This window comes from Trachurus japonicus, chromosome 4 (genome assembly GCF_045865225.1).
Source record: "Trachurus japonicus isolate A0001 chromosome 4, Traja_1.0".
NCBI classification, from domain to species: Eukaryota; Metazoa; Chordata; class Actinopteri; order Carangiformes; family Carangidae; genus Trachurus; species Trachurus japonicus.
In genome coordinates, this window is record NC_140910.1 from 8,998,012 (window position 1) to 9,142,190 (window position 144,179).

At 41.0% G+C, this 144,179-nt stretch overlaps 1 protein-coding gene across 1 annotated transcript; it reads right to left on the reverse strand.

Moving 5' to 3' along the window:
- Positions 1-2,622: 2,622 nt before the first annotated feature.
- On the reverse strand, positions 2,623-111,248 carry LOC146988453 (spermatogenesis-associated protein 16-like). Its single transcript, XM_085775275.1, has 12 exons — positions 110,703-111,248; positions 109,257-109,402; positions 97,107-97,196; positions 82,247-82,331; positions 74,259-74,403; positions 70,497-70,656; positions 66,153-66,291; positions 57,284-57,454; positions 49,265-49,348; positions 25,458-25,550; positions 2,933-3,076; positions 2,623-2,820 (listed from the first exon to the last, which is right to left on the reverse strand). The coding sequence occupies exons 1-12, from the start codon at positions 111,246-111,248 to the stop codon at positions 2,623-2,625; spliced, it is 2,001 nt and encodes a 666-aa protein (XP_085631401.1).
- Positions 111,249-144,179: the final 32,931 nt, after the last annotated feature.

The following is a 144,179-nucleotide window of genomic DNA, read 5'->3' on the forward strand; positions in this document are numbered from 1 at the left end:
GTTTGGGAAAAATATCATGTTTGGCCTGAGGGTGGTGCTGGTGCCAGACCAAATGTAATTTTATTATTCCCCCCCAGAACAACAAGATGCTGTGCCAGGTAAACCAGCAGTCCGTCTTGTGTGTTACTCCTGTCTGACACTGCCCACAAGGCAATTGCAGTCCAAGCTGCTGATTCGTAGGTGGCGGAACATGCAGCGGTGCGATGCCCCGCTCTAGGATCTTTCAACGCCTTCTTCTGTCTCATTGAACACATTTCCAATAATCAGAAACATTTGTGTTTCGGTGGCTTGGGTAGACGTAGGTAGGTGGCACTGCCTTTGTCCCCCTGAGGTCAGACGGCTGGAAAGTTACTGCTAGTCAAAATGGAGCTTTCCCTCTCTACTGTTGCTGTTGCCCAAAGAGCTTGCTGAATTGTTGGGGGACTACTCTGTGATTTAGCACAATACAAAGAAAACTGAACTCAACTACTCTTTACTTTAAGTTCTCCTGTTCTCCTCTCCATGTATTTTACTCATAAGTTGCTTTGGATAAAAGCTGCCCAATAAGTAAGTTAATAAGAACTCAACACCATGTTCTGAGATCACGTCATTCTTCTCAAAGAGGTTACTTGGCTACATCAAAAAAAAAAAAAAAGATGGAGCAATAGCCCCTCTGTGGCTGACACACTTTACAGCATCTCTGGCAGAACCTGCTGACTTCCTCTTGGCTCTATGCAAACAGAAATGACATGAAAACCATTTACTAATATAAGCGATTTTTCCACATTTCTTTGGGGTTAATAGATCCAATTTGATAATAAAAAAAAGTAATATCAGGGAGTTTGTGATATTCAGAAAAGCCTATTAATCATTTTAAATCCATTTCTTTTGTGAGGATTATGTATGGGAGAAAATCTTTTGGGGCCAATGGATAGGCTATCACTTGACCTGCATTACTGACTATGACCCAGCTCAGGTCTGTCAATGGGAAGCTTGGACTCTGTAGCAATTATTTTATACTGGCTAGTGTTTGAATGCCCCATGACATACAAATGCATACAAAACAGCAAGGCTGCTGCTAATCACACTCCAAAATATATATTTTTAATATTATATAAAATAAGGGCAGCAAGGCTCCTATAAATGTGCTATGAGCCTTAAATGCTGAGGCTTGAGGGACTTTTTAATGTGTCTGTCCAAATTTCTCTGGAGTTGAAAACCACGGTCTCATAAGACCATTTCAGGACATCCAGTCAGCTCATTACTTTTAGCAACAGTTTGTCAGCCGCAGCAAGAATGGACTTTGAGTAAGGTTTAATATTATATTAATCTTAAATTATTTTATTTGTTTTATTTATCATTATTATCTTACGTATTTCTATCCTTTTAAGCTGTTCACTCTATTTACTCTATTATTCTTTTCAGGGTTTTTTTTTATCCTATCTTATGCTTTTAGTTTTGAGCTATTTTTCCTATGTTTCTATTTTTCTATGTGTGTAAAGCACTTGGTGTTGCATGTCCATGCATGAAAAGTGCTCTATAAATAAAGTTTGTTTTGATTTGATTTAACTCAGCTCTGGTTTGAATGCTGATAATGAAATGCTAACCCGATGACATCAGCATTTAGCTCAAATTACAATTTCCTGAGTTTTGACTAGTTTAGACTAAGGTGATAAAATATCAAATTGCAAAATTATATATTAGAAAAAGAGCTGGGAGGGTCTGGACACAAGATAAACTTGCTTTCCTTGTCATCTTGCTTTTGACTTGCACTTAAATTGTTGCTCTAGGGCAGCTTGTGTTAACAATGCTGATAGTACTTGAGACAATTGAAAACATCATTATCATTTTTTCTGTCTGGGTTTCAGTGGCCTGCAGCTGGAAAGAGAAAGGCTGATAGTTCAGATGGATTTTTTCAACACTCAAGATGTCTGCTTAGATGTAGGCAGTCGGGGCTTTCAAAGCTTAAGATTCTGTGGAACAGGACTGTACAAGAGGGTCAAAGGAAGCAACTCTCTTTTGTGCCCAGAAATGATTATAAAGTATAATTTTACTTCTCTGTTATTCTGTCTGACATTTGACAGGTGTGCATTCACCTGTCTATGTGAAAATTCAACATCTGGTTTAGACCTTCTTGTGAAAACTATTTGAGTGACACCAGGAAAAGATCTGCATCACCTTCAGGGCTGCCAATGCAATGGACATAAAAAAAGAGTTACCCCACAGAGCTGTGGACTGTCACGACAAGAGTACAGATATGCAGTTTAATAGTTTGAAAAATTTCTGTTCACTAATTCATCTGCTCCTGCTGTTTGTTTTTTCTCAAGACTTGTGATATCTGCAGATACTTTGAACAGAGTGAACAGAGAAATATTAGCATAATTTGGTATGTTGTTACCAGAAACATCGGGTTGAACAACCATACAAGTCAGTCACATTGGGTTTGCTTATGAAAAGTGGGTGGTCCCTTTAACATAGCACTAAAATCTCACCATTATCTGACCTTGGAATATACTTTTATAATATGAGAGAATCATGATGATGCACAGACAGATACTGTAGGACTAGTGACCACATGTTAAACTGTGACCTTTATTTATTTTTATATCAAAGAAAGAGAGCCAGAAGTACCGTAGGAAAGCCTCATCTGGACCCAGAGCATCCAAACCGCCTGGTCAACCTGTATCTTTTCTTCTTTGCCTTCTTGTACATTATCTCCTGGATGCAGCACTCCAAAGAATCCACCCTGGAGACCATGTCACTCTGCTTCTTCAGCCACTCCTCCTTCAGGACATCCTGAAGCTGGGCAGATCCCTGGAGAGAGGCTTCCTCCTCCTGCCACTGCAAAGATGATTTCAAATGAAGCTCAGCCTTCATTTCCAGGGCCACTGTCTCATCTGTGACCTCAGGGCCTCTTCAGCAGCCAGATTCTCTCTGAGCTGTAGGATCTCACTGAAAAGGAACTTCTTATTCTCATGCATTTGGCAGCCTCCTCCTGGTCTTGCTGGTCCATCTGCTGCCCCTGCTCCTTGTGAGTTCTGTACTGATATTTTAATGGAGCTTTCTTTTCCTTGGCAGGTGTCCTCAGACTCAGGGCCTGTTGCAGAAGTGTGGAGTGAGTGTGGAGCTTCTGATGGCTTTCCCCATTAGAGTCACCTGCTCCTACTCTGCAGCTGTGGGTTCAGCCTGGAGAAGTCCACTTTATCTGAGTGTTCCTCAGCTTCTGTTTCAGAAGATCATTCTCTTCCAAGTTTGCACTGCACCTGTGCTGCAGCATAGGGTGTACATACAGTAAAGTATTATCAGTAGTGGTTGCTTACCCACAGCTAAACCCAGGAAAACATTGTGCTTGTGATCAGATGTCCAATCAGTCAGTGAGTTTACTCCATCACATTAACATGCTGTAGACAGCTGTGTGTGGCCAGTTTACCCATTCTCCATCCAGTTAGATCATGCCTTCAAAACAAATGTAACATGCCAAAGGGGCGACCTGATCAGATGCCCACGTCACCTCAACTCAAGCAGCAACTCTGCTTGCTTATATATTCATCTCACAAAGAAATGATGCTTGAACCAGATTTCCATCTGCAGTTCCTGTGCAGGTGATGAATTCATAGAATGCAGAGCAAAATTCAATGTCACCACTACATACCAGCCAGCATCTATTCACAATGATGCAGTTTGAATGCACTTGTTGAAAATCGTTTATTTATATTTTGAGCATTATGCCTTATCGCTGGACATTTGTGCAAGTATTGCATTTTTCTTTTTTTGTCAAAATCCCCAGTTTGCCAGTAACAGTCAGATGTGGCTCTGAGACAATTGTCATCAGTGCAACAACTTAGACCCAATCTCCACCATAGGAACCACCACAACTGATCCAGCCCTGCCTCATATGAAAGAACCTTCCACCTGTCCATTGTGTTCTATATGTGATAAATAGATACTGAATACATGTGCTCAAAAATATTCTCACAGTACAATATTGGCCATTGTGCAAACCAATGCCTGACATTTGCAGTACTATAATCTGTTTGTGTTCCTGCATATACTGTAGATCTATATGTCTGTGTTTTTGAGTGTATGTGTTTTCAGGCAGATTCAAAGCTGTATCTAGGGCCAGCAGTACTACGTGATGATTTACTGTAGCTGCCAGCATGTAGATCACAGCGAAAGATAAACTCTGCCTCTACCCTCCTGTCTTTTAAACCTGTCCGCAGAGAGCGACAGAAATGTGGAATTTGATCTGATAGTTTGGTGATGTGTCAAGGTTTAGAGAGGCATGTTGAATAAAGTCATGGACAACAACATTCAGTCACTGACTGAGAGAGGCCAGGTTTTTGGAATACACAATCAGGATCACTTACTTCAGGCAGTTGGGCTAACAAAACTCAGTATAAGGAAGGATCAGACTACACAAATTCATGCTGATGTTCACACCATTTTGTCGTGGCCGACAAATTTCCAGGGTTGGGCTGGATTATGAATGTCTGGAACGATGAACGGTTGTGTAGTGTAACATAACTGACAAACAACATCTAGGACGCTCTATGACATCCTGACCGGAAGTCTAGAATGTTAGAATGTTTTGAATTTGTTTGCCTGGTCTGACATCTTCTACGACGTGAACCGATGGCAGAGCGCATTGTTTACACAGTGAAAGTATGTAGGCTCGCTTCATGTGCGCCATGTAAGTTAAAGGGATAGTAGCATTTTTTTAAAGTGGGGTTGTATGATCTACAAATAGCCCCTTAGTACTTTAATTGCAGTAGAAGACTCTCTGCGCTCCTAGTCTGTAGATCATACAACCCCACTTTAAAAAAATGCTACTATCCCTTTAATGGTTTTGAGGTTTACACATTGGTTAACGTACCTCATGTTCTCTCTCAAGGACAGACAGTCATCATGTCTTCTTTATTAGACCCAGGAACGGCTCCATGATCGTTTTTTTCTACCTTTTCTTTTTCCTGTCTGAGCTAAGGACCGCTAGCATCACACACAGCACTACAGTAGCCATGATTGACAATTTGTCGTGACACCTCCTCGATGGCCTATGAACTCGTGCAGGGTCGTGGATGATCGTTGGTAGGGGTGATACTTGTAGTGCTGCCAGTCTCCCGACCAAGACACAGCAAGAATTTATGCCACTGTGATCGTTTGATCCCACATGGTCACCGTCGTGAAATACCAAAACATCTGTAGTCTGAACCTGCCTTAAGCCTTAGGTGTTATATCATTTCCACTTAGCAATCATATTACTCATACATATTTGAACTGAGGGCACAAGGTGAGTGTAAATGTTAGCAGTTCAAGGGAATGATTTGTAATGTGAGGTGGGTCTTTATTGAGCACTTGTTGAGGTGTAAATTCCGGACACTGCTCAAATAAATCAAGCATTGTTTACATGCACTATAAAACTGTTTACTGTATATACATGCAGGAGGTTAGTGTGTAGACTCTACTCTGGCCCTGACCTTTTTTTTTTAAAGCATGCCTGTTTATTTCAACTCTAGTGGTGACAGAAGATGCTTTCTAGGGGGCCCTGCTGTGTTTCAGAGCACTGGTACATGGAGGAGAGCTTTCCCTCACTGTTCAAAGAAAACATGTAGATGTTCAGGGTGTAGATCGACTTTTGGACTTCTTCAGGATACTTTCTTTTACGCATTCTACTGCAGCACACAACAAACTTTACGCGGGAGCAGAGCAGAGCCGTGTTTATGGTCTATGGAGCTGTGATTGAAACTGATAACACACACAATGACTCGGGACTTGCCTGTCTCGAAAAGAACCAGGTACCAGGTACTAGTGGTACATGCCATACCGTGCTAGTGGAAAAACACCATAAAGTGACCTGGATACCACAACCAAACAGTATTTGCCTCATCTTTTATGGTTAATGTCTACTATAACTCCAGATCATCTCCAGAACTCCCTAATCACTGATGGTTGTGTTAGGTTGCAGTGGCCAGCGTTGTGCATTGTTGCACCTGTAACCACATTAATCAAGTCCACAGGATACAAGTCCTGGTGTGACCTTGGAGTAAACATGGCAAACAAAGTAAAACCACTGGAGATCAGCAAAAATAAAATTCTGAGCTGCTGTTAAGTTTCTGTTTCATGGAGGTGGATCTGAAAGTTAATGCAACAGAAACTGTATGTTACTGACGTCCATGCTTAAAAAGAAAAACACTGCACTCTGCACGAAATAGGCTACCTGATGCTGAGAGAAATCAGTAGTGCAGAGCACGACACCCTTAGGGGCTAATGCTCTGTCATATCATTAACCTGTTGGCTGCCACCTATTTTTCAATGGCACCATTCATTTTACACCACTGTGAAACAATCACATATAAGTAGCAGGTTTTTTGTGTTCCATCCAATAATAATTTAATCAACCATAGGAAAATATGGTCATTAAACCGCTTTGTTTAATGTTTATTTAATGTTTAATATGATAGCCTTGATTATAAACATAGTGCTCACTTTGAAATTAAAGGAAAGTAAGAACAATCCACAGGATATTGGGACCGATCCAAACATTGATTGATAAGCATTGAGAATGGATCCAGATGTTTTCTCCTGGAATAGCAGCCATCAAAACTTCCAGCTGTGCTACGTTTTTCTGCGTGGTGATATGAGCCAGTGACCTGCTGAGCCACAAAATATGAACCCAGCAGTCAGTTACAGTTAATTAGATGACAGTCAGCAGCTGTGGAAGATGCAAGCAGAGGGGCTGACATGTGTCTGTGTCAGTGCTGTTGTTTCGTGGAAACTTCTGTATTTTGTCTAAAGCGAAGGTGAACTTCCTGCCAGAGATCTACAATGAAAACATCTCTACGGGGATATTACAGAAAACTTTATAGGATGCTTTATGAAATATTAAATACAACCAATATGTTATTTTATTTTAATGCAGAGTTACTCAGCCAAAAACATATCTAAACTGCCTCAGCAATTTTAATGCAGACTTAAAGGAACTTGAGGCAGGATCAAGGAATAAAACTCATTAGCGATACAACGGCCGTAGCGGCCTTCAGGGTTACTGCAGCCATCAGCCAAGCTGGTGCGGGAGCGCGCATCAACTCTCCACAGCAGTGCAGCGGGTGTTGTGACGGTGACACTGTGGCTGTATTGGAATTGGCAAACTATACCAATGTTTCCCATTAATTAGCCGCCACAGTTTCGTGAGATACGCGAGTGGGCTCATTCTTTTTGGTTTTGAACGCTTCATCACCCATTAGCATTAAAAAACTTAAAACGCATGTGTATTTCTTCACAAATCCTGCCTTAAAGGACAATTCCGGGCGAATTCAACTCTGGGGTGTATTTTCATATCATTTTAGGTCTAAAAGAAGGAATCTGAAGATTTTCAGTTTAATCGCTCCTGTTTTGCGGTAGTTGCGTCTGTCCCTGCGTCGCCACGGCAGCAATGAATGGGAGTGGATGTAAGTTCCGCTGTTTAGGCTGTTTACATCCCTCAAAGCCGCAATTTTTTTCCACAGACAGCATCAGATGGCTACTCAAACATGCACCGAGAAGTTTATTTACTTAAAGCAAGCCGACATGTTTGTAAAAGTCGATCTAATTCAAAGTCTCCCGGAGTCTCGCGCGAGCCCGAAGTTGCAGTGCTGGTGTATTCAGGCGCAGTAGGAGCTACCGCTTGTGTCATAAACACAGGAATATCAACTCTTTACTTGCTTCAAGTGTACATTTTTTTCCACAGACAGCGTCAGGTGGCCACTCAAACATGCGCCGAGAAGTTTTTTTTACTTGAAGCAAGTAAAGAGTTGATATTCCTGTGTTTATGACACAAACGGTAGCTTTTCCCACTGCTCCTGAACACACCGCACACGGCAACTGAGTCTCGCGCGAGACTCCGGGAGACTTTGAATTAGATCTAGTTTTACAAACATGCCGGCTTGCTTCAAGTAAATAAACTTCTCGGTGCATGTTTGAGTCTCCATCTGACGCTGTCTGTGGAAAAAAATTGCGGCTTTGAGGGCTGGAAACAGCCTAAACAGCGGAACTTACATCCACTCCCATTCATTGCTGCCGTGGGGACGCGGGGACAGACGCAACTACCGCAAAACAGGAGCGATTAAACTGAAAATCTTCAGATTCATTCTTTTAGACCTAAAATGATATGAAAATACACCCCAGAGTTGAATTCGCCCGGAATTGTCCTTTAAGTTCCTTTAAAATATGCAACCAAGAATGCAAAAGAAAAAAAAGACAAAAGATAACAGATAAAACTGATTCAAAAATAAATAGTAGGTCATAAACGATGTCTACCCCCAGTATAGCAAAATAAATTGGCTCACAACTTGGACTACTGAACTCTAACTGTAATTTTATAGCGATTAATATTACTACTATTGAGCTGCTGGACACTTTAATAAAGAACCTATTGATCTATCTAGAATGATAGAGGCTCTGACATTGAGGAGTCAACAGTGATACGTCTGCACAAGCAGTAATTAGTGATCTAGACAATATTAATATCACAGAGGGATACTAGCAATGTTCCATATTATATTGTGAACATAATTAAAAACCTAGTGTGCATAGTGTTGGTGTTGATGACATGACACAGAACCAACATCAAGAGCAGCTGAACAGGCTATGAGCTAAAATAATTGAATATCATCATCAAACCTTTGGATATCATTGAGGTTTCTCTCATTTGCAATGATGTCGAATCGATTTAAAATGAATGAAAACAGTAGGACAATACTCAGTGCTCAGTAAACAGAAAATCAGTTGCACACTGAAATAAGGTGGTTAGAGAACAAAGTCTCAAACCACCCCGACAGCTTCGCGTTGGGGTTCCATAACCTGAAGGGGTTTATTTCTCCATAACAACCGACTAACTATACATTATCCCGCTTATTACTCGGTTTCCAAGTGAAATAATTCATTTGAAACATAATCTTGATCAAAATATGACTTTCATCAATTTAAAAAGTCTGGTCACGTCCGCTTTTTTGCTGAGCCTCCTCCCGATCGTGCATTTGAAGCCTTTGATAATCAATCAGTGGATCGATGGATTATTATGTTATGACTGGACAACAATAATGTTTAAACCTGTTGTTGCTCCACCACAACGTGATGTACAGTATGAAAAGAAAAAGAAAAGAAACACAGCTGGCTGGTGGACAGAGGTAAAAGAGGGACGCAGCTGTGCTCACCGGTCTGATGGTGGTTCCAGATGCTCGGCCTCGGTGCCAGCGTCTTTCTCGACGTTCAAACAGCCCGCGCTCCGCTCTCCTGAGTGGACCAGCCCAAGCGTGCTGAGTCAGTATAGTTCATGGGTGAGAGAGCGAGGAGAGGGTTCGTGGAAGTGGGTGATGACAAGGTGTCTCTAGCGCCTTCTCAACTCAAGCTACCGACCGTCTTCGAAAGGGGAAAACACTTTGGAGAAGCTATGGGTCCATCGGCTACTAGCGGTGAGTGGCACTCGGACGTCAGTCTGGTGTGTGGTGGTTCAGTCTCTCTTGCGGCGTCTTCCAGGTGGCCTAGATGAACAATTAGTGCTCGCGCCAACCGACTGCGCCGGAGGTGACGTCACAGTAACCATGGTGACAGCTGCACATCACATGTCAACACAACCAGCTCCAAACAAACAAAGAAATAGAAAGGAAAAGACCTAACCTGTCCGTAACAATTACCATACACATGCAACAATGTGAGATTAACTTTACTGTTTACGGGTGCGTTTGTGTCGCGGGGTCGCGGTGCCACCGAGACGAGAGGAGAGCTGTGACACCGGGTCAGAGGCTCTGATGCAGGTTTGGTTTCCTGCCACGATGTGGAAGGAGCCTCCACTCTCACTGTAACAAGTTATAAGTGTTTAATGACGGTAAAAATGAAACATAAGGTAAATATCCTGCATAGTTTCTCTTTTATGTCTCCTCTGATCAGAGTGGCATCCCTAACAACAGTCTGATATAGGCTACTTGACGACGTCATTATACAGAAATAACGGACCGTAGAATGCAGCGATGGACCAATCAGAGAGCATTATTCAAAAGAGTCGTGTAATAATATAATATAATATAACATTAATTTTCATACATTATATCACACCTAGGCACTAGACACTGTTATTACTGCTATTAGAATGAAGGTAGACCAGGGGTCTTCATACACGTCCTGTCCGCCGCTGCTTTCAGTCTGCAGGCTTCAGATAAAAAGGAGAAACTCAGGGTTAGTTGAAGAAAACCTGCTCCCGACCAGGTTAGTTTCACAGACTCAGCTGCAAAACAAATTGCCCCAAGGGGATAATAAAGATATCTTTGACTCTTTGACTTTGACTCCGAGCTTCAGTTACCTCTCTTTCTGAAACGGGCTAGAGTTACTCCTCCTCCAAAAACCCATAGTTTCCCTCATTTCAGGGTTAACAGACTCAGAGTTTTCACTAAACCTACCTTCTGAAACGGGCTCCAGCTCAGACTGATGAACCAAGCCTGCTGCCACTCTCCAAAATACATACTCTTCTCACTGCATCATACACTATACAATGTTGCCCTTGAAATGTCAAGCTATGTTTAAGCTGTCAGTTCACTTCTGCTTTGCTTTCTTCTGCCTGCTGCTGCACTGCTTACCTGAAAAGCTATGTTGTAAATGCATGCATGTGCCACTGTGTTAATGTGAGTGCCCCTTGGGGGGTAAGTCATTATTGTCACTCCCACTCCCTCCTCTGCTGAGCGTGGTGTATATTCATGTGATGTGGGAATGCCAAGTATACAGCAAACCCAGTATTCACAGTCATCGACTCTATAATCCATTCCATCCTGTCTGAACCCGATCTTTTGTTTATGGCATATTGAATGTCAGTTGGTGTGAGGTAAGTGTAATGTACAAAGTTTGCGTTCAAGTCCACTTATGCTTTTTGTAAGTATTTCATAACACTTCTTTTATCCCCTCAGCAAAACTCTGCTCTTTCTCTCACATTTACTGTCACCCACCCTTTGAAATGGGAGTATACAATTTCTGCTCACAGAACAGAATGACATTGTTTTTCAAAAAGTCAAGAGATGCTTCTTTCTCTACATGACTCTGGGCCGCATTGTTCTATCCTCGCCTCCAAATGTCTCCTATTCATATCTCCAACAAAGCCAATGTTTTCATTTTGGACAGCCCTGATTCAGGGTGTAGATGAGGCCAATTTTCTTGTCATCATTGGTCTTTCAGAGTTAACTGGCGTTGATTAGTAATTAGCACAGACAGTCACAGTCTGATGTGACAGTTGGAATAAAAACATGTAAAGAAATTGGACATGTTCATCTGGAGAAAGGCAGGATATTAGATCTATATTTGGTTGCTCTTTGGGTGGGTTGTTAGATTAACTACTGTAGAGTTAAAGCAGAAGTAAGCGATCCGGTCGTTTTGGCTAATGCTGCGTTCCAGGCAGGCTTTTGAAAGCGTAAATTACAGCTTCAAGTCACGACTTACGACTTTGTAGCGTTCCAGGCAACCCACTCGTGTTTTTCCGACCTGTTTTACCTGTGAAAGTCACTATAACGGCCACTCGTAACTTCCGACCCGTGAACTCGTACCAGATCGAACTGGTACGACTTCACAGGTCGGAAAAACACGAGTTGCCTTGAACGCACCATAACGTCTTGTCAGCCGATGGAGTTAGCAGCCCCCGCCCTCGTCCCTACGTCACCACATTCACGCGCATCCCTTGGCTGCACACACAGCCCTGCATGCCGTTCTCTCTCCTCATTGGATAAAACTTGGATAAAATGTTTTCTCCTTGGCTCAGAGCAGAGCAGAGTGACTGACAGACCCGTGTTTCGGTCCAAACACTCTATGTAAGTGATTGCTGTCGGAAGATATAACTATTTAAGACTTATATTAACACAAACATATCGCTTACTTTTGCTTTAAGTGTGGGTGTTGTGAATCTCCACTGGGTGAAGCGATTCACATACTGTAATAATGTATAAATTCAGTTTGTTTTTAAAGCCAGAAATGCTAGCACGTGACTTATTTTCTACTGAGTTGTTAGGTCTGATCAACAATCACTTTGGTACAAACACATGTCTTGGATAAACATAAAAACCAAGTCCTAGATATCCAGTTGTTTGTCTCCATGCTCTGATACAGTCAGTTACTATTCCTGATTGGAATGGTGTGAAGAGGCCCTATATTGAAAATCATTTATCCCCACTGGAAATTAATGTTTCATGTTGGTAAACAGAAACACAGCTGTATCCAGGACAATGTAAAGGTACTGTGGGATTATATGACAACCAGTCAAAATAACTCTTGAAGATTAGGCTATGTTTTTCTTTCTTTGAGTTTGTTTTCAAATAGCCCTGATACTGTGATCTCGGTTAGCGCTGTCTGTATCTTTCACAGAGATGAAGTCAGTCAATACAAATCAACAGAAAAGTCATCTTTATAGTTACCCATCCTGATTATCCTCATTGGGTGGCAGGGAGCTGGTGGAGCCAGTCCATTCTAATGTTGGGTGAGGGCAGGGTACAACCTGGAGAGGTCCTCAGTGTATCAAAGGACTGATATTCAAAGACGAACTCCATTCAAACTCCACACAGCCAGCTGTCAGGTTTGTACCAACAACTGCTGCACCAGTCATCTTTATGTCTACAGTATGCCATATTTTTAACAATCATTGTTTGACTGAATTATTCAGCAAAACTGCCAGACAGCTAGCTTCTCAACTGTGAGGATTTGCCGTTTTCATTTGTTTCACATCAGAGTAAACTCAATAATTTGGGGGTTTGGAGTCTTTGATAACAAAACAAGCATTCTGAAGCATGCTTAGATACTAAAGACTAAATGACTGATACAATAACAGATTAATTAACAATTTAACTGATAATGAAAATAGAAATAGAAATGAGTTACATTCTAAGACCCCCCCCCACACACACACAATTATTTTAATGCATTATTGTTTTAATTATTGCTTTCATACACCCAGCTGCTGCTTCACTTGTTGTGTTGCTCAGAATTTTTTCACTTCTTAGACCTGTTGACTTCCTGCTAATAATTTCTTCTTATTGTAACGCTCAGGTTTGTGGGGGCACAAACATACTTCAGTACTTGCCAGCCATGAAATGTTTGTTGCTGTCACCTTGTTTTTCTTCTTTTTATTTTTAATGGTGCCAGGCAACTATGAAGTGACTCACTACCATTACCCATGCACTGAGTGTGTCATCAGTGTCTTTTATGATAGTATCTTTGTTCAAACCCTGTTGCTCAGGAACGGACACACACACACACACACACACACACACACACACACACACACACACACACACACACACACACACACACACACACACACACACACACACACACACACACACACACACACACACACACACACACACACACCAGAGCTGGATTTAGCAGCTGAAACCAAAGAAATTGTGGGTATGGTACTGTTATTTTTCATTTTATTTGAGATAATATGTACTTTTTGTTAAAGTAAAACTAAAAATTAATCTGAATCATCAAAATCATCAAACGACCCTACGTTTGATATGACAAACAATCTATTTTGCTATATTTTTAAGTGCTGGACCACAGCAGTCTGATCATAAAACTTTTTTGTACTAAGGGCAGTAATAGCCTCATTCTTAGTAACTGTTTCCGAATTATGTGGTTCATCTACTTCATATTGTGTGCTGTTTTTTGTTAGACAATACACTTTGCTGCATTCATATTTTTTTCTTAACCCCTGCTTGTGATCTTGAGATGAATAGTAGTAGTATATCTAATAGAACCGTCACAAAGCTCTTATATTGCCTCACCCCATGAAGGGAACAGAGGCTTTGCAACAGCCATTTAATTTTCTCATTAATTATACATGAACCTGCAGAATTATAATAATTGTTTACCAATTGGAAACCACCCTGGGTATAATTAATCTTTTTTAAGTTGCCAATACAGTAACAATGCCAACACAGTCTCCTCGCTGTGTCTCGCCACTCAATAAAATGCCACAAATTTACTGAACAGTGAAATGAATGCATGCCCATATTGCTGATCGCCACATTGTGTATGGCTGCCATCCCACAGGACAGAGAGGGGGGGGGGTTGAATAGACGCAGGGTGAAGGTGAGGAATGGTTGAAGACTGCCAGAGAGTATAGTGTGCCAGACTGAGGGAGACAAAAAGGGACTACAAATAACCCAGTTGTGTTGTTTTTGTCGTCATTCTGTATCGCTGTTGTGTTTGTCTCTTTTTTCATTTTGTGTTTTCTAATCATTTTGGATCTCTTTGCAGTTGTTTTTATTATGTTTTGTGTCTCTTTCAATTTGAATCAATTTGAAGTCATTTTGCATCCATCCTTTTGCATTTTGTATTGTAACTCTGTGTTTTTGCATGTGCTTGAAAACCTCTGTCTTTGTGTTGATTTGTGTTTCTTTTGTGATAATTATGTGTCTGTGTCATTTCGTGATTAACTTACCAACAAGAAATGTTAACAGTCATCTCCAACAGAGGCTATGGCTCAGTGGTCACACGTACAAACATTGTGAAACAAGAGAGAAAAGGAACGAAATCAAGACAGGGCACAGCTGATGACTCTCCTAAGACAGGGATTGGGTGTGCTGAGGGCTGCCTGATCAGATGTGAGAAACTGAATTCAGAAAACTAAGGTTGAAAGGCAAGCCATGTTTCTGATATTGATGTTTCTGTAAATAGCACAGCCTTGAAGTTGCAGTGTAATTAGAAGAAATGTAAAATGTACAGTATATAAATTGTAGAGATGGTGCAATTTTATCAAGGTTAATATTAAGAGCTAAATTTGGAGATGATGAATGAGGTGCTCACATCCTTTATTTTTCTTTAGCAAAGTTATCAGCAGCTGGACTTACTTTTTAGCAGACTTATCCAATGTCTTTATATCACCACTGCATATGAGGTTGAGTCGGTCTGATCTACAAAATTGCAGTTTTATTCATTGAGATAAATATGTTTTATCCACAAGAAATTCATGACTCAAATGTTTTATGTGCAGGAAATAAATGCACATTAAATTAAAATAGTTCATACAGTGAATTCTTCAGAAAACACAGCTAAGTGTTAGCAGAAAGTAGAATAGCATGATAATAGTCAACTGGGTAACCCTTTAATTTACAGGCCGCTAATTACATGATAATGTCAAGAAATAGCCAAGAAATAAAGGTAAATTTTATAGTAATGTATATATAGCCCAGAAATAATTGATTATAATTGACAACTGCGAGGACGTGGCCTTTCCCAAAACATTCAAAGCATGAAAAGAATGTGTAATATTTTGCCTTTGTCAAAAACATAACATTACTACAGTATGAAATTTATCACTATTTCTGGGCTATTTCTTGACATTACAATGCAATTAATTGTTATTTCTTTGCTATTTCTTCAAGTTATCACATAATTAGCGGCCTGTACTGTAAATTAAAGGGTTACCGTCAACTGCACTACAAATGCAAAGTACAAACTATTACAGTAAAAGCAGTGGTTCGATGTAACAAATGTGTGACAACTCAGTCTTATTTTCAAACTCCCTGGACTCATGTTTTCTTCTTTATAACCTCAGAACACAGAGACAAAAAGCCTCTGCCTGAATGCAATAAAGTGCAGACTCTTTCAACATGTCATTGCTGTCTTTTCATATAGTGTCATTGAGTTGGTCGACATTAGTGCACTGGATCAACAGAAATCTTAGTAGGCATCAGACAAGGACACATACAGTATATAGCCATACAAGAAACTGCAATATATGTTGTAATTGAAGTAGAAAGTAGAGTAATTTGCAATTTGAGCACTAAGGACAAGCAAGTAAATCCCAAGTATTCCTCTGCCTGGGCTGGCATCCAGCCACCTCACTCACTGAATACACTTTGACAGGACGATTCTGTTGAGTCAAAGTTAAATCAAAAAAGGAAAAAAAAAACTGTAAACCCTCTTCATGGCATAGAGTTAGAGTTAGTTACATTTTACTGGTCACTTTGGGACATATGTATATATAATCTTGTGACAGTTTGGAATAGTTTTTCTTGTGTACAAATTACCAAGAGGTATTCAGTAATATTGTGTAACTGTGTAAGACAAAATGTTTTGGGAATAAAAACTATCTGGGCTAGTTTTACTGATATGGTATTACTGGTATTAACTTGAGATTTCTAATAACATGCACCAGGTCCATGTGTCAATCCAACGTGTCTACAGTATTGATCATCAGCATGAGGCACACGGACAGATAGTGAGTGAGAGACAGCAGCATGTGTCGATGCCTCCACTGTGATGTTGTGTGATTGGTTATCCCCACGGGAACCCTGTTTGCTGAGTAGCCAATGACTGTCTGCGGCGTCGATCATTTTTCCTGCTGTAGTGAGTGGTGACTTGTGTACACATGTAGATGCTTCCTCCCACTGTTTACTCACACACTCTCACCCTGGAGATGCATCGATCCCTCCAATAGACTAACACATACACAGGCATGAACACATGACAGGGTGGGTGTTGGATGCTCAATAGTCCTTTTCAGCTGAGTCATGGAAAAGAGCAAGAGTTGGGGGTGTTTGATGTGTGTCTCCTGTCCCTTGAGGGTTTCTGTCCATGGGAAACCTTCACTCCTGCAGTCTAGCAGAGCAATCAAAAACCTTAAGTAGCCTGTCAGTCCTCTATCTGGCAGGTTCACAGGTTCACTTTGTTCAGTATTGATGAACAATATTCAGATGCTGAGATCCTAAGGGCTGCACGCTGCACATTCAATGATCGCCAGATTTATTCATTGTGTTGTATTGTGTACCAGCTCCTCTGCTTTGCAAAGTGTCAACATGCAGCAGAAAGCTGAGGAAGTAAAGTGATACTGAAAAAGTATTTTGAATCCAGTCCAGTGGTTGGAGAACTATGCTTTAAAATGTAGTTTATGTCTGGGTTTTATTTTTGTCACTCAGAAACCTGTTGCATCAGCTAAGTGTAAGTCCAAACAGCCTAGTTAAGCTATAACTAAGCAGGTGTAAGGTATGCCTTAAATGTCTGGGTTTTTGGAATGGTTTAGATGGGAACCTCTGATGGTAAAATGATGAGTACATCTTTGTGTGCACGCTGTTGGTGAAAGACTACAGCCTTCTGATAGTTGTGATGACACTGACAAGTAAGCTTGGTTTCCTCCCAGTTAGTGTCAATCAGTTTTGCAAATTTCAATTCCTCCTAAATGTTCTTGATTACACACCTCCAAATTAATTTTGCACCTTTTGTTATACGTTTCCCAAATCAACTATTTTTTATGCATCTACTGAATTTGACAGAATCCTTATTCTTGGGGATTTTAATTTTCACATTTGTTATCATTCCCATTCTCCACAACCCTTATAGGCTCTCTCAATTTTATGTAAATGTTAAAAGGGCTTGGGTCTTAACTTGGTTGATTTACTCGAGGCTAACTTTCTGTGTTGAGGCTGCATGTTCTCACTGTTCCTGTGTGGTTTCCTCCCACAGTCAGGTCAAGTCAAAGTAATCTCAAGGCACTTTACAAAAAGTGAAGGTGTGAGTGAGTGAATGTGAGCGTGTTAAACTGTTTGTCTCTATGTTACCACAGTGGTAGATTGTGTCCAGAGTGTGTTAAAATGGTGGATATGGCTCAGAAACAAAACAAAAAATACAAAAAATACTGAAAGTAATGTAGTCATGACTTGTATCGCTCAAGTAGTAAAACAAGAGAACTGTTGCTCTTATTAATTAAAGCAGAAGTAAGTGATATATTTGTGTTAATATAAGTCTTAAATAGTTATATCTTCCGACAGCAATCACTTACATAGAGTGTTTGGTCTGAAACACGGGTCTGTCAGTCCCTCTGCTCTGCTCTGAGCTGAGGAGAAAACTTTTCTCGTATCCTACAGTTTTTATCCAATGAGGGGAGAGAACGGCATGCAGGGCTGTGTGTGCAGCCAAGGGACGCCGTGAATGTGGCGACGTAGGGACGAGGACTGTTATGGTGCGTTCAAGGCAACTCGTATTTTTCCGACCTGTGAAGTCGTACCAGTTCGATCAGGTATGAGTTCACGGGTCAGAAGTTACGAGTGGCCGTTATAGTGACTTTCACAGGTAAAACAGGTCGGAAAAACACAAGTGGGTTGCCTGAAACGCTACAAAGTCGTAAGTTGTGACTTGAAGCTGTAATTTACGGTTTCAAAAGCCTGCCTGGAATGCAGCATTAGCCAAAACGACCGGATCGCTTACTTCTGCTTTAACCTTTGGGGTGTTTTCACACAGTAATGTGGATGTGAAAATGATACATTGTTTCATTTTTCAGCTCATATGGTTGTTTGTTCTCTCTCTGGTCTGAACGGCACACCACTGGCAGGTTGAGTGTGATGTTTCCATTACGACTGAAAAATACACGTGGTACATCATGTTTAATAACTCAATCAAACTTGTGGCGTATACACGAGGCAGTTGGAGCGGATTGAGGTTCAGCTGCGCTCCCAAAACAAATGGACCGCGACGTACCACAGTAAGACCGTGGTTGCACCGAGACCACCCCTTCATGCCTGGAATCCACTGTTGTTTTTTGAGTCCGCCGCAATGCTTAACCCTATTCATGGAGCACATCAAACCAGAAGTTGACCACGACTCAACTTTTTGCAAATTAATCCCTCAGACGCGAGGATACTATCCAATGGACAATGGACAAGAATTGACACAGCCCGGGGCAAAGTTGTACCGGGTTCTCACAGTACTGAAAAAAGCTTTTGCTTGTTGACATCGACTTGGTACCTAAGTTTATATATGTGTATATACATATATATATATATATATATATAATTTTATTTTATTTTATTTTATATATATTTATATTTCTTGACTACTTTGCTCTTTAACTTGTATACTTTGAGTTGGAGATGTTGTTGCAACAAAAATAAATTTCTCCTTGGGGATCAATAAAGTATTCTGATTCTGATTCTGAAGTTCTCATTTGTGAATGACCATAAAGCTGTTGTTCCTCATGTTACACTACTGTTCACTACTCCAAGTCCCTTCCCAATAACACACTCTTACACCCTGACACTGGTTCTACTGCTAAATTCTCGGATGCTTCATTTATCTTCACTTTATTCCATTGTATCTTCTCAGTCCAGATGCTGTGTTAACTTAACTCTGTCAATACCTTTTCCATTCCCTCAACTAAAGTGCACCATTTAAAGCTAGAAAACAAAAATAAAATGAACTCTACTAGCTGAATGATCACACTCAAGACTTTGAAAGATGCATTTTAAGTTTTATTGTTCACCTTTAAGGCCTTAAATGGCCTTACTCCTGAGTACCTCTTCAATTTATCGACCATGTGCCCTTTCAATCATGGAGCTTTAAGTACCAACCAACAGAGTAAAGAAGGTCTTCACTGAGTGTGAGCAATAAGATGTGCTTTCAGCAACTTTATTGATCATGAGAAGGAAAGATATACAGTTTTTTTCTGTGATATGTTGTTGTGCAAGAATAAGCAAATGTAGTTACAATTGAAAAAAAAAGTTCACTGTACTCGTGTTAAATGTTTAAATCACCAGGATATAATAATAATAATTATTATTATTATTAATTATCAATAATAATATAGAATAATTAATATGGGAATAAAACCCTTTATCTCGAATAAATTCATATCCTACTGGAAAAATATTACATGATCATATTAAAAAGATGTTTGAATACTGAAGATGTGTGTGTGTGTGTATGAAGTGTCTGTAAGTGTGAATGCAAAGTCACATGTAAGGTTTGTTTCTGTATGTGTGCAGTGTGATAGCCTGCTCATCTGTCACCTGGGTTTGGCTCCAACAGTAGTTGTATTTAAAAGGACAATGGTAACACTTCTCCTTGACAGTCCACTTGTTTAAATAATTTCAGATGTTTTGAAGTTGCATCTAAATGTAGATTTTGAAAATACAGAGTATACTCAAAGTGCTTCAGATTTAAATTAGCTTTTCAAAGTGGTGATGCACTTGTGAATGTGACTTTAATAAATGAACCACTTATAATGGTAGAGGCGGAACTCTAAGGGCTGTCTGATATTGGCTAATAATAGCATGGGTAGTGAAAATTACAGTCATCTTCCTTTTAAAATAATTCCTCATGTATTCAATTATAGCCATGTTCAATTATCCCTCATTTTGCTGGTGGTCCCCTCGAAGCCCCATCAGGAGCTTTCACTTCCCCAGGAGACTCCATGGTGAGACACTCAATGCACCAACCAAACAGTCGACTGAGCTGTTTGATTAGCTGCAAAGCATCCAAGAGCCAAACACCTAATATGTACAAATATGATGATCACACTGGAAAAATAAAGCATATCTGTGTGTTTCTGTTCCACAACATCTGTATAGGCAAGAATAAACAACATAGATAAAACTCAAACTAGCATAAAAATACACATATAAATTGACCCAAACACTAAGACTTCTCTTCAGGGTGTGGGAGTATGGAGAAAGATGTGAAAGCCATATTGTGAAAGCAGAGGCAGAGAGAGCTGGGTAAAAAAAAAAGAAAAGAAAAGAAGGAAAGGGAAAAGAAATGTGCTTAAATCAAGGAGGGAAATGTGAGTCTTTGACATGGTCATTTGTATGTGTCACATAAGAATAAACCCCTGAGGACAGAGAAGAGAGAGGGTGGCAAGTGAGAAGTACAAATTGAAGGGGAATGGTTTTGGAAGAAGGACTCCATGAGTGCATTCCTTTAGTGGAGTGGCTGGAAGAAATGTGGAGGAGCAACAGGACGTTGAGGACAAAGTTTTTTTTTGTGATTGTAAGAATGAAATGTTTCAGCAGCCTGTCCCGTCCACCAAGAGCAGCCTCTTCCCACTGATGGATTACAGCATTTTATGAGAATGTCACAATGCTCTCAACAAAGCAATATAAAGACTGTGCTATTAGTGAAATATTCACCTCACCTACAATATGTAAATTTCAGTTTAAACCTCCAGACAGTCAATGAAAGCAGGATCAGACTACACGATTTCAGGCCGATTTTCACACAATTTTGTCGTGGCCAACACATTTTCAGTGCCGGGCCCAATTATGACCGTTGGGAACGGCGAACGGACATGTAGTGTAACATGACTGACGAACAGCGACTTTGCATCTAGGACGATTCACGATGCTCCACGACGCCCATGACGGAAAGTCTAGCATGTTAGAATTTTTTGCAATTCTTCACCTAGTCTGACATCTCCTAAAGGTGCGTTCACACCGGACCTTTTATTTTTGTCGCTGTCGCTCGTATCGCTCCGAAAAAAAAACGCTCCGTCGCTCAGCTGCATTCGCTCGTCAATTTGGCACAGAGCCACAGACTCACATTTTCGCTTTGATGACGTCATGCCCACTGCCATGTGCCTCTGTTTACACCGGCACCACCGGGATTACAGCAGCCTCAACTCGAGCGACAGAGCGAAAAAACGCTCCGTCGCTGTCGCTCCGAGCCCCAGCGTTTTTTCGCTTGGGCGATTAAACGCTCAATCGCTCGTTTGCGTTGACTTAACATGTAAACTCGTCGCTCGTTCTAAAAACTTGTAGTGTTGCCAGTCTCCTGACCAAGACAGGGCAAGAATTTATTCACTGTGATCGTTTAATCGTGATCGTGAAAGACAATAAAATCAATGAATCTGAACCTGGCCTTAAAAACATACTGATGTGAGAGTTAGTTTCGTGAGATGAGTTTTTAATTCTGTTTTTTCTGTTATCTTTCTAACATTTAGGTTATGAGTTTATATCTATCTTAGTGTTTTCATTCAAATTCCCTGCTTCCATGCCTCATCTCATGGATGGACCATCACTCAATGGTGGACTGGACTGGTGATGGTGGGTCTTGGTTTGCTCAGGTGGAGAGCTGGTACATGTGGTGCTATGCGAAGCTTGCCGAGACTGTAGAGCAGAACAAGGTCTGTCATCTCCAGCTGTAATTACTGGTTATAAAACAGTTAAAGCAGAAGTAAGTGGTCCGGTCGTTTTGGCTAATGCTGCGTTCCAGGTAGGCTTTTGAAACCGTAAATTACAGCTTCAAGTCACAACTTATGACTTTGTAGCGTTTCAGGCAACCCACTCGTGTTTTTCCGACCTGTTTTACCTGTGAAAGTCACTATAACGGCCACTCGTAACTTCCGACCTGTGAAGTCGTACCAGATTGAACTGGTACGACTTCACAGGTCGGAAAAACACGAGTTACGAGTTTCCTTGAACGCACCATAACAGTCCTCGTCCCTACGTCGCCACATTCACGGCGTCCCTTGGCTGCACACACAGCCCTGCATGCCGTTCTCTCTCCTCATTGGATAAAAACTGTAGGATACGATAAATGTTTTCTCCTGGGCTCAGAGCAGAGCAGAGTGACTGAGAGACCCGTGTTTCAGTCCAAACACTCTATGTAAGTGATTGCTGTCGGAAGATATAACTATTTAAGACTTATATTAACACAAATATATCACTTACTTCTGCTTTAACAATAGGCTGGATAACGATTTGAACTTCCAAATGTAGTTTTACTAAAACACAAGGTTCCAAAGGCCACTGTGCTTTTAGGGACATTCAGTGAAGCAGTATTTGTTATAGTCTTTTTTTTTCTCTACCCTTTTTTGTTCTGTCATTATGGGGTATTCAGTGGAAATTGATAAGGGGAGGGAAATGATTTCAGCAAAATAATAATAAAAAAAATGAGCAAATGGGTCTAAATGCTCCTTGTGCACTGGAGTTTTTTGTGTTCATCTTTTTTGTCATTGTTGTGTGAGCTACTGGACTAACTTGAATTTCCCTGCTAGGGATGAATAAAGTATTCTCTATTCTATAGACCATTTCTATGTTTATAAACATTGATGACGTATGTTGTGGGCGGGGCTTCACTGGTGGCAGAACGTGACAGCTGATCTGGTGTCAACAGTGGAAAGCCGGCATCAAGAGCGATCAAATCAGAGGAAGATGGATCATACAGAGGCCTTCTCTGATTATTTTAATGTTTTGTCAACAGAAAACAGGTTGTCATACCTGAGTAGGCTAAGTTAACGATTAGCAACGGAGTGTGTTGTGTGTTACGGACCGACGTAGGCTACTGCCTAGGGACACAAAACGCTGCGTGGGCGATCATCAACAAGTCCATCAACTACGGTATGACAGCAAACTGTAGCTACTTGTATGGCTGTATATTACAGTTTATTTAACGGATCCATGTCTGTTATTTCTGTATTAGTCAGACCGTTGTTAGGCTATATATCACAGACCGTTGCTAGGGACACCGCTCATGACCCGATGTGTGTAAAAATGAATGAATGAATGTCAAAATAAATGAATAAGAGGGTGAACGTGTACACGTGTTAACGTTTACACTTAATGAAACAGTAAATGTTTAATAAAAATCCCTAAACGATGCACGCAATATCTACATATATTTTATACACTGACTGATAAGAGTATTTTTTCCGTAGAAAAAAGTTGTAAAGGACGGGTCGTCTTATATTCGGGGTCTAGATATTGTAGCCTACATGTGCAAATCAGCGGGTGACACCAAACAACGTCTGGCCAAGCAAGTCAGAGCTTTTCTTTCTCTCACACTCACACACCAGTGACCTGGAGATGCAGCCGCATCTGAGGGGACGCGCGTGTGTTGCCGCTTCTCCACTACACAGTTACAGCTCGGCTCTACTCTACCTACTTTAGGTCCTAGTTTAAATCACAGCTGAGTTCTTTATAGTTCCTCCTCAGCAGTCGTTGTATCACCCCAATTTCCACTGGGTCCGTCAGCGTGGCGGTCACCGCTGATCACTCCTCTAATCAGCATTTCATCGGTCTCGCCGCGGCACGACTCTCTTTTTTCTCTCCTTTCGTCAGCTCCAAACTCACTGTTCTGCACCGCGATTACCAAAATTAAATAAAATTCACCCTCTAATGTGGCTCATCATCACAGCTTAGGGTCGTGCTGCAGCCAAGCAGCTGCGCTGCTTTTTAAAGTTGAGCTGTATGTCAGGACCTATGGTCAGGACGTGTATTTGTTGCTTACTTCCGGTATTTTTCTGCCACCAGTACGTCACTGTGACGTCGACGCCGAAGTGGTCTATTCTTCTCTCTAGTTCACTATAACAGTAAAGTATGTCCAATTACATTGCATTAGCTCAATTGCTGTAAGATGACTTCCCTTTTAAATTTTGTTTTCACATACAATACATTGGCCTAGATGGCCAGGGGAGATGGTAAATGCACTGCATTTCAATAGAACTTTTCTGTCTGTCTCTTGATCACAAGGACATTTCAACATGCAGACGAGAAGAGCTGAGGATCAAAACACTGACCTTCCAAAAACTCGGTGACCTACTCTGCCTCCTAAACCACAGCCACCCCCAAGGTAGATAAAAAGACCTTTTTCATGTACATGACATCTGCCAACAGCATTTAATGTCATAAACTGGGATATGACCTGATATGACCTGATCTGATGTTCTTGACATTTTTTTTTTTTCCAGTGGAATATTTAGTTAGTTTAACCTTATGACAGAAAGCACAAATCACACACGGAAGAATATCTGCATTCATTGTAAAATGTAATATTTACTTTATACTGTCCTGCTCATCCTGACAGTATCAAATGTAATTACATAGGTAAGAGAGATGTCCCTTGAAGACAACAGCTCGTTGGTTAGTTCCTGTCCTGTCTTGGAACCAGAAGGAGGCATTTGAGAAGAGATTTGGTCAGGCACGTTGTGTTCAGTAGTAACTGCTGAAAAAAACTGTCTAGAGATGTTGCATCCCCTTTTTACTTTGGCCTGGAAGCAGAAACACATAAAGTAAGCAGCTTGATAGACCTGGTAATGATCACCACAGTGGCCAAGATTGAAAAAATACTGAAATGAGTTTTACTAGTCACCAAAGAATCGTCCGTGAACAGATTACAATTTTGAACACAGTTTGCCACCCAGGTCAGACTGAACAATAATAACGAGTCTCCTTGGTATTTTTTAAATTCATGCATATTCATTGACGCGGTGAGCATACAGGTTGACATTGGCTGTGGTCAGTCTCTCTGACCACAATCTTCAGACTAAAATGTGCTCATCATAAATATGCAACAGGCAGATGACTATAAATATTCAGTGCTGTCTATAAATATCACAAACTTAAGATTCTCGAAGTGATCAACCTCCAAACTACAAATTAACTGCAAAGGTTTCCAAAGCCTTCGATTTCCATTGAGTTTCTTCCTGATTAACTCAGTATGATGCAGCTGCCAACAGCAAACATTAACTTTTATTGACAGTTCATGTGAACATTTGGTGATTTTTAAACATTTATCCAGCAGCTGAAATAGCAGCAGCTCTACTTCTCTGTAAACCTGAATCTTACTGTATGTTCTAACTGTATGCAACAATGACTGCAGTTATACCGTTGAATTAACTAATGTTTAATAATGCCAACAAAGGCATACGTTTCAAGTCAACTTTATAATGCTGACAAATGAGTGACCGGCCCTTTGATTACCTCTTCCTCATTCGTTTGTCTGCACTGTTGCCTCTCAGCTTCCATTAGGTATTTTTTTTCCACTGAGTAAAGTTGCTCCTCCAGCCAACTCACCTGAACATAAACACAGAACAGGCATACTGTATGTGAGTGTGCGTTTCATCATTTTCCTTTCATCTACAGTCAGGTTTAGAGAAAAAAGCTAGGGTTTAATAGGAAATGAGACAGATTTGTAGAAGAAATAGTTGTATAGAAATAGTACCATGGAAAGAAAGAAAACTCAACAAAGCTAAAGAGTGGATCCCAGTCTAAAGAGCATTTCTTCCTGTTAAAATTGTTGTGGTAGTAGATTTATTCTTTGAAAAGTGTAACTTAAGCCTGGTACACACGTAAAGATTTTCTAAATCTCAACAGATTTTTTTATCTTAAGATAAAAAATTATTGTGTGTGTGTGGTGTGCTCCGATATTCCAAATACAGCACACCACACACATAAAGATTTGTCTTATGACATGCCAGAAATCTTGCACGATCAAACGTGATCTGACGTACTTTGTTGAGGGCAGCCATGGAGACGGTAGCCACACTGGTTTGTTATGCTACGTGTGCTGCAGTCAGCTCGCTTCTTTATTGGTAACATTCAATTTCACCTCACATTCCGCGGAGCCGGTGACTCAGGATTGTCGGCTTCCCCCACACACAAGTCGACTTTTGATCCAAACGGTGACGACTGTCGGGGCCGACAATCCTAAATATTGAACATGTTTAATATTTAGGATTGTCGGGAGAATTTAACTCTTAACACACTTGGTCGGAAGGGGGAAAATCGGGGGAAAATCAGCCATTATCTTTAGGCTATGTGTGTGGTAGGCTTTACTTTATTTTTTTGTACAATTAATACATTTCGTAAGTACAGTAACAGCTGGGCACAGTAGTTTTTATATATCATCCAAATACAAAGAACCTTTTATTGAAACCTATTTTCAGCTGCAGATTAATCCACATTCAGCGCTCTAGGGAGAATTTGGTTGACCATATTTGGTTGAGACTGAATTTTCTAATCAAATACTTAATAAGTTGCAATGAAATGCTCTATAGACAATGAAGTTCTTATTCCCAGATCAAATACTGACATTTTTAAAGTCTGCTGGCATCTCATTATTGGTGCTGTTTGATGTGTGAATACTTAGACACATTTTTTTGCTGACTCTCTGATGTATTAATATGGAAGTCCATAAATAACCTTAGAGCTTGCCCATGCCATACAGGGCAAACATGTCCACAGTGTCTTGTTTCTATTGTTGTTGTGTTAATAAAAAAGGCAAATGTAGACACTAGTGGATATCATTAGCATTTTTTGGGATGTCATAGAGTAGAAGCATTACAACCCTGAATTTTGTTCTGGGCTGCATTTCATGAGGCGACCAGGTTCAACAACTGCCGACTGCCAGCTGGCTGAGTAGGATTGTCGGATATTCTACTCCTGAAGGACGAGCTCCAACTTTATTGGGCCAGTGGTGTCGATTCAGAACCCCAAACTGTAGGTATATCACTGAAGTGTTTTTTCTTTGTGGCTTATCCTGAACAACCTGCACCTTAACACACACACGCATCTACAATGTGTGTAGAGAAAATGTGATGTTGTAAATAAAGACCATTTGAAAAGAGGCTTCAGCTTGTGAAATTAAAATGACTCATAGTTTTTTTCCTCTTACATCACAATAGGACCCTTGCACCAGCATTATAGCATCATAACGTATGATGCTTGACAGACCCTCCTCTAACAGCACAGTTCATGGTTACGTATTGTAGAACATGTCAGAAGTAGAGATTTTCATTTTATGGTCTTTTTTGGGATATTACTTCCACAAAAAAATAGATGCTTCTCCCTCATTCAAAACAAAATGTAAATGCCACAATCAAACAGTTAATGTACATCTAACTCTAAATCTGCCATGTTTTACAGACAATATTTTTTTTTGACCTGATGAATCTTGGCATCTCTGGACCCATCAGATTCTCCCTCCTTTTTGCGAGACCTTCAAAGAAGGAAGCTATTGCTGGGTGGGTGTTGTGCCCCAAGCATATGACAGCCTGATGACAACACAACAGCTAGCAAGTCTTGAGATATCACAGCACATGTCAGGGTGACCACTCTGTCTTTGTGCCCTGAGGGCTCCAGCACCAGCTGACACAACATCAGTATACATGACACTGTTCACCCTGAAGGAGGACATGATCCACACTGTGTAGATAAAGGCACTGGCGCTTTGTGCATTATATATACCCATGGTAGGGAGGGTTACTTTAAAAATGTGATTCAGTACAATTACAAGTTACTTGTTACAAAACATGCGAATTAAAGCCCCAGTATGTACCTTGTTTGGCTTTTTATTAGCAAAAATCAAATATTGCTTTCATAAATACGTATTTCACTGAAGTCAAATCACACCCGCATACAAATGAAAGCTTTCTCGTACCTATGAGTTGTTACAAGTCGTTACAAATATACAAGGAGGGGCGCACCGAACCGAGGCGGCCATGTTGCATCGCCATTTTTTACGTTGAGTGGCAGCGTGACCGTAGGTAACCATAGAAACTCAGCGGAGCTGTCGGCTCGGCCTGTTAAAACTGTCACCACTGTGTAGTGTGAGGAAGGACGGAGGCACTGGTGTTGCATTCAGGTGCAGTCAGGCAGACGGCCATCGGCAAACCAACCGGATGTCGTTTTACTCCACCAGAGAAAGACGGTAAAACGTGGGTCAGGTAAACAATACCACATCACCATGACAACATATTGTCACGCCTGTATTGTTTTACCTCGTGCTGGCGGACCACTTGTTTACATAGACGCTTTTTTATCCTGTTACATGCAGCGTCTGTTGTCTGTCTGACTTCTGCCCGATTTCACGTGAATGCAACATCAAGAATACGTTCCCATATGCAACCACACCACTAGATGGGGGTAATTCCTACATACTGGGGCTTTAAGACTATAGAGTATAGAAGATGTTTCATCTGCTAGTACATATCAATCCACTTATATTATATCACTCACTCACTCACTCAGCATCCAAATTTCAGAACATAACACAATGGACAGACTCCTGATTGTAAAATCATTAGGGCCCCCCACCGTGAGGGGAAAAAAAAAAAAATAATAAAATTTATTTTTTTTTGCCCGCGGCTCAGACAGCACCCGCTAATGGTGACAGCGGTGATACGAGAGAGACTGCCGTACCGTGTAAAAAAACAAAAACAAAAAAAAAAGTGTCACGTCACGACTTCCTGTATCTGACCCTTCAAAATAAAAGCCCCATAACCTTTCATATACAGTTCAGTCATTGATGTTGGCTTAATTTTGACAAGACAAGGCTCCAAATGTTTTTTTTTTTTTTCTGCGACTAATCGACCAATGAAATTTTGGTCGGCTAATGATTTTTTTGGTCGACCAGTGCTTGGTCGACTATTTGGGGGCAAAAATCATCACTTTGTCACATTGGTCACATCTGCCGGCACAAGCCACAAGTTAACAGTCAGTCACAGGGTCCTAAAGCTAAAAGGACCTCATGGTGAAAAAATGATCGATCGAAAGGCACAAATATTTTACAAAACAAAACAAAAGTTCCACAAGAACACAAACGGAAAGTAAAAAGTAATGTAAATCAACTTTAGAAAGGCAGAGTTATCTGTTGGTTAAAAAGCATGACCCGTACAGGCTGTGGCCGTTGTGCAGGAGAACACCAAGGCAACTCCCAAAGCAGTTACTGCGTGTCTGCTCCCCCGTTCTCTCTCTCCTCATTTTTGTGCCCACACTTAGACCAGTTCTGTTGTCCCAGAGTGCTTGAACTCTGTGGGAACTGCTGAGTTTCTCTCCATAATAAAATAAATGTCAACCTTATTGTGGGCAGTGCTTTTATAATTTAATCAAATCAAACCCAGTACAAAAAAAAAAACTCTCCTTTCTAAGTGAAGTAAAGGCTTTCACCATTTGGATATAAAATTCTGTCATCTCATTAGTTTACGAAATAAGGCATTTAACATTTTATCAGAATAAAGTCCAAAAATACCTAGGTCACAGTAATCTTGACTTCTGACAACCAAATTTAATTGGACATTTGCATCAGTCAATTGTTCCAGGTGTTCTTGCAATTATGAGAGAGGGATGATGGGATGTACAGACAAATGAGTATACAGACATCTTCAAGACACTATCCCTCTGGCCACAGCTTTTGTCGGCATGAGGCTTAGGCTTGACCATGTGATTTGCAGTGTGGAAAAGGTAATTCAACACGGATTCTATAGATCTTATTTGAACATCTGTGTCATGCCTCGGTTCTCCAACGGGAATTTCAGAGCTGAAAGTGTCCACTACTGCTGTGGGTAAGTTTACACTGGTGTCTGGTGTCAGAGGAGGGCTGGAGAAACTGCTCTGGGGGTCTGATATTGCTGCAAAAGGGTCAACTCTAGGGTCAATTACAAAAAACCTGTTTGACAGTACAAAAGCCCTAGAGGGCCCTGGGAATTAAAATTTAAGTTGACATAGACATCCAAGGGGTTGTTTCCATTGGCTTAGGATCCTTTAGCTTCTCATCATGAATGAATTACCACCAGCAGGACAGAATGGAAGTGGAACTGCTTGTGTTGCTAGAAAATGGCTTAGGAAGGCAACCTTCCCCATGGACTAACTACTAAACAACTGGAAATATGAGAAAATTGTACCGAATAGCCATTAACACTATGTAAATGTGATGTGAGGATAGTGAACATGGTGCCAGCTTTGTTAGCACTCTCATTGTGAGGATTTTACTTACTTTACTTTTCTACTTAAAAGCACCAATGTGTGGAAGTATAACCTCACAAAGGAGCTTACAAGCAACAAATTCTTGATGTTTATAGATTTGACAGTGGAGCTCTATAGCACAGTTGTGATAATCTATATCTATACTCCCCCCCCCCCCCCCCCCCCCGGTAAAGGGAAACATCAACAAACAACAACAGGAACCGAACCATGGATCTATTAAACATCCATGTCATGAACCGAAAAGAAGGAGAAATATCAGTCAGAAATATCATGTCAGCGGTTGCCAACCGTCGTTTAAACCGCAGACACAAATCCAATATTTTGCAAGCGCACCATTGCTATCTGACACTGACCACAACCATTGTGACTGGTTGAAAGAATCCCAAACGGCCGGAGTGTTTCTTTCTCCGATCGCAAAATCATAGGCGGACCAGCCAGACGCTTCTTCTCTGGAGGAGGGTCTGGCGAGCGAGACTACATTAGTTTGATGAAGGCTGTGTTTATTGTTATTGTTTCAGCTTACTTTCTTACTTTATACATGTAAATGTCCTACGTGTCATTAAGATGAGCTGACAGCAAAGCAGACTGATAGAGGACGGATGGTGCTGGTGGTCCCCTTGTCCAGAATACAGATTAAACAGATGTCACTATTATGAAGACATAAGACATATATTCAAAAGCTTTGTTATGTAGTAGACTTACAGTGTAAATTAGACCCAAACAGCACTGAGTCACACCACTACTGGCTGTAAACTAGCAGAGAGTAATACATTTTGGACAGGTGGCACCAGGTTATGTATTGGCTATTTGTGAGCCAAAATAAATCTCCCGTTTCTCTCTCTCATTCTCTCCCTCTTCTTTTTTTTCTCCCCTTTCAGTCCACCTGTCCATTTCATACACAGCTTTAACACCTCACTGCCTCCTTTGCCATCTTTTGCTTGCTTTCTTTTTTATTTTTACCTGCCTACTGTAGAGAACAGATAGACGGAGAGAACTTTGAAAAGCAATAGTTGATGAGTTGAACTTAAATGGGCTTTGTGGAAATCACATGCACTGGAATGTTCACAAATGTTCGATGAGTGTCACTAGTGGCCACAGATACCATTGCCTGTGTCCGCACACGCTTTGAGTCCGTGCAGAGTCCACTCCGTGTACAGTCCTCGTACGTTCCACCCAACTATGTGGGGCTTCTAGACGGACCGCGAGTTCGACTGTAGCCACACACAAATACACAAAAAGCAGACATCCATGTATTTTTCGCGTCTTGGCATCGACATGGTACTTAAAGGACAATTCCAGGCGATTCAACTCGGGGGTGTATTTTCCTATCATTTTAGGTCTAAAAGAAGGAATCTGAAGATTTTCAGTTTAATCGCTCCTGTTTTGCGGTAGCTGCGTCTGTCCCCGCATCGCCATGGCAGCGATGAATGGGAGTGGATGTAAGTTCCGCTGTTTAGGCTGTTTACATCCCTCAAAGCCACAATTTTTTTCCACAGACAGCGTCAGATGGCTACTCAAACATGCACCGAGAAGTTTATTTACTTCAAGCAAGCCGACATGTTTGTAAAACTTGAATTCGCCTGGAATTGTCCTTTAAGTATCGGTCCTCATGACAACCATACATCAAATCATCATCATTATTGCGTTCTCGCAAAGCCTATGGGAAATACTACATCTGGACCAACTCCACCTCCTACCAACATCTGCTTGCTGAGTACCGGCAAGAAAGCATGAGCACTATCATCATGAGGAGGAGATGAAGAAGAAATCAGGACAATATCAGTCAAACTGCCCTTCCAGTTGACACTGGATGGAAAACTTAAGGACACCCAGCATCGGACCATGCAGGAGCCGAAGACTGTACGGGAATGTACTGGTAAACAGCCTCCATACATCTCATCTCTATTAGAATGGCGCTCTGGATCTCATTCTACTCGCTCTAGTGGTTTATTATTTCTTAAGGTCCCTTTTGTACATTCAGAGTTTGGTAAATCTGCCTTTTCCTTTGATGCTCCAAACTCGTGGAATATTCTCCAACAGACTTTGGGGCTGGAGAATATTCCCTCTCTTGTTGATAAATGGGCAAGCATAAATAAAAATTTTGGAAAAATAAAATTTTCTAATGTTTCTAGGGTAGAATAACACAATTTCATGATTTTTTTCAAAATATGACCACTCCCAAGATACATTGCCCGTTTAGGGTATAAATTTGCCATTTACCAATTTATCAAATGTTTCATTTATGAACTTTTAAAACATATTATAAGCAATTAATTAGCCACTCTCTGTGGCTCTGTGTGTGTGCGAGTGTGTGTGTGGAGGATAGGACCGCTCGGCACAAGATTCAAACCGGGGTCGCCTGCAATTAGGACTATAGCCTCCACACTGAGCTAAACACCGCCACACAACATATCATGTTTTGTTGCAGACAGATGCTGTATCCATCACTGGATCTTTTACATAAGAATTCACTATACTACTCTAATCATCCTCCTTCTTTTACTGTCATTCGCTCTCTCTTCTAATTATTTGTTGCCTGTCTTGATCAATAGATGGTGGTATTCTAGTAATACTGCATATTCAACTTTTCACCTTTATATTATTGATTATCTGTAGAGTTTAGGCTTCCAAACATAAGTATATCTGGGAGTGATTATGCCAGTTTATATACCCCTGTCTGGACAATGTATCCCCCAGGATACAGACATTCAATGCCTGTTGTGTTAATGTAATTCATTATTTTTCAACAAGAATACATAAAATTATCCTTAAAGAACAATAATTTCAAAAACAAATCCCCCCAAAATGTAATTAACAAGAAAAACAAAAACACTTTACTTATGTCCAGGGTTAGTTAGTTATTCAATGTAATTGTATTTATGTTTTACTACTGCTTGTAAACTCGTTGTCCCTGTAAATGAGGGAAACCTCAGTGACCAACGAGTTAAAATAAAGGTTTAAATAAATAAATATGGCTACCCCATTGGATTACTACGTACACATAACCACACTGCATTACTCCACAGATCAGCTGCTTGAATCGGAGTTCGACTTCCACAAGCATAGTGCTCTTGTACAAAGGATTACAGTAGATCCATGCAGCACATTGCTCGGCCTCTGTGCAGGTATTCCTGTCTCCTTCTCTAAGCTGGGAGCATGCTGCTGATACCTGACACAGCCCCACATCAAAATACCCAAACTATTACTCAAAGTCTTCTTATACAGTGATCTAGTTTAAAGGTGACTCTACCTGGGTAGCTGCTGCCACACCTAAAAATATCTTCAGTTCTGGACATTTTAATTCTGTTATAAGAGCACAACTCTGATGCTCAGGCCAGTGGAGTCTATATAATGTGTTTTCTTGCTTGGGAATGTCACAAAAGGCTCACCAATACTGATAATTATTAAAAAGGCTCTTGTTCATCTCAGATAGGAAGCAAGCAAAAATATAACTGACACTTCATAGGCTGCTATAGGATGGATATGTGGGATAAAGAGATGGTCAAAGACTACTTTTATCCCCATCGGATCAGAAACAATCTAGAGAGTGGAGGAGTTGTGTCAAGGAATTAAACCTAACTAAAGAGTAACTGTCTGCAGCTTTGAACATCTTAGACAGAGCTAATTCTGCAGATAAACATGTCCAAATTTCAGATGTGGAACACATAAAAGCACTGCGTATACACAAACTAATAAAATCACTTACTCCCCACTCCAAAGGACAGGCCAGCAGTGCCAGTTCTGTCAAGTAAAGTCCCTCAGTTTACACTTTGAACACATTTATCATATCATCAAACTGAAGCTCAGCGAACAGGACGCTTGTCAACTGAAGACGAAGAGTGACATCACATGGTTTATCCAACCAAGGAAGACACTAGAAGAGGGAGAGAGAGCCAGAGAGAGAGGGCAAGAGGGAAGATGGAAGAAAAGGGTTTTAAGTGAAGATGAGCAGGGAGACAATGACATAGTAGTGAGTTGATAGAATTAAGGGAGAGTAAGATAAATAAAAACGTCACCTCAGCCAGCAAATGGGAAAGACAATACAAGTTATAACTGTGGTTTGGTTTGAACATCGTCAGGAAATTGTATTCTACATCTAAATAAGACACACAAATTATACAAATAGATATTTTATGAGGCAGTACACAGACATTGTTTAGCCTCACAAATATAAATACATAAATCATCAAGTTAATAAACATGTTTGGTTGAGAATAATATCCATTACATGATTGCTCCCAGGGGTATTACTAATAATTGCTATATTATTTAATCAGGTTAGCTTTGTTTCAGTTTGAAGAATGTCCTCCCTCCTCTAGACATATCTAGGTCCAGCTGCAGTGGGCCTGTTCAGCTGAAACCGTAGTTTCCCTAAGATGCTACACAGCCACAGGAGCCACAGGAAGCTTTTGAACAGAGGGGCACAAAGCTCATTCACGGCTGGAGCACTCACAGTCTAAAGAGGCAGCTTATTATTTTATCTACAGACATTTCTTTTTGCTGCCTTTGAGGTGTATAGTAATTGGAAAAAGGCCACATTTAATAAAGGCAGTTTCTGAAGGACAAAAATGTAATGACTGAAGACCTCACAACCTCACGTCAGGAATAATGAATAAACAAAATAAGAAACAGGTGACTGAAAATCAAAGCTGTACGTTAAGTGCAACCTGAGATTCTAATATGCTGCAATTAGGCCCAGCGACTTTGTATGTGGCTGAATGATAATAAAGTTGATTTGACCTCAGTAACTGCCACAGAGAAACGCGGCCTATCCTGGTCACAGGGAGTCAGAAAGAAAGCTGTTTTTCTATGTTCAGTGTATTTGGCTCAAAGTGTTGCAAAAAGTCTCAAGACTTTGGAAGTTAAAAGGGCAAAGTGAAAATGAAGAAATCATTCAAGAGCTTAAAAGGAGATTGCAGATGAAAGTACATTTCAGGTTCCTCTTGAAAATCTGTGCAGACCAAAGTTTCCACAGTGATGTCTTGTTCAGTGTTTTGCAACCAAAGTCAGGGTAGAAGTGAGTAAAGTCACATGAATCGTTCATAAATCCAGCCAAGATACCTGGGCTTTCTGTGAGCACTGATGTCTTTGACACAGTTCTGCATAAAAGGTTTGGATCACTTGAAAAGCTGAGATTCCTTGAAATGCTGAATTTGGCTAAAATTTCAGAACACAGCAGAGCCTTTGTTGACACCGGTTTTGCGTCACTAAAAGAGACATAAGGGGATTCCTTTGATGTTGGCGAAGCCTGCAATGAACTCTCAGCACTGTTTTCAATACCCAGGACTGACACCTTACAGAACTGAAACCAGGATCACAGAGGTGTTAGGACAAGTATACAAACTTTGCTTCTTGACCTTTGTAGAGACTGTTTTCTGCTCTGAAGAGGATTCAATATTAACATGAACTGTCAGTCAAGGTTGATTCTCTGTTTTGGGTCTAATATAAATAGCACAAAAGCTAAAACAAAATAAAGACAGATGACACAATTTATGATGAAGTAATAACTTTGTGAAAAAGAACCAGTGCATCCATCTATTTTACACTACTTGTCCATAGTGAGGGTGCAGTGGCAGCAGGTTGAGCAGTGGGTTCAATACGTCCTTCAATACGTGGGTTCAATAGTTTGAAAGCTTCGCATTCGGCTCAACTTCCTCTTTGCCACAACGGTCCAGTTAAGCATCCGTATTACTACCGATGTCATTATAATCTTTGAAAAAGTAACAAAAGTATGTGGCAGTAACGAAATTGAATTGTTGCCATCAAAGATAAAAAGCCATATGAATCTAATTCACGTACTTGCATCAGGGAGCACTCGGTCAGATGACCTGGTATGCCCCGCTGCTCTCAAATGCTTTGAATATTTCCATGTTGTATAATGCCACTATGACAACTTTTATTCAACATTGCTACTTTTTCATCCATAGAATTTACGGTTCTGTGAGACAGACAGCCATTACTAACACTCCTAAGTAAGTAACTATAGTTACTATCTACTACTATCAGGAGCCTTGCTCCATGTCACAATGACAACATATCCTAATACTGTATGTCTACAATTAATTCTCAAAGTATGTTTCTTATTTATCATATTTACATAATTATAGACAATGCTACACAATAGGGCTGTCCCGATTAATCAACCTAATCGATTACGTCGATGACGTAAATATGTCAACATGTGTAACACACACGTCGAAGTGTGAACACGTGCAGCAGAAAAACAGAAATGGCGTACCACAGCAGCACCACGGCGATGAACGAGCACCTGAAGCGGCAATATCCTTCTGTTCATTCATCTCCGCATGGCGCTCTTTTGCCGTTGTTGGCGTTCACACACACAGAGAGAGAGAAAGAGAAGGGCGAAAGCATGATGGTAAAAATGAAACTCATACGGTCCGATCGCGCCCCAGAAATAAAATTGACAGACAAGTTAGAATAAATGAGAGGATAACAAGAGTTACAAACAAAATGTTTTAAAATGGTTTGACTCAATGTGTTATGGCCATCAGTCTCCACATTCCAACCAATCTTATGTGAGAATTTGGAGTGACTGCTGGTCAGTGTTCTCTACCACCTGCCTTAAAATAGAATATATTTTAAAGGAAAGCTCCAAACCTCTGATTTGAATTGCATGGTGGTGGACATAAAAAGTTTAAATATTTCAACTTTGGATGGCATTGCCGTTCACCGTTGCCATATTCTCTGCCAGCCTCACCCAAGTTAACCACATTATCTCATCAACTAAAATGGCGTCCAGTTTGCCGTCTGCCTGATTGTCTAGTGCCTCTGCTGCTTTGCAAGTGAACATATTGAACTGATCTGTTAACTCATTGAGTGCCAACCACGTAATTTCTCGTTTTTCGTTCCCATGCGTTGAGTGCCAAAAACGAAATTTTTCGTTTTTTGCTTTTTTTTTAAATTATGAAAATAGACACTTTAATACACATTATATGTAAATTTGGGGACTCTACGACGAGGAGAACTGAAATAGATGACGATCAAAGTCACATGACAGCTCATGATCTGGAAGTTTTTATCATAACTCAGCTTCTGCAAACGGAGTTCTGCATGTGGATGCAGCAGCTGCTCCGCTGCTGCTCCGCTCTCACCTGCGAGGCTGCAGCAGCTGGGAGCTGAACCAGGAAGCTCTCAGCCCACTGTCCCGCCCGGTCTTCATCTGGAGCAACACCGTGTCCTCCCCAAAGTCCTCCCGCGGTAAAATCTGATGGTCTCTGGACCAAAGCAGACCGGCACCACCGACCCGTACCACAGAAGGACCACGACCACCGGCGGGACCGGTGTTCGCGAGCCGCTGTGGCCGGCAGAGCCTCACGTTCCGCGGCGAGAGGCTGTGACACGGCACGGTGCGTCTGTGTTATTGTTGTTTAGTGGCGCCCCCCCGCCCCCGATGGTGGTTTTGTGAATAGAACAACAATTGTTGTGTATATTTATCTTATACGAGCCCTTTGATCCAGAAATGCGAGTGTGAGAAGAGCGACAGGCACAAACAGCGCACCTTTCATAAAAGACGCTCTATCTCCTTTTCTAGAAAAAAAGGAGGGATTTTGGTGAAACCCAGCCATGTTTAGCTTGACTTTTCTCAGGAACGGAGGCACGTAGAAACAAACGGTTTGTGGCCATTTGAAGGATAAAGTTAAACCTTTCAAATGAGCCACAGTATGTGTTGGTGGCAATAATATAGAATACACTATGGCTCTAAAATAAAAAGTCAAATATGGTCTAATTTGCCGGTACACTTGACTAAAACTTTGGAAAGGAGCGCGGCACTCAATGAGTTAACATTGATGATTGAAATGTAGAAGTTCATCGCATTAAGTTTGATTTGGTGTCTTGTGGGGGCGGGACTAGATAAGCTTTTCTCCCGCTTTCCCTTTCGGCCATGTGTGTATTATTTGAACGAAGATGAAGTGTGATGATGATGATTTAAATTGACATGCCCGAAATAAACAAATTGATTGATTGATTGATTGATTGATTGTGGAGACTAGAATGGGGGCTGGAGGTAGAGGGTCTGAGATGCTCATGTCCCACCTTTAGAAGTTCCACACTTTTAAAACTGCTGCTCCACCCCTGTGTGGGGGCCAAAGTCCAGAAATAGACCTTAGACAGATGAAATAAAAGCACCTCCTCAGTACTGCAGCGGAGCGGCACAGTCTGCAAATTCTCTTATAGATATTTTATGGAGCGGAAAACATTTGATGCATCCTCACTATTCTGGTCCGAACTGAGATGGAAAAAAGTGCAAAAGAGAGGGGAGAAGGAAAGAGGGTGAAGTGGGCTGAGGTTCATTTTATGTAATGGAATTTTAACAGGGGGCAGCAGACATCAGGAAACAGCTCAGTCAAGTCAGAGTGAGTAGCTATACTGTAAAATGTGTATCACTGCTGTTGTGTAAAAACATTATAACTTCAGGCTGGATAGTCTAAAAATGTCTTGGATAATAAGATTACTCAATCATGTGTGCAGTTCATAACAGTACAGCCAACATGGGTCATTCAAAAACATAAGCTCTGAAAGGGAAATGGTGTTGAAGTGTTTTTTGATTGATTGAAAAGTTAAATACTCAATGTGAAAATTCTGTCAAGGTTTTCTACAAACTACTGAACAAGAGTGCTGACATTTAACAAAGAGAGATCTGTAGCAGCTGTGTGAACTATGAGTCTTGCCTTAAAGGGACATTGTGTAACTTCTCCTGTTATCTATTCACGAAAATCGATTATTTCGTTCAAAAGTCTGTTTTTCATTAACCAGTAATCCCCCCATCAACAAACTGAAGTGTTCCTTTCAGCTCTGAATTAGCCGTTCATATCATTCATATCTCCATGGAGACGGTAAGCTCGGTGCTGGCTGCCATGTGGTGTCGCCATGTTTTTACGTTCAGTGGCAGCGTGACGGTAGGAAACCACGGAAACTCAGCGGAGACACCGGAGCTGTCGGCTCAGGTCGAGGTGGCGTCTGTGAAAAATCACCGTGGTAACGCAGTGAGGAGGAATGGAGCATTACACTGATGCTGCATTCAGGTGCAGTCGGACAGACGGCCGTCGGTAACAAACCAGATGTCATTTTAGTCACAGAAGTCCAGAGAAAGCCGGTAAAACGTGGGTCAGGTCAACAATACGACATCGCCATGACAACATATTGTCACGTGTATTGTTTTGCCTCGTGCTGACGGACCACTTGTTTACATAGAGGCTTGTTTATGCCGTTATGTGCAGCGGCTGTCGCCTGCCCAATTTCACGTGAATGCAGAATGAAAACTACGACTGAGTTGCTTGCGATATACAACCGCAACGCTAGATGGGAGTAATTCCTACACAATGAACCTTTAAAGAGGAAAGGCAGAGGTAATCGTGTTTAGAACTATATATGTGTTGCTTCTGGGGGTTGTCCTCCAAAAGCTCAGGGAAGCAGCAGTGTGTTTCTCTTAATTGGAAGTGGGAAGGTTAACCCAATTTACAGATACTGAACCATCCATTAAGTCCTCATGGCTTTTCTCTTGTTGTCTTTTCACACTTCGGATAAATCTTAAAGCTAATGTAGTGTGAAGCTACTAACACCACGGGGGGGGAGGCTGATGGATGTGTGGGTCAATGAAGCAGGAGGGTGAGAAGCAGTGCACTACTGACACGTAACAGGATTTTGTTAGAAAATTACTAAATAAATGAAAATATAATCAGTTACTACTATATCTGACAATATATGGATTAGACAGGTAATAGGTTTAAGATCTACCACTAACTCACTAACTCTGCTTTAAATTAATATTACAATAAAAATGTGTTTTCATCAAATATTGTTAAAAATGTCACATGGTTGCAATATTTCTACATTGCACCAACAGACTACATTGATGGTGCTAGAAAGTAAGCACAAAGGAACTAATACATACTTGTTTTTCTTCTTCAGGATGCCAGCTATTGGCATTTTCCCTAAATGAAACAGTAAGATGTTTTGGAAGAGTGATTCTGACACACTTAAGAAAATTGATTTGCTTTGAGCCATTTGCCATGATTCCTCATTTTGTGGTACAGTAAGGGTTGACAGAGGTTAGCAGGAAGAGTAAAGAAGTTTGGAAATACAAAAATAGTTTGAATTATAATTCTTTTTTTTGTTGCAATTGTAACAGCATTAGTAAGTAATTAAATCAAATTTTATGCACAATTTGTGTTTTAAATGCTTCCGTAAGGTGAATTGAAGGTTCCATTAGGGATCAAATCAGTCTAATCAGCCCAGTCTACTAGCAATGACTTCTATATGCATCTAATTTGCAACAGCAAATACGTCTTGTCAGAAAATAATTGCAACAAACATAATTAAAAACTGCGTAATTGAAATGCATTTTATTCTAATGTAATGAGGATATGCCATTAATTTACATACAGTATTTGGGGAGAAGATTGATACTCAACACGCCAGGAAAGTTTTAACAAATGTGTGTGTTTTCCAATCACAACATCACCCTGTGGACACTTTTTATGTTTAGACTCTCACAGCATGATTAAAAATCAAGGAAAGTCTCTGGTCTAGTTTCAGAAAGTATGCACAGACTCAACGCAACATATGTGTTTGCTGTTGTGGGAACCACTGTAGTTCTGGTTAAAAGCAAAGTGTATTTGCCACCTAAAGCAAACCACAGATGCAACTGTGGCTGGTGAAAAAAATATAAGACAGTGATAATATTTCCACCACTGTGTCACTGGAAAAATAGCTAAATGGTATACAGTATAAGAGCCATTTCCAGCGGATGGGGGTTTTCTATAAGACAGTAAAGCACTTCAGTCTGAACTAAGCTCTGCCACCAACATATGAAAGTGTATCATCAGACACACATGCCATCAGCAGGGTTCTAATGTGTTCTAATGCACATTGTTACATTTAAGTGCATTTAACCAGGATTTAGGCCTTTGGACACAATCGTCAGAGATATGTCAGGTTTGAAACAAGCCAAGATTTATAAAAGGTCAGAAAAAACGTCAATTACATTTTCCAATACTTTTTCTCTTTCTTTTTTCCACCTCTGCCATCAAAACCCTCTTTGCTAACCCTACAGTACATAGTGTTGCTTGAACTTAATTATCAACTAAGCAATCAACCAAGTCTTTATTTAGCTGCTGCACAAAGATGGCCTAAATTAATTGAAAATCTGGCTGACTTTAACACTGCCTCTCTGTGTAACCACTGAACAATACTAAACTGCAATGTGTCTGGATAGAGAGAATGATACAGTAAATTGCTTGTTTAGAGGATTGTCTTTTTTATATTCTATGGAGCTGCCCCTAAGGTTTTTTTTGTTTAGTTGTTCAGCATGAGAGGAATTTAGCCATTTAAAAAAAGTTGGTTCCATTTCTCCAAGCTGTATTGAAAGCTGTGTCTTTTTAATTAACTTCCCTTCTCTGTTTGAGAGCACCTGACAGTGGTAAAGCCCTCATTTAAACCTTCTCTACATTGACTTTTAAAGTGCTTTGAGTCTCTCACTTCTCTTAATAATACAATAAGGATGGAAGAACAGCTGTGTACTTCCCCCCCCTTTTTGAAAGATGCAGGACTTTCTGGTCAACAATAAATCTGTCGGATTGACATCATTATACTGTATTCCAGCATGGCAGTAATGGCAGCAAATGGAGGGCTAATCAAACCATTAAGGTGATTCGTTACAACATAAACATATACAAACTGGCAAGTGTCCACAGTCTGGATGCAGCCATACCACAGAGTTGTACGAGGCTTTTGTCATTGTGTGTGTGTGTGTGTGTGTCAGGAGTTGGCTGATGGTGTGATTAATATAGGCTTTAAGCAGCAGTCTCACTTCATTGAGCAGCAGAGAGATCTGCCTGGACATTCCCAGTCCTAACAGCAGTCACACACGTCAATGTGCACATACACAAACACACACACACGCACAGACACACCTATCTAATTCATCATCTGAGTTGCAGCAAGCACTCTGCCTTTCTTTCTTCTTTTCTCCCAACCTGCACTCCTCTGCACTATGCTACACTGCCTCAGAAGCCATCTACTCCAGTCCACCTCCATTGTTCTAAATCACTTAACTGTACTAAATCAAAAAACAATCCCTTGCATCTTTACCTCCTGCTTCATCCACCCTTCACTTCCAGGTCCCGTGTGTGCAGTGGTGATGTGTGAGCCAGTGAATCTGAGCATCAGACAACAGAGCATCCTGACTCTACTGTAAGCAAAATAGAATCTGTATATTGCCTAGTTGTTGTAGGAAAATTGTTAGTGTTATTGTGAGTCTGAGCTTGGTATGTCACATGTTAACCAGCTATCTATTCTGTACAGCTACCGTGCTCCACATTAGATTAGTTAGAGCAGATCAAAATGGCAGGACTGATTTCCAGAAAATGTGAATAAAGCATGCAAGCATTTACCTTTTATACATCATGTTTGAATTAGCAAACAGCTAATAAAATTTTATTTGAGACTATTTATTCATATCATGTAGTGGCATTATAGTATTCTCCTGCTATATGTGTCACATTTTATTTTTTACTTTATATTTGTATTTTATTTTATTCTGCTTTAAAATGCCTTTTATGAGTTCCTTGTGTCTTTTGTATCAGCACATTTCATGTCTTATAAACACCTTTAATTGCCTCGTTGTTTAAAGGTGCTACACAAGGGAGTCTTCAGTAAAATGTCTTTATTCTGTTCAAATCTGGTCAGAGCTGAAGTTCAATAACACTTAGTGTAAGCACAGCTCTGAAGGCCTGGTGATTGTACGGATCACCGCTTTCAGTGTGTTGGGGATGCTGTCCTTTTCAGGCTGGACAAGGCTCCCTCAAATGCATTCATGCCATACAGTACCGTATGTATATGGACCAACTCAAGCAGCCGTCAATATATGTAAAAAATATAAAATAAAAAATAAAAACAAAATATACAGGCTAAACTTTATAACAGACAAATCCACACTGGTCTGTGCAATGAGTGCAGCATTTTTCTCATCTTACAGATAGAAGGTAAATATCCTTCTTTCAACTCTTTTAGTTAGTTTTTTGAATCACAAAATGTACTTTTGGTGGAGCTCTATTTTTGCAATAGAATCTTTGACCTACCATTTTATATCTACTACAAAATAACTTGGTGGCACATGGTGGTACATTTTATATCTACTACAAAATAACCTGCTGAGTGGGCCTCAGCAGGAATGAAATAATTGCCAGAGAGCAACCTTGTAGCTTTCTACTTTGAGCATTTGTATCTATTTTCTAAGTATATCCTGTAGAGTTTGGAATTGAGTTTATTATTCATCTCAATGGAACATCAATCAAACAATCAAACTCAAGTATTTTGTTGAAAATGGAGAATTTTTTTTAATGAAAAATAAGTTTAGCTCAGTCGCCCTGGAGGTTCTGAGTCTGCAGCACCTGATGTGTTTGTTAAATCAGGCTGAAAAACACATTTTGTTTCACATGATTACTCAAACTAACAATGTGCTCATGTTAGCCCATTTCTTTTTGAGAAAAGGGAATATTTTCCCCTTTTTTAAGCAAAGTGGCGTATTCACTCTGTCAATATAATTTTCCATCAACAGACATGCTGTAATATCAGTGACTACAAACAGTTAGTGTTTAATCACAACAATTTAAGAGCTGTTATGTTTTGTGTCCACTTGTGACAACCTGTACATCTGCACTGGTATCATCCATTATCTTCCTGGTATTTTTTCTTCTTTGATATCTCTTTTCACCAAACGCTTAAATTAAACACAAAGACTGTTTTTCCTACACTCTTTTTTTTTTTTTTTTTTTTTTTTACAAGATATGAATGGAAACTCTGAGGTCTTGAGCTAGACTAACACACAATGTTTGAAACTTGTCTAATGACAGAAATTATTGTTGACTTTTGTACTGTTGTGGATAATTTAACCATGACCAAGCTTTTGCAGATTTCAGATTGATACTGCAATTACATCAAATTGTGGGGGAGAAAGACTGAGAAGAAGAAGAAAGGCTAAAATCTGTGAAATGTACTTTTTAGCTCCTAGAGTGAATCAATGAAACACTCTCTGATAAGGTCTTTCAATCTCCACATACCTAATGCATAGGCTGAATTTTTGTTATAAATTTGCCGTATAGGGATGGGACGGTTTATGAAAACCGTCCGAACCAAACGGTTCGCGTGTGTCCCGTTAGGTTCATAGGCATGCGGCATGCGCTGCTCCTTTTTCTCTTTTACAAACGAGGTGAAGCGAGTAGAGTCCAGAGCAGAAGGTGAGCATGGCGAGTGAAAGGAGTTGGCACCAGCAGTGTTGTATAGGTTTTGTGAACAGTTCCACCCCTATTGTTTAACTATTTGTACTTTTAATTGTTTTATTGTACAGTAAGGTGACCTTGAGAGTCCTATCCTATAAATAAAATGCATTATTATTATTGTTATTATTATTATTATTATTATTATTATTTTTACATATTAGCTTTGAATTTGCATAATTTGGGGACTTTTGAGGATGTAAACAGGATGCATAAATGTCGCCATGGAATGAGTTATGCTGTGGGTTACAACTTGAGGCTTTTTTTCTTCTTCTTCTTTTTCTTTTATGAGCCTTCACCAACTGGCATCATTAAAAGTTTGCTGAATTTGCTATTAGTGGTTCCTGTTAGTGATGTACTCACATTAACGTTGTGTGTTCTCTCTTCTATGGTTTGTGCTTCTTTCTTTCTCTCTCTCTCCTTCTGTCCTCAATAAGTATCTGGATCAGGATCTGACTCTGACACTTGTAAATCACACTCCTGATTATTAATTCCATTGATCTCTGTTATTATCATTATTGTTACATGTGTTGCTGTTATGATGATTACCCCCCTCTGGAGGTTCACATCATATTGAAACTGATCAGGTGTGTGTCATGTCTGTCTGTTTAGATTATTGATGCAAACTGAGCGCCTTTATTGCCTTCCTAAGCAGTGTGTCACAGCTACTGCTGCAGCTGACTATGATGCTGAGTGTGGCCAAAACAGTGTACCAAAGTACAATGAGTAACTTCTTGTTGTTTTTAGAAAACTGCCACACAGCTGCCTCTTAAACCTGATGCAGTACTGTCTTTCCCTCCACTCTCCTCTTGAGAAACCATCTGTCAGAATTTGAAAACCACTGCTCCAATGTTACTGACACTCAATTTTATATTTTGCCGTAACTTTGAAATTTGTTCCTCTTTCACCAACACTGCAATTATGAATCCAAATAGTCTTTTTAAACTGCTGATATGGGCTATTAACAAGCTTTTGTAAATCGTAAAGAGTCTGTTCCTTCCACTTTGCAATTACTTGGTATGACAACGCGCACGCACGCACACACACAGGTCCCAGCACTTTAACGACATAAAGGATTTTTTTTAATCTTTATTTATTTGCTATATTTATTGTTATTGTCACACATAAGGACACTGACACTGATTCCTATTGTGTGTCTTGATTTGTATCTATGTTATATATTTTCCTGCCGCTGCGACATTTTGAATTTCCCCCTCAATAAAGTTTTATTCTATTTTATTCTAAAGGACGCATCGCCAAGCTCCATGGCCTGGCCCTTGTCGGCGAGCGTCTCTCTTTTTTCTCTTTTCTGAGAGATGCTGAATATATACTCACTATCTGATACAGAGGCTGAGAGCGATGTGAACTTGTTAGTTTGCATCACAGTTTCAGCTGTGTTAATTCAATCAGGTTGAGTTTCCATTACGCGTGCCAACCACCTTTGATCTGACATCGGATGTGACAGGACAATCGATATTGATATAAATTTATGTGCTGATTCAGAAAGTTGCATTGAATAGTGGTTGTTGTGATTATTTATTGCATTGAAATGTGGCTGACATTCTGGAAACCTGCCTGTGAGGCTTTGGTGAAGTATGTGCACTGTGCGCCAATCAGCCAAACTACCACTCCGCTTGCACTGAGCTTTCAGTGGCCTTTGGGGCCTTTTGCCACGAAACTGTCACTGCACGAAGCTGAATCTGTGGACACCTCCCCCTACTGCACCGCCACACCCATCTCGGCGCACCTCGGTCTAGAAAATTGCTAAATTGACTGCACGTGGTGTTGCACCGGACGGAATTGACCTTTCGCAAAACCCCGCCCCCGAACGGTCATTGTCCAATCAGACATCATAGCAACCGTTACTATGTCATTTTCTGTTGCACTTTGTAGTTTGGCCTTGGTGTCTCGCACTCTCTCTGTGTTTCCGCAGATCCACCGGAGCTCCATCTCTCTGCACCAGCCGCCGCCTGCATCGCCCCCCTCCCACCCTTTCCCCTGCTGTTAGACCGGCCTCCCCTTCCTTCCCATGGACCAGTCTACCACCCAGTCCTCCCATCGAGCTGACCAGCTCCCCCCCCCCCCTCACCAGAGACTGCCTTCATCAACTCCTGCTAACATTTCCATATTTCGCACATTCTGTGACATAAACTGTAAACTGTTTTCTTGTCTGTAACAACATCTATTGCATGTCTGTCCGTCCTGGGTGAGGGATCCCTCCTCTGTTGCTCACCCTGAGGTTTCTCCGATTTTTCCCTGTTAAAGGGTTTCCATGGAGTTTTTCCTCAGTCGATGTGAGGGTCTAAGGACAGAGGATGTTGTTACGATGCCATGTAAAGCCCTTTGAGACAAACTGTTTGTAAAAACGGGCTATACAAATAAAATTGCCTTGCCTTGCCTATGTAAACAAGGTCCGTCAAGCTTCGGACCTCCGACAAGCAAAGTGTATTGTCGGACAGTAGTTACCCGAAGAATTTGGCTGGGGGAGTCGTGTTCTTTCCCTTCACAAAGCTGAAAACACAACAGGAGAGGTGCCTACAATGGGTCAAACCGTGTGGAAGCCCCCCGCAGCCGGACCCTTCTCCCCCACTCCCAGCTAAATGTCATGAAAATAAACAAGCATACAGCCAGAGGTTGCGCTAGACTTTTTCGTCGCCGGTCATTTTGACTGACGGGGTCATAAAAATTCCGTCATAATCTATTTTTACCGGTCACTTTATTTATTTTTTTAAATGATAATAATGCCATATTCAATAGCATTCAATTTTAATTCATGTTTAATTCATATCAAGTCCAAACAAATTGAACAGAGAATGCTCCGGAGCAGAGTCTGCGTCAGAGCACATCTAACTGTGGGTCAGTCAGTGAATGCGGGGGTCACTTTCTGCCACTCAACATCTAAATACAACGTAAATACCTGATGATGACATCAGTTTTCTGTCAACAATCAACATGCTAACCCATGTGTTATACCAAAACATCCAAAGGAGCACGTTTTACATAGGCACCGCATAGTGCACCGGCGTTAGCTCTCTCTCTCTCTCTCTCTCTCTGTGCCTCTCATCTCTCTTTTACGCACGCACGCACGCAGCCACTGCGCATCACTGAAACAACTGAAGCTATAGACCACACAGCCAGATGCAGCACAAATTCAGACAGGACAAAACCCACTCAGCTTTACGTGTTATAAACAATGCCACGGTGGGCAGAATACATTAAAATAAGGCTTAGCGTTACCTTTAGAAGAGTTGTGCGCGGCGAGTGTGTGAAACGGTGATGTCCTGCCCCCACCGCTCTACCTGTACCGAGACACACCGCTCTACCTGTACCGAGACACACCGCTGTAGCTACAGCTACGTAACTTAACAGCTGACTACTGTCGGCCCCTCGGACACTGCAGCTGAATCTCGCCCGTTAAATCATTATCGACCGTCATATTTGCACTGACACGACTCCCATCAACATTTAATCCACTTGTAATGTTTGGAGTTTGAATACTGCGGGGAAGCTTTCTGTCTTCTTCTCTGTGTGGCAGCGCTACAGCGCCACACACGCTCCACACAGGCCTGGGGTATGTACTACAGCGTTCTACTGAGCGCACCAGCCAGCTGTGAGTTTGTTTGTTTTTTAATCAAATTCTCACCATAGTGACTTTGAGACATTGTATATGTTTTATATCGTTATCCACCGCTCCATTTATTGATTATCCGCCGGCTTCATTGTAAACAAATGCACATGGCCAGACAGCCATGGCTGTGAATTGCAATCTGTCAAAATGACGGATGGCCTCAAAATTTTTCCGTCACCGTTTTAAAAAAACGGTCAATGACGGAAAATATCCGGTTAACGCGACCCCTGCATACAGCCTACATCTGCTCCAAGGTAAGCTAGCAGGACCTGGGCTGTATCCCAAATCACTCACTACTACAGTGTTTCCTCTAGGGTTTTTTTTAAGGAGTGGCGGCTGTCGGATGGGGGCGTGGGGGCGGCGTTGGGACCATACTACTTTCACTTTCACCACCCACTGCTGCAGCATGTGCGCTTCTCTCTCTCTCTCTCTGTGTGTGAATGCCAATAACAAACAGCGCTATGAGGAGATGAATGAATGGAAGACATGCAGCGGTGTGTTTGCGACAATTCAAAAAAAAATGAAGGAGCCGTACGTATGAGGAAACACTGTACTATATAGTGCACTTCCACAGATTGAATGGTGTCACAGCTCTCCTCTCGGTGGGGAGAAAAAAAAAAAGAAGAAGCTCTGGTCTCGGTCCGCGACACAAACACCACGTCCCGTTACCTGTATTCTCTTGTTTATGACAAATAAGACTACACATCGTAACATATGATAATTCATCGATCCACTGATTGATTATGAAAGGCTTCAGGACCGAGGGGAGGCTTAGCAAAACAGCAGGGAAGTGACCAGACTTGCAGATGCGCTACATGATGCAATTTATAAATCGATAAAAGCTGTATTTTGATCAACATTATGTTTACATTGTGACCACGCAATTTTGTAGTGGTGTTTAGTGAGAAGCGTGTCGGGCTAGCAACAGTAACTAAGGGGGGCGGGGCTTTTGCGAAAGGTCAATTAGCACTGCGCGCGGTTCGCCATCATGTGCCTGGTACGAAATGAGTGCCCCTAGTCTTTGTATTTTCTGATTTGTATTCTCTATTTAGTGAACAAATAAGAAGGAAGATACACACACACAGTTTCACCCTCTTTACCTTGAGCATCTTATTCCAGACACGTTCAGTGCTAGTCCTCTGTCTTCCCAGTTCATCCATGATGTCTGTCAGTAGAGCCTGCAGCTGTGGAGATACACACAGTTGAGTGATGACACTTTTTTTCTCCTTTAAACACACTGTCCCACACAGATGAACATACAACTTCCACATCTGTGATCCCACAATTTGCCTGTCCATAACTCACCTGTGTGGCACATGTGTTGACTCACTCACATACACACACGTTTACAGCTAATTAAAAATCTATTTCCTGGGTGTGAATTTTCATGGCCTGGTGAACACTATACAACGTGTTTCAGGCTGTCATCGCTGCTCTGCCACTGAGACCGGATTTCAGCTGACTCACTGGGTGGCAGATAGACATGCATGCACTGCTGCTGAGATTTCATTTCTGCGTGTACCGCATAAAGTATTTCTTGTTCAGCACCCATCCCTGGGAAAGTCAAAGGTCTGGGTCAGTTGCAGACCAATTGCCCTACGCTGCGGGTAGGGATTTAGTGTCTTACCCAAAGATACTTAAGAAAGGTGGAAATGTGATGATTTGTATTTAACCTTGGCAATTAAGGAATACTCAGTTGAGAGTTTGCCCTAGTTTAGGAAATGGCAGGCAGGGGAAATCTGCCTCCTTCAGAATCTCCACCTCCCAAATTCATGTGCACACACCTCCAAGGCAGAAACACAGTGGTGGTGTCGTATACAGCGTGTAGAGCAAAATAAACCCTATTATACAAAATACCATCAAACAAATAACATGCAGATGAACAGAACCATAAACTATTTACTTATTTGTACAGTCTACTTCACTTGTTTTTCATTCCGCTAAGGCTGAATACTGTGCATGTGTTTGACGAGCCTGTCCATGAAATAATGGTCTGGCAGTAAAAGATCTAGAGTCGTCCCGATTAATCAACGTAATTGATTAGGCGGTTACACCAACGTGCACAGCTGACATTCATAAACAGAGGAGAAAACGTTCATAAATGGAGTGCAGGGGACCTGGCACCCCTTCGGAACGGCACCCGGTCCCAGCAAGCCTGGAAAATGAAAGTGAGGGTGTTTTCACACAGGCAGCTTTTAGATCGGCCCAGTTGAACTTTTTTTGGGGCCCAAGCGCGGTGCATTTGGGTCAGTGTGGGTCATTGTTGGGTGTGCACCAGAACGGCTGCACTGAGACCCGGTGTGGCTACAGTCGAACCCTGTGGCAGTTTGTTTGTTATGTGAATGTGGCCGGACCTCGATTCGCTTCAACTGCCTGGTGTACACAACAAGTTTCTCTCTATCCGCAGCCATGCTTCATTTTACTACTACTACTACTCTGTCAGTAGTGTGGTATTTGGACCGGGAGGGAGAAAAAATGTGTGAACCCAAACTGCACTAGCTGAAAAATGAAACAATGTTTAATTTTCAACAGTTTGTAACATTCAGCAACATGCAACTTTCTTCTGACCACCTCCTCTTTGGCTGTTTCTTGGCCATCTCTCCATTGTGACAATTACTATTATAGTATATATATCCCTTCGCCCAGGTCTCTTGTCTGCGATGTCAATTCAGCCCCATTTAAGACTCCACAGAGACTGGCACCGAACGAGAGATAGACTTCTCCTTCCCCTGGGACTATCTCTTAACTACTTCTTAAGTACCTCATGCTCACTTGGAGTGAAGAAAACATGGATCTCAACTTGTCATGTAATAAATCACATATTCTTAGAGAGGACAAGCCAATCACAAGGATATCTCCTACCCCCCTCTGATGGTTCATTAAAAAAAGAAAACCTGACAAAACATGCAGTGGAATCTGCTAACATACTGACAACTAGGGACAAGAGAGATGTATGGAAAGAGAAACAACAGAAGAGGAACAAAATCAATTAAAGCTACAAGATAAATCTTGGTGTTTGCAACTCCCACAGAATGCCAAAATAAGTGCTGAACATCCAAACAAAAGTGTCTCTGGAGATAACTTTCAAGAAAGCAGCAACTGCAATTGGTTAGTTAAAAGTATCTATCTGACCACTCGTCATATTCAGTGGCGGCCTTAGACAGCTGGGGGCCCGTTTCAATATTTCATATGAGGCCCTACCCTGTTAAACATCAAATTATTTTCCAGCTATGTGCCCATGTGTCGCTGATGCTTTAAACCCTGAAAGGACGCAGTAAACGCACTATCCATGCATCCCAGGTACGCACAACACATTAAGTGTTAAAATCACTATCAGGGCAAGAAACCAGGACTTAGCAGAAAAAACGAGGACTGAAGTTGGTTTTCATCAAAAAGCAAAATCATTATGTACATTTTCAGACAAACTACAGGCTTTAACAATATTCTGAATTTAAATTGGCAACAAAAGTAATGAGAGCAAAGTGCTCCGCGTTATTTCAGCACCACGACCACGGACAAGGAAAGGACGAGACATGCGGACAGACAGACGTCTACAGGCGCTGATCCTGTCGGTGCTGCGGTGCTGGAGCAGTAGGCAGACAGCTGTCTCCTCCATTATTAAAATCTGTAAATAAGCTGCGAATAATATCACATTTTAGTTGTGCACTCTCGCTGTGTTTTATTTCTCTGTTAAGTTAGGACGTACTCATAGATCGCCTGTTTTGAGGCATTTTAACCCGAGGAAAAAAAGAAAAGAGGAGGAAAGTGATTGACAGACGTCAATCATCAGGCTACGCAACTGGGCGCACGTCAGGAGGAAAGCAGGAAAAACAAAAGGACATTAGAGACGCTAAGAGAAAAGGAATAATACTGGGAGAAGGAAAACGAGGGTCTATTGATAGTTTGCGGGCCGTTTTCAAAGGTAAACCTACGTTGTTTTGATATTTCCTGCCTATTGTTAAATAGGAGCGATTAGTACCGTCGCGGTGTGGCATGATACGCGCATCAGTGGTTGTAGAGCGGATCAGGGGTCGAGTGTGTGACCGCACGGTGGACAGAGCTGTTTGTGTGTGTGGTGGATGTAGGCCTGTGTGTGTATGATAAGGTGAAACCTATGACTTATTGTAGCCTACTGTCTTTTACTTGGTGGCTGGCAGCTGGGGGCCCCCCTGGTGGCTGGGGCCCGTTTCAATTGAAACGGTTGAAACATAGGTAAGGCCGCCTATGGTCATATTATATTGTTCATCATGGCTGTTGATACAGTATACATTCATTCCAAACCAACATTTGGAGGATGAGTACCGTAGTATTTCTATTTGTCATACTTTGATATTGTATTTTGTCAGCAACCAAACTAGCAGTTAACACAACAATTAACTATTTGCCGCAAGATTTTCCATTTTAGAGACTGGAGGCCCAAGGAGTCATGTATCCATCTGTTTGTATCTTACACTACATCTTTGCAAGTTTCAGACTGATGCAGTTGTCACTTTCTCACTTAGCACCCACATTATATATGCATGTGTTCATCTCTGTTTTAAAAGAAGTGTGTTCAGGTGCAGAGTTGTGGTATTTCTATCTTGAGACAGCAAAAAGTGATGGCATGATTACCCAGCACAAACCTGGTTAAACCTATTATTTTAAGGGTGCTTTATTAAGAGGGTAATATGTGACTACATATAAGGGCACACACACACACACACACACACACACACACACACACACACACACACACACACACACACACACACACACACACACACACACACACACACACACACACACACACACACACACACACACACACACACACACACTAACTCCAACCCCTTTGAATCATTTGCAAGGAACTGAACTGTTTATTCTGTCGTTTAATTAGCAAACGTGACAGGGGCATACCCTAAATGCATTTGTGGCACACACTTCAGACCATAATTTGCTTTGGATCATTAAAACAGTGCCCTATCACTCATATCATCTTTTCTGCTTCTACTCCTGAGTCTTTGTCTCCTACAGGCTCATGTTAAGAGAGGCCTACACTTAGGATAGATGAACCAATTAAAAATGACAAATTACAACCCATGACAAAAACACAGCCAGTCAACAATTAGAGATGAAAACTGTGGCATTGATTAGCAAAATGCCTAATCTCCAGTACATCTAGTGATCCATAACAGTCAGCGTTTTGTTGCATTTAAGATGGATTCTCATTCGTTTTTAAACCTTAATCTCAAAGAGGAACTATGCAAGATTTTTATCTTTATTAGGTTCAAATGATTAATTTATTAAACAGCTTCTGAGTAATTATAATGCTTATTTGACTTATTACGGGGAGAACCTTGCCTTCCACCTATAGCGTCTCTTGGCCAAAAACCAACCGTGCAATATCAGCGCCTCTGACCCAGTGTCCCAGCTCTGGCCTCGGCGGCACCATGACACATGACCTGTAATGAGCTGTCACTTGTTTATGACAGATAAGACTACACAAATATACATATTGTAACACGTATATGATATCAACAGATTATCAACAGAGCCTTCTCGCGGGCTTTGTTGAAAACAAATGCACATGGCCGGGCTTTTAATAAAGCCAGACATGACAATAAATTCTTGAACCTCAAGTACTTTTGTAAGAGTAATAACCACTGAAATGTCCTTAGTTTTGAGAATTTTCATAGTGTTTTTCTTTGTGAGAACCTTGGTAAAACATCCATGCACAGCTCAATGCTCAGGTGAACCACAGTTTGGCTCTTCTTGGGGGTCACTTCAGTCAAGATGGATGCTGTGTGTAGGGAAATGACATTTTCAGATGTCTTACATGTTTTTGAAGTCAAAATTAAAACGGATAAATCACAGTTTTTCTTGAGAGACTCTTTCACAAAAATGGATTTTTCTCAGCTTTCTAGAAAAAAAAGTGGTCTTTTTGGTGCAACCAGGCTCTATTTGACTTAAGATAAATCAAGAATAGAACAAGGTACAAACAAATGTTTTTTTCCCTAGTTATATAGAGCGTCTCCTCTTTCCTTTGAGCTACAGTATTTGGTGTTTTCAGAGTCATAGTACAAAATATTCTGTGGGTCTTGAAATATTACTCAAAATGCCCCAAAACGCTGGCACATGGCACTGACCATTTTATAAAAGGGCTGGCACTCAATGAGTTAAAAGCCACTGTTATACAAACATCAAAATTAGATCATTTATCCTTTTCTAATGATAAACTCTCGAAAAATACTCTCTGTCCATTACAAATATCCATGTGATTTTGAATGTTTACTTAGAGCAGGCTTTAACATCTTAGAAGTCCATTGTCATCATACATCTTATCAAAGAAGCAGGCACTTTCTGTCCATTTACCATTTCTGTAAATGGTAAATGGACTTGCAATTATATAAAGCTTTTCTTCCACTCAAAGTGCTTTATACTAGTCACATTCACACACACATTCATATAATGCTCTTTATCTACATATTGCACATTATTGTACCTAACCATTCACACAACGATGATACATCGTGGGTAAGTTTTGGGTTCAGTATCCTGTCCAGTATACTTTGACATTAGTTATGCCTAAAAAGCATTTTGTGCCCTCATGTTAAACTTCGATCTCCAAAGTCTAATCAGTCCATCTACGAGTCCAAATGAATTTTATGTCAAATCTCAAGATGATCTCACAAGGTGGTTATGAGATATCAGGAGATAGACAGATTCGCTCCCATGCATCACAGAAAACAAGGACTCAAACTCATGTTGGCTCTTTTTGGGAACAAGTCACTGAAGCCACTGAAAACCTACCTTTGCTATCATGTAACGCACTACTTCTCACTTTTCAGATAGCCCCAGTATGACTTTGGGAATACTTTGTCAGGCAACCAGCTTTAACCTTAAAAGAGTGTGGAAGAGCACTGGTTGTGACCTTGTGTGTGTTTGATGGACTGTCATGGTCGGCGCGTAGTGCTTCAATAGTCAAGTCTAAATTGGACTTTTAAAACAATATACAGTATGTCAGTCAGGTCAGGAGCTTTGGTGAAAGAAGTTTGCAGATGCACATGGATGGAAATGGAATCTTCTGAATTTCCCTGGCTGAGGAATGGCATATTAGAGATCAGCCGCTAGGTCAACATTTGGCCTTTTTGGTAATGATCTGACATGTGCAAGTTAAGCTAAGGTAGCTTTTTAAGGTAGTTTTGTCATGTAAATGTGAGGCCATGCATACCTGCATCGCCACAGTCATCCTTCAGTTCTTACGCTCTTCACCTCGCCTGAGTCATCTAACTAGCTGCTGCTAGTTAGCTTGGTCTTTGTTGTGGCTACTGCCAGCTCGAAATTAGCTCCACTGCCCCCGTTGGTGTTAGCCGCTGGCTACGTGCGCAGCGCTAATTTTGTGTGCTTTCGCCGCTGCTGTGCCGGTTGACCAGGTCGACACATCCTTCCTCTAACTGTACCACCGTGCAATTGGGAAACTGGAAGTGGCACCGTCGCAGTTCTCTGGGTTTTTTCTTCCTCCCAAACCGACGACTGTGAAGAACAACCTGCCCCTGTTTCAGGATTTTGTCGTGGAGCTAACCTCGACATGGAACAAATCGCTGTCTACCAGCGCTACGGTGCACGACTATGGACAGTTTTTGGACCTGGATGGAGCTGAAAAAGCTGGTTTGGTCAACCCAAACCATGGAGGCGTCCCTGGCAGCACATCTGGCCCTAGCCCAGAACCACTGTGTAGGCAGTTCATCTTCGCTTCCATCCAAGCACTGCAGGTTTTCCACGTCGCAGCTGGAGAAGATTTACCGGACACAGGCGAGCGCGGCCTGCGCACTGAGCTTGGCATTTACGACTGCTGTAGTGCTGCTCAGGCTGTTAAAGATGCAAGCGTCTCAACGATGGACTCAATCTCGCTGGCTGTGCGCGTCACGTCACCTCCAGAGGAGGCTGATGATAACTCTGTCTCTGCATGTCTGCTCTTCTCCTGTGGAGGGAACCCAGTTTACTACAACAAGGGTTCCCTATAGGGAGGGTGTCTTTTCGCAAGGTGTTGCAGTCAGCTTGTTAAGAACAAGCTAAATGACAGCTGTCTGTGGAGGCTGTTTATCTTGCCACAAATCACGAGCCCCTGTCTAACAGTAGGCTACCTGAATATAGTGAATCAGAGCAGCAACAGGAGGAATCACTCATTCAGCTTGATTTTAGTGAAAATTTTAATTTGTTCCTGAGTTTATTGTGACTTTAATGTTGCTGTTCCTACTGTACAAACAGTTACTGTAGCATTGAATAAACTCATGTTGGCAATAATTTGTTGACATAAAAGAAACGTCAATTAGGACAGGATAGAGACACTTTTTATGAGGTGGGTAAACTTCAAATAACAAACACTGATTCATTTGTCTTCAGAGATTATTCACAGATGGATTTTAAGAAAGATGCCTTACTCGTTAAAAATCTTTGTGGAAAGTTCAATTGAACATTTTTTTTTTTAAATCAGCATCATCATTTAATGTAGTACAGTAGCCTGTCACATAATGATGTGCTGGTGCTCTGATTTTTATTGTTTGTTATGGTTTTTTTAAACAGCGTTTCACCGTCTCCCATCTCTGTCAGTCAGCCCCTCCTCCTGCTGGACTCGGTCTCTCTCTTGAGCACACGCTCGCTGGCACACACACACACACGTGCGTATGGAACGCTAATGCACTATATCGCGCTAAATATACAGTGTTCAAATTACCCCGCGATCTCTTTTCTTTTTAAATATATAAAAATAAAAAATAAAATAAAAATAAAGAACTACACTGCAGCACAGAAACATGTGGAACTTGTATAATGTTTTTATTACCAAATAGCAATAGAAAACCTTGTTTTCCCAGTTTGAGGTCCTCAAAAATAGACAGCGACTTGTATACCAGTTCGACTTATATTCCGAATTTTACGGTATAGCATTATTTGTTTATGTTTGTTGTGTCAAAATTCACTAGCACCTCCTATAAACAATCCAGCCCCCTCAGCACCCCCCCCCCAATAATAATTTTCTGGTGCCGCCCCTGCAACACACACACACACACACACACATGTGCACAGCCATCCATTAAACATTTCAGTTATAATCCACCGACATAGAGGCAGCTGCTTACCAGTGGTGTGTTTTCCTGCTGTGTGCTGATCTGGGGCAGGTAGGGAGCGGTGGTGAGTTGAGCCTGGCAGCAGTGCAGTATGGTGCTGTGCTCTCTGTGGTAGCCAAATGTAAGCAGCAGGCTGCCATACTGAAGCCACTCAATCAGACCTGAGCCCGCATGCACGCCTGACTGGGGTACAAACAGAATGTACAGGTTGGACGTGCTGCACGTGCATGGATGATGAGCTGACAATGTGAGCAGTTATAAGTCTAAGTGGCACCAGCTAACAGGGTAGACATACAACTGGATAGACAAGAGAAACACACTGTTTTACCAGGCTACACTTGAAGGAGGGAGGGAGACACAATTATGTGTATGTGTTGTGTATTTCACACAGATTCAAACACTGAAAGCCTACTGTATGTAGTGTTGCAGTTTATTACCCACAAGAAGAATGACAGAAATATTTGTGTAAAGAATGAAAAACAATATTGACACAATAAGTCCTCATTTGTGAAGATTGTAATCTTCAGTTTGATCATTCTAATGTACCGTAGTGCTTGTGGCATTGTTGAATTGTATTGTGTTTTGTTGACAGGTGCTTCTATTATTCTGTCTAGCCCATTAAATGTCAACTAAATGTCTCTGTCTGTGTAAAATGCAACACAGTTTAACAGCAGAACAGATTGCAGCCTGCAAAATGATCATACACGAGTCACTGCCCTTTTAACCGTTTCAATAAAATTGAAGTGAATGCGCTTCTATAAGAACCGTCCAAAAGTATTTTTGTAGCCATACCACCCATACTGAGGGTAGTACACAATTGCATAATGGTGCATACAGTGTGTGTGTGTGTGTGTGTGTGTGTGTGTGTGTGTGTGTGTGCAACACAAGCCGCTGTCTCTACACTGTCTATTCGCTGCCAATTTGACGACTCTGTTGCCACATTTAGCAGATTTCAGACGTCCTAAAAGTAAGTTTTGACAAACAACCACAGGGAGCACTGTTAATGTGTTGACTCCCGGAGCCTTTGGCACGGCTGATACTTCTTGACAAATCCACAGAGGTCTCATCACAGCGCTTCCTACACACAGAAAATTCTCCCTCTCTGCTAAGAATCTGTTCTTAGCTGAGGGACAGATAGTATTATATGCAAATTAGCATATAATGTCATCTGGCACCTTCTTGCAAGTTTTGGAACAGCCAAAAGCGAGTCTCGTTGGGAGAGAGTTGGCAGTTACTGGTCAGGGAGTTGTGCAGAGCAGACATGGTGGTGGATATTTCAGATTACAAAGCCAAAAAAAACAAGAAAATCTTTGTTCTTGACAGCAACAATTTTCTCAAGTTGGAAGTGATGAATCCAGTCCATACCACTTGTCAGCAATTTCTGTGGAAGGCCACTGGACCGGATTAGTTTTAAAGGTGCCAATAATTACTGCAAACAGACACACAGATGATGCTGACAATGAAGCACTAGCAGCACTAAGCCAAGATGCTGGAGAAGTGGCAGAATGACACAACCTCATAATGTCTGATTAATGTACTAGCAAGAAGCATGAACAGAGACTTACCTGCCTCATCAATTCTTTCTGATTCATTTGTCACACTGAATTTCCTTAATTGAACAGAAAAGTTTGGTCTGTAAGTTATGACTTATGAGGCTCATCTACAAATTGAACACAAGCAACACATGGGCCAATTTAGACCTTGAATTAAGAAAAAATTAAGTTTCATTATTGCTTGTTTACATCATTTTTATTGCTCTGTTTGCTATTGTGTATTCATGATTTTAGACACATATTAGCACAGTAGAAAGTAAACAAAAATATCAATGCGGGTTGATGTCTTCCACTCCCTCTCCATCTGAGTCATGTGACAACTTAGCGCCTGTTCTGTCTGATGTTTGTCAGCTCTTACTGTGGCTGTTGTTGCATATGCATTCTGGTTTAGGATAGTGCTCCAGTAATGAGGTATTGTTGTTTTCACCTTGTGTGTCTCTGTGCATCATTATGACAAAATTAGCTCTGAGAGACTGCCGCAGGTACGATCACATTGACATTCCTGTGTACTGCAAGATACTGTCACAAAACTGTGCAGTCGAGATCAAAATTAAACTTAAAGCAGAAGTAAGCGGAATGTTTGTGTTAATATAAGTCTAGTAACTAGTTATATTTTCTGACAGCAATCACTTATATAGAGAGTTTGGTCTGAAACACGGGTCTGTCAGTCACTCTGCTCTGCTGTAAGCCGAGGAGAAAACTTTCCTTGTATCCTACAACCTTTATCCAATGAGGAGAGAGAACGGCATAAAGGGGCGGCCCTCTCTGTGTGTGCAGCCAAGGGATGCGCGTGAATGTGGTGACGTAGGGACGAGGACCAATAGATCCATGACGAGGGCGGGGACTGCTAACTCCATCGGCTGACAAGAAGTTAGCCAAAACCACCGGATCGCTTACTTCTGCTTTAAGTTTTGAAGATAGTTGTGACATCACTTGAATACTGAGTACTCATGTAATCATGTGTCAGCTACGGAGCCGTCATGGCTTGCATCATCATGGCAGGTTAGATCCCACGGCATGATGATCTCTAGTTATGTATATAGCCAAAACAAAATCTGTTAAAAAGCCCTTGAATGCTGGTTGTTAAAGGGATAGTAGCATTTTTTTTAAAGTGGGGTTGTATGATCTACAAATTACCTAACCAACTCAGGTATCCCTCCGGCCCAGGGTTAGCGCCCGCCGATCAGCAGCTGGTTAGGTCCAAATAAAAACTGCGTTTTTCCTGCACTTTGAAGGGCTGGAAAAAATTATATTATAGCGAACAATGGAACTGTGTATTTTTTTCAGGTAAAACCTCTTTTAGGCCGCGAAAATAGGCAGTTTCTTTGGGTCTGTTCACAACACTGTATGTTGTAAATCTCTGGCCAGGGCTATGGCGGGAGGAGTGCAGAGAGTCTTCTACTGCAATTAAAGTACTTAGGGGCTATTTGTAGATCATACAATCCCACTTTAAAAAAAATCTACTATCCCTTTAACACCACAGTGAGGAAAACAACAAAGAATATTGGATATTTATTTTTATCTCATCAAATTGTATTTTATCTTTTACTATAAGTGTTCTCTTTTCATAGTTTTGGCCACCAGCTCTGTGATTCTCTGATAAAATTGCACTTAGCAAGTTTTTTCTGAGATCTTGACATGCTGAGATAATATGCCTTTTTATAACTACTTTCACAGGCAGCAAAGAGGCTATAGTGATGCCATCTTACCTAAGCCACTTTATTTACATCACATTACCCTCTCAAACTGTACAACTTATCATTCCATGAAGGTTCCACATCATTTCAAATGCACAACTTTTCAGGCGTGTCTTATGAAATGCAGCAGTGTATAATATTACAATTTACACCTGCGTTTGACAGGTCAAAATATTTACTGTTCACTAGGTCTATGGAACAGGCTGACAGACTGTTGCAGGTGTTTAACCACTGTCCTTACTGCAGTTTATTATACCCATTTCACCTCCATGATATAATCAAGTCCAATGTTCTGGGCAAAGCTACAGCTACTGGTGAATATTGAGAGGAACTGAACAGGACAAGCACACATATATGCAATAATAGCTCAAGTTATTTCATCAGTATAGAACATATGCTGGAAATAAGTAACAAAGAAACAAAAAATGAAAATCAAGCCTGAGAAATGAATGTTATGTCTGCCATCAGCCAGGAGGTAAGGGCCCATAATGAAGCAACAGATGGAGTGCATAACTTTTCAGAGAAGAAACTCATTCATGGTCAGTGCTAATGATGCATATAATTAATTACATATGATTAACTGATTAATTATGACGTTACTGACTGAGTGTATCATTTTCAGTTTGCAAATTGAAGAGTGTCTGCTGATGAACAAAGTATGAGGCAGTGTGAGTAAAGCTTAATATAAAATAACACTGCTTTTGAAAGACCACCAGCACAGCCATGACCACTACAATCATAGATCCTGCTCTTTCTCCTTAACCTTTACTCTTCTCATCCCTCTAATCTGTTCTCTCTAGTGCATGTCTCACTTGTAATTTTTTCTAAAACTCTGACCTAATACGATCTCATTAGCTATTAGCCCCCTGTACCTGCTTAGTTGATCTGAGGTCCAGTGGTTTTCTTTGCAAGGTGAGCACGTTCATGAAAGATATTCAATCGGCCTCCAGGCTACAAACCCATGTTTTTGCGAATGAACAAACTGAACAAATCACATATCAAGATGAAGTAGAGTGTTGTTTGATTGTTGTGTAATCAAGACAATGAATTAATGGACTTGGAGCGTTGAGAATTTGTGGGATTGTTTCAGCTGTGCATGATTAAGCCCACTTTGGAGAATAGCCAGTGAGCTCTGAAGTCAGTGCCAAGGTAGGCAGATAACAACTGAGTCTGTCTTCAGATGTATTCCCAAAATTCTTTTGAGAATGGAGTATTGCATTATTAGTATTGCATAATTAAGTATTGCATTATCCAGTGCAGGCATAGGTGTCAGATACGCTGGGGACATGTCCCCACCACTTTTTGTCATGAACAATTTTGTCTCCACCACCAAATTAACTTAACATTAGCCTAATGAAAGAGGGAAAAAAATTTAAGTACAAATAAACATATGACCGAATAGGCAGCCGAAACTGCTGAAACTGTGTACTGCACATAGCTTCCTATAGGCAGGAGCAAACTCGCAACAATCTAGTCTCTCTGTCATCTCTGCACCGTGGGGAGGGGAGGACAGGTGATTTATGATGTTAAGTGATGATTCAATAATCATTATGAATGAGGGTGAGTAGGCTATATGATGCTTAGTGTTTATATCCAACAAGTCACTGTTTCAAAATCAACATCTAATCTGTCCTAACAAATTAAAGTTTAAGACGTGTCTGTTTGGAGCAGCTGCTGACAGATGTGCAGCTGACAGTGACAGAATTTCCTCACTAAACCTGAGCCACCATCGGATCCTCCCTGGTTCACGTGGTGAATACAGGACAAGGTCCTATGGCCTCTTATATTCTGTGTTTTTCCTCTCTTCAAATTATTGTTGCTATATGAAAAATAAAAACTAGTGAGGAAAAATAGAGATGCGCAAAAAACACGAAAATTGAAATACTGCAGTGTATAGCCTAATAATTCCTAATAATAATAATAATAATTCCGCTTGTCGTGCCCCAATTGTCATGTCTCTATGGATAGAACTACGTGTTCTTCTTCTTCTTTTTTCTTTTTCTTTTTTGTGGTCCAGTCGAGAATTAACGCTCTTAAGTCCCGCATGATCGACTCCAGGTTTCAACACCCGCGGATCGGACCGAGTTGGGTCTTTGAGAACTCTGGCACGAATGACGCAGCTTAGAAAGTGCTCAAACAGGCGATCGTGAGCTTTGAGAGGTTTTATACATTCAAAAGAAAGAGAGAGAGAAACCTCCACATGGAAGGATTAATCACTGCTGATGTTTGTAGAAGTAGGCTAGAGGCCTATGTCCTGAATTATTACAAAACAGAGAAATTTTATGTAGCAGCAGTGACCCTCATTATAGAGTCAGAACCACATTTTGCGATGATTCTTTGAAACAGTTGAATCAGACTCCTCCGAATCCAATCAAGCACTATTTGGGGTCACCTCTAGTAGTGTTAACAAAAGTCAAAACAAACGGAACATAATTCCCAGCATCCCTCAAAAGACACTCCAGCATAGGGTTATATATTTCACACTATCATTCTCACTTTGAGCAGTCATTCACATTTGAAACAAAATCTATCAATAGTGTGTGTGTTCATCTCTCTCACACTCTGTTTAGATAAATGAACACAAATAGGCTACAAACGCACACACATTGGCCTCTCGTATTCACCAATGGTGCCAATCGGTGTTTTATTTTAAAAATAGTTTTAACTTTGAAAACTGACCAGATTCTCTCGTGTTTCTTTGTTTGACTTCCTGTCAGGATTGACGCGATGGCTGCAGAGCGCGAGCCAGCCACTGAGGTGTGTGCCGCGGCGCGTCTGGTGTGAACGACACATTGACATGGAAACTGGTTCTGCTTCTCAGTGCTTCGGGGCTATTTGCAGCGCTTCCACGTCCGGTGTGTCCCTGGCATTAATCTCGCAATAAAAAGATTGACGCTGTTAAAACTGATTTGCGTTAACGCGATATTTTTGACAGCACTAATATTTATATTAACAAATTAGATGTGACTTTTGAACCAGCAGAGAATTATCATGCATTTCTGTAGTTTTCTGCAAATCTTTGTCTGTTTTGGTTTTATGGCCCACAACTGCACTGTTTGGTTCAGACTCACCACACTCATCATTAACCGTCTTTTCAGGATGCAGCAGACAGCTCTTTTGAGTGAAAAAGCTCTGATTAACCTAAGGTGCACTACCTTCACAGCCACAAGCGCAGATAAATAGGCAGTGAGCATTTTTAAATGTTAGAGAAAGATATTTTTTTGAACAAGTGGAAGAGATCCACATTCATCATGACTGCAATTGCAGGATGTGGGACATAGCAACTGTTTGATGGCACATTAGTCATTTTAACTTTTGAAGGTGATAATGTCAGCTTGTTGACGTATTATCATCACAGTCTCTTCTCCACTCCAGCTGCTGGTGTGATTATTTCAAGTTTTGCTTGTGCTACACGGACAACATTAGCATTAACAGTTGTTTACTTACCATACCAGAAGAGTCTGCTACATTTAAAGTGTAGGTTCAGCATCAAAGCATCAAAATTTCCAGTGGTAGAAATCAAACGTCTTATTTTTCTACTATAATTTCTCCTCTGCTTAGGTGCTAATCTTTTACTGCAAATGCAACAATTACTGAAGGTCAAAAATGGTAGTCAAGTAGCTGCTGATGCAAATGTTGGAAATATACAAAAAGCTACTTTGAGACAAGTGAAATTAGTACAGCAGGGCTGTGTCTATAATTGTAGGGGGAGACTGGGGACAGTTGCAACACTTTTTACACTTTTCTCAGTTACTCAGAGACTATTTGGACTAGGCTTACCAAACTTTTATAGATTAAACATACATTTGTCAGCTACTAATTAGTCATACCATTTAAAGATGCCGTAGATGACCATTTAGTAGCCCGGGCGTTTAATATGCTAAATCGACTTGGACCCCGGGCGTTTATAAGAACCAGGCGCGTATTTGCAACAGGCTACAATTTATTTTTGCAATGAGCAGCACCAGACCATCATGCAAAGAACAAGGATTTCCATAGGACCACTGGAACAAAACTACTTTTTTCCCCGACACATTGACATCAGACAATAAATACAAAGACAGTTTGTCTGTGTTACGGCGACACAGGGAGCTGATCAGAGCAGTGTTATGAACGATAGCGGGAGGAGGGGAGGGGGATGGTCGGTCGCGGTAATTTCAACACTGTACAAGCGCATTTATCTATTTGTCTTTGTCGTCCAGCGCAACCTGTCCCGCTAGCGCACCTGTGTTTGTGTGTCTGTGTGTGTCCGCCTGCATGCGAGAGAGAGAGCGAGAGGAGGGGCTGACTGACAGAGGTAGGAGTCGCTGTTGAAAAAAAACTTTTGTTTTCTGTGCCAGACTATGGTAAACACTTAATCGCCCGGGCGTTTAATTGAACCGGCGTTTATTATGCCAAATGAGGTCGGACCCCGGCGGTTATTAGAGCACAGGCGCGTATTTGCACGCGGGCGATTATTTGGTCATCTACGGTGGTTACATATGACACATCAATCACAATATTCATTTGAATGGAAGAATCCAGACGTTGCAACTGACCCCAAACGTGGGGACAGTTGCAACACGGATCAGGGACGGTTGCAACATAATAAACATACATTAAATTTCACTAATTAACTTTTGATTTTTGTCTCAATAAGCAAAGTATTCCTAAAATATGCATTGTCTTACAATAATACTATAGTATTATTTAGTTATTTAGTAATATTTATCAGAGAACAGTTGGAATTTTGTTTTGCGTGGAACATAGGCCTTGAGTCAATGTGCAGAGGTTAACAGTGGTAATAAAACTCAATAGCTCAGTGTGAGACAAGAAGAATGGAACTATTTGCAATACAAGAAACTTTTATAAATATGTACTCTACTTTTGGATGATTTATTCACTGTATGACATCAAATAAATTTACTTTTCTCTAATTTTCAAAGGAAAATATATGTGGCTACGTCTGTCCCATAGAATAAGATACAACTACAAATTGCATATTTCATTATAGGAAGTTATCTGGAGAATTATTTTGAAATCATGGTCTCTCCTGGTTTAATATAATTGGCTGTTCTGTTCATCATGAGGGAAAAAAATAGATACATTGTGCCTATTTTAAGCTAAAAATGTTTAATTTTATACATTTGCATTTGCATATTCAAATGGCAGTTGATGCAACCGTCCCCACCCTGTCAGTCATGACAAAACATCATGTACTAGCTAGACACAATGACACTGACACATGCTAACCATGTCATTTGATAGTCAACAAAACAGTGATTCAAACTAGGTAGGTTTGGATTAATTCATACAAAAGGTCAGGACAGTTTGACAAAAATACAGCTCATGAAAAAAGCTACTTTCATACCCTTAAAACAACTTTGTCTCAGTACAAGCATGGAGCAGATGCTGAATATGTCTTTTCTATTATTGGTGGATAGAGGGTCTAACTGTGAATGTGCAGTGTGAGTGTCATCACTGTAGCATGTTTCTGATTGGAGAAATAAGGCTTGTTGCAACCGTCCCTTGTTGCAACTGTCCCCAGTCTCCCCTACTAATGCAGCTTGTTGCCAAGAAGACAATATAGTGTGTAAATAGAAAACTTAGCAACTCTGTGTCGTGTCGTGTCGTGTCTGTTCTTCCACTCACATTTATCTGGGTGGCTCGCATCAGATCCAGAATGGGAAGGATACTTTCGTACATGTTACGTATTGCCTGGATTTCCACCTCTTGAAGCTTTTGCTGTTGCAGGCTGAGCAATGTTCCTTTTCTTTCTGTGTCTATTTTAACAGAACAAAGATATGAGTCACTGGCTTTCTACTAGGATGCACATGATTAAAGGCCCCCCCCCATGAAAATCGTGTTTTTCGTGCTTTTCACATGTTCCTGTGGCATTTTTCTTGTGTTAGAGCACTTATCAGCAGAAAAGGAAGTGCAAAATTGCATTTCTGAGTTTTTCTGCCTTCAAATTGCTGTGAACCAATGGCAGACGCAAACTGGCAGTTTCAGGGAGACTGGAGCTGACGTGTCACAGCTCCAGGGGAGGGCACTAGTGCTACAAGCTCCCGCCCCGCTCTGCATCTGGCTCAGATGTGAAAGGTAGCTGTCAAGGTATAACAGGTATAGCTCACCTGGTAGAGCAGCTTTCACCGTGAGCAAGGGCTATGTTCCAGTCTGGGATCGAATCCCAGTGTGGAGTTTTACGCTAAACGTACTGAATCTGTAATTGTACAATGTCCAGCTGTCAGCGAGCGGGGGGTGGGGTGCGAGGAGGTGGCTGGGCGGGTGCAGAGCAGCGCAGTCTCCGCCCCCCCCTCCAGAGGTGCATTGCTAATGAGCTGGATTTAAAATGACCAAAAAGGGTCGTGGGAGGGGGACTTTAACAATTTTTTGTTAACCGATAACAAGCTTACGTCATCAACTCATGGGGGCGTGTCGACACGTGCAAACTTCCACATGCCTTTAGTCATATTTTGCTGCAAAAAGTTACACAGGAGGACTGACAGTATGTACCAGTTATGCAGCACAAAAACAAAAGGACGGTGCTGTGCTCTCCAGCTGGTTCACCTGTAGCCCCCCTCAGCTCCACAGACGAGTTGTCAGAGTGGCTCTGCTGTTCCTCTCTCCAGCTTGGTGTTTGGCTGCACTTTGTATAAAAATAGTTCAACATTGGACAATCTAGCTGCCATCTGAGAGCGATCAGCTGAGTCAGAGCACAGTGGTTGTGGTGCTGCTCAGCTGTTGCAGCGCATACGTGTGTTTTATAACGGCAAAAAACAAAAAAAACATCATCATTGATCGCCCCCGCGAGCGTTTTAATCTTATTGGTTAACGGTTAATAATCGGTTAACGAGCATCGGTTATCGGTCAGAAATTTTTTTTTAAATGTGCATCCCTACTTTCTAACATTTCTCTGGCCAAAGCGACTTGAACTCCTGGACAGTATGCAGTTAACTTCCACTTCTACAGAGATTACCTTTGTTTTTACAACATGGAAACATCAATGACATTTCCTTTCATGGTAGTCATTCAAGAGCTGTAAGCAGAATGATTTATTTCTGGGCATTTTGAAATTTGAAAATAAATTTGATAAGTCTATTTCATTTTCTGTTTAATCTACTATACATTCAGCTGAAGGCTTGGTCACTGCCCTCTAATTCAGTGAAATATGACTATGTTCTTTTTTGACAGAAAAATATTTGAAGATCATTGAGATTCCATCAGCAGCTCAGATAAACATGGCCAGGAGCATACTGAACACAGACATTCCTGTCATTGTGAACCCCTGTGCACAACAGCCATTATAATAGAGCAATGACTAATACTATTGACTGGATAGAAACCATCATGCCACTAGGCATTAAAACCCCCTCTATAAACACACGCACACACACACACACACACACACACACACACACACATATATACATCATAGAAGCCTGTTAAATAGAAAAGCATGGATCTTTCGTCTACTTCAGGGGTTCTCAACTAGTCTCACTCTGGGCTCCACATTTTCCCATGGTCATTAAGTCGCGACCCACTTTTATAGAATTCAAACCAAGAATTTTTTTTTAAAGCCTTTAAAAACTTATTTTGCTTTTTATTGAGCAAAGTGCATTTCAGAGCACATGAATGAAACTGAGGAGTTACCATGACAACTGCATGTACGGAAGTGAATAAAAAAATATCAAACTGCACAAAATGGAGACCAACAAAACAATATATGTGACCCGATCCATCAAAATGAGTCACAGTGACCCAAATTTCAAAGTTGAGATTTTGGTATCAATGGAAAGATTAGAAAATAAGCTTTAAAATGATACCCTAGTCAGAGTCATACATTTGATGGTTTTCGAGATGTGGCCATTTGAATTACGATCTCCTACTCTCTTATTCTGTTCTAAAACCTGAGAAAATAGCAGTTAAAGTTTTTGCCAGTGACTCTGGCATCTGTTCCTGTACCACGTGATTACACACAACCTATACGGCCCCTTGTTGTCATAGAGGCAGCATTCAATGACCCTCGGAAAGCAGAGAATCTCACGATTCAGATGAAGTTTACAGCTCGTTTCTATCATAAACGGTTCAGAAGTTGTCATGTTTTGTTGACATTTTGTAAAACATGTGCAAGCGTGTACGTTTGGTTTAGCATCGATGCTACGCTCTGTTAGCGTCGATGCTACTCGGTTTAGCATCTGTTTCTGTACCATAGACTGTAAAAAGAATGGACGTAGCATCCGTGACGTCACCCATTGGTTTTGGGGAGTCGTTTTTGTGACTCAAATATGGCGGCCTGAACAGCGCCATGTCGGATTGGCCGGCCGAGAACCCGCCCACTGGCCTCGAAGCAGCTGTCCACGGAGCTGCTCGGACCTGTCACTCAACGTTTCCGCGCCCTAATTGGCCAGAGTTTTAACCTAATAACAGTAAAACTGTAGAGTTAAAAAAAAAATCACCCCCCTCAGAGTGTGTGCGGGGGTAGAAACTATCGATTGAGACGAAAAAACGTTCTGACACCAGGCTTTTAACATGTTTACTGAGGATGTAAAGTCGGCGATTTTAACATGGGGGTCTATGGGGAATGCTCCCTTCTGACACCAGCCCCCAGAGGAATCCGAGGGGATTGCAGTTTTTTGAACGCGGAAGTGAGCTTCACTTCTCAGACCGACAACTGCCCCCTTGTTCTGTACCCGTCCCTGCTCGCCATAGAGGCAACATTCAATGACCGTCGGAAAGCGGAGAATCCCGCGATTCAGATGTAGTTTACAGCTCGTCTCTATCATGAACGGTTCAGAAGATATTTCATGTTTTGCACCGAAGCAACACTCATTTTTAGAGGGTTTAAGTTGCAGGTCAACTTTAATCATCATTTACGTGCCTTTTCTCAATTATCTGGACTGTGAAACTTTGGGAGATTGTTTTTGAATGTCATTGCTTTGAAATTAGGGTAAAAAAATGTTTTTGATTTTCTATGGGTTTTCCATGTTATCAGCTGATTATCTAAAAATAGAACGTTGCGACTTCCGACTCATTTTGATGGAACGGGTCACATATTTGACTTCTAATGCATCTCTGCATTCAGAGCATGTTCACAAAAGTGAATAAATATCAAATTGCACAAAATAAAGACCCACAAAACAAGGTATTTTCACTGCATTCAGGCCACATTAATAAGAAACTGATATTTTTGCATTCAGAGCAAATGGAGCAAATAATAAGAAAGTGAGGAGGACCATTACAACTGCATGTGTTCACGTGACGCGTGCCTTTCAAAATAAGTAATTTTTCTAAATAAAAGACATGTCCAACATCAGATGTGCATTAATTATTTACTTTTTTGACCAGCTGTCTGCGACCCATCCAGAATGGGTCCGCGACCCACTTTTGGGTCCCGACCCACCAGTTGAGAACCACTGGTCTACTTAATATTATTTATGCGTGATTCATGCGTGATGCCTGAATGGGAAAACACAATTTTCTTAACAAATCCTGCCTACCCCAGTTTTAAAACATCAGGAACAACAGCAGTTCATATTTAAAGCAGAAGTAAGCGGTCCGGTGGTTTTGGCTAACTTCCTGTCAGCCGATGGAGTTAGCAGTCCCCGCCCTCGTCCCTACGTCACCACATTCACGCGCATCCCTTGGCTGCACACACAGAGAGGACCGCCCCTTTATGCCGTTCTCTCTCCTCATTGGATAAAGGTTGTAGGATACAAGGAAAGTTTTCTCCTCGGCTCAGAGCAGAGCAGAGTGACTGACAGACCCGTGTTTCAGACCAAACACTCTATAGAAGTGATTGCTGTCAGAAGATATAACTATTTAAGACTTCTATTAACACAAACATTCCGCTATCTTCTGCTTTAATGTCGACTGAAGATAATACCTTTTCATGTAAAACCATACATTTAATTCCTGCAATATGTATTCACTAAATGGGAAAATACAATAAGCCCAACTTAACAGCAATTACTGCTTCACTTAACTAGCTGTGTTCACAAACCTGGAAGAGTGGGCCAGATGCTTGAGTACATCTTCTTGAGGAGGAGGCCATCTTCTCTCTTCTTAAAACCCAGGGAGATGAGGTAACGCTGGGGTACAGCATCAGCAGTCAGCCAGTCAGTGGTCTCAGGGAGGATATGGCCACCTTTGGGGTCTGGGCAAAAGGAACATCACAACATAGATTGGTAAGGATGATTCAGTATAAACCGCCAACACTAACCTGAACACTAACCCTACTCTATCTGAAGGTGATACAGACAAAAATAAATATGTTTTTATCTATTTTAGCAGACATTTTCTGTCAAAAATAAGAATCTTTTTCAGAATTTAATCCATAATGACAAGAAATCAAAATTCCAGTAACATGCAAACTCCACATAAAGCAGCATTTGCAGCAATGCGGCCGGTGTGAAAATATATGCATGATTCTCCACAGGAGCCCAGCCAAGTTCGCTGCCACACGCCACACCACACGTCACCACACGCATTCAGTGTGTTCCTGGCAGCTATCACTGATGAGGTCAAGATCTTGCTGAGATGATGATATCCTAGCCAGGGAGGAGCCATCAACAGATGTACAGTATGAGTGGTCATTGATTAGTTGGTAAGTACGTCTAATGTTAAATTGTGCATGAAAATACTCTGCTTATTGACCCCCTCTTCTTTATCTTTTTCACAGTCTGAGTGCTGACATGGACACTAGGAGCTCAATTATTAAACTTGTTACAAAGTGATTTTCTGTTGATTTACAAATTGACCAATTCTTTAAAGCAGATATCATCGGCACGGCCGTTTCGGCTAATGCTGTGTTCAAGGCAGGCTTTTGAAACCGTAAGTTAAAGCTTCAAGTCACAACTACGACTTGGTAGCGTTCCAGGTAACCCGTAGCTCGTGTTTTTACCGTCCTGTTGTCTGTGAAAGTTCCCTATAACGGCCACTCGTAACTTCCGACCCGTGAACTCGTACCAGATCGAACTGGTATGACTTCACAGGAAGGAAAAAAACAAAGTACGAGTTTCCTTGAACGCACCATGAGTTAGCAGCCCCCGCCCTTGTCAGGCATCAATTGGTCCTCGTGCTACGTCACCACATTCACGCACATCCCTTGGCTGCACACACAGCCCTTCATGCCGTTCTCTCCCCTCATTGGATAACACTTGTATCCCACAAGGAAAATTTTCTCCTCGGGTTACAGCAGAGCAGAGTGACGGAGAGACTCGTGTTTAGGCTGAAATACTTCATGTAAGTGATTGCTGACGGAAAAGAGGACTATTTAGGACTTATATTAACAAAAACATTCCACTGATATCTGCTTTAAGGACTAAAATACTTCTAAAAAGTTATACTGCAGTATATGTCTGTCATAGCTGTCTACAGTATGATCCCAGACAACCCAAATCTTAATTTTAGTTGTAAGAGGTAACAGAGCAACTAAACAGTTTAGATGTAACCATGGTTTTAACTGGTTTTATTTGGGAAGAATTGGTAAGTTGCAGTAAGTTGGTAAGTGTTATATAAATACACATACCTATTGCTCAACCCTATTTTGACATTATTCCTTCCTTCTCCCTCACTACCCATACTCCTGAGTACATCAGTTAGTGTCATGATAGTAGTCTAGTGATAGTGGAAGTGATAACCAGAAAGAAATTGTTTGAGATTTTAGATTCTGGTCAGGGGCTGAGAGATGGAGTACCCTCTAGAGGAACTGGATAACAGGATATATCCGATCTGTGATAAATGGCACCTCAGGAGAAAGTTAATGTTAAGGTCTAGGGGACAGTGCAAAGGAGTAAAGTGGAGGAAGAAGGAGAGGAAGAGGAGTGGAGAGAAAATATAATCTTGGCCTATTACAGAAAAAGGTGAAGAGGAGAAAAAGTAGAGATGGATTGGAGATGTACTGGGAAGGACAAAAAGGAGGAGGAGAGGGAAGAAGTCTAGGGTTTATACTGGGGGATTTATGATCTCTGGATGTGAGGTGGACACTTCATCTACTATAATTTCATTACAATTCTCAGTGGAGAGTTTGAGATTCTCGAGGTAGAGATGCCATTTCTGACGACTCTGCTGATGCATTCAAGTGTTTCAGTGGGGAGTTCTGAGAATCTCATCAGCACTGGTTTCTTATATCAGTCAAGGTGTCCTAAAATAAGAAAATAATGGAGTATGTAGAGGCACAGGACATCGAGACCCCAGGCAGAGTGCCATATTCTCCACCTGCTGTGCTCTATTGTAGCAGTAGTCAGAAAGATGTCCTATCCTCTGATCTTCCCGCTCTGCCAGTGGTGAATTACTTTTGGTCACTTGTATTCTAGCATTGTCATCATGTATTCCTCTATCCTACCAAGGCTGTCTTTCCTCTATAGCCCCTGTTCTCTTCTACCGCCTTGTTTCTTCTCTCTTGTATCCACCCCCCACTGCGACTGCATCTGTCAATCCTCACATTTCCTCTGGTCAACTAGAACTTCTCTTTCTTTACTTTTAAGTAGAATTTACAAGAGAACTTTGCTATTTGTGAAGATGTATTTTTACCAGCTGTGACAACAGAGCTGGTTTTGTTTTCACCTTGTGACTCTGTGTCATCAATGCAAAATGTGATCCTGGAGACACCAACAGTAGCACAAACCACCACAGAGGTGGTTTGAGTAATTTATCTGTCTGTGAACATAATTTATCACCACCACAACCCAGTCAGAGAGCTTTACAGATATCAAAAGATCCGAGATCAAAATGAAAGCAGAGTTTGAAGATAGATCATGCAGTCTATGACCTATAAGTGCTACTACTATACTGTAACTTTTTGCTGTGAAATCTGAACGAAAGCAGGTGTAAGTCTGCACGTGTCGACACACCCCATGAGTTGATGACATAAGGAGCTAATAAAAAAAAAAAAATTAACTGATAGTATTAATCAGTCAAAGTTCTTGTTATCGGTTAAACGGTTAATCGTGTGCATCCCTAGTAATGACCGTCATGGAAAAACAAGACCTATGGTTTTGGAATCATTCATTTTGAATGAACAATACTGTTTTAGCACTTTACTGATAACAACTGTTATCCTAAAACAAGACGAGATGAAATGAGACACCATTATGCTTTCCCATAGAGAAAGCAGCAGCACAAAGAAATGTACATACATCAAGGAAACACATTACAATTATGTGAGTATGTGAGTTAGCCAGCTGGTAACTAGTCTAGACGTGAGAAAACAAAAACAACTCTGAGCATTTTTCAGACCTTAAAAGAAAAAAGAAAACTAACTATCCAAAATGATCAAAAATCTGCCATGTGCAGCATGTTCATTGAGTCTGCTAGTTTTAGTGCTGCAAAACAGTACGACATCCTACTAGCAGCAAGCTACATGTCACTGTTGTTACAGTAGCAACATCTTAACCACTGTTCAAGAAATTGTGTACTTTATTACAGCCTCCAAACTTCAAAGAAATGCCTCCAGTTCTTGATAGCCACTGGTCTTAACATGTGCAGTCTACTGTTAGTGAAAACAGTGTTGAAGTCACTCCATCACTGCCTCCCATAGCCAAAACACAAATCCAAGGGTCTAACCAATGACAAACCCAAGAGTAATGGAAACAAAAGATTTTGAAATATTTTGCTTACGTATGGTTTTCAGGTTTTATGTCCATCCATCCAATATCTGACGTATTTGTGTCTAACAAAGCAACAGACCAACACTACCATCTCTAAACATGGCCCCAAAATTGAATTTTTTTTTTTAGAATTGGACATAAAACACACCTGTGTATATAAATCCAGTGAAGGCAGGGTGCTTCTCCATGCTGGCCTTTTTTGCTTGACTGATGTTACTGGCTGTAGGATTTCCATGGTATGGTGTATAAGTCACAGAGATGTTCTCCATTACTTCAGCCTTGTACAGCATTGCCTAAAGCAGGAGAGAGAGGAAAGTAAAGTTTCAGTTTGCTCGTGTAACCCTCTACAGCTGAATCGGACTTTTGGTGCAATTCATCTGGGCAGACACAAATGCAATAATTACTCTCAAGTGCAGACCAAAACGACCACAGTGAGACTCTTTAGATGAGATTTTGTCAGTCCAGTCACAAATTTGGGATGATTTGTGGAATCATTATCCAACCTCAATCTGATCCATCTTCAAAGCATACTCCGAGCTGAAATCAAGTTTCAGGTAAATGGATTTTCGGGTCAGGTAGACTTTGTATACTTGGAACAAGGACAACTTCAAACAATTGCAGATTAACCGTTAACTGCCGCCACACTTATGTAAGTTAACTACAAGCAGGATTGGGTTTTAGTGCACCAGTCATGTGCATCGCCTGGCATCCACCTCAGCCACCTCCTGGTGACTTAGTTGTTTGCCCATACCACGTAAGTGGGAGGACAACTTTGCAACGGATGCATGTAATTTCTCAGCGACAGTGTTGCCCTAAAAGTTGACTGGCTGTTAAAGCTGTACAGAAAATAAAATTGAATTTGAGCCCACTGTGGGTCTTAACATTAGTGTAATAACTCATCTATCAGACGATGTAGGCCAAACTTTGTGGAAAATTCTATTTTTGATTAAATCCGGGGATGAAAGTATGGTATTTTTTTCCCGCATTGGGTAATGCAGGCGCACGGATTATACGTCAGCCTGCTCACGATTCATCAGCCACTGATATTGGATCCGTCATCCGTCAACCGAACGTCTAAGACAACACACACACACACCGAGCTCGGTCTCGCCCCAAGCTTTGAATATCCCGCCCGCTCGATAACGACCAATCAAATTCGTTTTCCTTACTTGGGTCAACTCGTGCGGCAACTCGTGACAACTCGGCACGACAAACAGGACAAACGGCCATTTCTGTACACCTTTAAGAATGTAGGATGACTAAAATATATTGTCAAGTATAGAAAGTTTCCCACAATGTGCCCAGAGTCTGCAAAGTTGTTGTTTTTTTTCCCAGCTAAACAAATCAGCAGCTGCCTTCACTAATTAGAAGCCCCTCAATCTGGGAGATGGAACTAAGCAATGAAATCAGCTGCTGTAGCATTTGATTAGAAATAGAATTTGCAGAGAGTTGGGTCATAGTGGCACATACATGGAAACCACTAGGGACTAAGACAGGTCAAGAATGGATTAGTATATTCGTAGGACAGATATGCAATTGTATGGATGTTTTTGATTGGTGATCTGAGACAAATACTGCTTACTGTGCGTTCACACCAAAAGCTTCCAAAGTGTCAAAAACGCTCGAGGGTGGGCGTCAGACAAGACAGCTTCCAAAACGGCAAATATTTTCAGCCGCTTTGGCCGCTTGTCACGTGACTGACGTCAAAGTTCGATCGCGCTGCTCATTGGGGAGCCGAAATACAAAAAAAAGAAAAAAAAGGCAGCCGACGGACATCTCTATTCTGACAGGCTGCCGCCGGTTGCCGCTTAACCGCGTCATAGCTCATTACCCTAAAGTTAAACCTGGCTCAACTTCTCGTCTGGTGACGCTTTGGACACTTTGGACGCTTTGGAAGCGCGGTGACGCCTGTTGACGCTTTGGACGCTCGGTGTCGCCAGGCTCTCATTGAAAATGAATTGACTTCCGGCGTTTTTGATGCTTTGGAAGCTTTTGGTGTGAACGTACAGTTAGAGCCTCTAGAAGGTCTGAAGTAGTATAGGTGTAGTTTGTGCATACAGTAAGTTGGTTGAACAGAAGGAGAAAGAGATACATCATCTTATTGTTGTACTCTTTAATAACTCTTACTGACCAGGAGTGATCTGAATAAACAACCCGTGTTGCCAGATGTGTAGCAGATGGTCCAAACTAGAGCAAATTTCCTTTGCATTTGAGAAAGTTTTTTTCAACAGAAGAGTCGACACTCTCAGCATGTGGTAATCACACAAGTAATCATGCAATATAAAACTGTCATGGCAGTAGCGACCTTGGAAAAGGGAAAATAATACGTTTTCAAACAGTAGTTCCTGATGCAGCACCAATAACAATCAGACTTATGGTTTTAATGATGATATTATTCATCCCTTCCTCTGGAGACAAGCCTGTGTGTGTTTGTTGCTCCCACCATCTCTTTCTCTTCACCTCTCTTGGGAGATGAGTGGGAAAAAATCAGTTTAGTTTAATGTTGAAAAAAAATGCCTCGATGAAAGATGATGAAAAGGGAAAGGAGAAGCATAAAGAGAGTGGCTTCCTAGTGAAAGAGGGTTCATGCAACAGACAGAACCATATCTGGTTGTTTCTTCTGAAAGTGAAATGAGGGAGAAGCCAGAAACTGGCACATTTGTGGTAATGGTGGTGATCATAGTGGGACAGATGAAAAGACTTCTTGGACATGTTTTTTTTTTTTTTTAACTAGGGAGTCCTTACACAGAATGTTTACATTGCGCCCACACATTCACACTGCAACTTGAAATTGAAAGTCTCTTGGAAACAAGCGGGGCCAAAAGAGGAGCAGAAACCACAAGTCTCTTGATGTGCTGTGTACTAAAACCTCTTCTTGCACTTATCTCACATCAAGCAAATGCAAATGGCCAAGCTTGGATGGAGAAAACATACACATCCGCCGCACACAAAGGGACCTGTCCTTAAAACATTCATGAAGACAAAGAGATGACATTGTTCCAGGTGGAAGCACAGAGGGAAGCCTTCATGTTGTCCTCGAAGCTAAAGCCGACACTACCCTGTCCTTAGGAATGGAGAGGAAGAAAGGGAAAAGGCTAAAAGACAAGGGAGAACAAAACCAAGAGGATGAAAAGAGTCACTAAGGATTTCCTTCTTCTCTACCTTGCCCTTTTTTCAGTGCAGGTAAACCTCTGACTTGCTGCCAAAAATGCAAAAATGGGAGCTTTAGTAGTGAACTATGAAACACACCCTGAAGCTAAGTCAGTTTGACTGAGGCCATGAAACAGTAGCCCGTGAGTTGATACTAAAAGCTGTTGGAGCAAACTTTAGCGCAAGCAAAGACGGTTTATAAACCAAGACCTTCCATGACCAGTCAGCTTCCTGTATGCATGTCACGTGGGCTTCTGCACGGCCACGCCCCTTTAAGCCTGCCACACACATAAAGATAATCGGGCTGATTTTGCCCCGATTTTCCCCCTTCCGACCACGGACAGACACCGCCCGATTATCTTAAGGTCTTAAGATTATCTTATAAGATTCTCTTGTAGTGTGTGGTGTGTTAAGAGTCAAAATTCCCCTGACAATCGGCTCGGAAAACGTTCAGCGCCGATAATCGTAAGTATTAAACATGTTCAATATTTACGATTATCGGGGCCGACAACCGTGGCCGTTTCAATCAAAAGTCATCTTGTGTGTGGAGAGCCGGTGTTGTGCGGAGAAGCGCCTGCTTGCCGAGCTCTGCTTGCCGAGCTCTGCATGCTGCTGCTCGCGGCAACAAGCCACTTCTCCGCACAACACCAGCAACCCCACAGAGAGCCACAGTGCAGCCCTGGCATTACATGAGGTTCACACACACATTCACACATACATGGGAGGTTTCCTGATAGCCGATAGCAAAGACGGTAGCGCTCATAGCCGGCAACAGCCGGCAATACAGCAGCCATGTTTAAACAATCATGTGACCGCCGCTCACAGCCCGGCATGTGACAGCACGGGTCCCTATCGGTCCCTATTGGACAGCCGCTTGACTGCTCGGCGTCCGGAGCCACAGACACACAGACACACACAGGTGGGATCGTTGTAAAGGCTGAAGTGTCCCGCTTTCATTAAAAAAAAAAAAAAAAACGTCGCTCTCATTGTCCATTCCGGACATAGACCCGAAAGAGTAGCTACAACAATACGGATCTCTTTCTGAGTTTTCTGACCGGAGGGTCAAGATTCTGAAAAATCTTAATGTGTGTGGTGTGCTGTGTTTGGAATATCACAGGACACCACACACAATACGATCAAAACTGTTCAATCACAGATTTTTTATCTTCATGTGTGGGGTCTCTCACAGATAAAAAATCGGTTGAGATTTATAAAATCTTTATGTGTGTGGCAGGCTTTAGGGAGACCAGAGGCAGCCTGGAGTGTATTGACTCCAATGGGACAATTTAACGTGAACACCGATTATGGTCTTTCTCCCCACAGTCACTGAAGTAAATGCTGGACTCATTTTTCACAAGCCACATCTCTTCTGAACATCTTGACACGAAAATGGCAATTTTCAGACAGACACATCAGGAGAAAATCCACTTCGTTCAAGACCTGTCCCTGTCTCTACGACACACTCTTGCCAGATTTGGCACAGATCTCCTAGGCAACGTCAAACAAACAGCCGCGAACTCCCGTGAAAATAATTTAAATAATTTTCGTCATGCTAAATATGACTGTTAGTAGTGTAAATATTACAAATACAAATAGTATAAATCCACACACATGTTCACAGACGAGGTGGGGTGACAGTTGGCCACGCCCATTTAGAGAGACAGGAAGTGTAAACCATTTCTATCATTGGAGCCAGCCTCTCATGGAGTATCTTTCCATATATTGAATATCTTTGGCGCAAGTAACTGATTCCTGTATTTTACTTTCAGAAATTCAGCCACTTTAAGTCACAACAGTCATTCAGAAACACAGGCATAATACACTAGGGGTGTGCATTGGCACTGCCCTCACGATTCGATTCGATTACGATTCAGCAGGTAACGATTCGATTCGATTCTACGATGCATTGCGATGCATCAAAATTCTACTGTAGGCAACACGGCAAATTTTTCATCAGTCATGAGATATTGAACAACAGATTTTATCGGCTGCTATGTGTGTATTATCACTCTCCTGTATCTTTGACATAAATGTCATTAAATAAAATAAAATTGAATGGTACAGGGTATTGGATATGGCATTTTCAAACCTGAAAAAGAAAACATAAATCACTTCTAGGGCTGCCCCCAAAAATTAGCCGACCAAAATTTCATTGGTCGATTAGTCGCAGGAAAAAACAAACAAACCTTTGGAGCTGTGTCTTGTCAATATTAACTCAAAATCAATATGACTGAACTATATGAAAGACTAGGGGCTTTTATTTTGAAGGGCCAGATACAGGAAGTCGTGACACTTTTTGTTGTTGTTGTTTTTACACGGCACGGCAGGTCTCTCTCTCTGCATCAGAGACCCCCGTACACAGCCTGAGCTCAGTCACTCCCCCTCCTCTACTGTGTTTATTGGTGATAACGGGCAGTGGGCATACTGCCTGTAGTAGCCTAACGGTAAAACCCGACCGGCTTGTTGAGTCTCGGACCCAACACGGCCGGACTCATGAGCGTTAATTAATTCATTCTCAACCCGACCGCGGGTGAAAAATAAAAAAAGGAAAAAGAAAGCCAGCGGCAACACTGCTACTGCTGGTGCTGCCGCTTAGCAGCTACAGGCTGCGCATGTCACGCGCATGTCGTTGCTACGGAAATGCCCCCGGAGGTAATTGAAACTTCACAACTTTATTTGAGGCCAGAAAATAAACAGTGACATAATCGATTATGGCACGTTGCCGCATCGATGCTGAATCGTGCATGTCCCGCATTGCAATGCATCGCCGAATCGATTATTGTTGACACCCGTACTGCTGGAAATGACACATTAACAGAAACTTTGGTTATGTATCCATTTACCTCATTTGGAGATCAAACCAAAAAGCACTCCGATTACAAACTTGAAACAGCACTTGACTCTGCTCATAGTTTGTTTTACATCCTGCTTCTTTACCGTTTTGTTTCAGTGTCATCAACCTAATTTTCAGCAGCAGAAGGCAGCTGCTTTCTGCGGGGAAACAAAAGCAAGAAAAGAACCCACTGGATACTACCTGTCAACACCAAACAGCAAGCAGACAAAGGTAATGATCATAGTAGCTGGTGAGTCATCCAAAAGTGCACTCACAATAAGCTTCTAAGTAAGGTGTAGGGAAAGATTGAACTAAATACTTTGTTAAAGATAGAGGGAATTCATAATCAGGGTTATGACAATCAACATGTTATCTGAATCTGATATAATTATCTGTTTGAACTGATGAAGTGAAGAGGTTTCCAGTGAGGGCTCCAGACTAACTTTTTTGTGAGCAGTTTTAGGCAAATGACTGTGAAAATGTATTTAAAATCCTTTAGGAACAGCCTCTAGCAGGACAGCGGAGTAGCAGGGCAGCCGTGGAGTGTCAGACAGACGTGGAGCACCAGGACTGCTGAGGTTAATGACACTGAGCTGCTCCACCTGACCTGTCTCCGGTGCGGAGAAACTTCTCACTGTGTTCCTTTTCTTTTTCTCTCCATCTTGGTCTTCTGTCAAATTGTTCTCCTAGTCTCTGTCGGTGCATACGCGTAGTCGGTTGCAGTAAATCGCTCTGTCTTTCCGAGGCAATGCTGGGCGAGTTGACCACTAAATAATAATATCAAAATATCTACAAAGATAAAACAATATATTTATCGAAAATGGATACATAAACAAGTGTGGGTAATGTAGATTCATCCACATTAATATGAGACTCTTTTATAACCAAAGGCAACCTTCACTGGGTATTAGGGCTGTCACTTTTTATTCGATATTCAAATCATTCAAACGTGGGTTGAAAAGTTCATATTCAAGCGGTAATGACCTGCTCGAAATGTAGGCTGCAGTGCCTGCATAGTGCCAGGGATACACCAGACGCAGAAGCGGCGCAAATAGCTGCAAAGTGCCAAGAAGCGGGGCCAGTTTCCTTTCGGTGCCCATATTTACCGCTGGTGTCGCGGCGCGGTGCGCACCCGCTCGCGCCCTGCAGCGATCGTTTCAGCGTTTGGTCTATTTTGTGTGCGAGCAATCGCGTCAAGCTGGGCAGGAAGTCAAAGATGAAACAATGAGAGAATCTGGTCAATTTTCAAAATTAAAACTATTTTCTAAATAAAACACTGCAATTGTGTGTGCCGCGGGGGGCTGGGGGTACATTTGGGGTATCTTTGACTAATGCTAAATAGTGTGTGTGTAGTTTGAATCCTGCATCGGGCAGCCCTTTCCTGCATGTCCTTCCCCCTCCCCATTTCCTGTCTGTCTCTCCACTGTGCTACCCAATAAAGGCATTCAAAGCCCCAAAAATATACTTAAAAAAAAACAATAGTGTGTAATTATTATTAAGTGTTACCATTAGTTTCATTATTTACAATTCTGCTGATATTTCAACTTATTTCCTTTGGGTCTTTATCAATAACATCTATTCACATTGAGTTTTTATGGACATTGCTTCACACTGCTTGAATCTGACTGCTTTCCTGGTTAAAACATGAAACAAAAATTCGGAAAACTTTCATTGATTAGGCTTAGAATGGTCCAGACTCTTACATTCGAAATGATATTGAGTTTTTTTTTTGTGTACATTTTGTAGGCAAGTACAAAATGTACCCCATACATCTGAGGAGATATTGAACCAAGAATCAATATTGATAACACTTAGTTATCTACCTAAGAAGTACCTGATCTTTAAACTGTTTTTCGACAGCAACTGAGGGGTCAGTGTTCAGAGACATGCTGGATGAGATATGGATTGTTCCCCTAACTGTCCTGTTTTTAAGTCAAGGCTCTGATAAAGACACCTACACCCACGCACCCACAGACACTTTCATCTTCCCCTTGTGGGTTCATTATAAACACTTTAGAAGACCTTATGTTGCAGCCAGAGGATGCTAAATAGCCCTGATTGATAGGGTAGTGAAGACCCCAGTTGGCAAGTCTTTTAACCAATAATCATTCACACACCAACTTGTCCACTGAGCACCCATCTGTCCTACTCACCTGCCAATAGAGTTTGAGCTGTCTGCTGATATGGCGCTCAGTGCCACCCAACAGACAATACAGCCAGTCAGCAGTCAGCACGCTCCTGATGACAGAGAGAAAGAGAAAACTGTGTGTCAGGGGAAAAGGTTATTTATATAAACAGCAATATTTTACATATTCTCTGTAATATTGCATACATTATATCTATAAAATAAGCGTATAATTGTGAAATAAGCAAGTAGCTTAGAACAAAAAGAAAATGTTATTTTGATGTGCATTATTCAGATTTAATCTAACCCTATCCTTTGTTGCTCAAGGACTCTGATATGTGACAATACCGACTGGTAAACTGCAGCACCACTAAGCTCTCAATCACATGTTGGTGATTTGTTGCTGACCTGTTAGTGGTTCTAACACAGCACACAACTCTCAAATGTATTTGATGTGCGGAGTTTTTTCGTCGACAACAAGTGTGTCATTCACACTGTCTGTTGTCCATGAAAGGGGTCAGATTTTAAAAAGCACGAGTTGTTCCATTGACATGTCGCTGCATCAGTTTGAAAACTCGAATTTTAGATCAGTAGAGATCATGCGGGAGACAAGCATCAAGTTTTCTAGAGAAGAATAAAGTGAAGAAACTCAGACAGGCACAAAAAATTTTTATCGGGGAAACCAATGCTACAGTCAATACCAAAACTGACTGAACGGATGGAAAGAGATAGACCCAGCTTCTCCCTGTCTTTGTGTTCCTTTGTTATGTCGAAGTAGATATTTGTTAGACTGGGTGGGGGCAGAGTCTAGCCTTGGCTTCCTGCCAGTCAAAACACTTCAATGTCTGTGCTGTCACTAGGTGTGTGTGTGTGTGTTAGAATTTAATGCAGTTGTGCGTGTGCCTGAATTTGCATGTGTGTTGTGAGTGCAGACGGAAGTGAGTGTGTAGATTAGCGGTGTATGGAAAGAATGTCTGCATACTTATGCATGTATATGTGTGCCACGAGCAGAGACATTGATCTCCTTTGACACAGTGAAACCTTAAAAGCAACATTCTGTCACTCTGTGTAAATGTAAAGCATGTCTCTACTGCTCGGAGCTTACACAGCCATAATTGCTGTTTCCAAGTATGTGTGTGTGTTGCTTACATATCTCCTATAGCCTACAACTCCCAACTATGTGCAGCGACATTCCCCACAATTTTGCCAGACATCAAAATGTGCTGCAGTGTACTAGTGTATTTTTAGTATCAGCAGGTACCACTTGTGGGGGAACTCCCACGTGCCCCAGTAAACACTAACAGGCCCAACAACATAGCTGTTTAAATGACAGAAGCATTGCAAGGTCAGCCATTGTTTGTCATGCTAAGAGCCTCTCCAGGCCCTGTTTACCAGCTGAGTGTGTCTCCCAGCGAACAAGGCCAACGATGTGTTGATTTAGAGGTGGGTGGGCTGATCAGTGTTGAGAATGGGGGTGGAACTTGACAAATAAACAAAATGAGAGATAGAGAGAGAGACAGAGAGAGAGAGACAGAGAGACAGAGAGAGAGAGAGAGAGAGAGAGAGAGAGAGATTATGGTCAGCACTGGCCCTGCATGCAATAACAAGCGGCTGCTGTCAGGGGCTATAGGACGAATCGCCTTGTTGTTTACAACTACTTCCGGGTAGAAAACCAGCATGAGAACAATAGTGGCGGACGCTATATACTATATCTAATTTTTCATGTCACTATATCGCCGTTTAGACTAATCTGACGTTTGTAAAGTCTATAAAACCAATGATTGGACAAACATTACTATTTCTGTGTGCATATTTTTGTAATTAGTCATGGTTATCATAGATTAGCCGGGCTAACGGTTAGCTACCTGTTTAACTTTAATAACTCAGTGACTCAATAAACGGTCCATGAAAAAATATTTTCTCCAGCGGATATCTGAGTTACAACATGACTGAGCTAACTGGAGTAGTTTCATGTCGTGTCCGACAACGGGAGGGTTTTAACAGCTGACGTCCTGGTGTTAGCTTTGCTACCGCCGTTAGCTTTGCTACCGCCGTTAGCTGTCCCTGTCAGCTGCAGCCACTGATGCTTTCTAGACACTGTGATTCCCCCAAACTGAATAAATACAACACATAGCAACACAAAACACACATACAGAAATAGTAATGTTTCTTCAAACATTTCAGATTTGTCTAAACGGTGATAGGGCGTGGAAAATATGATATATCTAAACTCTCGTTCGTTACTATTGATCTCATTCAAATTACGTGCTGGTTTTCTACCCGGAAGTAGAATGTAAACAACAAGGGGATTCGATCTATAGCCCCTCAGTACTGCAAGATTGTGTACTGTGTATGCTTGTATTTATTATTTGTGTATTTGCTCAGACTGACTGAAGTCACAAATCACCAGACGCTCTTAGGGCGCTTTCACACTGCTAGTTAGATGATTTGGTCCGCACCAGGCAGTAAAATCATGATCGGACCGTATGAGTTTTGCTTTTACCGCGCACTGTGTGATGCGACCGCACGCGAGAGAGACGGCAAGTGAGGGATGAGATGAGAGATGGTGAAACGCTGTTTTAAAAAAACAAAACAAAACATAAAAAATTGACTACACTCAGAATAGAAGGACCATTTCACCCAGTATACAAATACATGTTTCTGAAAAGGATTACCAACAATAACTTTAAAGGATGAATCCTACAGAGTTTGGTGAATGTCTTTGAAGTTGAAAATTTACCAAAATCCAAAATGTTATGTTTTGGATTGACCATAATTAAATTCAGTACAGAATATTAACCTAATTCCTCTGGTTGACCTACTCTTTCTTCTTATCGTTCCTCCAGCAAAAATTTCAGTTGTCTTGAAATGATTACATTATGCATCTTTAAAGGTGACTTGCTGCGTGCAGTGAACAATAAGCACCTTTGTAACAAAACATATTCAGGGTTCTGAATGCATTAATTGAGAATACAGTATGTCCGTTTGTTTTTTCAAAGGTTTGACGTTTTTATTTTTTTCCATGAATGAACAAAGTATTCCTCATGTTAATGTTTGTGAATCATAAAAAGCTAATACTTCCTATATGGATATTAGACTGTAAATTATCAAAAACATCAGTTATTCCACTAGTTGCTCACTGCTCTATTTGTTTCAAGAACTTTATATAAGAGTTAGTGTTACAAATAAAGGAGAAAAAAGTAGCGAGAGATCACCTCTGTAACATTGCCAAGAACTGGGTGGCAGTGGCTTAAAACCACAGTGGTTCTCACAACTGAGAAGGCAGCCAAGAGGCAATTAGTGAGGGACCATATTCAAACATTTTCATCCACAGTCAGCCATTACACTCACTGTGGTTCACCTGGCTCAGACTTTCGGCTCAATGAGTCACTTCTGCAACGAGCTTGTCACCACTGTGGTAGCTCTTAAAAAAAAGGAACAGCGGTGGTCTTTAATGACAGGATTTTTTCCCCCAAGGTATGATAATGAGCTATTTTTGCTGCAGTTCAAATGGAAGTTGTTTTGAGTTACTAATGCTACGTTCACATGGCAAACGGCAGACGGTAAACGGCAAATACTGCTGGACGGAACGGTAAAAACAAACAAACTGTCGAACGGCACGGCACAACGGCAAGATGCGTCACCATGTTGCCATGGCAACATGAACATACTCGTACTCACACGTCACATTCGGTTGAAGATACCGTTGCCGTTTACCAGACTCCATGTGAACGCAGCGTAAGGCCTTGTCCACACCATCCCGGGTTATTTTGCAACCCTGAACATGTGTTGCCAGTTTTACAGTTCTGTTCACAAGAAACCGTGCTTTGGGAACACTGAAACTGTGGTCTTTTGAAACCGGAGTCCAGGGTGAAGTTTTCGGCTGGTTCGTGTTGCAGTGGTTGCGTGTGGATATGACAACCGCGATTATTTCCATTGTTTACGTCAACGTGGAATTTCCTTTGACAAAACTTTGGTTGCAAAATAATCCAGGCTGGTGTGGACAAGGCCAAAGACAGCAGAAAGGTTCACACCTCATTAGCCCCAACATGCATCTGTTGATCACAGCACATGGCTGGTCACATATTATAATCTCCAGGTACAATTAAATATTAATATTAACTCATTGAGTGGCAACCACGTAATTTCTCGTTTTTCGTTCCCATGCGTTGAGTGTCAAAAACGTAATTTTAGGTTTTTTGTTGTTGTTTTTTTTAAATTATGAAACTAGATACTTTAACACACCTTTATGTGTAAATTTGGGGACTCTACAATGAGTAGAATTGAAATAGATGACGATCAAAAACTCATGACAGCTCATGATCTGGAAGTTTTTATCATAACTCAGCTTTTGCAAACGGAGTTCTGCATGTGGATGCAGCTGCTCTGCTCTCACCCGCGAGGCTCCAGCAGCTCGGAGCTGAACCAGGAAGCTCTCAGCCAACAGTCAACGGTCTTCATCTGGAGCAACACCGTGTCCTCCCCAAGGCCCTCCCATGGTAAAATGTGATGGTCTCTCGGCCAAAGCAGACCGGCACCACCGACTCGTACCGCAGAAGGACCGCGAAACAAACGGTTTGTGGCTATTTGAAGTAGAAAGTTTCACCTTTCAAATGAGCCACAGTATGTGTTGGTGGCAATAATATAGAATACACTGTGGCTCTACAAAAATCGTCAAAAATGGTCTAAATTGCCAGTACACTTGACTAAAACTTTGGAAAGGAGCGCGGCACTCAATGAGTTAAATATCACTATTATTTAAAGTAGAAGTACGTTTTTTTTTTGTTTTTTTTTACCTAAGCTATTGCTAATCCTCATCACACATTCATAATAAAACCAATATTTCGCATTTTGTGCAAATGTATGTTTTGCCTCAGAGACCAAACATTTTTCAAACAGTTTTCATGACCTCATCATGTGACTTTGTTTTTCCTCTGTAATGATTGCGACTTGCTAGGTGCAATACTAGAGAAAAGTCAAAAATTTGAAAGTGTTTGAAAAATTGGCTACTAGTACACAAAAACTATTACTGTAATCAGAGTAAAATATGTAACTCATTACTTCCACTGCTTAGCAAATTAAAAACCATCAGCAACTCTGACAAATACCTGTCTGGTTCATGAGAGCTGCAGCTACTGTCCCTCTTTTTGACATTGGAGTTGCTCGCTACCTGAAAGACCATTGAAAAAATATGGTGGAGGGCAGTTAAATTGGTGACTTTAATGTTGTACTTGCTCTGAAGGACTTCTAATGGGAAAAAAACTTTTAAAATGACATATGTATCATTTGCAGCATCCTATGTGTTTTCACACTAGCCTAATAGGACAGTATGCATTGCAGTTTGTGTTTTAAAATTCATCGCACACTGAAGGCCCGCATCTGCAACACATCCCCATTTTACTTCTCATTGCACAGCGGCCACTTGGGAGAGCACTTGTCATTGCCCCTGCTATTCCTACACCGAGTACTGAAAACCACTTTGCAGCAATGCACTCTTTTGTTCAAGCTGAAATAAATATGTGTTTTAATTTGGAGTCCTGGCACTCTGGGAGCACACTGAGCCTTCAGAGCTGTCATCAGTTTGTCCTTTCCATGGTAAACAAGGAGAAAAATTAAGCCAACATTGTAAAGAGGTCCCCAGTGGACCTCACGGCTGATGCAAACAACTCTCGTTTTCTAGCTCTCCAAATTGGTCCGGACGTTTTGAGCTGACATAGGCGTACGATTCTCATTATGGAGATTGGAGATCTCCCAGATTCAGTTGCCTTGTGATCAATCAGTATGCCATCCACCCCATCAGTGTGCCTAGGCCTTGGCAAAAAAAAAAAAAAAAAGAGAAATCCCGACAAATTTGTAACAAAATATAGCAACATACTGTAGAAAATTCATGTAAGAATCTTAACACTTGTGAGAGGCTGGGATGGGTGAGGGCAGGGGTTTTCTATGTGAGAGAGAGAGGAATAGAAATACGGAGAGATGCCCAAGGCCGACATAGTGTAGCTCATATCGAGATAATAGCCCTGGTGGCCTTCTGACAGCTGTCCGGAAAGAAAATGTGATGAAGGGTAGGGGAGATGGGAATAAGGACAGATCGAGGTTGACTGAAAAGTTGGGAAACACTGTCCCAAGAGGACAGACCAAGCTGTAACCTCCTAAGAAGCACCCCAAACTGTGGTTCTTCTAATGGCCACATGAGGCTGAGAGTCATTCCCCTTCCAGTGTGATGTTGAAATGGTCAAATTTAAAGCAAAAATAAACACATTTACAGCTTGGTGCAAAAACCAGTTTCCCAGCCATTTTTTCATAGCTAATTTTCTTCCTCATGAGTTAGCTTAACTTGTTAACTAGCTAAGTAGCCAGCACTGTTCCCTCTAAGGTGTTTTACCGTGCAATTGCACACTGCTCTCCACCTCTATGCCCAGAAGACAAAAAAAGTTGCACACTCATGAGTTGCACACTCATATCCCCGACTAGTTTACTGTTTATTTCTCCCTAATGTGCGCTTCGAATTGTGAAATGTATGACCTTAAAGCTTCAGTTGGTAACAATTATTCAGTCATATTTGCTGGAACTGTCACTATATTCTGATGGTCAGACATTAAATGAGTAATTTAGGACAAAATCCAACTCCTCTGGCTCCACCTACAGCCTGTAATCGTATTTGCCAAAATCCACCGCGCCCGACGATTCTCCACCAGTCAGGTAGAGGGAGCAGGAGGAGCAGCCAATCGCCGCTCCTACACGTCGTGCTATGGATACGGTACATCTTCTGTGGGTGCGTTTATGGCAACTTTGTGTGTGTCTCTGTGTGTGTGGGGCGCTTGGCAGAGGCAAAGACGGTTTATAAACTCTTTGGCAGAGGTTCATAAAGGGACCTGACGGAGTATTGTCTTGAAATTTCCGACCAAGTCGCGGAGTTTACTTTCACTTTCGTCAACTTACCAACTGGAGCTTTAACCGTGGTCTGTAGTGCAACTACAATTTAATTTTTGCTTAAGAATTATTATTACTGTTCATATCAAGAATGCTTCTGTGCCAAGAGTTGATGACACCAACTTGATGTTAGTTATTTTTTTCATATTGTTCATATGGCAATAAATGCAAAATCTATTTTGCCAAAACAACATTGTATTTTGTTATCATTAACTGTAACTGACCTAGATATGGAGTAGCCTAGGTAATGTTGTCAAAATAATCTGTTATTAATCATTATAGTAATAGTCAATTGTATTGATATTTGGAGTTGGAGAGGTGAGGCCATAGCACCAGCATGTGGAAGTACTGTGTACGCTTAAGCTGTCACTCACAGTTGCTCAAGCAGGTCATCAGGGGAGTTGAATTTCTGCTCAGGAGTTTTGAAAATTAGAGGGAACATTGTTAGCCAGCAAATGAATTAGCCTTGCGTTAGCCCGCAAGCAAGAAAAAAAAAAAATCAGCATTGTAGAGTCATCTGTGACTCCTCCTCTTAATTGTGTAGCAATGTCTTTAAAAGTATTGTTAATAGATTTTATTTTTTTAGTTAATGGAAAAGGTCTTATCATAGAGCTTTCCCAGTCAGCAGTTTGTGTTTGATTGTGAGCAGCTAGTTCTGTATGCTGCCAAAGTGCAGGATTTCACCATTAGGGAACAAGAAACAGCATAAACAAAACTGTGATATAGCCTACAGTACATGTCATGAGCAGACAGTGTTGTTGCTGGTGTTGAAATGTAACACACCAGATTTTAACTGGACTGAAGTGACATTCATTGTTTACACACCGTAAAAAGGGCTGCAGCTTAACAGCTAAATAGCTATCTAGCCTGTAAACCGGGGTCTGCAGTGTCCTTTACTTGAACATGTTTGTTTGGTGGTTCTTTCAATTCGAAAAGCATAGATTTAGCTGCCACAATACCCAGACAATCTTTCCTTAGATAAGCCAGTATTCAGTTAAGCATAATTCTGCTCATGTGGAGGTGTATGGCAGATCAGCAGCTGAAAATGAAAAAAAAAAAAGACTAAGAGGAGGAAGAGGTGTGGACATACAGTAGCCAGGGTGAACAGTGGGATGTGAGAGACACTGTGTGGCTAATGGAGATGGTCAGACAGGTGAGAAGATAAGGCTGGACACATGTAGAAGCACGCCATTTAGGAATCAAAATGATCACAGCCTACTTATAAGCACCAACAGCTTTTTGTACAGCATACCGCCACTCCCACAAGGACTGGCCTTAGTTTAAAAAATGTTATTCACCAGAGGTGCAGCAACTAAATGAGACTGCCAGTGATCTACATACTGTGCACAGATTGGTGATCATAAAGCTGGGGAGATGTGCAAATGGTTTCCAGTCACAAGACATCAAAGGGAATAATTTGATCAATCATAAGACACTGAGACAATCTGGACTTAATCATTTAAATAACAGATAAATGTGTTGCCACATGTCATAACTTTATGAACAGTCCAACACTTGATTGTACGGTCAGTTAAATTTGTCTATTTTTATTTATGTCAAAATTGCTCACTGTGCTCTAAACTGTGCTCACTGTTTCTAGATCAATCAAAGCTTTAGATGCTTGAATTAGCCTGCTTTCTGTTGTTCTTTATTGCAAATCACCATATCTGACTCATATTCTGTAGCTCGTGCCTTAGATTTGAATCCTCACAGAACTGCCATGAACAGATTTCCATTCCCCTCACAGTGTCTCAATTCCCTGCTTTTTCAAGCAGATAGGATATAGTCTTCTCTGCATGGTGGGTTTCCACAGGGGTCCTTCCTTCTGTCAGTGCACATACCAGGGTTTGCATGTGAACTCACTGTCCACAAGGAGGGGAGTGAAGGGGTTGTTGCATGGCTACTCAGGTGGTGACGGAGAGCAATTTGGAACATTACATTTTAGGGAAAAAAACAAAACAATTTTTGTACTGAAAGTGAGATTTAAAAACTAATATGCATTTCATATTAGTTTACCTGGGGCCTAGTAAAGCTAAAAAACAAACAAACATAGTATGCAACATACATACACACTAACCAAACCTGTTATTTTTTATCTTCTCATTAGTCAGACTATATGATATATAATATGGCAATCAGGGAGATTGTTTGACTTTGAGTCAGTGGCCATTTACCCCTGCTCCAAATCTTTATGCCAGTAACAATTCATTAACATTAAACACTTCTACTGAAATTCACATCATGATGTGAGGATCAGTACACAGTTGATCAAAATAAATCACAAAACATACTGTAATTTGATACTTTAATTTGGACAGTCCACTGTATAGTTTCCCAAAGCTACAGTCTATGATTGGTGTATAGCACCTTTTCCACTGCTTCTCCACTATACCTCAACTTTATACCAATTTGGGGGTGTGTGGTAGAGAGTAGACAACTTTATACACATGAGCTGCAGTATAAATGTGGATGGGCTGGAGAAGCAGTGTTAGCAGCTGACAGACTAATCGTATACAGATTTATGCCAATTTAGAGGCTTCACCTTGTTCTGCAGATAAAAGCATGGTGTCATAGTCTGCATATTTAGGAGATGCAGGCCAGACAGGCTCGATGGAGACTGTTGTTTATGACACCAGTCAGACACGCCCCCTAACACACACTCCGTAGGCAGGCAGAGGGAATGGAAGGTACTTGCGGCCAGCCAATCTGCATTTATTGTCACTTTACCAGTGTCAGCACTCTGCATGCTCTCTCTCTCACACACACACACACAAACACACTTAAACTAAGGCAAGACTAAAGGGTTTGAGTTTGTGAGGAAGTTTGCAGTACCACACAAGCAAACATGTACGTTAACAATTAGCTCATGGGAGACATGAAGCCTGGAAAAGAAAGGAGAAAACTGACAGCAGGGCAATAACAAGAGGGCTGACGGGTGAGGGAGACGTGAAGAGGAGGGAAAACAAGTTTGTAGGAGCCTGTCCCATTATGACAGCGAAGAGAAATGGAAAAAGAGGAACGTAGAAACAGAAGAGCAAGGATAGGGAGGACAAGGAAGGTCCAAGAAGAGGTGAGGAAGGTGAAAGAAGAGATCAGGGGTTAACAAGAGAAACCTGCTCTCCTCCTCTCTCCTGCCACTCTGATCACACTCTGCCTCCCTCTGTGTCTCAGTGAGTCACAGTGCATCAGAGAGATTCCTCATTATCGGTTTGTAACCACAAAAGAGGACAGTGACACACAAGCAGCGACTAAGTCAACTGTCTGACAGGAACATAAAACGAGACTGAGAGCAATTAGAGGGGCACATGACCAATTAGCAATGCTGCAGCTTCCTGTCTTGTCTAATTTTAGTCCATCAGCGTGGCAAGACTTTAACCTCTTGCAATAAAGCCACATGCTGGGTCAGATCAGCTTCTTTTCATGTGTTGTTCACTCCCATCTAATTAGTTTAATTCTAAGCATATTTGGTTGGTATTTTATCAAAAGAAATAGAATGTAGTTGAAGCACTTCCTTGTCAATGTCTGGCATCTGCTTTCCCACTGATATATACAGTAGATGACGTATTGAATTTATGTAATGTCTCCACAATAAAATGGCTTTTGAGTTACGTACTTACTGTAGTAACTCCCAAATGTTTCAAGCAATTCTCAAACCTATGGATATACAGTATATGATTTTAATATGGTAATAATATGTTTAATTTGGTCCCCTGTCAATGCTGTCAGTGATTATATCCCAAAAGCAGTGGTTATCTGGCAGAGGAGTTCAAAACTGACTATTATCTAGTTTCAAGCAACAATAATGGAAAGTCCGTTGGTCATTATCAATTATTCATTTTATTTGGATGAAGGATTTCAGTCATTGGACATCTGGAACTTATGTTACCATGGAAAAAACAAAAAGTTGGGTTGCTCAGCTCCCAGCATCTCCAAGGTCAAGTGGAACAATGCAATCACAAAATTAGTTCATATTACAATTGAAATGTGAAAAAATCCAATTCAATTCAAGTGATTCAAGTTCATGTTGCTGACCACCGTGAACTCAAGCCTTCCCTCAAGGAGGGTTACAGCAGAGATGTCATCATCATTAGGTCTTTGTGTCTTTGCCACCGCCACAATTTGTCACGGCTCTGATTTTCTTCAGAAGAATGATAAATTGTTCTGTTGCCATAATAGAGGCTGGAATTGCCAACGCCATTTTTTTCAGTTGGGAAACATTTCTCTCAGGTAAATGGTCAGAAGTGGGAAAAACTATGTGAATATGTCAGGTTTCCCAAACCTGCAAGCGTACAATTACACACAGCAAACTGAAAAATAATTGAAACTGCAATATAGCCAAGTGCAATAAAGTTAAAATGAGTGTTCTGGTGCTACATAGATACCCTGGCCTACAAAGTACCAATATAGACTTTTTTTGTGAAAATTAAATGCAAAAATTATTATTCCAATTAGATATTTATTTATTTATTTATTTATCTACTTATTTGAAACAACTCATGGGGGCGTGTCGACACATGCAGACATATTTTGCAGCAAAAATGATGCAAGCAAAAGTACAAAACCACAACTCATATCACCAGTACCAGTTCCCATACTGTAGTTACAACCCTCAATACCTCCCATGCAGTTCACTGAGGGATTCAGTTTGCTATATTTATCCATGCACCAGAGAAAGACAGTACTCAGCACATTGAGGATATTTCCTGGTTGCTTGTAGGGTTTTGTGGGTTAAGTTGTTTTTTCTGGATTTTGATTTAAATATACTTGTCTCCTAGTCATTTCTCCTTTTCGTTATGATTTTAATACAGCAACTTCAAAAGCCAACAAGAAGCAATGTGACATGTACAGTGAAAAAAAAAAAAGTGGCTCTCTGAGCTCTTATTTGTATATAGGCAATAGCATATACACAACAGGGGTCGCGTTAACCGGATATTTTCCGTCATTGACTGTTTTTTTAAAACGGTGACGGAAAAAATTTGAGGCCATCCGTCATTTTGACAGATTGCAATTCACAGCCATGGCCGTCTGGCCATGTGCATTTGTTTACAATGAAGCCGGCGGGTAATCAATAAATGGAGCGGTGGATAACGATATAAAGCATTATATACAATGTCACAAAGTCACTATGGTGAGAATTAGATTAAAGCAGATATCAGTGGAATGTTTTTGTTAATATAAGTCCTAAATAGTCCTATTTTCCGTCAGCAATCACTTACATGAAGTATTTCAGCCTAAACACGAGTCTCTCCGTCACTCTGCTCTGCTGTAACCCGAGGAGAAAATTTTCCTTGTGGGATACAAGTGTTATCCAATGAGGGGAGAGAACGGCATGAAGGGCTGTGTGTGCAGCCAAGGGATGCGCGTGAATGTGGTGACGTAGCACGAGGACCAATTGATGCCTGACAAGGGCGGGGGCTGCTAACTCATGGTGCGTTCAAGGAAACTCGTACTTTGTGTTTTTCCTTCCTGTGAAGTCATACCAGTTCGATCTGGTACGAGTTCACGGGTCGGAAGTTACGAGTGGCCGTTATAGGGAACTTTCACAGACAACAGGACGGTAAAAACACGAGCTACGGGTTACCTGGAACGCTACCAAGTCGTAGTTGTGACTTGAAGCTGTAACTTATGGTTTCAAAAGCCTGCCTTGAACACAGCATTAGCCGAAACGGCCGTGCCGATGATATCTGCTTTAAAGAAAAAAAAAAACAACCTCACAGCTGGCTGGTGCGCTCAGTAGAAAACGCTGTAGTACCTCCTCTAGGCCTGTGTGGAGCGTGTGTGGCGCTGTAGCGCTGCCACACATAAACACTAACAACAGAGAAGAAGACAGAAAGCTTCCCGCAGTATTCAAACTCCTTCAAGTGGATTAAATGTTGATGGGAGTCGTGTCAGTGCAAATATGTCGGTCGATAATGATTTAACGGGCGAGATTCAGCTGCAGTGTCCGAGGGGCCGACAGTAGTCAGCTGTTAAGTTACGTAGCTGTAGCTACACAGCGGTGTGTCTCGGTACAGGTAGAGCGGTGTGTCTCGGTACAGGTAGAGCGGTGTGTCTCGGTACAGGTAGAGCGGTGGGGGTAGGACATCACCGTTTACACACTCGCCGCGCACAACTCCTCCAAAGGTAACGTTAAGCCTTCTTTTAATGTATTCTGCCCACCGTGGCATTGTTTATAACACTTAAAGCTGAGTGGGTTTTGTCTTGTCTGAATTTGTGCTGCATCTGGCTGTGTGGTCTATAGCTTCAGTTGTTTCAGTGATGCGCAGTGGCTGCGTGCGTGCGTAAAAGAGAAATGAGAGGCACAGAGAGAGAGAGAGAGAGAGAGAGAGAGAGAGAGAGAGCTAACGCCGGTGCACTATGCGGTGCCTATGTGAAAACGTGCTCATTTGGATGTTTTGGTATAACACATGGGTTAGCATGTTGATTGTTGACAGAAAACTGATGTCATCTAACGTTGTATTTAGATGTTGAGTGGCAGAAAGTGACCCCCGCATTCACTGACTGACCCCACAGTTAGATGTGCTCTGACGCCGACTCTGCTCCGGAGCATTCTCTGTTCAATTTGTTTGGACTTGATATGAATTAAACATGCATTAAAATTGAATGCTATTGAATACGGCATTATTATCATTTTTAAAAAATTAAAGTGACATTTTTATGACCCCGTCAGTCAAAATGACCGGCGACGAAAAAGTCTAGCGCAACCTCTGATACACAATGCAATTTTTTTTAATTGAGACCCTATGCCTCTGTATTGGTGATCCCTACTGGTTTAATTCAACCTTTAAAAAAGCTATTTAAACCATTTCAATATTCGGTTGTTGTTTATTAGTGAAATGCATGGCCTCTTGGATTTCAAAAAGTAGAGTATGTTCGTGGTGATGGTCTACCAAATCATTGTGAGTGTGTGTTGAGATTGAGTTTATTTCCTCATCCCACTGCCTACTCTAACATGTGACAGAACTAATGCCTGAGTAAAGCTAATCAAGGATGAATGAGAGCTGAGGGACAGATAGTGGGTGTGGGGAGGAAGGTGCTGACAGAGAGGTTTGGACAGATGGACGGACGGACAGGCCAAGCTTCGTCAGCACTGTCTGACCTGACATGAAGGGACAGAGGGATGTGGTGGGAGAAGGAACTGAAGTGGAGGAAAAGAAAGTCAAAGAACTGACCTCTCCTAGTCGTTCGCCTACACATACGCTAGTTTTTTTTCTTTCTATTTTTCTATTTCTTTCCCATCTTTTGCTCTCTCCTTCCTTCGTCCTAGCTCCACCACTCTTAGTCCCTCCTATCCACCATTCTCCATTCAGGCTCAGGAGGTTGGACACAACACGGTCATGAAAAAAGCATTATGCAACTAAGTTCTGCAGGATTTGTCACAATAATAAATTGTATGATTTATTACAGAGGAAATCAAGTAGATAATCAAGTAGAGATGCACTTTGCAGAGCATTAGAAGACAATGAAAATATCATATAACGACAGTAAATACCTAATCATTTTTATGATGCTTCTTCTCGAAGCCTCAAAGTTTATTTGATTTGATTTGATTTGAGATGCTTTTATGGGTGTGTCAGTTAGATGCAAATAATATTATGGCAGAGAAACAGCAACACCTTGAGCTGTATGAAAAAAATGGCACACACAAGTTCAACTCGACAAAAGAATGAAAGTCTTGGTTTCTGATGAAAGCTATTACAGGTGTTCTCCAGCAGCTGTAACAAAAATCATTCAAGACACATTCATGTAAAAAATACATGAATTCCTGCCATTCTGTTGAAAAATAAAACGGAGCTACACATAATTCCAAAAAAGCTGTAGTACGACCGCCTGAGCTAAACAACAGAAAGTTTGTTTTGCTCCTCTCTCTAAATTTGGTTAATTCATTTTCAATGATCATTCCGGATGTATCAGATGTCTGTCAAGTCTGACATTCAAACACACAGAGGTCTTACCTTGCTGCCTGGCAGGGTTTACCCAGCTTCCTGTAGACTACAGCCTGTCGCAGATGGTTCTGGAAGTGATTTGGATTGAACTGGATACTCCTGATACAAAATAATGACACAAACAAAACACATTTCATAAATATTGGAATACATCTGTACCTATACCACTCTATACAACACTGAGGAAGTCCTTTGACTGTACAACAGCAGGGGGGAGGATGGTGGGACGGGCACATCTGCACTAACTGAAATTTTATGAATTGTATTTTTTTTATATGAGAGTGTGTGTGTGTGTGTGTGTGTGTGTATATATATATATATATGTGTGATAGTTTGAATATAGTATGTATGTATTATATTTTATACTTTATTTTACTCTTTTATATTATTGCTACATCTGTCTGCATTAGCTAAGTACTTTCTTTCAGAATGTTTGGAGCAGCTGACAGATGAATTTCCCTCGGTATTAATAAAGTATCTATCTATCTATCTATCTATCTATCTATCTATCTATCTATCTATCTATCTATCTATCTATCTATCTAACCACTCAACTTTAGCCAATTGGGAAATCCTACAGTCCAAGGATACATACAAGCCAAGCCAGTTTTGAGCAGTACAAGTGCTTTTGACATACAAGAAAATGTTATGTAAGGTTAAGGTTAACAGGAAACACGAAAATAAAAGTCCAACAATAGTAACATTGAAAGCAAAAATAATGGGTAAAGAACCATTCATCACTATGAGCTTTGTATATCACTGAGATCTTGCTCAACTGAAATCTTGCCTGAATGTGTGCGTGCATTTTACCTCCTCACAAAATAAACACACTGTACACGAGTGAAAAGATACTGAAATGTCCTCTACATTATATCATAAATACAGCCTGCTGTATTTTTTTATGGATACTACAAAATACAGTATGTTTCTACAGTGGGTGATAAAGCAAAATAACATTTATCAGCTATTTTGGGAGGAAGCAAAATACACGCACAAAGTTTCCTGTTTTTATGCAGAAAGCAGAGGGCTCCTGAAATAACAATCTCCAAAGACAACAAACTTGAGTATTGTCGCACACAGTGCCAACTTTTGACAGAATGAGCAGGAGATGAGACAAGGAAAACAAGAGGAGGAAGAGAAGGATACAGCTTCACAAAAAAACTGCAACAACAATGAAAGGATGGCGGCGCACAACAACCTGCAGACATCAGACAGACAGTCGAAAACCGGGCCGAGAAAGCTGCAGAGAAAGGAAACAACCCAGAACAAAGCAGCCGCATCAAAACATTGTCATCCCTAACAACTACACTTCAAACATGGACAGTGCTCTGTTGCCACCGCTAATATCTTTCTCTCCACTACGATTCTCCTATGAGGAGAGAAATGAATGAATAACGACTGTCACCAGGCAGAGGAGAAGGCTAAATGAGTGAAGGAATGCAAGAACAAAGCATTTGTAGTTGTCAGTATTGATTGCTCTGGATGAAATCTTACTGATATCTTTTCAGTTAGGTTTATATAATACCACACTTCTGCTTTGCTGAGACACTTTCATCTGTCAAATCTAGCAGACTTCTCTCATCCCATGAAAACATTGACTTGAACTGTGTGGCAATTTTCAAAATGTAGCTTAATCACAGTTTCACAGATAATGCACTAGTGCACATTCTAATATATCAAACAACTCCAGTAGTGAAAAGAACAGAGCCAAAAACTGCTTCTTGTTTCACGGCTGCCAGAATAAACCACTGTGGCTCCGATGGCAATAACATTGAAATGGTAGCACTGATTAAAAAATAAACAGCTGTGTGCTTCATCTCTGTACCGGCCACCTGCTGCTGATCTGTCAATCTGCAGACTGAAACGTATCCGTTGAGGTTTACTGCTTTACCATGAGCTGAATGTTGTATGTGATTTCTCCTTTTGAAGTCACTATAATAATTAAAATATTCATTTTTTCACTGCCGTTAGTATTGTTTCATTGTAGCTTTTTGGCCTGAGCCACATGCATCATTAACATACTGATCTTATGTAACTGGTCAAAATTGTCAAGGGAGAGTTGGTGGAATATTATAATATAATATAATATACACCCACATCAGGCTCACCATTACCAGCCCAGTGGTATGTGCCATTAGATATGGAAAAATGCAGTGTTATTATGTCATTAGGCCGTCACAGCAAGGCTACTAGCATTGAATTGAACTGAAGTAATTTATCTGTCTCTTGATACTTGGATTTCCATAACCCACCCCGCATGCTTGCTATTTTTTTTAAAGCCAATTAAAGTATAGCAGCTCAATGGGTAGCTCTCATCAATATCAAGTCAATCAAAACTTACTGTGTTCTGTTAATGGAGGGAACCAGTCGTTACTACCAATAATTGGGCATACATACTAACCCTAACATTGTGGGAATGGTGGTGTGGCTTTTACTGTCCAATACATCTGTTGCTGCCTTTTACGACTCATACATAGACATTTGAAAAAAGAGTTAATGCATGCACTTTGCTGTGTTTTGTTCCCATTTCTGAAACTGTCCACTTAAGGCAGCACACACACATAATTATGGTATACAAAGATGGCAAAGAACTTCAAGAAGTGGAAGTGAGACAGCAGAGTAGGAGGAGAGAGTGATGAGGGGCATAAGAGAGCATAGAAAGGAAGCTGAAAGAGAAGACGAGAGGAGGAGGCAGAGGAGTAGAAGGGGAAAAGGGAGGAGAAAAAGTAGAGCTATAGAGAGAGATGAAGAGGTAACAAAAGAAAAAAAAACATGGATAGTGAAAAGATAATGATATACTGAAAAAGAGGAAGTAGAGGAGTGAAGGAGAGAGAGCTGAGGAGAAACCCTGTGTGCGCTGTGTGCTGCTGCTGATGGAGTGCTCTATCTGCTGGACAAGGTCAAGAAAACAATCTGAACTAACCGGCCACTAGAGACCGTCATTCTGTTTTGTTTTGTTTTGTTTCCTCAGTTAAACCCTGCTTCATGTTCTGACTGGGAGCTGACCAATACCACCACTGAGCTGCACTTTCACTGTTTTGATTGACTTTATATAAAGGCACAGTACACTGTTGAGTGCAGATATGGACAGTGATCGTTGGTTCACAGCAGGACCATAGAAAATTTGGTCACAGTTTTCTGACTTTCTGCTTGGATGTAAAGACAGGTGACAAATTACAAAGTACTGTAACAGCTGAAAGAATAGACCAATAGAAGATCTTTACAAAATGTTGTTATATTGACAAAGCACAAATCCATTCTATCTCAGCTTTGGCTAATTAGGGCCACGGGCCATCGCACCGGGCACTGGTCCCAACAGCTATGAAATAGCACTACTGTTATTGTGTGGATTTTTTCTTCCATAATATTATTTTTCATCTTCCGGACGATTTTCGATTCGCAAATTATATATCAAAACGTGCGGTTCGATCGGGATCGGTGTGCTATTACTTTTCTCAACAGTTTACGAATTTTTCGCGACATAAGTCGCGAAAAGCTGCGCAAAATTTTTGCATTGAAATCAATGGGATGGGCGAAAAAAAAAGAGCGAAAAAGACCAATCATTGGAGTTTAACAAACGTCTACTGCTCAGGCATACTTTGACCTAGAGACTCCATTTAAACTTTAAACAGTAGACACAAGTCTTGTGTATTGGTGTATTACTCCACGTTTTGATAGGTCATATAGTTTTTGATCAATCCCTGTTCAATGACCATGATCATTTTTGGAGAAATTATGAGATTATAATGGTTGTGTATTGCACGGAATGTTCGTGTCAGAGTGCGTGACATCATCGGTTAGAGTGGGAGAGATGCCAGAAAAACTCTCTTTCCACACTTGGCCCGGCCACAATTTACACTCTACACACATACTTTTTTCAGAATTTGTAAGACAAACTTGTTATCTCTCATATCATGTGCTCAAAATATCAGAGAGACTTACAGAATTTACAGAATAAGCCTCTGAGTGCGGCCACGTCTGTCTCTGCTCCTCATTGACTCCAATACAAATATTTTCTGAGGGAAGCAGAACGGACTGATGTTTTAAAACTGCCAGCGTCTCCAAAATATTTACTGTAGAAACACCAAATCGTACCACATTTTTCAAGAAGTCCTTAGAGCAATGTGATCTGTGTTTTGTTCTGATAGGAGTTACCGTTTTGTCACAGTAAGCCTAAATGTGAGACCAGTGCAGAGGCAGAAAATCGCTCTTTTTCTCCACGTTTCTGTCTGTCTCAGCCTGGGGGGGGCCCTATCGCCGTGGTAACCACCTCGAGTTGCCGTGGTAATGTCTGATTCTCAGGCCAGAGCTTGTTAACTTCATAAACAATCCACCTGGCGCTCGTTTAAATGTTTATAAACACAGACACAGCTAAATCAGATTGACACAGGATGCAGCTCATAACATGTGTCAAGTCAGTCACACACACACACACAGACTCTAGAGCCAGCTTCATGTGATTACAGTTACAGACACACACACACACACATCAAAACACACAGGTAACATACAAATGCGCGCGGAAGCGCGCACTCCTCTCCCACACTCTAACACACACAGGTAACTTCATGTGATTACACACACACACACACACACACACACACACACACACACACACACACACACACACACACACACACACACACACACACACACACACACACACAGTTAACCTAATGTGGTTACAGCTCCTCCATATCAGTGCTTATAGAAAGATGATCATGTGTCTGTCTGATCAGCTCTGTCTTGACCTTAAGATCATGGGTTTGATTCCCATGTTGACAGAGATGGCAAAACCGGCAATAGCCCCGTTACGTGGGCCTTTCAAAATTTCCCCAGAGGAAATTTTCTAGTTGATACTACTGTATGTCAGAAACAATCTATGTAATGAAAATTATTTACACATGATTTACAAAATTAAGGTTTTCTACAAATATTAAAAAAAAAAAAATAGACCTGTTTTTATTTTTGCAGATTTTGTGGACATTGTAATGGGAAATTTTGATATAACTCATGTATGTTCACCTTTTAAGGTTGTATAACAAACCTCTCTGTGAACTGGTGAGAACACATGTTAGACGACATATGTGGATGCTTTTGTGTCTTCTGATGATATGTGCTGCTCATTCGGCCCCTGTGGAGAGCTGTGAGCTACAGTGACATGGGGTGAGGAGGGGAGCAGGTGAAGACTCGAGCTGGAAAACAATCCCATGAGAGAGTGTCATATTTTGTCTATTTGGCATGTGTTTTTGAAAACTATAAGACTAAGAAGGCCATTCACTCACTGACTGTACTCCTGTTTGGTTGTGTTTCTGTGACTCCATTCATGAATGTTTATTAAAACTCAAGAAAGACAGCTGACGTGTAAAGATATTCTTTTTTAATACTTTATTGAACGAAGTAACATTTTTTGCCACCACACAACATTTTTCAGCATTTTCACATCGGTGAACACACTTCAGATTGTGCACTTCAGATAATTAAAGTAGAGCCTACTGTAATTAAATGGCTGAAAAATAAATGATCCCAACACAACCCTAGTTATATTTTTTTTATCTGAACCTTGTTTGTGGCTATGTTGGGTCCCCAGTGTTAAATCAAATAACAAAGAAAGCTTAATCAATGGTTAGTTAAGGAATAAATAGGCTACACACCTACTTTATAATTCAAAGAAAAAACACATGGCAATTATCAGGCAGTGGCATTGAATTATTAAACTGCAGGTTTAAGAATTATTTGTGGTCAATGTTTGTAAGTAAGTTAGTACATTTTTATTTATACAGCACCCTTTGTAGTACGAATACACAGAGTGCTTCACAGTATACAAATAAAACCATAATTCAATCAACATAGCATTGTTTCATTAGCTGCAGCTTTAATCCCACAATCTAAGTAGCTACAGTACATTTCAGGTCAGGAAAAGCTACAGTACTACCTGAAGAGAGTGCTTTAAAAAAACTATTTCTGTGTCTGTTATTGATGGTCAATAGGTGGCCCTGCTTGCATGGCAGGTAATGTGAGTGAGGCTGGAGGGCCAAGATTTCTCTTTAAGTACTTCCTAACTCTAGCCAACAGCATCACCCCCAGAGTGCAGCTGCTGTGCCTCTCTGCTGTGGGAATGTCTTAGCAGTACCACAGAGTCAAGTACTTTGACCCCAAGGTAAATTGGTGGGGATATTGAAGCAGGAGTGCAGGCCCACTGGCATATGGATACACCCTGTTGCCATGTCAAACGCTGTCAACTATGGGTTCAAATTACCTTAAGGACTTATTGCCTCAATGGACAGCTTGCTCAGCCTCTGGCCTTGGTTTTGACTGCTGACAGTGGAGACCCCCTTAAAGGGATAGTTCACCCAAAATTCAAATTTCACTCATTATCTACTCATCCTCATGTCGACTAAGAGCTGTGAGAATTTTCAGAGTCCTCCGTGCCTTCTCTGAGTTACGGGGGTTCTGTGCCGCAGTATTTCTCCATATAATGGTTGTCAATGGATACCACTTTTCTTCGTTCAAAAAGACACACCAAAAAACATCCAAATACCTCCATACTGCTGGTCTGTAATGTCCCTCTTGTATTGAAGCCCCGACATGAGAAATTGTTCCGCTGGTCAGTGCAAATCACGCGAGATTTGCACTGACACAGGAAGAGCAGTGAACCGAAACACTGGGAGCTTCCGCTACAAACAAGCTTAAAATATAGACTTATTTAATTTTTTTTCAGAACAATTTCTCGTGTCGGGGCTTCAAGAGGGACATTACAGACGAGCAGTATGGAGGTATTTGGATGTTTCTTGGTGTGTCTTTTTGGATGAAGAAAGTTGGTATCCATTCACAACCATTATATGGACAAATACTGCTGCACGGACCCCCCCGTAACTCAGAAAAGGCACGGAGGACTCTGAAAATTCTCACAGCTCTTAGTTGACACGAGGGTGAGTAGATAATGAGATAGAAATTTGAATTTTGGGTGAACTATCCCCCCAGGCAAGGTCAGTGACAGGTATCACTATGTTGTTAACATATTCTACTAACTACATCAGTTTTTCATCAATTAGCATTAGCTTATGAACTAAAAGCCTGAAGTTACATCAATCTAACTGCATGTAAGTGGAAAAAGTTTTGTGGAAAAGTAGCTGATGGCCTGGCATTCAATATATCTTTATTAGCCTGCACTTATTAGCAGTTAGTCTCAGTAGTAAGTACAAAACTGCTCAAGCTTATTCTCTGTCTGATTATCTGTTGAGCAGCTGCCAGTGTGTGACTCATTGTCTGATTTTTGTCTACCACCTACTTGGTTTGTTTGCCTCATCTGGCTTCACTTAAATTAAGCACCGGTTGTTTTAACTCACCTCACTTGTTTTCTTAAAAAAATAAATAAAAATGCACTAATTTACAGCAGTACTTGCTGTACTAAGCTTAGCCTCTCTTTACCGCAGAATTTCTGGTTCAAAACACTCTGGTATAACCACTATACCGCAATTGTTTAAATCCATACAGATAATTATGCAGGAGAAGTAAACGTTCATGTTCTTCTTGAATATCCAAATCTAGAACATTCCAATTATTCCTCCACCTAAACCAAAAAAAAAAAACAAAAAACACTAAATTCTTTTGTATACATAAAAAGCTCTGCTGCACTCAGTAAACGCTGCTTCTGAGCTTGAGCCCACACAAACACAACCCAGCTGGCATCAGAGCCACAGAGTTGTCTCATCCATCAAGGAAAACTTGAAATTCACTTGAAAGACAACTACACTAGACAAGAGAGATGAAAATAAAGCTCATGACAAACTACTCCGTTGTCTCTTCAGCAGAGAAATTCAAGCAGCAGAGCATCTACAAATGCATCCTGTGCATGATATGCTGTGGCAGCTATAACACATAGAGCAGAGCTGCATTCAGCTACATTTGTGTTCTAAAGCAGTGGTTCCCAACCTTTTTCTTAAGGGACCCATATTTTTACCATTGAAAACTTTGGAATATGTTGTAATTTTACACAGGTTTTTTTCTCATTGTTCCATGCTGTTTTTCAAATTCATTGTGACTGATATTGCCCTGCTGTATATTATGTATTTAATGTTTTAAAACTGTTGATATTCAATCATCTATTGATATAGGCCTATCGGAGTTGATGAGCTTTCAGGACATTCTTCACTTTGACCTCACAGTGAAGTCAGATCTGGGGTTATATTCATGTAACATAAAGCAAGAGCAGGCAGTGTGAGTGGAACACATACTGGCCAGGAGGAATTAAACTTGTAGCTATCACCTTTAAGTGTTTGGGGTGATGAGTGAGATGCTGGTTTTGGTAACTTGTAAAGAAGCATGCTGAACATAATGTAGCATGCTAGCCAGTAGGCCTATTTGATTAAACAAGTTGATGTATCAGCCAATGCTAAACTGAAATATTGTGTTTGTATTTTTTATTAATTCAATCACTCAGCTCATACTCGCTACAGATGATGACATTCCCTGCATAACTTTATAGGAAGATCAGCAGTTTTATTCTTTTTTTTTGCTGCTAGCTTAGCTTTTTGATCAATTATAAATGTATTAACTTCTGTAACCAAAAATACTATTATCAGTAGTATTTGTTGTGACTGATATTGCCCTGCTGTATATTATGTATTTAATGTTTTAAAACTGTTGATATTCAATCATTTATTGATATAGGCCTATAATTTATTTGTTTATCTATTTAAATACACAAATAAATGTTTAATCTGGACCTTGAATTTAGTTGATTTTGTCACATATATGAATTAAATGCTTAGCCTACTCATTTATTTAACATTTTAATTACATTAAAATGATTAAACCCCTTAAAATCAAGAGGGCTTTTCAACCCCCCCTGGATCTTTGGCGCCCCCCAGGTTGGGAACCACTGTTCTAAAGGACACAAAGATATGGTCAAAACCTTCAGCATAAAAGCTTTGGTAAAGCCACAGTAAACTACCTGTTCCAGCACCAAACAGCAGATAGAACCAGTTAGGACATCGTTTAAGGAAATACACATTTACTTTAGTGCGCTGAACGCTGTGTTCAAACAACCCTCACAACTGAAAGAGACGGAGCAAAACACTTAGACGTAGGCTCCTACAGAGCGGGAAATTTCTGAGCTGATAAAGAAAGCCATCAAGTTTCTCCCCTGCAAAGCTGAGATGGAATGGCACAACTTCCATCTGCAGAAGTTCCAGACTCAGCTCCTACAACAGACACCAAGTCTGAGGACACCTGCCAAGGAGAAAAAAGCTCCATGAAAATATCAGTGGAGAAGTCACAAGGACTAGGGGGCGGCAGATGGACCAGCAAGACCAGGACAGAGAGGCCTGAGGAAAGAAGTTCCAATCCTCTCAGTGAGATCCAACAGCTCAGAGGGAAGCTGGCTGCTGAAGAGGCCCGGGGGTCACAGATGGAGACAGTGGCCCTGGAAATGAAGGCTTAGCTTCATTCAAAATAATCTTTGATCAGTAAGAAGCTCAACTGTGGTCCATCATGTCAGAGGAAGAGACCTCAGAGGAAGCTTGAGAGGAGACAAAAAAAGTGAAAGCCTCCTATGCCACCCAGCTGTTGGACACTGAAGTTGCTGAGGCCCAGAAGGAAGCTGAGGAGCAGTTACAGCTTCACCTGGAGCAGCGGCCTCTCTCCAGGGATCTGCCCCTAAGCTCAGAAGAAGAGTGGACAACATGGAAGACGAAATGGTGGATGCTCCGGGTCCAGATGAATAGGGGTGGGAGAAAAAATCGATTCACATGAATATCGCGATATCTTTTTTGACGATTTTTAAATCGATTTTATTTTTCAAAAATCTATTTTTTTTTATTTTTTTTTGGGGGGGGGGGGGTCTTTTTAAATATTGTGCAATGTGCATTTGTTAGCTTTTTTTACATACAGAGAGTACAGGTTTTGAAAAGGGTTTAAGTTCCCTTTATAATGGAGTATGTTAATTTATAGGCTCCTATAGTATTTGTGTGCACATAAATGTAAAAAATGCAGACTATAAATCAAGAGAATCGGCAATATCGTAGAATCGCAATTTAAATCGTATCGCCATCCAAAAAATCGTAGAAGAATCGAATCGGGAGAAAAGCATATCGTTCCAGCCCTACAGATGAAGCCCCTGACTGTTCAGCTTTCCATCCTCCCCCCTTCCTCCTAACATAACCTATCTATTGCCCTAGCATATCTTATGGTTGTATGGCTGGATATTTAATTATCTGAAGGTTTGTTGTTATTAACTTTTCTTTCTGCACACTTTGTTTAAAAGAAATATTATTTCCTTTCTCAGTACCTGTGCTTGAGAAATGACAATACATCAGTAGTCTAAGTCCTACTCTATCCCCACTTACCCTCTCTTCTCACTTTTCTTCTCCTTCTCCTTCTCCCTCCCGCTCTCACTCTTCCTCTAACTCTACCCCACTTGTTCAATGGGTATATCACTGAAGTAAGAGCCAGTGAACATGTTAAAATAAGTAGCTTTCAATAGGAATTAGGTCTAAATGTTGCACTAGTACTTTATAGGGGTGCAACGGTACAGGTAGCCCACGGTACGATATGTACCTCGGTTTTTGGCCACGGTTCTCGGTACAGTTTCGGTATGTGTTTTGTGCAGAAAACTTTTTTTTTCTCCCAAAATAATGTTTATAATTTTTAATATTTCTAATACAGCTCTCCTCTCTCTCTATCTCTCTCACTCACACACACAAACACACACACACACACACACACACACACACACACACACTGTCTGTGAACAGCCCCTAGCTCCTCCCTCTGCACACTCCTTTAGTCTTTCAGTAGGTGAACACTCTGAAGCCACTTTTCAAACAGAGATGGCGCTATATTGCCGTCATGGAAGACGTCACTATGCTGCAGCCACAGTCTCTCACTGGGAAAGAAGATGTTAGTCTATTGTGTTTTTTTTAAACAGCCTTTCACCACCTCTCATCCCTGTCAGTCAACTCCTGCTCGACCTCGGTCTCTCTATCGCGCGCGGACACGCGGGCACGCGGACACGCGACCACACACGTGCAGTGTGCATGGACAGAGTCCTGCTGGAACTCTAATAAAAGCTAAATGTGCTAAATCGCGCTAATAACTTATTAAATTCCCCCGCGATTGCGATCAGCGACCGCTCGTGCTGCCGCCTGTTTGTTTTCTTTTATTTTTTTTTTCTCCCCTCTTCTGTGTGTGAGCTGCACTTTCAGTGTGATGGGGGGGAGTCACTGTGAGTGTGTGGAGGCTCAACAGTGATTGGACATCAACTCGCGGGGGCGGGCTTTCGCCTTAAACGGCCAGGCACACACATACACGGCACAGCTGCCTGTAAAGCAGGAAGAGCTGATGGATGCTGAATCTGAAATACCGCGGTCCAAGAGCGTATTGCACCGTGCAGGCCGTACCGAACGGTTCGGTATTTTACCGAGAACCGTTGCATCCCTAGTACTTTACACTAACAAATATGGCCAAATCTACACATCAAACAGAGGACTTAAAAACCTGCCCCAGTGGAGCATGCGCCATTACCTCTGACAGCCTGAGTTTTTTCCCCCTCCCCAATTATCTCTCTGGTCGCTAGGTTTTTGTGCCTTTTGTGTTTGTGTGTTCATCTCTTGTAAACTCTGATCCTTGTTATTTTCCTTTTATTGTAACACACATTAGGTCAATGAATTAATTTCAAAAGGCGCAGTCTTATGTTACAGAAAACCTGCATATGTTTTTTCTCCTCATGTTCCTACACTAGAAAACTTGTTCTTCTTATCACCAAACGAGGCTGCTCTCTCTCTCTGACAGCTGATTTTTAAATACCATGAATGGAAATCCAGATCTAGATGTTTCTTATGCTTTCCATTCATATTGCTGTTATTTCAAGCAAAAAAGCAAAAGATGTGATTAATCGCGATTAACTCAGGAAATTTTGAGATTAATCGCGATTAAAAATTGTAATCGTTTGACAGCCCTAATATATACAGTATATGTTGAATTAAACACTAGTGATACCTTTTGTACCATATTCAAAGGGAGTCACCGTGACCCAGATGGGTAACTAAGGCATGCATGTCAAGGCTGTGTGTGTGTGTGTGTGTGTGTGTGTGTGTGTGTGTGTGTGTGTGTGTGTGTGTGTGTGTGTGTGTTCACTGGTAAGTCGAGTCCTCTGACCTGTGTGCATGTATGAGAGCCAGCTGAGGTTTCTTCATCTTCAGATAGCAGACAACTAGCCTTGTCTGGATGTAGCTGAAGACAAGGTCGATGTCTTCAGGATCCGCACAGTGTATGTCCTTCAGTACAGAGCCTTTAGAAGCAAGCTGGGCGAAGAAAAAGGGACGAGAGTCAGGTGTTGCTGTTTGTGAATAATATTTTACAAAAGGATTTTTGTAGCCATGAACTTTCTCTATTAACACGATATTTTCAAACTGTGTTTGTGAGAGAGGTCTACTTCGAATTGTGTTTTCAATGAATGCCTTTTTATTTTTATTTTTGCTTTAGATGACACTCAGAGGTCTTTGTGTCAGATAACTAGAATTTTAATGAATAATAGTTGGAGAAAAAGTTTTTTTGGGGGGGAAAAACAACTTTATCTTGATATTTTATCTGACCAGTATGCCAAACTAAAATGACAAAAGAAACCATGTTAAACACACATGAAAGAAAGATGACTGGCCTCAATTCCTTCACCCCATTAAAGAAGCAGAAACAATGAGTTTTAGCTTTGAGTCACAGTGCTGAATGGGAACAAAAGTCAGGATTTTAACAAGATAAGCAGCTTTATAATTGCTTCAGCCATCTTAATGAGGGCTGCTGCTATCATCTGCACTGCTTTTGCCTTTTTAAGCCATAAAGATGAAACGTGACCATCAGAGCGTCTGACTAATGACAGCATATGGTGAATTTAAAGAGTGCTGTAAATTAGCTCAACAGTAGCAACTGTGGGCAAAAGTTTTGATTACAGGCCTCTCTCAATCTGCGTTGTTTCCTGTGCTTATACTGTACTCTTGTGAAATGACAGTGGTTCTAATCCTAAAGACAATCCTGACTGGACTGCCATTTTTAGCCATGAGTGATCTCACTGTCTGAAGTGTTGTTGGAATGTGTATAAAGATATAATGGCTAATGTGTTTACAAAGAGAGTCAAACCACCTTGTTTCCTACTGTGAGCATCACATTTTTTGTATTATATCACTTCAGCCAGTGTTTATAAAAAAATATCTAGTCGAGGTTTGAGATGACACTACCTAATTATCTTCCTGGAGCAATCTACAGTATACTTTTGGCTAAGCTGAGGACTAATAAGCAACATCAAACATCACATATAAATCGGAGCAACTGTTGGCCTACTCGCATAGCTGTGCAGATGAGTATACGCATACGGTATGTTATATAGACTGAATTTGTGTATCCACTCCTGGCACACAAGCCACATCTTTTTGGGAGCAAACATATTTTGCAGGCAAATGCTCTCATCTGATTCAGCTTCAGGTTAAAGGGGGGAGGAGAGCAGTGACCAGCAGATGGTTCATGTTTAAAAATACAACAAAAAATACTTTATTTCCTGATCTATGAGCAGAGGCTCTGGCAAGTTTGGATGCTTGTGCTTTCATGCCTTACCTGCAGTGCAGTGGAGAGGGATTCAACGGCTACTTCATATCTCTTTGTACTGCAGTACAAGTTGGCATCTGCTAACAATGTAAACATCTCTTTGTCAAGCGGAGGCAGAAAGCTCAGATTAGGTCCACGGCTTAATTTTCTTGATTTATGGGCCTTCTTCCCTGAGAGGGAGTAAGAAGATGACACAGTGGGGGGAGGTAGGCAGGTCTGTTGAGGGAGGGAAGAGGAGGAAAGGGCAGACGAGGACTTGTTGAAGGCAGGTAGCATCTCCACCCCTAAAGCCAAACTGTTCTCCACATAGGTGAGTGTCTTCGAGGAGATCGACAAGTGTGGACTGCAGCCACTTCGTTTCTCTTTTTTGTCATCCACCATTTGCTTTCCTTTTTTTTTCTTTGCATCCTTTCTCTCCTGGCTGATGTCACCCTGTCTCTTCAATCTTTTAGCCTCTTGTCCTGAGTTCTCAGGGGCAGGAGCTGTGAGTGATGTTGGGCAGGACTTTGGTGTCTGATGTGTCTCTGGATCTGCTGTCCTCTTGTTGCACCTCATTTTTTTTCTTTTTTGTTTCAGGCTGTTTCTCACTGCACTGGTTAGTGATGGAGCTAGAAAAAATACAGGCACATGATGGGGTGAGGGTTAGATATGATTACTTAAACAAAAAAAACCTAGGCTAATGCATGCAATGATTACATGTCAGCAGAGTTTTAAAAAACTAACATCATAATACTTTAATGCTTTAATGCAGGAGATTGTGTGTAGTCAGATTAAAGTTGTTGATCTGCTGACAATCTGTGAATCACTAACAGTTACAAATGGCAATGAAACCCAACATTCATTTCCTTTGCCTGCTGCTGTACAGTACTGCTATATACAGTAGATGGCACAGTCTAAATTTAGGTTTTGCATATGGTTAGACAGCTGATAGGTGTTAGCCTAATCTATCCCACTGAGTCAGTCTGACTGATCTTGTCACTACTGTCAATGGCAGTGATGAGTGAAAAAAAATGACGATTCTTACAATTTAAGACATTTACAACAAATACTAAGACAAGTGGCAGATGTACTCACCTCTGCTCTACTCTGGTTATTTGAAGTTTGAAAAATATTGAGTGTAGCTATATAAACATTCCAAAATTCCTTTTGTTCCATGATGCCTTTAGGTTCTCTTGACAAAAATCAAACCAATGAAGTATTTGATTATTGTTTTTGAAATGATCTAATTGGGATTTTTTAAAATTAAAAGATGAGAAGATGATGTTTTTTTTAAAGCCATTTTCTGCCTTTGTTAATTAATAATTAATTAGTTTCTAGGAATATTGAAACTGCTGACTGTCAGGGTGTATGATGTGTGCCCTCACCCAAAGGTGAGGGGGTCCCCTCAACTGCACCAAAAAAGATGAACCTATAAAATATTAAAGTTGCTCTTGCATATGGGTGTCAAGTCAATATCAAGATACACAAAAACTATTTATTTATTTATACAGGTGAAAGACTTTCAGGCGAGGCAGACAATCACAACGGAGGGAAACTGGACAAAGACGGGAAGTAAAACAAACAACTGGCATACAAGGTAAAAATTTCAAAATAAAACAAAGAAAAAAGAGAGACCTCGTTGTGGCAGTATGAAGACTTTCAAATAGCTACAGTTTCTATGATTCATGAAACACAGTAATATTTGACTTTTCACACAGGAGTTTTACAGATCAGGGTCTGAATTTCTTTAAAATCTTATGATTCAATTTGTAATAAATTATTTCTCCTAAAATTCTGTATTCAATAAATAGTAAAGAGGCAGTAGATTCTGACTCTGGTGCACTGTTTGACAAACTATCCAATTCTGTTTTAAGTGTTTAAATAGAAATATGAAACCTAACTGACTTTTGAGCAAACTCATCTTGATGAGAATCAGTGTGCGTAGAAATAGTGTAATAGACTACTTTTTGTGTTGACTTTGTTCGCACTACCTTTTGTGGATATACCTGGTTAATAAATCCAAGTAACTGAATTTGGGTGGTTGAACTGTTTGATAGTAGCAGAGTTGGTTATTCCAGTTTTCCGGTTTAGTCTCTGGCTGATGGTGTATGATGTGTTCAACAATAAAATGAACATCCATCTTGCAAGGATGACTAATAAAGGAATAGTTTATCATTTTGGAGTCTCTGCTGGTTGGCTCACAACCTCATAGTGACAAGACTCAACTGTGGCAGCCAAGTCCCTCACATTACCTCCGGTAAAACCGCAACTTGTCATTTTTACACTTCAGTGTTTGTATGGATTTGTCATGGCACAGAACTGGTAAAATGATTTGTTGTTAGTTCTTGGGGATTTAATAACAACTAAGCCTTACAGCTGCACTACTACATAACTCATACTGATGCCAACAAGAAAAAAGGATGCATTCCCCTATCTTAACCACACTGAGCTTGCCTTGCTTTTGGCAGTCACTCCATATCACATCCACTGATATGATAAAAAACATCCACGACATGTTCCCCACAGGGTTTCTCACCCTCGTTGTGTGGCATGGGCCAACTCGCTCTGTTTTCATTTCATCATACATACACTGAGCTCATACTTATTCTAAGGTTACTTAGGTTCACAAACAGGCACAGACAGAACCTATTTCCTTCAGGGATTAGAGCTTTCATTCTTTGTCCACAGTCTCAACAAAATATTGCTAGATATCAGTGCCACTGTCATACATTCTTAACTCTCTTGCTCTGTGGTGTTTGCCCTCTGGCAAACCTATACTAGGGAAGATTTCTTCTTTGACTGGAAACTACTCAAAGTAGTAAATGACAACCTGTGATTCTTACACATTAAACAACAAGATACACATCGTAATAAGAAGCAGCTCAGGTCTTATTGACTTTTGAGGGTAACTGATGGCTCCTGCAGTTTCCACTGATTTGGTTAACTGGGTTAAAGGGATAGTATCATTTTTTTTAAGTGGGGTTGTATGATCTACAAATAGCCCCTAAGTACTTTAATTGCAGTAGCAGACTCTCTGCACTCCTCCCGTTAGCAACGCCAGCCCATAGCCCTGCCCAGAGATTTACAACATACAGTGTTCAAAGTGCAGGAAAAATGCAGTTTTTATTTAGACCTAACCAACTCACGTATCCCTCCGCCCAGGGTTAGCGCCCGCTGATCAGCAGTTGGTTAGGTCCAAATAAAAACTGTGTTTTTCCTGCACTTTGAGGGGCTGGAAAAAATTATATTATAGCGAACAATGGAACTGTGTATTTTTTTTCAGGTAAAACCTCTTTTAGGCCGTGAAAATAGGCCATTTCTTTAGGTCTGTTCACAACAATATATGTTGTAAATCTCTGGGCAGGGCTATGGGCTGGAGTTGCCAACGGGAGGAGTGCAGAGAGTCTTCTACTGCAATTAAAGTACTTAGGGGCTATTTGTAGATCATACAACCCCACTTTAAAAAATGCTACTATCCCTTTAAGAGGTTGATATCCATTAAAGGAAGACATCAGAGACAGTCATACTTCAACAGTTTAGAAAATTCAGATATGTGTAAAAGGATACTTATAAAGCGTTTCTTGTGTCCACAACTTTGTTGCACATTGAGACCAGAGTGATGTGATCACTCTGTCCAGAGTCACATCCTCATCTCATTTGCTTTAGCTTCAAATTCACAACAACACGTGCATATTAGCTTTAGGCAAAGGTTAGGTTTACAATAGTGTGAAACACTAGTGCTAAGTGATCAACTATATTGTGGAAGGGGACTCTATATTGTGGAGGGCAGAACAGCATGAACTTTACATCCACAACAACTTGTGGAATCAATTCTATGAGGAAATACAGATAAGGAAAGGTCATGAATGCATACACTCACCAAGCAATCAGTTCCCCCTTGTGTCTTAGTGAATGTGTTGAATCTGAAGAAGGTCTTACTAAAGCCTGGTACACACATAAAGATTTTATCAATCTCAACCTATTTTTTTTTATCTGTGAGAAACCCCACACATGAAGATAAAAAATCTTTGATTGAACAGTTTTGATCGTGTTGTGTGTGGTGTGCTCCGATATTCCAAATACAGCACACCACACACATAAAGATTTGTCTGATGACACACTAGAATCTTGTCCCCCACGCCAGAAATCTCGCGTGATCAAACGTGATCTGACGGTGGTAGCCATTGAGCTGTTAGCTACACTGGTTGCTATGTGTTCTGCAGTCAGCTCGCTTCTGTAAAGCACATTGCGCTTCCACACGGAATGAAATGTGCTATATAAATAAAGTTTGCTTGCTTGCTTGCTTTATTGGTTACATTCAATTTCACCTCACATTCCACGGATACGGTGACTCAGGATTGTCGGCTTCCCCCACACACAAGTCGACTTTTGATCCAAACAGTCCCGATTGTTGGGGCCGACAATCGTAAATATTGAACATGTTTAATATTCACGATTGTCGGCGCCAACCGTTTTACGAGCCGATTATCGGGAGAATTTAACTCTTAACACACTTCACACCACAGGAGAATCTCATAACATAATCTTAAGAGCCTAAGATAATCAGGCGATTTTTGTCCTTGGTCAGAAGGGGGAAAATCCGGGCAAAATCAGACAGATTATCTTTATGTGTGTGGTAGTCTTAAAATGTCATGTCCACAAGAATGGGATGGGCGACCCAAACACAATACACCTTTGGCTGTCACCAGCACAGAGGCATAAAACTGACATAGTTGATAAATTGTCTTTCTCCCCATCCACTGGTGGATAACATGGTGGTTGGAGGACAATGGCTAACATTAAGTCTAAAAGCCTGCTGTTGAGATGAATCAGCTCCTAATGCTTTTGGTGGTGATATATGCTTCACTGAGTGGCAATTACTTAGAAATAGTCATATTTGTTTTGTCTCTGTGTGTGTGTGAATGTGCCTGTGCTCATGTGTGTGTGTTTGAAGGCAGTGCTTAGTATTTTGAGGGTGTGACATTGTGTGTGTGAGTCTCTGATGCCTCTCCTAAGACAGCTGAGTGACAGCTTTTTCCCAGGCAATCGTGTGCCTTCACAAGAGCCAGAAACAGAAAAGGATATAGAGTTTGAGAGACATCAAGGCACACAAAAATAGTTTTTAGCACATGTCAAGTGATTTGCCTATTATCTCTAGTATTTAGCCCCATTTCCTTTACATTTTGCTTCTGCCATAAACCACATTTTATTGGAGACCATCTCTGTTAGCCTGCAGGTGTTGGACACTGCATATACCTCGTCTTCCCAAAGCATCTAAGCACGTCACAATACCAACAGATTGCTTTTACTTGATACCTGGGGATAAAAGCAGATTTATACTACAGTGTCTCTATAGTCCTATCCAGGCAATTTCATTTTTCAAGTCACCCTACACAACCTCTACAGCTGAGTCTGTCATCCACAGAATTTATTTTTTTGTGCTATTTTTCATTGATGCAGCAAGGTAGCCATTTAGCTGGCATCATACATCTTAACAAAAACAGAAGGAAGAAAATGCAGCTAAAGACTTCGTTCAACATTCTAAATTTGACACGTCATAATTCTCAGAAATGATGTCTGAGTGTGCTACTTTGCTACACAAACCCCATGGAAGCCCAGCTGCCATCATGGGAACAGAGACCAGAACTAAAGGAGATATAATTAAAGGGATAGTTCAACCAAAATTCAAATTTCACTCTTTCACTCTACTCACCCTCATGTAGACTAAGGGCTGGGAGAATTTTCCTCTGTGCCTTCTCTGAGTTACAGGGGGGTCCGCGCAGCAGTATTTGTCCATATAATGATTGTGAATGGTGCTCACTTTTCTTCGTCCAAAAAGACACACCAAAAAACATCCAAATACCTCCATACTGCTCGTCTGTAATGTCCCTCTTGTATTGAAGACATGAGAAATTGTTCCGCCGGAGTGAACCGAGACACTGGGAGCTTCTTCTACAAACAAGCTTAAAACATAGACTTATTTGATTTATTTCGGAACAATTTCTCATGTCGGGGCTTCAATACAAGAGGGACATTACAGATGAGCAGTATGGAGGTATTTGGATGTTTTTTTGGTGTGTCTTTTTGGACGAAGAAAAGTGAGCACCATTCACAACCATTATGGACAAATTCTGCTGCGCGGACCCCCCTGTAACTCAGAGAAGGCACGGAGGACTCTGAAACTTCTCCCAGCTCTTAGTTGACATGAGGGTGAGTAGATAATGAGTGAAATTTGAATTTTGGGTGAACTATCCCTTTAAGCGTAGAGGTGGGAGGGGAAAAAGCCAATGACAATAAGTCAAAAAAGTTGAACTCATAGCACAATTGAGAAAAAGAAAGAGAGAGGGAGAGATAGTGGCAGGTCAGTGGAAGCTCTCATGCAGCTTTGTTAGAACTTGGCCGTTGTTTTCTCTGTTGCATATAAATAGCTGTTTATATTTGTTTCATAGATTGTGCTTGCCTGTCGTTGCTAGCCGCAGGGTAGGTGGGTTGCATTGGCCTTGGCTTTGAAGACAGAGGATTTGTGTGTGAGAGAGAGAGAGAGCGAGCGTGTGTGTGTGTGTGTGTGTGTGTGAGCGTGTGTGCACTTATTCTCGCTTTCCGACCAATTTAATTTTCTGACCTTAGACATGGTGACAGATTTTACAAATTTATCTTGGATTGTCATTCCTTCCTTAAGGGGTGGTATGGGTTTAAGACATGGGTTAAGGTGAGGTTTACTAAGGTCGCCCAAATAGCTCGGTCTGAATCCAAGAAGCCTGGCTGTAAGACCCAGGCCAGATTTGAGATTAAAGGGATTCTTGAGAGCTGTCATATTGCCCTTATATAGTTGGAGGTTGTGTGAGGATATGTGAGTCTAATCTTGGCCTCTGCTACAACAGTTTGTCTTAAGTCTCTGCCATAGGTCAGGGTTAAAAACTGCATCTCTCACAACACAAACATCTTCTTTTTAACCTGCTCTCAATAGAGATGCAAATCGGAAAGAACCACCACTTTTGCTAACAATCCTTTGAGGTTTTTATGGGGTTTCAGATGTAAAAGGGCACACAGTTCACATAGTTTATATTTAGTATAGGCAATATGTATGGACTGCATTAAAAGAATAGTTCACCCAAAATTCAAATTGCGCTCATTATCTACTCACCCTCATGTCGACTAAGGGCTGGGAGAAGTTTCAGAGTTATCCGTGGCTTCTCTGAGTTACAGGGGGTCTCGGCGTAGCAGTGCATGTCCATATAACAGTTGCAAAGGGATACCACTTTTCTTCGTAACAAAAATACAATACAAGACGGACATTAGATACGAGCAGCATGGATGTATTTGGATGTTTTTTGGTGTGTCTTTTTGTTACGAAGAAAAGTGGTATCCATTTGCAACCGTTATATGGACATGCACTGCTACACCGAGACCCCCTGTAACTCAGAGAAGCCACGGAGGACTCTGAAACTTCTCCCAGCCCTTAGTCCACATGAGGGTGAGTAGATAATGAGTGAAATTTCAATTTTGAGTGAACTATCCCTTTAAGTACAGACCACAACTAAAACAAACCAAATTGAAGGTAAACATAAGATTATTTATCAAAAGGAACAACATATTCAGGAGACGGAAAGGAGGAGGCTGTTCCAACATTTAGGATCCACATCCGTAAATTATTATCTCTTCTGGATTTAAAACAGGAACAGTGATCAGAGTGACCAAAGGCTTAGAAAAGGGAGCCCTGTATGTAAAAGTTTGAAATCAATTCAGTATCTTGCTGGAAGACAATGAAGGTAGGAAAGCACTGGTGTGATTTGAGACCCACAGCTAGATTGTGTTGACAGTCTTGCTATGTAATTTTGGGCTAACTTGAGAGAGGAGTGATGCAAGTAAAGAGAGAGATGCAGTAATCTGAAAGAGAAGAGATAACAGTATGCACTGAGTTGCATGTTTTTGGTAGATCGATTTTAGCATTATAGCTTAACTGGAAAGAAAGACTATGAGCTTTATGATATCAAATTCAAAGTGCAAGTTATGTGGTTGACATCCTCAAAATTCAGTTTATACTGTAGTGAATGCACTTAAAAAAAATGTAAAAGTTGTTTTTTTCCAGTAAGATCAGGGTAATGTGGAGCAGCTGTCGTATACGTTCTCTCCATTAGGAGGAGACAATAGCAAGGTGCAAGCTCAGTCAAGAAAAGGGTCTGCAACTCACACACAAACATGTGACAACACACACACTCATAACACCTGTTTGAGAGTCGCTGCAAAATGTACAAGAAGTGCAGGTAAACTTGTTGGAATTGCCTTTTATTAACACACCCTAATAACCCTCTAAACACTTATCCATTCGTAGGTGCTGAAAGAGGGCAGAGCTGCCAATGATTTTCACCCTAATGCTTGCAAAAGTGTGCAGTGCTAATCTGGCAGCCATGTATGAGCCAGAGCTGACTCACATTTGGACTTGTGGTGTTAGAGCACAGCTGAGTGTGCTGGAACTCAGCCACTATCAGCTCCATCAGGCTGGCAGGGAGCACTCAGAGTCTCAACACAAACCCAGGGAGACAAAAACCTAAGAGGGAGATGAGTAGGATGTAATGGTGTTTTCCTTGAAAAGCTTATTATAATGTTGTATTGTGTTATTCCATGTGGCAAAATAAAGGTTAAGAGGTTTCATCTGCTTTTGGTTGAGGTTGTTTAGTTCTGTCTCGATCTCTCTTGTTAAGGATTGTCAGAGAACTATTCAAAAGTCCCTCTCCCTCATTATTTCAGTTAATCATTTCTCCCCTTTGATAATAGACTAAGTGGTGTTGTATACAGTGGCGTAGATGACGTAGGGTTGGTGGGTTTTGTAAACCCATGGGCCCTCTTGTGGTGAAATCCTGCGGCACCACCACACTGCCGAGGATTTTTACTTTTTGGGGCGGGCTGGTTCGGGAGGTTCCCTCGCAGCGGCAGGTAAGAGTGTAACGTCAGACTGGGTCACTGCATTATGTTGCATATTAACTCTTTGAGTGCCAGCCCTTTTATAAAATGGTCAGTGCCATGTGCCAGCGTTTCGGGGCATTTTGAGTAATATTTTAAGACCAAGAGAATATTTTGTATTATGACTCTGAAAACACAAAATAGCTCAAAGGAAAGAGGAGACTCTCTATTTAACTAGGGAAAAAAACATTTGTTTGTACCTTGTTCCATTCTTAATTTATCTTAAGTTGAATAGAGCCTGGTTGCACCAAAAAGACCACTTTTTTTCTAGAAAGCTGAGAAAAATGCATTTTTGTGAAAGAGAGTCTCTCAAGAAAAATAGTGATTTATCCGTTTTAATTTTGGCTTCAAAAACATGTAAGACATCTGAAAATTTCATTTCACATGTTTTTTCATTGTACAAAAAAAAAAAAAAACTAAAATAGCCTACAACAAGTAGGAGTCTTAAGCCAGGAACACACCGCCACGACGCTTCCCGACGCGTCCCGACGCCGACGGCTTTGGCCGACGAGTCTACTCTCCCGACGGCCGACGAGTCCCGACTGAGCATGTTCAATCGGCCCCGACGAGATCCGACAAGACCCGACGCTCCCCGACGGAGAGGAACACACCAAACAGACGAGCTCCCGACGCCGTCCGACGAGGCCCGACGCCCGACGGTCGGCTCGGTGTGTCCCTGGCTTTACTCTGCAGAGTGATGCCTGCTCTCCTACTCCTCCTGCAGTTGCTGCCCCCTCACCCTCTCCTAACCCCCTCCTCCCCCCTCCCCTCCCCTCTCCCCCCCTCCTTCTCCTCCTGCTGCATCCCCTCGTCTCTGAAGGAGGGAGGGAGACGTCGTGGCGTCTTCAGCCTCTCTGCTGGACGCGGCCGCGGCAGCGACTCACCGCGCTGATCTCTCGGTTCGTCGTCACGTCGGTTAGACAGCAGCTGGTGAAACTGACTCCGCGATCCGCTTTTGCTTCGGCATTTCGGTGCTGATCATCTAGATGAGTTTACCTTTCCTGCCTCCTCTGATCACTTCATGCTGGAGCTATGCTAATAGCATCCGTGGCTAAGCTTTCCTCCAGCTCCACGTTACACTTGTTCCAGGCTCTGCCCGTCGTTTTCCTCTAGAAATAGAAACTTTTTCCAACTTTTTTATCTCTGTACCGATTGCACTCGTCTTCTCCTTCCTCTTCACTTCTTGCTCTGATCTACAGTCTTCTTCGTTCTACACATCCCAGAAGCCCCAAAATTACTCACAGTGTGCGCGACAGCGTCCCCATTTACCAGCCGCAGAAAACTGCGTTTGACGTATATATACGTCAATGGCACTCAAGCGTTGGATTTTGATTGACGTATATATACGTCAATGGCACTCAATGAGTTAAGGGGGGATACGAGCGAGCGCGGCCCCTCCCAGTTTGAGCTGATCCATGTGTCTATTACTTCAAATTAAACAACAGAAGCTGGTCTACAACGTGTAAAAAACCATGTTTTAATGACCCAAACACAGCCCAAACACTACTCAAATAAACAACTAAACATCACAACAACTTCACGACGCAGCTCTGTGGACCCAGTCGCCACATTTCTGGCTCGTATACTACTGTACATTATGCAAAACACATCAGCTACCGCTCATATGAAAGAGCCGGCTACAAAGATTGGAACGATACATAGCAACGATAACCCTACACAGAAGCACGGCAGAGACAGAAGCCAAAAAACCAGCAAAGTCGAGTAAACACAGACACTGTTTTGGCCAGCGGCAGAAAGTTTGTTTTGTTTTTTTTACTTTTTTTTTCAACTTTATTTAAAGTTGTAGCAACAACAACATTTCAGTCTTTCCAGCTCACATTCGTTACAACAGTAACAGCACACTTTATCAGAATCAACCACTGCAGAGATAATGTTCGTACATTGTACAATCATTTGATAGAGGTTTTGATTAATTTTATTGATTTTTTTCTGTGTGCCATCTTCATTTACTCTTCACCAGTAACAGATATACTGAAATTTACACATCTCAGCTATTTCTATTTTTTTTCCCTTTACTATGACACCAAAATGGTTGGCAATAAAGCAAGGCGGCTATTGCAATTCTAATCCCTGTCATGGTTCATTCTTGATGCATTTTTTTGGCTTTTTTTCTGTCCTCCATTCGTGTGTGCAATGTGGCCCCCCCTTTGACCTCAAAACCCATGTGGAATACAGCCCAGCTACGCCACTGGTTGTATATCGTTAGAAAACACACCAAAAGCAACTTTTATTTGTGGTGCAATAAAGTGACATACAAAGTCAATGAAATGATCTGACATTCTGCTTGATGCCGCAGCAGACCTTTGGCGCAACAGAGTAGGAGTGACTTTCATTCACGGAATGAGCAAAATTCACTCTTGTTTTATGTTTGTGTGTGTGTATATAAACATACCGAGTATATCGAGTATCAAATATTTTCCTGAGTATCGGTATCGAGTTGAAAATTTTAGTATCGTGACTGACAACCCTAGTACACACAAAGAAGCACTTTAGAGAGTAGGAGGCCTTTTATTTTCATTCCATCTCCTTTCTGACGATTGCTCCATCAGTAGTACCGTAATGAGAAGCCAACTCCACCCATGCAATTCATATGTCACTCATCAGGAGGATGAAAGAACAAAGACAGATGGGGAGCGAGGCGGGGGAAGGAGGGTGGGCAAAAGAGAAAAACAACCATGCTTTTACTTGTTGTAACCACTTTCTTCAAATCTAATGGAATATTGCTGCTTGTTTGCTACTGATTGATGCTTCACACAAACCCACCGTACATGTGCTGTTTCTAATTTGATGCTTTCACTTTCAAGAATGGCTCAGGGATCAGCTTATAGTCACATCAAATGTATTTACTCTAACAGGCTCACTGCAATTTTAAAGAGTCAAAAATGGATATTTCACTGTTTTTAGTTCATGGACTCATCTGTCACTAGCAAATCAGTGGGTTTTACCAGGGCAAATTAACCTATTGGCAACTGAAAGCACAGTCATTGCAACTTCAGTAAACCTACAATGAACCATCTCAGAAACCCTGCTGGAAAGCCTCAATAACAAATTGCTTTGTTCACCTGTGGGCAGCACGACAAGCTGTAAACATAACACTACTGATATAGCCACTTGACAGTATAGCCTAGCACTTGTGAAAAGCAAACACCAGGACCTTCGAAGCAAGCAGTAAAATGCATTTAGGTTGTCTATGGCAAATTCCCACAAGCTGAGGGAGTTGCCTAAGGCCTTACATCACCTGGTGGCCTCCTGCTGCTCTGTCCAGCTGCACTGTTTACATGTATCTGCAGACTCTCTCTTGGTCCCACCCTTTTCTACAGTCTCAGGTGCATGTCATGACATACCACGTTTTCATCATTAGCCTACTATTATTAGTTCAGTTAAATCCCAAAAAGTAATGCAAAACCAAAGGGCAGGCAGTCACAAGGCTATCACATTATAGAAACCCCTCTCAGGCCTACTTGTCAATCATTCACTGAACAGCAAACTATAATAGGACACAAAAAATCAAAAATTAGTCTTTGGTAACACAGCATTTCACAGTTCCACTCCAGACTCTAGTGTGGGCCCACGTAAAAAATAATAACCCAGAATAAAATAAAATAAACAAAGCCCTTTTGCAGGCCTGATTAATGCTTGGTTGTAATGTGCACAATCGTTGTCACTCACCAACTGACCAGGCAGTCCAACAGTCTCCATACCCAACAGCTGATGATGAAGGAAGAAAGTCCAAACCACGTCATGGTCGCACTGAAGAAGATGCAATCTAGTCTTCTCATGGGAAACAACTCCAGTACAAGAAGGGCTGTGGAGAGGACCGCCAGGTGTCTCAGGACAGAGGCAGACTGGGCTAGTCCAGAGCGATAGATATAACAGAGTGGCGACACTCCCATAGGACTCCGTTGTAAAAAATGGCGGGCCGACTTCCGGGTCATGGAGCCCTCAATAGTTCCAAACATTCCTCCCGCGGCGCTGGACCACGTCTGTTTCTATGGCTGCACAGCAAGAAACTACTGAGCTACGTTGACGAAATACCGACCAATTTTAAGTTATAAAGTGGTAATAATCTTTCCCAAGTACAGTAACCATGTTGACTTAACAAAATAAAAATTATTAGACTGATCGGTTCATTGAAAAACATTTATTTATTTACGTAACTGTGGTGATTTCAGTCCGTAGCCCAGAAGCAGCCCTGCTCACTTTTCATTCAAACAAACTAATGCCACTGCCACAGTTGTTAAATTTCATCAATGAGACCAACATTAATCTCTTCAAAATAATTTAACAAGCCAGCGGTAAACCTCTAAAAGCATGCGGATACGTTACTTGGCTCGTTTTCTCTCCGACGGGAGGACGGACGGTCGGCCCCGGCAGATCAGCTCAGTAGAGCGGCTGCTGCTGCTGTGACAGCCGCTGCCCCTGGTCCCCGGTCGGGGCTCACACAGACTCTGCACTTCTCCCAGAACAAACATCGGTGCAAGTTCCTAACAAACGTTATGAACTGACCACAGACTCCGGATTAAACGGTGACTTTCTTGCATGAACAAAATATTAAAACTGTGACGTGTTGACAGCGCTAAAGCCAGGTTTTGGCAGCTTTACTGCTGTGGCTCGGTTGCCGCAAAATGGCGATATCGATGCTAATTTCTGTTAGCCCGTCTATGAGGTTTTGCATTATACGTTAGCATTAAGCTAGCGGGCTTTATATTTAGTTGTGATACTGGCTGTGTGTGTGTTTTGAACGTTGTTTCAAACTGTGTGGGTTTGATTGAACATCTTTTATGCTTAAATATATATATTCCCGCTTAATATATTGCTTTACTCCTCTTCTTATGCCATTTTTACTGTAGGGCAGGCTAATCTTCACTTTAGAGTGACAAATAAAACCTTGAAGCAAGAAGATTTTGCCTTTTGTTTGAAAACTGACATTGATGTACATACAGTAATTCAGTAACAGTTGTAAATATACCTTTGTACGGTTTATTTTTTAATATTTACCGTCCAAAAGCAAGCTCAGTGCTGTCTGTCCCATAGCAGAACATGACAGCGGCAGCCTCGTTTGGAACTATTGGGAGCTACATGAACCACGTGACCGCGCTGGCGGCGACATCAAAGGCTGTCGCCACTCTGTTATATCTATCGCTCTGGGCTAGTCTAGTCCAGCTCATAGACGGTCCAGCTCCCCGTTATTGGCTCTGTGCCAGCGCCTCAGTCCGCTAGCGCGATATTAGCAACCATGCTAGCAGGTCGTAGCCTGTATGGTTACAGTTAGCTTTCTAACTCATCACACATCAACAACGTGTGTCGCAGATTAACACTCACTTCTGGAAAGTTGGGCTACAACTCGGTTCACTTTAACTCATTCTTGCCTAACAAAATGAGCAACTGGCTGGTCGCCACTGCTAGAAAGGAAAAACACACTCTGTCATGCAAGGGAACTATAGCTATGTCTCAATCACCTCTTCCTCTGCCTCTCGGTCCCGCCCCTTGACCGATCAAAATAAAGGGTTTATAAACCGTCTTTGATAAAGGTAACTTGATGTCTCATAAAGGCAGGTAAAAAAAAAAAAATAAGCCTATTAAAAACAAACAAGACAGTCTGTCATCATGCCTCATGTTGAGGAAAGTAGCCTACTTTTTAAACAAACTATTAAGGGGTTTCAATTATAAATGTGCCTAATTAATTAGGCCTATCTGTGGCTGAAGACCAAGGTCCATGCCAGAAGGCCATCAAATCTGGAGTAATTTAGCCTCACTGGAGAGATTTCCCAAAGAATGGGATTTCACAGGAGACATGTCAGAGACTTGTTGAAAACTAAAACAAATGTTATCCAGTAACAAGGACACACTGACTTTTAACGTCAGGGGGGCAAAAAAAATCTTGACCCTGGTCGTTTTTGTTTTTTGTAAAATAATTCTGTTTCTGTGTAACCCTAATGCAATGTCCTGTCCCTCCTGTAATCCAGAGTCCCCCATATGGGGGACTTGAAGACATGCATAACAATAACAAAGCCCCCACTGCACTGATTATGAAAGAATATGGTCATATTATACGTCAAATTAAACAGCAGAAGCTGGGCTACAACGTGTAAAAACCATGTTTATATGACCCAAACACAGCCCAAACACTACTCAAACAAACAACTAGACATCAAACTTCATAAAGCACCTCTGTGTGGACCCAGTCGCCACATTTCTGGCTCGTATACTACTGTACATTATGCAAAACACATCAGCGACCTCTCATCTGAACGTGAACATCGGGGCGTCCCCCAGCAACAGCGGCTAACACAGCAGCTAGCAGCAGCACGGCAGAGGGAGAAGACAACAACCAGCAAAGTCGAGCAACAACAGACACTGCGTGGCCAAAACATGGTCGTACATTTGCTCTTACCTTTGCTGTTTTGCCGTGAAAAGGTTGTGTTATGGGTAAATCCACAATATTTCCAGTTGAACTCTGCCTAGTGTGTACATCTGAACTAGCCGGGCCGAAACCCGACGGCGCTAGGACCCTACACGGAAGCCTGGTGCGCGCGCATACAACCCCACGTTGGCCTGCACGTGGATCTGCTGATCTGACTGGTTCATGGCTGTCACATGGCTGCCAGTGCGGCCAATCACATCGACCTGGGTCTAGCGTCATTCCTCTCTCTCTATTGGTTAAAATGAGCCGCCCCTCACTCGAATCGACCACTGCGCTGCAGAGATAGAGGCTGAAAGCCAAACCCACCCAGAAGCTGCTCTGAGAGTGCAGCAGTACGCAGAGAGACTGAATCCACTTATGTTAGTTATTTCCAATCGGTTCCAGTAGATTTATTTTCAGTTAGTTTATCCAAATTGTGTGAAAATAAAGATTAAACAATAGTTTATAGTAGCAGGTGGTTCCAAGCTGTGCCAAAAATGGACATTTTGGAAAGTTCGCCTGGATATTTTGTAGTAAAATCTCAATCATTTTGTCCTGCTTCAATTAATCAGAATCAACCACTGCAGAGACAATGTTCACATGTTGTACAATGATTTTATAGAGAGTTTGAGCTTCATCAGCATTAATCTAAAGGGCACTCATCAAAAATATGATTTTTTTTTAGGCGAATATTAATTTTATTAATTTTTTTCTGTGTGTCATCTTCATTTACTCTTCACCAGTAACAGATATACTGAAATTTACACATTTCAGCAATTCCTCATTTTTTTCCCTTTACTATGACACCAAAAGTATTCAAATAGACCTTGTGGTTGCAGAGATATACTCATTTTATTATGGATATGCAATTTTCGAGAAAAGGCCTAAAAAATAGGCTGGATTGCACTTGCTATTTAGTGATTTTTTTTTTTTTTTTTTGTAGCCTATTTTTATGCCTTTAGGCCTATATAATAGCATAGTTGAGAGAGACAGGAAATGGGGAGGCAGAGAGAGGGGGAATGACATGCAGTAAAGGGTCGCCCAATGCAGGATTCAAACCGGCCAAGTTAACTGCAGGAAGGACTATAGTCTCTGCATATGGGACGCCTGCTCAACCCACTGCCCCACACGGCGCCCCAGTGTGTGAAATTCTTGGCATACTGTAAAAACCAAACTGATCCATGAACATGATAGGCTACTTCAGTGGCCTCACCAGACCAGTCATCAGATCTGAATCCAACACCTTTAGATGTGGTAAAACAGAAATGGCAACATGAATGTGCTGCTGACGTTGTTAACAAAGAGAGGCCCTATGCCTGATAAAGTGCTCAGTGAGTGCAGATTTCTGATTAGAAATGCTAATTGAGGATCATGTGTGTCTGTGAAATACAATAATATAGTTAGCCTACTTACTCTACTGATCAATGCACACCAAAACTATTTTTGAAAAGTAGCCTATACATGGCACATGTCAAGGTGGGAAAGAGGCGAAGAAATTTCCATGTTAATGTGATATTAAAAAGGATCACTGTATGCCACTAAACCAGAACCAGGAATTAATCCTACTAATACTGTATGTGTATGCAACGGTATGGCTTGAGAGACATACATTATTTATTTATTTATTTATGTGTTTATTAAGTTTTTATTATTTTAATTTCCATGTAGGCTATATGTAGACTTCTCAATGTGTATCTTGCCATAGGACCTATTTTTTCGCTGTGTATGAAAATCAGCCCTGTAACTGTAATTTGCAGGCCCAATGCACTGAGAACAAAATTGATTGGATATAATCTTAATCCTGATATAATCTCCTGTATTGAGAGGGAGAGAGAGAGAGAAAGACAGTGACAGAAAATGAAATCCAGGCGCCGACCCCTCGGCTTCCATCATAAACCAGCACTATAAACTTAACTGTATGCCAACGCTTAATCCAATCCATATGCCATCAGATTTATCTGCAGGTAAATCAGTGCCTGGGATAAGTATCTTCTGGCTAGATTAATAGACTGCAGAGGAAATTAAAAAAAAAAAAAAAAAAAAAAAAAAGGAAATGTTTTAGGGCCACACTTCAGGGACCAAGAGCTGTGATATGTGTGTAAATGTGCATGTGTGTGTGTGTGTGTGTGTGTGTGTGTGTGTGTGTGTGTGTGTGTGTGTGTGTGTGTGTGGGTGTGTGTGGGTGTGTGTGTTTGTGTGAGTGGATGGGAGAGAGTCTCTGAATAGAATGAAATATTTTAGGGCCACACTTAGAAACCCTCAGTATATTCTGCTCCCAAATGACGCTGTTACACTTCAAATTAAATGGGAGGTGGGTGAGGTACGGGTATGCGATAAAATTCTTTAGATATATTGCCTATGATGCAGCATATTTTGCCCTGGTGTGTGATGCGGAGACAAGTTGCAATGGGTGGTTTATAAAATTAAACTGTAACACTTTGTTGGCTTAATTGTTTGGATGCATACAGGGGCCAATCAGTGGTTTGGCTGATCAATAAAATAGTTACGACACACAAGAGATGATGAGCTGCCTGGGAGTGTTTGTGTGTGTGTGTGTGTGTGTGTGTGTGTGTGCCTATTACATAGAGAGGTAAATGCTGTTTGGTCTCAGAAGGCTCTGGCACGGTGGCACTGTCAGGGTTATGGATGTCTAAGCCTAGAACTTTTCTCTCTCTGTGTGTGTATGTTTGTTTGTGTGTTTGGAGGCAAACTCTCCCCAGAGAGACTGTGATTATACCCGGATGGTAAATCACCTTATATCCAGGACACACATGCAGAATTGGACCAGTGCCCAGCCCCATGTGGTTTGTATTCAGACACTGATCACTGCGGTCTTTAACATTAACATTAAACTCAACATACTACTGCATGGTTACAACCCTTTACTGTTAAACCAATATTTACAAAAGGTCTTTAAAGATACCACACCTGAAGAGGGAAAGGTATTTTCTGTCATAGAGTGACATGAATCCTAAAACCAAGAAAGCATTTGTGCAATTAGCCTCACCAGTCTGATGACCTCCAGTAAGTTTGGCTGCTTCATGAAAATGAGACAAAAAAAATCTAAATTGCTCCCATAATAGAGAACTCATCCAGCCTCATAAAGCTTCAAGTAAATAATATCCATACCATTCAAATACAGCCCACATTAAACACAGAGACCCTACTTAAAAGCAGGGGGAATACATTAAACCCGGTTGATAATATAACTGTGTTTTAGAGAGTAACTAAACATCAGGCTCAAGAGCAGTGATTCATCATTTACTCCGTATTGACGTAGCCTCGGTTCTGTTGCTCCCAATAACTACAAGATCTTTCAAAAATGTTGAGAATCAACCAAACTGTGATATTTGATTGCATTCAATGATATTCATTGCTGCAGAGTAAGAGAGGTTAAAAAGAGGTATCATCTATGAAATGTAGCATGAGTTCTGGAGCTGTCACTTTTATAAGGTGCTGTTAAGTGTTTTCCACAAAATCATTGAGAACATAGATTTTATCATTTTATAACACATGACAAGTTGGCTTGTCTCCCATAGATTTACAATATTCTGGTAGAAGTGGAGATGTGAACCGTCATCTGCAGTCAAATGAGATTAAGTTGCACGAGAACAATATGCATGTGGGCATGTAAATTGATTCAGGGCTCATATTTATAGCACAGGATATTTAGAGAGCACCACATATCTTGCAATGACTTTCATCTTGTGTGCTTATGACGAAGATCAATGGTAACTTCTGCTCTGGTGCAATAAAGTGTGTATGACACCTCACTCCATACCCCCCCCCCCCCAACATAAACACTGTCTTGTGTGAGCCAGCACAGCCAATTAACAAACTAAGTTACAGCAAGAAATGAGTGCATTGTTCCATTGACGAACATTGTTTTATTGAGCCCATCAATTCTGCCTGCATTTCTCCCTACAGTTACTGAACTTGTTTGTGGGTGCTGTTTGAGTTTGTCTGATTGCAGAGTGCTTTGCTTGTGAATTATAGAGCAAATTATGACTTCGCAATAGCTGACAAGGCGGTCAATTTAGTGGTAAATTGAATGTAGTATTGTACTCTTCTAGTAATGAGCTGCTATAATTATTGGATAGAGGGTTTTTTCTTGTATTGAACATAATGAAATGATCTCATCTTCATTTGCATCTCTGGCAAGTTAATGGGAATCCTCTTTTATCCTGCTCCAGCTCTATAAGTTTTGTACACAACTTTTGTTGCTAGAGTTGCTGAATTACAGTCAGATCACTGCCCTTTACATTTCCTATTTGGAACACATCATTTAGTTTATACCAATTAGATTCCCAGTCCTATTCTATACACACAAGTAGCCTAAAATAATGATATTGCATATATATAAAGTCACCCACTGAACTCCCTTCACTGTCATTAAATAGGAGCAGATACAATTTGTGTTTCCTTACTAATGCAGACAAATACACAAGGAAATGTCATCTAGCCCAAATTCAGTTTTTTATCAACATAATAAGAAAATAATGTTAAGAAATAAGTCTCAAGTTGCTGCATTCCATTTCAGAGATGGACCAAAACATGTATACTGCCCCTGCTATTACTACTAGTAGTACTATTACTACTAATAATAACAATATAGAAGAACATTACAATTTTGGGGGTACCTACAGTAATAAGTATATATATTTTCTTTTCTCTTGGAGCCTTGCCTCTGCCATCTCTTTCATAATGTATGAATAACGCCTCGTTTAGATGACGGTGAACACTTACGGGGCTGTCGAATCTTCTGGTGGTGCTGAAGAAAAAGGTCACTGGGAAATTTCACTTGATAAGTGAAAAACATTAATGCCATCACAAAATTTCATGGCAATCCATCCAAAAGTGGTTAACATGTTTAAAGGGATAGTTCACCCAAAATTTCAAATTTCACTCATCATCTACTCACCCCCATGTCGACTAAGGGTTGGTAAAAGTTTCAGAGCTATCTGTGCCTTTTTGGAGTTACAGACGGGCTCGGCGCAGCACTGCATGTCCATATGACACACTTTTCTTCGTCCAAAAACACACCAAAAAACATCCAAAAACCTCCATACTGCTCGTCCGTAATGTCCCTCTTGTATTGAAGCCCCGACATGACAAATTGTTCCAAAAAAAATTAAATAAGTCTATATTCTAAGCTTGTTTGTAGCAGAAGCTCCCAGTGTCTCAGCTTACTGCTCTGCCGTGTCACTGCAAATCAAGAGCTGTGAACTGGGCGCAATTTGAGGGACATTACAGACGAGCAGTATGGAGGTATTTGGATGTTTTTTGGTGTGTTTTTGGACAAGCCCGGTTCGCCACCGTCATATGGACATGCAGTGCTGCACGGAGACCCCCTGTAACTCCGAGAAGGCACAGAGGACTCTGAAACTTCTCCCAGCCCTTAGTCGACATGAAGATGAGTAGAAAATGAGTGAAATTTGAATTTTGGGTGAACTATCCTTTTAAGTATGGACTAAGTGGCAGATTAAAAAACAGACAGACGTTGCCATCCTGAGAGTCACATCTCCATGGCTCCAAAGCTACTGTAGAAATTAGAAAAAGTGTTAAGCTCAAACCCAGGAGTTTCTATAATGGATTGATTTTACTGCTATCATTGATCTTCCCCTAATGGCTTTATTTGATCTTTGTCTCTTAATGGCTATTATCTGCTTCCCTCAACAGGTCAATCACAGTGTCAGCTCACTCTGGGTTTGAAATGCCAAAAATCAGTGCCTGTAAAAGCTTCATATCCAATTCCATGTTTCCTTGTCTGTTTGAAAGTGTAAATCACACTTTTACTGGATTTGAAAAAATGCTCTTGTTAGATTACCCTCCTCAAGCACAAATCTGATTCTGACTCTCTTAAAATGCCATTGATCAGATTAGATGCACGTTGTGGGCATGAAAATGATCTATCAAGAAGTGTGCATGCTTTTAGACAGTGGGCTGGGAGAACTGCAAAGGTGAGAACATCCTTCTTCTCAGAGCTATTTTTTCCACTTCTATACTCAGTTAAAGGCTGTTTTTTCCCATTATCTTCCACCCTATTTCCTGGCAGAAAAAGGAAAGCACATTTAAAAACATCAACTCTGCACTTCTAAAGGTCTGCCTCCACGCTCCATACAGCGAAGCAATACAAGATGCCTGTCAGAGGTTTTCAAATCTGGGACACCAAAGCCATTTCAGCATCTTGTTGTTTCAGAAAAAAATGTTTCTTTGTGTGTGTGCGTGCATGTGTGTGTGGGACCATGCTATTAGTAAAACAAAATCTATTGCAGCTGAGCGGTTCTAGTGAAGTGCATGACTTGTTTAATGAACTGAACTAAGGGAAAACTGCAGCCACACTCTGTGAACAAATGAGACAGGAAGTATTTACTATATGAAAATCATGAGGACTTTCAGTCGCTGTGAGCTTGTGGGTTTGTGTCCACAGGTAGGCTATAAGTACAATACATTTATTGAATTTCCAACATATGTACATATACCTGTAGATGCACATACTTGTGTACATTATGTACAAAGGTAAATCATAAATACCATAAATGACACCTATTACAAATTGGGACAAATTCATATATTGTTCATACTTGTTCATTTAAGTAATGCCATCAGAATAACATAAAAATGGTATAATTGCTTCCTGTTGCAATCCTGCAATGTTAATTTTAATTACATGAACACCACAGGCCTGTGACTTAAAAATCTGCATCCATGTCCACCAATTCTTAGTATATGTTTTTGCTGACACAAATACAACCACCATTAGAGAGGAGACTACTCAGGTTGGGCTCTATCAGCAAGCTGCTGGACTCAGTGGAGAACGTGTTGCTATTCCTAAAATTGAATGTCCGTGGGTCACCTGTGTCTTGTTGTCATGCAATTCCTATATCCACAGGAAACATTTCAGAAGCTGTATATCTGTTCTTCAGCAGCCTCATTTCTTGTATAACACGGAGTTGTTTTGCACTTTTTATGTTAACAGTAACAGGACAGCGTAAGGAAAGCAAACAGCCTGGGATGAAGGAAGTGGAGGTGGGGGGAAAGGGATGGTAAAACAATGGGGGCGGGACTAGATAAGCTTTTGCTTCTAACGCTTTCCCTTTCGGCCATGTGTATTGTATTATTTGAACTAAGATGAAGTGTGATGATGATGATTTAAATTGACATGCCCGAAATAAACAAATTGATTGATTGATTGATTGATTGATCACCACCACAACCAATACTACTAATAAAAAAAAGGATAACTATTATTCCACTAAGCCATCACTAATTTCAACATTTGAGCTATAAAATTGTTTTATAAAATAACCAAATGAATAAATAATATGGTGACAGGAAATAAAAGAAAACAATGAAAGTGAAATGCAAGCATGGCAGAAGAAAAATGCTATACTGTAAGCTTGTTTGTGTGGTGATCAGACAGAAATGGAGGTCAATCTATTGATCACTTTGGAACAAGTTATTCTAACTTCAGCAATTTCATGTTTGTGGGGGAGAGTGAGGATTCCAAGGATTTGAAGTGCTCTCCTCCAAGCTTACAGAGTTTGGGCTCTTTGTCCATCAGGGCCTACTCAAGCACATATTAAAGTATGAATATCAGCTAAAATAAACCAACGCCAATGCCAATTATTTTGTTACTAAACTCTACTGGGTCATCCTTGTGTTGCCAAAAGTGGAGCCGCAACCCCTCCACCACTCAGCTCTGCCAAAGACAGACCACACATACACAGATAGAAAGAGGGGATGAGTGAATGCCGACTAGAGGGGCATATAGTGGGAGGCGAGGGCCTGACAGAATATGTAATGTAAGTGTGAATATATTATGTAGAAGGAGAAGGTTTCCCTCTGTGTGGGACTTATCATTGAGGAAATTATCGTTTTCATCAAAACAACTAGTAAGCTAATATGACCCTGTGTCGCAGCATCTTCATTCATTTTATTTTACCAGTCATTAATTCTCTTTTTCTCCCCTTTAATAAAATAAAACAGCGTACACAATTGCTGTTTCTCTCCGTATGGATTTAGGTTACTGTATATGGCAGCGGCAGTGGGGCTTAACTGTGAAGTAATGGTACTGTCACTAATCTGATATATTTTACATTTTTATACTTTATATTTTTATTCCTGCAGAGACTGGAAACCTCTAGCAACAATCCCAACATGGTAACAAAACAAAAACTATATAAAACAAAGAAGCCAAAAACAACAACAACATAAAACAACACTCAACAGATGGCTTAAGTAAACAGCTATGGTAAACTTAGCACAGACTTGTGTTTCTAGCTGTATAGAATTGTATGATTTAATTCTCCTCAAAGACTTTGCCAAGCGTCATGAGCTGAAGCATTAAACCTAGCTCACAACCTCCCTTCTGTTCATACATTTTAGAAGAGCTGACATACAGATGGGTGACAAACCAACCAATTGTGTGGTGAGTTTTGCCATCATATGTGAGGACTTTTGTTTGGGCTGACCTGTATAATTCAGAGAAACTGGGGCATTTGTCGGAAGAAAAAAATGTAATTGATAATCAAATCCTATAATTATAGACTCAGACCATTTGATCTCCACTGTATTGAGATGCAGGTCTTAAGAAGTCTCAGGGACGAGTATCTCAAACCTAGGCCTAGGTATTACTGTATATGAGTTGGAGAAAGAGAAGTGAGTTCACTGAAATACCCCATTAAAAGATGAGTAGATTCCCTGTACTGCAAAAAGCAATTGAAAATCCATGGTACCAGGTACCTAGGACATCATCTGACTGTCTCTACAGCCACATCCATCTCTTACTGGGCAACGCATTCACAAGCCCATTGTGGTTTAGTGTCTTTGACGGCCTTCCCTTACCTCACCATCACACTATAGAGATGAGGTGACAGGCAGATGAGCCCGTTCTGTTGTTAAAAGAATGAAGTGGCCACAACGGTCCCTATGCCTCATTCTTAGTGACGGATGGTGGTACAGTAAGTCTGTGGAAAAAGGTTGAAAATATTTTGCCATATATACACCACTTTGACCACATATGTGCATGTACAGTCTATGACCGCTTTCTTATAATCAATACTGTATGAGGGACTCCATCAGTACTTACCTAATCATTTATGACTGCTTTAAAGATGGGTTACAAACATGAATACATTTGATTATTTTTGACAAATCTCTCCTATTTTATTTATTTTATTATTTTATTTTATTTTTATGTAAGGAGGACAGTGCACATTAATGAACATAATAAAATGTAAAAGTGCCAGTGTTAGCCAACGGCTAGTTTCAGACTGTAGTCCTCCTGGCAAGGTGTTAAAAGCCATTAAAATGAACAACAAGGACATAACAATACAATTCATATAGACAGGAAAAACACAAGAATCACAGAAAGTCGGTACACAAATTGGAACATATCTAAACAGATAATAAAACTACAAAGAGAGACAGTTAACATGACACTACTATAAAAGACAAAGAAAGAAAGAAAGAAAGAAACAAAAAAACAGGAAGTATAGTGCAATTTAGTAAATTTAGGTGAGATGGGCTGTTTACGATGGATAAAATGGATGTAGATGCAACAATGCAAGACCAGAACAGGGTTTCTTGATGGAGTTGTGCTAGGATGGGTTGAGAACACAACGAAATCAAATATAATACAGTGTGATAAAGTGCTATGGTCATCAATAATCAGATCTTTAAACAATACCTCAAGTGTGCAGATATGAGTGTCAACAAGTCATGTAACTACCTAATATTGTAATTTTGATAAATTAATTTTGGATTGAAAATTGTATCCAGGACAGGAAGAAAGTTGTAAAACAGTCTATAGATCCATTAAGGTGGTGGTGATAAATTGCAGTTGGGCAATGCTGTCAGTGAGATTCACTTATAAATGATGGCAAATAATAGAATTCTATCTTCATCTGTTGGTTGTGTGATAAATGACATTTTAAGTGAAAATGCCCTTTAACTTAAATTGCCATTTAACTGACACATTTGAACCAAGCCTTGAATTCTGTGAGCGGATCATATCAATACTCTTCCGCAGACAGTTTTCTACCAAGGATTTTCATCAGCAACATAAACACATTAGCATAAAACAGAATTGATAGCAACTGAGCAGTTAGAGACAGGAGCTTGTGACTTGACGGGTGCCAAATTCAGACTGCTGTGGAGAATCTGGAATCTGAAGCTGTGGTTGCACTCGCCAGCTGTGAGTGGGATGTGTCATTTCGGAAAGACAACACACTTATAGTATTATTACACAAAAGGAGACGGTGTGATTTCTGCGCTGTATATGATCATGAGTGGCTGTCTCACGTTCACAGCGACACAGCATCCTGATAATCTGTCACCTTTGTAATCTTAACATCATTTTTCCACTCAGTGGTTGAGTAATGCTGCTGCTAATGTGTTACAATTCCCTTTGAAATATATATCCATAAAACACCAGCAATGTAGTGGGAGGTAAAGCCATCTGAGCTCAGGCTGACTTTAAAAGTTAGGGCACGAATTCATAGTAAAAGAAACAATAAATAGACCTTAGAATAAATGATGAAAGTAAAGGTAATGTATGTTTATATTAGTGCAATACCTCCAAATGGCTGAAGGTCATGGTTACCTACTTTATACCCTACTTTATTTTATTTCCTTAATCAGTTTTCAAGACACCCACCCTCTCGCTGTTTCTCCGCCACCATTTGGATTTAAGTTGTGCTGAAAGTGGAGCACACAGTTATGATTGACACAGACTACCTGCTGAGCTGAATCTATTCCATTTGACTCAGTTTAATGTGTTCCTCTTCCCTCTTTGTGACATGCAGCTTAGTGTTAGGACTTCCAGGTGTGCTGTCGTTGTGAGTTTGTAGGCACACCTTCAAAGTTGTTCATTATGCAGCCAATTTGTAGTCTGTGTGCATCTTACAACAGTTTTATGACAAGGACTACAGAGATGTGTTTTGTGCTGTCAGATGGAACTATGTACTATATCTGTGCAGTGTAGATTATTTTATTGTTAGTTTTGTTTGTAAGTAGCCTATTAGCCTAGCTAGTTAGCCTAGCTTAGCATAAAGACATGAAGCAGGGGAAGCCAGCGTGTCTGGCTCTTTCAGGGCCCTTTTTTGTTGAAGCCTGCACTTGAAAAAAATAAGGAGACACTTGCTGTGGCTTTGATGAGTGTGTGTGTGTGTGTGTGTGTGTGTGTGTGTGTGTGTGTGTGTGTGTGGGGGGGGGGGGGGTAGTGTAGGCTATTATCCACCTGAACTTTTTGCTTTAACATAATGCATTATGTTCTTCTGTTTTTCTTGGAACTGAAGGAAATTGTTTAGTAACAGTAATAGATGAGACATGAGTGACCCTTGTGAGATGCACCCTAAGAGAATGTGTTTTTGTTGTTCACAGAGCCTTAAGCTGATTTAGGCTTGTCCGAAGGATGAACCCAAGGTCGTAAAATTATATATAGGCTAGATCCTGTCTTGTGTTCATGAACACAAAACATGAACTGTATATGTTAAACAGATACAGGAATTGTTTGGATTTACAGGAAATATGGAATGCTTCTGTTAATGTCGAACAGGTAATGCCTAATATGGTAAGCTATATCCTTATGTGGGGAGAAGGTGGAGTTTTGGAGTTAGAAAGCATATAAAGATTGTGGTTTTGAGCCATAGAGAGAGATCTCACATTGACACCAGAGATGCTCCAAGATTCGACATTTTTTGTACACTGTTCTTCTTCTTGTTAATAAACTACTCTTTTGAATACAAGTGAAGACGTGTCGGTGGCGATCCCTTCTTTTCATCAACACATCAATATACCACACACAGGTATACAGAACCTGGAACCAGCCACCACCAGTTTCTCCTTCATAATTTTGGTTTCCATGTGAACTGACTCTCACTTCATCAGACTGGACAATGAGGAAAACACCAAATGGCGTTGAGCATTCTTTGAACTTTCAGCTTGAGCGATTCAGAGCACTTCTGCAAAAATGTGAGACACTTGGAGTGTCTAAAATGGTGAGTCTCCCAGGGCACAGAGTAGCATGTGAAACGCTTACAGCCAATAGAAAACTACTGGAGAAAAATGCCTCCCATGACAAAAGCTTCATCTTTGTCAGTGGCTCAGTCTGACTTGTACGGTTTTTGATGTAGATTGTTTAATGGTTTTCTTTATTACAGTTTAAGTGCACATAAAAGAAAAATCATTTGCATGTGGTTTGCATATGAATGGCAGCTACATGCAGCACAATTAGAATGAGGATCATTCAGTCCAGAATGTGATGTTTGGAATGAAAATTGTGCTATATATCTAGACGAATATTAGATTTGAATTTGTCATTACAAAATAAACTAAATATATTTAAATATAAAATAAATTTTGAGTGTACTGTATGGCTTAACTCATACTGTAACCACCCACATAACTTGATCTTGCACCTTGAACCTTGCATAGAGCCAGCTAAGCACCCCAGCTGGCATTGGTATGATATGCTTCACAACAATGCTGGCATCAAGCCAACAGGCAATTGCAACATTTGAAAAAAAAAAAAATACAACAAGGGTAACAGCAGCTTAGCTAACATTATCATGCATCAGCCAATCAATGGTGGTAACAAACATGTAACATTGTTTATTATTATAGCAGGTTTCTTACAGATGGAGGAGGAAGCAGGCACCATTTAGCAGCTCATTGTGCTCTTAATCTTGGAAAAGCCAGACCAGTACTGGCTCCAGACTGGGAGAGAAATTCAACCTTGGACTTGTCTGCTGGCACCGGCTCCATGAATGACAGAAACATGGACAGAGGATGGAGAGAGAGAGATGGCTGAAAGAGGCACTGATGGAGCTGATAAATCTTTATGGATGTTTTGGGTCCACTGGCTAACTGGTAGTCCCCATGGCCAGTCTGCCTGTGTCCTGGTGTTATCCATTTCTTTGTTGGAGGCCTTTGGAGAACATGGTTATAGTTGATAATTACTTTCACCTGAACACTACCCACTGCACTGTGCCATCTCACACATGGAAACTCCTTGAGCATTTGTACAGTAGGAAAAGCTTAGAACAGAGGAAGTCAGTTTATAACACTTACAGACAGGGTGTTACTTCGTTCTCTAATTTGGGACATTTTGTGACAGTTACATGTCAGTAGTGATATAAAACAAGCTGGCTAATTATGGTGAAAATAAGGAGCACAAACACACGCACGCACACACACACAAACTTCATCGCCAGGCTTTTCACAGTCAGTTGAATTTATGTTTTCAAGTATTTCAACAGCAAAGTTTTTTAAATTATGGTTTTAACCAATATTTTTTTTTACTACAGATTTACTTGATTTTTCACTTTTTTTCCCTGCATCCCTTGTCCTTTCTTTGCTCCAAGTAACCTTTTCTTTTGTCTACATGTACAATCTTATTTTTGCAAGCCAGCTGAAATTTCATTTCATTTTTCAATTTCATTTTTGAAGATTTTCTTTCTTTTTTTTTTTACAACTTTTGAGTCATATGGCCAGTGCCAGCCTCCTCTAAAGTTACATTAGTTTTACGTTGTATCAACTCACAAGAGATGTGGGCAGATAGCCTGACCTGCCTACAACTGCCTGCAGAGAAGCCTTAAATCCAGAATGCACAAAACATAAAGTAAAAATGCTCCACACTCTCCTCTTTTCCACCAGCAGCTGTCCTTGATATTCCTGATGGGTATACCCCATTATGTGAACATTCATAAAAAGGGTCTGAATGTGCAATCAATAACATTCATCTTCCCCATCCTCCCTTAAATGTATATAAAAAGGCTCCATACAAGTAGACCCATGCACAGAGAAGCACTGAAAGTGTCTGAAATGTGGTGCAAATAGCTGATTTTTTCATCTTGAAGTCAAAGTTGGTCATTTTCAAAGTTATTTTCTCTTTTTAAGTGTCACGTTAGATCTGCAGTACATCATGTAATTTTCAGTTGATAATGCTGACAACCATTATATGCAACAGACTGCAATCCCACAATATAAAAGAAAAAAGAAAAGAAAAGAAATTCAGCCCTCTCTTACAATGCTCTATCAATGTCATGGTTCGTCTCTGGTCTTCCTGTTTTATTTTGAAGTTCCATGTCTTATTTCCCTGTGTTCGCCCTCTTTTGATATCCTGATGTGTCTCACCTGAGTTGTTTGCACCACCTGCGTCTTGTGTATCCCTTGTTGTTCAAGCCCTGTGTTTCGCGTCCACATTTTTGTTTTTTTCAATAAATCCTTTTGTTCCAACATACCTGCTGTTGAGTCTGCGAGTCTCCATTCTGGGTCCAGTTCCCTATCCAACCTGACAATAAATGGACAGAGCAGTAGCTTTTCTGTTTTGTTTTTTTCTTTTTGCTCTCTATAGAAATCTAACAGGAAAGAACGTGAACCTCTATTTTATTTATAGCATCTGTGTGTGCAATATTGTGGAATCAGTTAGCAGCAGTCAGCTATTATATTGAAAAATGGGAATGTAGACCACAATCTGTCATCATAGTCCTGTCAGTAGGAGACCTGCTGAATTATATCCATTATAATGAATTTGCTATGAGATTATTACTGTTTATAAAATTCCCCCAGTTTATTTTATAGATGGTGGAAAGATGATTTATTGGAAATGGAAAACATGACTTACAGTTAGCCTTTTTATTATCGTGTTTTTGCTTTTGTATTCACAACAGTCAAGTTATATCCACTTAAAAGACGATATCTTTACCACTGCTCATATCCTATAGGCCAATATTGAATGGGTTTGTTTTATTTATTACCAAGGCATTAGCATAATTTAGTTACTGCTCTGTGCTCTCATGTGCTGACATATTATGTCTATTTCTTTGAGTTTTGTGTATGTTGTTCTTAATAAATTTAGTGCACTGAAGATATAGAAGAAATTCAACATTTCAGCAGCAAATATTAAAGCTGTGAATCATAAAACCAAACAATGGCCTGAAAGATGCTACAATGCTCTGCAAGGCTGAGGAGAAATGCAGAGTTGAGTGAGTGTTTGTCACTGTGTTTGTCACAATGAACAGCCCCTCATGACAAGTGGGTAATGTTAGTCTGAAGTTGTTTATTAACCTGACTCTTTTTGTGATTTTGCGTTGTGCGATGGCAAATCATTTGGTGCACAATCACTGGACTAGTAGTTAGATATCGGTTCACATCATCAGCCAGTGAAAGTGGTGGATGCATATTGTGTACAGTATACACCACTGCAATGCTTACACCTCCAAACAGTTGACAGTGAAGTCCAGTTCAAATTCAGTCCCACCCACTGGCTCATATGAAGACAGTCTGGATTTACAGTAACATCCACGGCCATGCACATTCTATGATAATCCTTTCCAGTGCCCTTCTGGTGCCCAGTATAGAAATTATGAAATTAACCAGAGCTTAGCATCACACAGACCTGAACTAAGATGACCTGTCTCAGATGATATGGGGCAAACATGAATCCTGTGGCATCCATCCAACATCCACTTAACTATAAAACGCTGTCCAGAAAGGCCAAACTATTTGCTCTTAATCTTTTTTTTCCCTTGTGCACATTACAGTGATTTATGAACTGTGCAGTTTGAATACCAGTCACTTAGGAAAAGCAGATTATGAAGAGGGTCTGTTGAGGGTTGTATCCACCACTGCATGGACTTTTGATGAATAAAATTACAATAATTTTGGAAAATTTAACAACTATGTCAGCAGCAGGAAATTTTAAGTGTCTGCACAATCCTATAGAAGGAAACACTGTCTGAAATGTGTACTATACTGTACCTGAGGTACTTGTACTGTCGAAGCAGATGGTCATTGTGAGGAAAGATAAATTATGGAAAAAATAAATAAAATTAGGACACAAAACAAACACTAAAAATGTTAATCTTAATCTATTTTGAATGTATAAGGGTTTAAAACTGGTATACAGTAACAGCCAATTATTTATTTGTAATCATTCATCCAATTAAACATACTACGCTACTTTCGAACGCTGGCGCTCAAAGGATTACACCAAAATAAATGATTGCGAAAAAGAAAGTTAGAACACAGTTCAAAGCTGCTAGTTTAAAGATGCTATTCTGCATGTGTCTCAAAAGCCACAGTGTCTGTCCATTAAAGGAGAATTGCCGTTTTTACAATCTAGACCTTATTTCGAGCATGAAATACAATCATTTACACACCCAGATAACTATGGTTATCGTTCATTTCACCAATATTTTGTCATGATACGCTAGTGCTATTCCCCTTTGAGTCCAGGTTTACCTGTTATCAACATCCAGGGTCTGTAGGTTGACCTACTGACCTCTGACCTGGATGATGTCATCTCCGAGCGACAACTGGATGTCGATAATGATGATTCCACTTTGGCATTCGGGTCCATTTTCAGCGCAACTAGCCAGTGCTTTAGTAAGTCCAGGTTGTGGAGAGGAAGACTGTGGAAGCTGAACTTCGTCCAGCTGCTCATTTTGTTCTGACAAGTCGGAAACACACAGAAATGACAACAATATAATTAGCAGTAGCTACTTTCAGGTAAACAAGATGTGCTGCGCTCAGAGATTATATCATCCAGGCAGTGCTTAATTTGTAAATCATAAGGTGCCAGAACGCAAAGTACATATGACAGCTCAGGGATGACGAGACGGCCACAGGCAGTAGCGCGGGAAGGGGGGTGCTGCCGGGGCTGCAGCCCCCCCTGGTGGTGCAGGGTGTAACATCACTGTAAACCTAAATGTTTGAAATAAATGAATAAATATATATATATATATATATAATATCTATAAATTATATAGGGTGTAAATAGAGTTGTGGGAATGTGTGGGAAAATAAATTAAAAAATAAAAATTGTGGAGGAGACTCTCTCACCAGGAAGCCGCTTCAGCATATTCAAACGAATAGTTGAACAACAATGGCGAGTGACAACCGTGGACGTGGAGTAAAACAGAATAGAAAGGAATATTGGATTTTTTCACAAGTAATGTTACTGTGCCTATTTAAAAAAAAAAAAAAAAAAAAACTATCACCGAGGAGGAGGACGACAAAGAAGAGGAAAACAGCAACATTCATCCTCCTACTACAGAAGAGATCCCAGCTAGTATTAGCAGCTCAGCACCAGCCCCGCAGCTCCCGCCAGGAGACGGCGGCAGCGGGGGCTGCGAGAAACAACAGCCCGGCTTCAACTCTGCACGTTCCGGTATGACCAGGGCCCCCGGTGCCGGGGGCGAGGCGCCGTTTCAACCAAATCTCAACTTTCCAGGAAGGAGATTCGGCTCTGAAAGTTTTGAGAGATCATTCCAACGAAGATGGTTTGAAAAATGGCGATGGTTGCATTATGTCTCAGAAACAGACAGTGTGTTGTGCTTTACCTGCAATCAAGCAGTGGCGAAGGGATTACTGCTGCACTGCCATAGTGACAGCTCATTTGCTAGGGGCGGCTTTTGCAACTGGAAAAAGGCGAGAGAAAAGTTTGCCCAACACGAGCTGTCAGACCTGCATTCTGATTCATTGCGGGCACTAGCTACACTGAAAGCAACTCCTATCAGTGCTTTGCTTTCTGATTTAGCAGCTCGGGATCAAAAGACGGCCAGGACCGTGTTGGAACTTTTATTCAGATCCATTAAATTCCTGGGCCGGGAGGGGATGCCGCTCAGAGGGCATAGTCATCGCGACGGCATCCTATGGCAGCTTATGCTGGAGAGGACGCACTCACTACCAAGAGCCAGAGAATGGTTTTTACGCAGAGACAACTGGATGTCGGATACCATCCAAAACGAAATCATTGAGATGTTTGCTCACGCCCAAGGGGGCAGTTGTGGGTCTGAGAAGTGAAGCTCACTTCCGCGTTCAAAAAACTGCAATCCCCTCGAATTCCTCTGGGGGCTGGTGTCAGAAGGGAGCATTCCCCATAGACCCCCATGTTAAAATCGCAGACTTTACATCCTCAGTAAACATGTTAAAAGCCTGGTGTCAGAACGTTTTTTTGTCTCAATCGATAGTTTCTACCCCCGCACACACTCTGAGGAGGGTGAATTTTTTTTTAACTCTACCGTTTTACTGTTATTAGGTTAAAACTCTGGCCAATCAGGGCGCGGAAACGTTGAGTGACAGGTCCGAGCAGCTCCGTGGACAGCTGCTTCGAG

Coding starts and splice junctions, on each gene's coding strand:
- LOC146988453 (XM_085775275.1), bottom strand. CDS start 111,248: ATGAGGTGCAACAAGAGGACAGCAGATCCAGAGACACATCAGACACCA. Junction 109,403..110,702: donor CCCTCTCCACTGCACTGCAG/GTAAGGCATGAA, acceptor TTCTTCGCCCAG/CTTGCTTCTAAAGGCTCTGT. Junction 66,292..70,496: donor CCCACTCTTCCAGGTTTGTG/AACACAGCTAGT, acceptor TCTTTGTTCTGT/TAAAATAGACACAGAAAGAA.